Source organism: Tasmannia lanceolata, unplaced genomic scaffold, assembly GCF_043159265.1.
Source record: "Tasmannia lanceolata isolate RefF3 unplaced genomic scaffold, GAP_Taslan_0.1 ptg000005l, whole genome shotgun sequence".
Classification (NCBI taxonomy): domain Eukaryota; kingdom Viridiplantae; phylum Streptophyta; class Magnoliopsida; order Canellales; family Winteraceae; genus Tasmannia; species Tasmannia lanceolata.
In genome coordinates, this window is record NW_027518682.1 from 15,696,546 (window position 1) to 15,840,724 (window position 144,179).

The 144,179-nt window shown below is 39.1% G+C and overlaps 7 protein-coding genes and 1 pseudogene across 13 annotated transcripts; 2 read left to right on the plus strand and 6 right to left on the minus strand.

Moving 5' to 3' along the window:
- Positions 1 to 6,477: 6,477 nt before the first annotated feature.
- Positions 6,478 to 17,316, minus strand: LOC143876701 (ABSCISIC ACID-INSENSITIVE 5-like protein 2). Its single transcript, XM_077378392.1, has 4 exons — positions 17,067 to 17,316; positions 15,409 to 16,440; positions 15,248 to 15,319; positions 6,478 to 6,809 (listed from the first exon to the last, which is right to left on the minus strand). Exons 2-4 carry the CDS (start codon positions 16,264 to 16,266, stop codon positions 6,729 to 6,731), a joined length of 1,011 nt encoding a protein of 336 aa, XP_077234507.1. The 5' UTR covers positions 16,267 to 16,440; positions 17,067 to 17,316; the 3' UTR covers positions 6,478 to 6,728.
- Positions 17,317 to 34,937: 17,621 nt separating this feature from the next.
- Positions 34,938 to 41,202, minus strand: LOC143877680 (UBP1-associated protein 2B pseudogene; annotated as a pseudogene). 4 transcript variants are annotated; one of them, XR_013250721.1, is made up of 2 exons: positions 39,650 to 41,202; positions 34,938 to 35,292 (listed from the first exon to the last, which is right to left on the minus strand). The product of XR_013250721.1 is annotated as a UBP1-associated protein 2B pseudogene, transcript variant X4 (transcript). The 4 variants fall into 4 exon arrangements; XR_013250718.1 differs by having other exon boundaries at positions 39,639 to 41,202; XR_013250720.1 differs by having other exon boundaries at positions 39,630 to 41,202.
- A 9,425-nt stretch (positions 41,203 to 50,627) lies between these two features.
- Positions 50,628 to 54,957, plus strand: LOC143876702 (PI-PLC X domain-containing protein At5g67130-like). Its single transcript, XM_077378393.1, has 9 exons — positions 50,628 to 50,857; positions 50,950 to 51,039; positions 51,122 to 51,244; positions 51,345 to 51,482; positions 52,799 to 52,897; positions 52,972 to 53,275; positions 53,863 to 54,086; positions 54,259 to 54,345; positions 54,646 to 54,957. The coding sequence occupies exons 1-9, from the start codon at positions 50,846 to 50,848 to the stop codon at positions 54,817 to 54,819; spliced, it is 1,251 nt and encodes a 416-aa protein (XP_077234508.1). The 5' UTR covers positions 50,628 to 50,845; the 3' UTR covers positions 54,820 to 54,957.
- A 10,319-nt stretch (positions 54,958 to 65,276) lies between these two features.
- On the minus strand, positions 65,277 to 69,681 carry LOC143877681 (putative serine/threonine-protein kinase At1g01540). The gene is made up of 8 exons (XM_077379872.1): positions 69,047 to 69,681; positions 68,706 to 68,922; positions 68,067 to 68,171; positions 67,495 to 67,617; positions 67,222 to 67,392; positions 66,970 to 67,099; positions 66,652 to 66,861; positions 65,277 to 65,782 (listed from the first exon to the last, which is right to left on the minus strand). The coding sequence occupies exons 1-8, from the start codon at positions 69,453 to 69,455 to the stop codon at positions 65,627 to 65,629; spliced, it is 1,521 nt and encodes a 506-aa protein (XP_077235987.1). The 5' UTR covers positions 69,456 to 69,681; the 3' UTR covers positions 65,277 to 65,626.
- Positions 69,682 to 80,408: 10,727 nt separating this feature from the next.
- LOC143877682 (nicotinate phosphoribosyltransferase 2-like) lies at positions 80,409 to 108,942 on the minus strand. Of its 2 annotated transcripts, XM_077379873.1 has the most exons (15): positions 108,635 to 108,940; positions 106,274 to 106,421; positions 103,109 to 103,228; positions 102,778 to 102,912; positions 102,625 to 102,686; positions 99,171 to 99,246; positions 97,907 to 98,008; positions 95,649 to 95,774; positions 92,939 to 92,997; positions 86,526 to 86,700; positions 84,085 to 84,219; positions 83,898 to 83,996; positions 82,352 to 82,460; positions 80,728 to 80,840; positions 80,409 to 80,628 (listed from the first exon to the last, which is right to left on the minus strand). In XM_077379873.1, the coding sequence occupies exons 1-15, from the start codon at positions 108,796 to 108,798 to the stop codon at positions 80,551 to 80,553; spliced, it is 1,701 nt and encodes a 566-aa protein (XP_077235988.1). In that variant the 5' UTR covers positions 108,799 to 108,940; the 3' UTR covers positions 80,409 to 80,550. The 2 variants fall into 2 exon arrangements, 1 of the variants encoding a protein (XP_077235988.1); XR_013250722.1 differs by lacking the exon at positions 82,352 to 82,460 and having other exon boundaries at positions 108,635 to 108,942.
- Positions 108,943 to 116,679: 7,737 nt separating this feature from the next.
- Positions 116,680 to 118,746, minus strand: LOC143876387 (uncharacterized). The gene is made up of 2 exons (XM_077378093.1): positions 117,619 to 118,746; positions 116,680 to 117,267 (listed from the first exon to the last, which is right to left on the minus strand). The coding sequence occupies exons 1-2, from the start codon at positions 118,744 to 118,746 to the stop codon at positions 116,680 to 116,682; spliced, it is 1,716 nt and encodes a 571-aa protein (XP_077234208.1).
- Positions 118,747 to 133,465: 14,719 nt separating this feature from the next.
- On the plus strand, positions 133,466 to 135,140 carry LOC143877684 (U-box domain-containing protein 26-like). Its single transcript, XM_077379875.1, has one exon. The coding sequence runs from the start codon at positions 133,659 to 133,661 to the stop codon at positions 134,898 to 134,900; it is 1,242 nt and encodes a 413-aa protein (XP_077235990.1). The 5' UTR covers positions 133,466 to 133,658; the 3' UTR covers positions 134,901 to 135,140.
- A 5,327-nt stretch (positions 135,141 to 140,467) lies between these two features.
- LOC143877686 (tRNA-splicing endonuclease subunit Sen2-1-like) lies at positions 140,468 to 143,687 on the minus strand. Of its 2 annotated transcripts, XM_077379877.1 has the most exons (3): positions 143,068 to 143,687; positions 142,824 to 142,958; positions 140,468 to 141,314 (listed from the first exon to the last, which is right to left on the minus strand). In XM_077379877.1, the coding sequence occupies exon 3, from the start codon at positions 141,305 to 141,307 to the stop codon at positions 140,579 to 140,581; it is 729 nt and encodes a 242-aa protein (XP_077235992.1). In that variant the 5' UTR covers positions 141,308 to 141,314; positions 142,824 to 142,958; positions 143,068 to 143,687; the 3' UTR covers positions 140,468 to 140,578. The 2 variants fall into 2 exon arrangements, with proteins under 2 accessions (XP_077235992.1, XP_077235991.1); XM_077379876.1 differs by lacking the exons at positions 142,824 to 142,958; positions 143,068 to 143,687 and adding an exon at positions 142,578 to 142,814.
- Between the last annotated feature and the right edge of the window lie 492 nt (positions 143,688 to 144,179).

The following is a 144,179-nucleotide window of genomic DNA, read 5'->3' on the forward strand; positions in this document are numbered from 1 at the left end:
CGAGTTCAGTCACATGTGTGGGTTCATGAGTTTAGGCACGACACGACCTGTCAGTTCCTACATGCTCAAACCGGGTTTTTGTCACGCCCCAAGCCACTCAATAACATATTAATTTACAATCACAAGGCTTAGGGGTGCGACAACGCCACATACCTGTAAAGTTGCATTCACAAGCATGCAAGGCTAGCAATAAACAGAACCATGCTCAATGAACTAAATCCAAATAATTCTTATTCAATCATAAATAGTTTATTCCATTACAATCTATATCCAATTCCTCCCAACCAGTGCTAAAAGAATAAAGCAAATCCAAGATCAACTAATACTCACTCAAAACTAAATAAAGTAAATGGCTGAATCTTCAATAGCAATCTCCCTTGCTGCTCCAACTTCAAGCTGGAATCACGCCTCGAGATATGAAATTGTTAAATAAGGGTGAGCTAAACGCGCTCATGTGATGTAATAAGAAACTGCACTAACAGATATGGCATCAAAAGTAAAAGCAATCCAAAGACGGTAAGGCATTCAATGATAACAGTGATTGGTAGTTCAATGTGCATCAATTTTAGAAATAAGGTATCATTCAATTTCAATATTCGATATGGGTGTCAAATTCGATAAGTCAGAGTCTCTTGAGACATCGATAGTGCTATGTTTATTGATTCGATATCTGTCTACTATATGACAATAATTACACTTGCCAGTGGTATCTAAGTGCCAAAGGTATTATGCATTCCCCCAGTGGCTAAGGGTCTAGAAATAAACTAGCATCTCAAGAAAAATAATTCGATATTCAGAATGTTAGGTATTCAATAGCATGTGGTTCAAAAAGGTTCATAATGGGTGTGCAGTCTCAATCTATAAGGTATCATGGTTTTCAATATTCAATAGGGTGCAATAATCAATAATCTGAATTGATTTTCAAACAGTAAAGCATGTGAACAAAGAGAATATTGTCAAAAAGGGTTTGGGATAACCCATCAGTATAGTCCCTTATTACTCACCTCGATTGAAGTTCGAAATCCTTTTCAAAATACACCTTGGTCACCTACAATGAATATTATCAATATTTCCCATAAGTTATATTATTAATATCAGTCCTATAAAGCATATATATCCTTCCACTGACACAAGACACCCTTTGGTGCTCGATCGGAAAAGAATCGGTAAACCGTCCTATGGTTCTTTTTAGTATTTTGAAATTATCATTGTTATAAAGTTTTCAAAACTTCTTGAAACTATTTTTAACATAAAGAACACGTTTCCGACATGTCCGTAGAGTACAAGAGCGTAAAAAACAGACGAGAAACAAAAACGTTATGAATTTTCGAAGTTTAAGTTGCCGGGGGAAAAACTGTTGTGCCGGACGTCCGGGAAACTCTCAGTTATCCCAACTAAATTCAGAAGGACATCCGCCATTCTTGTCGGTCATCCCTCCTGCGCGGACCCAGTTTTCCTTGCAACGCGATTTTTACCGTTTTTGACACTAAAACGGGCATAACTCATTCGTTTGACATCAAAATCACGCGTGGTTGGATCCGTTGGACTCGTATCGACGGGAGGAATCCATCTAATCCAATTTCACGCTCGAAAATCCTCAGATCTAATTACCAAAATTAATCAAATCTTTTTAGGGATCGATCTAAACCTCAATTATAGTTCTAAATCAAGTTATCTTAGGGATCCATGAATTCATCCCTTAGATTAATCATACACCAAGTTCTAACTGATTTAATCTTATTCTTTTCTTTAGTTTTCTTAACTACATAAAAAATTAAGACTCAAAGTTCTTACCCGAATTCGCAGACGAAGGCTCTGGGATCGATTCTCCCACACGGTTCTCACAAAATTCTCTCTCTTCGAGGGCCGTAGAAACGATTAGGGTTGAATTATGTTCTCCAGAACCCTAAATGATGTATTTATAGTTTTCTTATTAAGAGTCCTAACCCTAATGGGATTCTAATGACAAAAACGTCCTCCCCTTTCAAGGGTAAACGAAATTTTAAGTAGGGGTATTTTTTGGCATCAAAATTTCAGGTGTTCACAGTTTTTGATGAACAAAACTTGGCTCCAAGAGGAAGTTCCTCCAACCCCTCTAACAGCAGGGGGTGTGAAAATATCAAATTCATGCCTACTTTTTTATAAGTTTTATTGGTTTTTGACAATATAGGTGGCCCTTATGTTGTCACAGAAATAGTGGGTGGCCGATTCTTTGAAAAGCACCCCAAGGTCTTTAGGAAGAGATTGGATCCAACAAAGGTTAAATATTGGCAGTAACAAGAGCTATGAACTCGGCTTTAGTGCTTGAGTAGGAAACCGTGCTTTGTTTATGCGAGCTTCAAGAAATAGGATTGGGGCCAAAGAAGGAACAATCATAAAACTAAATTTACGCCGGTATAGCAAGAATAATTAGTAAAACTATTTGGAACAAGATTACCTTCCCTAGTGGTTGGGCTTGTAGCTCAATGGTTGAGGATTTGTATCCCATCCTTTAGGTCGTAGGTTCATCCCAACTTACTCACCAAAAGTACCGTAGTTTTGTAGGATTCTTTGTTGTTTCACAATTTAGAGGGAAATTATATGGTTATAACTTATTTAGAGGGATATGGTTGTATATTGAAGGTCCATGTAAATAAAACTTTAGCTGGGGTGTTAATCAAACAATAATGGTAAAGCAATAAATTCTAGAAAAAAATTCTTTATAAATGGTTTAGACATTGAAAAGTGGTCTTATCCTATACTTATGCCTGCTTTTATTTTCCCTTAGAAAAAAAAAACTGTCAGACAGCTCATAATTTATAATATATGGTAGTGCCAATATCAGCAGCCTATCTTATATATAAGTAGCTTTTCAAATGGTATAGAATTTCCAATCTTTTGCTGAGGGCTGAGATTAAGTGAGATTAATCTCAGCATTCACAGAAGAATGAAAGGCTCCAAGTATACTTAGTGGGGTCTCTATTAATTAGATTTGTTGTTCAACAAAAATATTATCTAAGTCATTCAAGAGATGACATGTGTACGGCAGTGATCGGTCTTGAACTTATGTGACATCTATCTTTTTACTCTTAGGTGGACCCCAGTTAATGTGGCCAATAATAAAGAGATCGGTTTTGTAGTTGTAACTTGTAAGTTACAGTCAGCTAACTAATGAGCAGATGGAGGAGATGTCATGTTCCCCGCGGTACAGATTGAAGTGGGCAATTAAGAAGAACTGTTAGGATACTAACTAATTAGGGCTGCAACTCGAGCCGGGTTTTACCCGACCCGCATCGACCCGACCCGAAAATAGCCTGGGTTGAGTTCAGGTTTCATGGGTTTCGGGTCGAGCCGGGTTGAGCATTCAAAAGCCCGCATGAATCTCGGGTCGAGCCGGGTTTGAAGGGGCCCGACCCGACCCGACCCGAGTCACATAAGTTATAGTATGTACATTTTTTTCTATTGTTAGTTAAAAGTTAAAAGTGAAAACCCACGCACCCACTGTTATTGTATGTGTTACAACATTGTTTGATTCAAGTGTAATGTGAGTGTAATTACATCATTGTTTGATTCAAGTGTACTGTGAATGTAATTTCTACTTCTATGAGTTGAGTTGCCTTGCCAAACAAGAATTTTCCTTAAAAAATTGCGTCAACGTGAAAAAACCCGACCCGACCCGACCCGACCCGACCCGACCCGAGATTTGTCATGGGTAGGGCCGGGTTTGGGAATCGTGGGTTTTCCGAAAAAAAACCCGACCCGACCCGACCCGAGATATTTCGAGGGTAGGGTTGGGTTCTCCAAAACCCGACCCGCCGGACCCGAGTTGCAGCCCTATAACTAATGATGACGACTGTAGGCAGAGAGTCACTTTCTCGCCAGGAATTTACACTTGGGGGGGGGGGGGGATTATCATTTCTAATATTGGGTGAGGTTTTGTGCATCTATCTCGAATTTAATTCGTTATTATGTGGGGCGCCACTTATTTATGAATTGTTTGTGCACCTGCTTTTGTCTTTGCCAATTTGCATTTAAGGAACAATGACGCCAACATTATGTGCAAATAAAAATAGACCACACCACGTTTAGATTTTACTAGTCTTCGAAACTAGTTTCCGTTACTTAACCAGATAGAATATAAAAGAGAGAGAAATAAAAACAATAATTTTGTTGTAGAATGCTTTTGTAAACACAAAAGAGATACAATCCTACTTTAGTTTTCTACTCTACTGCCATTGATTGGTTTCTAGGAATTTTTTAACCCAGTGCAAGTGCCCCAACAGAGCATCACCGTGCGGCTCTAGCACCCAATTGCCCAATGCCCCTGTACACGGACATGAAGCTAAAAAGACAAGATACATGAGCGCGTGCATCAAAACATAGTTGTGCTTAAATCATTTCCCTTAAACAAATGTCTTGACTAGGGGTGCAAGTTTGGCCCTGTGAGCCCCGACCCGCCTTGAGCCCAAACAGGGTCAAGGTTGAAAAACCTGACCCTGAGGGCGGATTTGGGTACATTTTTTGGCCCTGACTCAGGGTCGGGTCGGGTTCAGGGTTGATACCCCGGGCCGACCCGACCCCTTTACACTTTACCCCGGCCTACCCTGACCGACCCGACCCCCTTTTACACTTTACCCACGGCCCACCCTTGAGCCTTTCTGTTTTTCATTTCTCATCTATTGGGTTTTGGTTATGTATTTATCACCAAAAATCACATATCAATTAGGATAATAGATTGTGTGGAAGTATTTTGATTTTTGACAATAAAACAGACTGAAAACATGTAAAATTGCCCGGCTCGGTCCGACCCAAGGAGGGCCAGCCCTGCCCGGCCCTGCCCAATCAGGGCGGGCAAAGGGTTGGGCTGAACCCTGTAGGGCGGGCATTGGGTTGAGGATTTTCGGCCCTGACTCAGGGTCAGGGCGGGTCAGGGCTAGGATAATGGCAGCTAGGGTTGGGCTAGGGTTTTGCAAAACCCGACCCTGTTGCAGCCCTAGTCTTGACTCTTGAATGGAAAGATGCCTGTAAACCTCTCTCCATTCTACTAACATGTCATGTAAAAGCCTTGTACAACCAACTTTTGAAAACCCGTATTTTAACAGGAAACTCTTTTATTTTTGTAAATTATTTCCTGCTCACATGTCAGACCCTTTGGATTGTTGGAGTTTTGCTCCTTGGCCTAACAAGCAAAAGACCTTATGGAATTTGTCCCTGATGGCTTTCATTTGGGTGTCGTGGAAAGAGAGGAATGCTCGCAAGTTTGATAATGTGGTTAAGAGTGCTTTTGTCTCCTTCTCCAAGATAATTTGTTTAGTCACTTGTTGAGCTAAAGTCCTCCCTGATTTCTCTTTTTGCTCGGCCTCAGATATAAAAAGTCGCTGGAAGGAAGTAGCCCCTAGATGGACCCAACTGACGCCAGTTGGTTGAAGTTAAACTTTGATAGCTCTAGCTTTGGAAACCCGGGGCCCTTGGGTATAGAAGGCATTCTTAGAGACGAGAATAGCTTCTCAAAGTGAGCCTTCTCAGGTTCTATAGGTGTCAAAGACTCAAATGAAGCGGAAGTGACGGCAATCCTCTAGGGAATTAGATTGATGTGAGAGAGAGAGAGAGAGAGAGAGAGAGAGAGAACCTTATAGTGGAAAGGGATTCCCTAAACGTCATGAGATGGTTGGAAATCCTCCCACCCTTAGCAATTTTCAGAGTTCATTGGCGAGATCTTGGTTCGGGTTGAGGGTCATTTGGTCTGATTCCATCACGTTAGGAGGTCCACGAATGGAGAGGCAGATCACCTTGAGCAGGAGTGACTAGAGTGGGTTTAGAGATTTTTTATTCGTTCCCGCTTGAGGACTTTTTTAGCTTTGTTTCTGTGTTCTTTGTTATGTTCTCTTGTTCCCCTGATCGCCTTGGTCAGGGTGCCCCTTTTAATAAAGAACTCACCATTTCAACAAAAAAAAAACTCTCATTTATTTTGAAAATTCCCAACAGTATCAATCAGTCCTTTGGTCTCGAAAAGATTTTTAAAAGACTCTCCGAAAAGATTTTTAAAAGACTCTCCGAGGGCTAAGGAAAACTATTGTAGAATTAAACAAGATCAGTTCTATATGGAGTGGTGAGATTAAACGAAACCCGTGTCGTTAATCACATGGTAATTGCACTGTGATTTGTGAGAATTTCAAAATTTCTCGTAGAACTATGAAAATGCCACCATTGTTTTTCTTAAAGCATAAGAAATGCAACTCTATTTCCACAGTCTTATCACAAAATATGACTGAAACATACGAAAATTCAACTACAGCTCCTATTCATATATTACACGTGCATGAAATAACTATCCTTGTATCAGCCTTAAGCATATATCATCCATGGTTTTACTGAAAATGAAATAGACCCAATAATCAAAGGCTTTTCAAAGAAGACTTCACGGAAAAATCTATTTTTGGAACTGAAAAAAGAATCTGCATAGTGGCAACCCTAGATGCTAAATTCGAGAGTTTATGGTGCTCTGTAAAATTTCAAAATAGCTGAATAATAAATGTACATACAAACAAATCCTTGTAGAAGCCAACATCAACATCAACATCAACATCAACATCAACATCAACATCAACGACAACAAGCTTTCGGTGCCACGGACTTATACATACAGTACAAAAGTAATAGAACTTGAAACCGCAGCTATCCAACATATCTGATAAGGAAATCAAGGAAAATACCCCATGAAAATCTACAAAACTTTCATATAAACACGGTCAGAATGAGGCTGAACTTGTTCTTCGTAGCTGATACTTCGGTTCTGGTGGTGATGCACAATGCAATATCGTTTCCAGTTTCTGCAAAGAAAAAAAAAAAGATTAATCAGGTTTTTCTCATAAGTAGGGGGCTATCTGAAACAATGCAAAAGTCTTCTAGTCACTATTTATTGAGTCAAGCAGTTTTTATTAATAACCAATAGAACAATTAGTAGCAGTTTAATCAACTAGAAAGGTAATAGTTTTCGTTTTCTTTTCTTAATCAAAATTTGAAAAACAAGCAACCCAGATAAAAATATGCTTGAAAATGCAGAACTGCTTATTTTTCTCTTATAACCACAAGAAATTACGGAATCCCCGTGTAGAACAGGGCCAATAGCAACTACTTAATTAGCAACAGATATTTTCAGTATAAAACTAATAAACAATAGGTCACTGGAGAACATGAAAAGATGACAAATGTAGAAAGACATATCATAGCAACAATAATATCTCTTCACATTCTTCGGTGATAACTGTCAAGTTCAATCTCTGAAATTGGTCATTGGTCTTTAATATGATAAAAATGGGTATCCTCTCCTGAAAGTTACTGTTTTCTCCATTCAGAGCAATACCGCCAAGGATGCAAGAGAAGCAACAGACATAACATAAATAAAGCAGCAAAGGGGCCTTAAAGACATAATAGAACATTTAACAAGTGACCATTCAAAAAGATAAATAAATAAATTAATTAATTAACAAGCAATGAGTGAGATAAGAGGGGCTCCAATTGGATGGCCAAAACAGCATCCACCTTCCCGATCAACATCACACAGGGTACGCACAAGGGGGCTTCAAAGGACCACAAACACAGATCAATCAAATTACTTACTAATCACAATTGAGGTTTTCCATAAAGCCTGCCAAGTCATTGACCTGCTTAGCAATGTGCTTGCATCGTACGATGCCACCAACAAGGGGAATTGAAAAACAAAAAAAGATCAATTACATCAGATCCTTTTGAAATATGGGTTTCAAATCTCAACATGGTTAGTCATAATTTTTTTTCTTAAATGGAAATGGAGCCATAAACTTTGAGCTGATAAGCTCCTTAAATGCATTTAGGAAAATATTCCCTTAAGACCTAGGTTGTGCCACAGTGATTACTTAAAAACTAACAAGGTTTTGCAGCAATAAGGTGGGGGACATAGTTATACCAAAGTTGTGAGCCACACAGTGGCAGGCACTCTAAAATGCATTGAGGAAGAGACTCCCTTAGCATCTAGGCTGTTTAATGGTGATACTCGGTACCAAATTAGCAACATTTTACAGTAAATAGGCGTGTACATGATTATATAATTTATATCACCCTCTTTGAACATTCCGATTATGGAGTAAAGATCCCTTTAGTTCCCACTGAGTAGCATAAATTTAGTGAAATGTTGGGGAGCTAAATCCCAGGATAACTAGCAATGACCTCAGCTACTAAACAGGCCAAGGTCTTTCACAGGTCATAATATTAGCAAGATGCCATCGCAAGACGAGTTGCTGATGACTCATTACTCTCCGTCTTTTAAATTGGATGTGGCAAATTACTGCCAAAGCAAATGAAACACGATGACTGAAAGGCCTATATAAGATTCTGGAGAACACTCATTGATCTTGTGAGAACTTTTACAGTTACATGTCTTTTATCAATGAAGAAACTCATTCTTACGAGAACATCTACTGTTACATGTCGTCTTTAATCAATGAAGAACACTCATTTTCATCTAGAAGTCACAAATCAAGTTTACGCAGAATAGTCAGGTAAAATGAAGGGAGTAAGGGACTCTTCAAGGTTCTTATATCTCTCAAACATATGGAAACAGCAAAGATCTCTAATAGGAGTCACTTTCATTGCCTCACTGACATCTCTTACCTTAACCTGATAACTCTTAAGCCAACCCTTTGGCAACAAAAACACACACCATATCTCAAAGTACCACAATCAAATTGAAAATTTTCACTCAGCATGACCATATTTAGTTTGCTACCAAAGAACTCAACAGTTAGTCTACTATACTTTGATTCTACCATTCTAAAAGGAACATCAGCTCTGACAAAACAAGGACTACCAGCAGTCATAGGCAGGAATGCATTGTTAAGGCAAGGACCTCAGGCGAACACAGAAGCTACAAAAAGAATTTTGAACCCTAAACAGTGGGTGCCAACAATAATTCAAAGATACCCCAGTTTTCTAGATATTGGACGGTCTTAATTTCAGAAACACTGCCTGAGGATTTTTAAGAGCATTCAATTGATGTTCAAAACTTAGAAGCACCTGTTATCCTCCACCTACTCTCAGGTTCTCAAAAGCTTTTCCATCTCTATAATATAATTCCCCTCTTCACTCTTCCTCACCAATATTCTTCTTTCCTCTCTCAAGGGTAATATCAACAGTCAAGGCTCCCTTAGATAAAAGGGCACCCACAAATTTTGTCTGTAGATTGATACTGGATACAAGAAATTGAAGTTTTGGACGCAGATCTATTATTTTTAAAAGCTAAAAATTGAAGTTTCCACGGAATGCCACTCTTATGCAATGCTCAACTCATTGTGTTGAGACTTGAGACTAGGGCTTTCCAATTTTTGCTCAGAAAAGGAATGATGACAACTTTAGGATCATAACCAAAACGCATAAATCATGTCTGTTGTGGGTCTCCCTAAGAAATACTGTATTCAAGAAGGCCATTCTCTTCAAAGGCAGCATTTGGTTTAGGCTAGTAGCTTCAGCAGCCCTGTGAGATACCCTACAAGGCCTCTGGCTCTTCCCAACGTTATTTTATGCATCTTCTGGTTCTATCAAACTGTATTATGAGAGTTCCAGCATTGGCAGATCAGCTACCAGCTAGAGTTGGGGGAATCTTTAGGGGCCATGAAGGATCGGTCAAACTTGCCTTTTAGGCCCAATTGGTGATAAAGACTCCAATAAGGTAGAAGTTTTGGCCCTTAAGTTGAGCATCTAGGTGCCATTGACAAATTACCTCCAAATGGATCTTGGATGCGCTTCTAATTGACAATCTAAAGAAACAAGAGTTAAAACCAATGTCAACCACTTTTCAACAAAGGATATAATGCTCAAGTTGGCAGTAAGGGGTGGCATCCGCTTATCCCCTCATTAATAAGTCCATGGGCAATTTTTGCCAAAAGTGTTCACTGAACAACCATAGGTTTGCTAGTAAATATTATATGCGTCCACTACATTACTAGCCTCAAATAGAGCTCATCATATATAGGTGCATATATGCTATAAAACTATGAACATCTTTAGAGAGAGAGAGAGAGAGAGAGAGAGAGAGAGAGAGAGAGAGAGAAGTTGCAATGACAAAACTTCCAATATTCAGTGCAGTAAAAATCTTCCTAGTGCCATCAAAACTACTATCAATCTTATGCAGAAACTGTCACTTGTGTTTTGAAAAGTGATTCATATGGTAATGTGAAGTGCTATCTAAAGCAAACCAATGGGAATGCAAGGCAGCAAACTTGGAGCGTAGAAGCTGGATTCGAAGTGAAGGGTGGAGAACGTGCTCAGAAACCATGAATTCACGAGCCTGGGCTGATTCGTGCAGCAGAGCATAGATGCAATTGGATTACAGGGGAAAATGCTCGGATATAGCACTTATGTTGAAACCAGCTGATCAGTGCACTTTCTGCTCTGGCTCTATGAGTTTCAAGGCAAATAACTATCAAGAACAAACTCAAAAGTCTAAATGGTTTAACCGGGACCCGTGCTAGTTAAGGGTTCTGAGTTATTGGTTCATTAGAGCAATCAATTTGACCAAATGCACCTATCTAAACCTGCTCTCATGTTCTCATTTGTAGCTGAATTCAGTACACTACAAATTTGATCGGAACCAACAATCACAGTGCCTTGTTCGCTTAAGATTATGCCAACCGATTATGACTCCAAACCAATTATTGGACTCAATTTTAAATGTAGATTTGAGTCCAATACATTTAAAATTGAGTGCAATAATTGGTTTTGGACTCACAATCGGCTGGCATAATGTTAAACTAACATGGCTTTAGAATAGAGGCCCTTCAGATCTAAAGTTTGCTGAACCAAGGTTGATTCAAATTGTCCAACAGAAAAGATCTGCTAGTAACCCGAATTCATTCCGGAATTCAATTGTGGCAGCAGTAACAAAGATGTAAAACCGTGAGCTGAAATAGCAGGTTCCTTTATTACAGGGAGTAAAAACCTAAGACAGTGATAGTGCCTGGGCATTCAAGGAAGATCAGAGCCGAATCCATGCTCTTTTTTTTTTAAATTCTGAAAAGGGTTGATGATCAGGGAAAAATTGGCAAAAGGATGCTAGTGGACAGGGAGTAAAAGATCACAAAAGAACTAGACTTAGCAAATTTTATCATCACCAATATAAGAGAAAACCGAGAGATGTGGAAAAAAAACTGGCTCAGGTATAGTAAAGTTAAGCATGAAACACCTGATTCCTATAGGCTCCTGGGCCAGATCCAGTTGATATGGAAATTACAAGCTCAAATGAGTGTGATCTGACTGAACATAAAATAGAATTTCAGCTAAAAAACGTGAGGTAAAGAACTGAGTCGAGTTATTTAAGTGTGTTCCGAGTCCTTCAACAAATCTGCACGACATCTTATCGAATATCAGCCCAAAAATAAATGAAAACATCAATGGATATTCAGGTTTGTTAAATCCTAGCAATATTATACAGGTCTAAGTGTGATTTTGTGCATTTGCATTTTTTGATGTGGGAAATAGGAATGCATATTAAACTTGTCGATTTCTTTTTTGAATGGTACCAGTTTTCATTAAACTGGTAAGGCTGCGTACATCTAGCCTCCCCAGACCCCGCAATGGCGGGAGCCTCGTGCACTGGGCTGCCCAACCAGTTTTCATTAAAGAGAAAGAAGAGACTGAGGAGGTCAATAAAGATATCTAAGGGAAAAAAGAAAGGAAAACAAGATAGAGCAAGCTATAATACAGAGAAGAGGACTCAAAGAAATAAAATCTCAAGGAGGGAGGTAATCAAACAACTCCAAATCCTCCCTTGAGACCACATCCCTAGCTAGCTTGTTGACTACCCCATAAGCGGACCTCCTAACGTGCTGAAAGACAAGAGACGAGTCTCCCACCCAATCTTGTATCTTGTCGAAGAACTAAGCGAATCGCCATGGATAAGTATGGGACCCTCTAAGCCATCAAATCACATTGAGGGAGTCCCCTTCCACCATCACTGTGTCTAAGCTTTCTTTATTTAATAATGTTATTTCCTGATGTACTGCACGCACCTTCGCCTTGTTGGCATCTGCGACCCCTATGGGGCCCAAAAAACCCAGATCACAGCGCCCATCATCGCTTAGTAAACCCCCAATTCCCGCAAGGCCTTGGTTTCCCATGCTAGATCTGTCAAAGTTGAGCCTCACCAAGCTCGGGGCAAGAGGCTTTCATTCCTGCATTATCACGGCTCCCTGCTCAGCGCTGAGGCAAACCTCCTTCAACCCATTCCACTAGTCAAAGGCAGACACAAACCTAAAACATGGTAGAATCTCCACCCAGGAGATCATTAGGGTTGTTACTTTGAAACAAAGGAAAGAAGGGCTCTTAGCATATCCTTTAAAAACTCTAGCATTCCTTTCTTTCCATAGGAATAAAAAAGTTGCTAAAAGAGTTACATTCTAGAGAATCTTTCCTATTTTCTTCCATGGAACCAACGATCGGCCGTCCAATAGATCTGTAAGCATAGCTGGGAATACCTATGAGATGTCAATACCCATGACCATGAGATGCCAAATCTGCTCATTTTTTATATTAAACTTGTTAATCTCTAGTTTTTATTATTTGGTTTGTATTATCAGATAATTTGAAATTATAGTTGGATCATGAGGTTGATATTTTATTTTGTTAGTGTATTGATGGTTAGATGACGATAATTGGTTGGAAATGAAACACATGTTTTTTTCGAGATTTTTTAAAGTATTCTTTCAGTTTTTTAAGTTTTTTTTCTATTTTTACCAGATTTCTTTACTTAAAAATTAAAAAAAATTACCATTCAAAAAAAAAAATCAAAAAAAATTGTGAGGCTTACACGTCGCCTCACAAGATGGTTGAATGACTCATCTCACACCTCCGCCTCTGAAATCCCAGGTGCATGATGCACCTAGGATTATTCATATTGCTCCTTCAATATCTATAGATCTCTTTTTTTAATTCGTATCTATAGATCTCTTTGCCTATACCTTTTTCATCAATTTTGTTCCTATTTTTTATTTTTTTCATTTTTTCAAGTTCTTATTCATTTTGCATCTTGCTTGGTGTGCTTCCTTGAACTAAATCCACATAGATATGAGCTAAATCCACATATCTGTGGATCTATATGTCTATGTTTTCTCTTTCTATTTTGCATTTTAGCCATTTTTCATGTTAATAGGTATTTAAGTACCAAGTAGAAAATAATTATAGTCGATAATTCAATGCTTGATAATAATAGAAAACATTGGAACTACATTGTTTAGGAACTCTTGACGTGATCAAGGAGCCCATGACTACACTTTTATGTTATTATTAAGATTGACATGTTTAAAATTTATTTTATTATTTTTATTGTATTTTGGTTACCCTAGATGTTGAAGATGTCCACATCACTTTATAGCCTACTCATCACTTAACCGTTAAAAATTCTCTTATATCCTATTGGCCAATACCATGACCCATCACTTACTCCCCTTTACCCTCTCTTAAATCCCTTTTTTTTTACCCTATTGGCTAGCCTTTGGGGTCACCACTTAACCTAAAAGAACCCTTCCTTGTAAAACCCTAACCAACCTCACCACAACCCAAGTTTAATGAAATAAAAAAAAAAGGAAAGCCCCATCTTGTGTCATGGTACGCACCCCTCCCCTCTATCTCTCTCTTTCTGCCCTCTCTTCCCTCATCTTCTCCTTCTCTTTTCTTCCTTCACTTTCCTCACGTCTCTCTTTGTCCTTCTCCCTTCCCATTTCCTTTTTACTTCTCCTCCTACTCTTCTCTTACCCCCCACGGTTGGGTTCATAAGCCGCCCCCTTCTACTCCTCTCCTTCACCCCTAACGGTTGGGTTCATAAGCTGCCCATTCTACTCCCAGCTCTTTCCTTTCTTGATCTTGAACTTTTTTCATGATCTTGATTCCTTTCTTGTTGATACTACTTATTGAGGTTCAATGTAACATACAGTATAATACCTATACCTACACTCATATCAAATACTCCATGGATGCCATTCAAAAAAAAAAAAAAAAAAAACTCCATGGATACTTAAGTTGCTAAAAATAATTATCATGTTTCCTTGTCTTTGGCATCTTTGCTTAATATCTCTGTATGGCTTCAGCCTTTTCTATTTTGTTAATATATTAAATTACATGTTTGAAAAGAAATTTGCACGTGTTTGATGTCTTATATCATAATATGGGATAACCGTATCCACATTCGTGTCCTACAAGTTGGAAAATGCCTAGTAGTATCTCCATCCTCGTGTCTGTCTATAATTGTACGGCTGTACCTGCATCTGGGTGTCATAGTTCCCAACCCTAAACCACTAAAAACCAATGGGTCCTCCACTCCACTCCCAGTCCTTCCTGGTTTTGAAGCCAAAAGAGAATAAAGGATACAATGCTATCAGAAGAAATGTTGTCCAGCATAGTTTAGATAATTCATATAATAGATGCAATCATATGAATATTCACTAGTCAAAAACATAGTCACCAAACTGAGAAAAGAATGTAGGAAATGGATGATGAATCGTCTCATTCACAACACTCGTTATAGAAGTTAACCATACGTGTGAAACAGAGTCAGAAATGGAAAGCAAGAAACTTGGGCATTGTGAAGGAAAATAGGTCTCGAGGTAACTATGGTCCAAAGTGCAAACCATGCATAGAAGATAACTCATTGTGATAAGCAGTTCACTGTTTTTCACTTTTAGCTTACTCTAGGCAAAGCAATCATGCCCTCTGATGTTGATTTTGAATACTAGAAACATGTACCTATTTCATCAAAGTAAACTTACTAAAAAGCCTCTGCAATTCATAATGTCACTAAGGTAGAACTAGAGGTAAAAAACTTCCAATATAACCCAGATATTTTGCCCCGATCAAATACCATCAAACTTCCAAAAAAAGGACGTGACCATTAGTCGATCAACTCCACAAAATTGTATTTGTTGAGTAACCAGGAATCATGCAAAATCAGGAGAAAGTGTTGCCTTTCACAACTCTTAAGTCAGTTTCTCTCAAACAATTTATAGATTCTTTCTCCCCCACTTCAAAATTTCCTTTTTATTTCAAACAAATAAGTGGCCTACTTTAAGAAAGAGCCCACCCATAACCTTAAATGAACTTCAAAGGAGAAAAAGTTAAACTTCATTAGAAATCCGTTTCATCTAAAGGCATGCAAGTATGGGAACAAATAAGTTTTACTAAAAAGAAAGTACCATTATGGACATCAGCCAAAAGAAAAAACTTTTCAAGGAAAGACAATCCCTACCTTCTGCTTCTTAAGACTTTCATTCTCTTCTTCCAGACGACTAACCTTGTTCTCCAGCTCATTCGTATAAGCCTGATTGTAACAGAATAAATTCTAAGGTCATAAAGAATTAAAAAACAACAAAATAGGTTTCAAAAAAGTAAAATGACCACACAACCCACCTGCTTTCTGGCTCGTGAACGAGCAGCAGATTCCCTGTTCTTAATCATTCTCTTCTGCCTCCTCTCAACGGTCTTCTCAACCACATCACCTGGAGCCACTCTTTTACGCCCTGGTGTCTGTGTATCTGACAAGGTGCCCATCAATGGTGATGACATGGCCATTTGATTTTCAGGGTATGCCGAATCCAAAAGAGGACTTGGTGTTAGTGAGTGGCCAGACATATAAACATTCATCATATTTTGTTGTTGGTGTTGTGTTTGTTGCTGTTGATGCAAATAAGAAGGCTGATACTGCAACCATTGTGGTTGTTGTGGGAAATTTCGTGATCCCGCCAATGGATCGACACCCACATTGCCGATCCCTTGCGAAATATCTAGATTATCTAAACCCCCCTCTCCCCTATTTTTCTTCTCTGAATCTCCAGAAACAACACCGGCTTTAACCAAGAAATCTTCCAATGTCATTTCTCCCAAAGTAGGCTGCCTATCCTGAGCTTTTCGCTCTTCATTATTCTTATCCTGCCCTTGTTGAATATCTTTCCACACCTCATCAACGGTTTTCTTGCTCAAAGTCCTATTTAATGTGACACTCTCCTGACGCTGCAAACCAGATGCCGAAGCAAATTGATTAACTGGGGCAGCATTTTCAATATCCAGCCCCATTCCCTGGTTTCCCTCTACTGACCAAACATTCCTAAGAAGCTCGTCGAGATTCATACTACTTAATGGTTTCCCTAAATCTCCTAATTGGTTCTGCACTTCATCAAGTGTAAGGTTATACAAAGAGCCCTGCCGAGAGAGCGTCTGAAACTGAGACTGAGGCCTACCACCATGAGACCCCATTGTCTGGATTCCCATTCAACAGTTCTCAACCAAATGATCAAACACCAAAATTTCCCAAACAAAACATCAAACCCAGAACCTTAGAGAACCCCTAGAATGAATTGAGTCGTTACTGATGAATCCACCCCAATACTCCCCAAACTTTCAACCCCAATCCACAGACTCAAATGAAACATGGAACCAAGAAACCTATAAAATAGACCACAAGCAATAATCACTAAAACACATCAAATGTGTGAGGCTTTTTTAACTTTTTACACAAACCCCATATCTCACAATACCCAAAAGTGCTTGAAATGGGCTAAAAGGTTCCATCTTTAATAATAATAATAAAAACACACACGCATTTCAGACCATTAATCATCCCTCTCAACCTCTCAACCTCTATTTAAAAATTTAAAAAAAAAAAAATCAAACCAGAAAAAAGACTACAAAGATCCCACTTCTAGAAGACCTCTTAGGTAGGCAAAGGATCACTTTTGAACACAAAAATAAAGGAAGAAAAAAAAAAAAACAGGTAGGTCACAGTTCTCACTCTAACCAAAACCAAACCCAAACCCAGAACAAAAATAAAAACCCATAAAAATGGTACCTCAGTCACCACAATTCAAATTCACACCAAAGCATGTGACAATTAAACAAAACCCCATAACCCAAATATAATTTTATAGAAAAGAGAAGAAAGAAACAGAACCCAATAACCCAAAGCTGAAAATAATGACTCTCTCTCTCTCTCTCTCTCGGATTATTTTCTCTCACAAAAGGCCACAAAATCTAAGCCTCCGACTGCAAATAAAACGACCCATTGTACTTACATGAGGGTTGATCCGATCTGTATATGAAAGAAACCCTCTTCTTCTTTTTTCTTGTGTTGTGCCAAATATCTTGAATCCACGTATTTGAGGTGGGACAAGTGACATGGAACCCCAAAAAAAATCAGAAACCAAAGTTTCTTGCCTGTATTTATATATGAAGATAAATACCGCTTTCACACGGGCCCCAAGAGTGGACTTTCTTCTTCCCTTGAAAAAAACACATATTTATATCTACAAAAGACTTTCATATAGCAAGGGCAGTGATAAATCGACCCCCCAAAATGATAAATCGACTCCCCTGTGTCTATCTCTCTCCTCTTTCTCTCTCTAACCCAGAGGAGAGAGAAAGACACATGGGGAGTCGATTTATCATATTTGGGAGTCGATTTATCACTCCCCTATAGTAACTCTTATTATGGAGAAAGTAAACTAAGTTCAACACGTGTTAAGATCTAGACCATCCAATTTGTCTAATACAAGGATTTCATATTCTTGATTTTATAAGCTAAAACTTGGATTGTACATTTTCATGATTGTAAAATCTGGGAAACTATATGATAGTACCACCTTTATGTGTTTATATGACCCTTTCAGCATTTGATTTCTCACTAAAATCTAGGATTTTACATTCCTGGGTTATAAAACCCATGTATCCAGATGAATGGTGAAGGTATGAATCAAGGGCCTATGATCATCCTGTCATAGTTTTCCTCTCTGCTGGCCGGGAAATAATCTCTAAAAGTAGTTGTGCCCTAGAGAGTGGGGTCATTTTAGTATTCCTCTATTGTGCCATTTTAGGGTTATGCGCTAAATAGTACTGAGCCGTTGACAATAATGGGTTCTGCCAAAATTCTAGCATGGTCAGTAGTTAGTAGATGTCTGGGGTTTTATAGTTAGGGTTTTACTCGCCCATTGAGTTTGGAGTAGATTACGAAAGTATTGAGGCATAGTTGTTAAACTCTATATGTGGATATTTAAGAAAGGATGCCCGTTCACTTGCACATCCAAAAGCCAAATTACTACAGTTGTTAACTCTGATTGCGCGTTTAACATTGGAATGGGGATAACATTAACCCCATTTTCCGTCTTAAACCCTGAAAAGTTGCACCCATCTCCACTTAATATGTCAAATTAGCCTTAATACCCTTCTGCTTAAGAATTTGCTCAGGTGCCGTTTTGGATTTAGATTGGGAAAGTGAGTCTTATAGTATTTGGTAAGGGTGATGATATTTTCACCCCCCCCCCCCCTTGTAGTACTTGTACACCCCCTTATAACGTGATTTGACATAAAGTTGCCCACTTTTCACATCAAATCAGGTTAAAAGGGGGGTGTGCACGTAATGCGCAGGGGAGGGTGAGAATATCATCTCCCTTTGGTAAAATCATTTTTATGGTTATTTTCCCAAAATTGAAATTTTCATGTTTTTCAAGAAAAGTAGTAGAAAACCTAGTAGAGACGGAAATTTTATTTTACATGGAATGCTTTTCATTGAAAATTTTATTCTTCATAATTTAATTTTCCTTTGATCCAAACCGCCCCTTTGACTTAGAACTATGTGCTCCAAAATTTAGTTTACACTCTTCAAATCACCGCACTGCACGTCTTTTTTTTTATGATATGGGGCATCCCCACCCCATTTAGGGCAGGACTAATCCCTACGGATGCACTCAATCACCCGTGAACCACGTGCATCGGGTAAGCCGGGGGTTCGAACTCGCGTCTATGGGGAGCAAATGCATGAAGCCAACCGACGTGCCAATCCTGTACGGGTTTCACATGTCTTTTAGTGCAATTATTAACTCCTGGTAGTGCCAATATCAGTAGCCTAAACGTATTACATTAAAGAGTTCTTTTAGTGAAATTATTAACACCCGTTAGCCTAAATGTATTACATGAAAGAGTGAGACTCATGGTTCCCCATTTAAACATTCTATAATCTCTACATGTAATCAAATCTTCCTTGCCCAACAAAACAAGCATTCTTTTCCTTCTTCCCATTCTATACATGAATGTTCCTAAAATAGCAATGTAGATGATTAGTGTTTCCTTCTTTCTTCTCTTCAAAGGCATTACACAAAGAAATAAGACTTATTCTAAGCTTTTTAATGACTGTTTATTAGAAGCTTTGCTCCTACACTAAACACAGTGGTTTATTAACTGCACGCGTGATATATGATGACCTAGTACCTTCATTGTGTAGGACCCATTGGATCGCTTAATCGTTGGTTCTTCGCTGTCTCAACAACATTTTAAGTGGGGTGGAAGGAATTTTCCACCAATCCTTAAGATCAATAACCTCATCCGCTAAGATCGAATACTTTTAAGAAACTCAATCTAATCCTATTCTGTTTTGCAATGTTGAGGCCCACACATCAGAAAGAAAAAGAAAAAACTCAAAAGAAGGCAAAGATTACTTAAGGGTGACCCTAAGAAATTTAATTAAAGTAATTTAAACATTTATCCACTTCTAACTCTCACTCATGCATCACATGGGCCCACTAGTATACCTTTTTTCTAAGAAGAAGAAGATTAATAGAAGAAAAGATTACATCAGAGGACAAAGACAGCCCAAAATACAAGGAACCTCTATATGTTCCCAATTTGGTTAGACGATCAACCAAATCGTTAGTATTTCTAGGGATAAGAGGCAGGCAATCCTCACACACTAAGGCCATGTTCATTTTAGATTAAGACGACCGACTGTGAGTCCAAGACCAATTATTGAACTCAATATTACATTTAGGGCACGTTTGGCTACCATGATTTTTTTTTTTTTTTTCATGATAAATGTCTCACCCTCATCTCAATCCTGCCACTCAAATCTCTTTCCTCCAACCTGCTCTACGCCTCTCTCATCACTTGGAGACACTAATTTATCATTAAAAAAATCCAAATCTAATATGGCGTTAATTTTGAGTCCAATAATTGGTTTTGGACTCACAATCGGTTGTCATAACCTTACATGAACAGGCCCTAAGCCAACAAAAGAAAAATTATCCGTCCTCCTTTTCTAATAATGGAACTCCGTGCTCCCTTTTCTCAATAATGGAATTTAATACAGGGCTAACAACAGACCCAATTCGGATCGGATCCATCTAAGTCTATATCACGACTTATATTTGAATCCCAACTCTGTTGGGTCCTACTCAGATCCTACTTTCTGCTTATACGTCATGGTCCCATTAAGAAATAGGACATCCCTTAGAGTGTCCAAGATCATGCTATTTTTTATAGAATTAAAATTTTATACAAAAAGAAATTTTAGTATTTTCCGCGAATAAGACGCACGATTTGGCGAAAACAATCACACGAAGGCAAATGGAGAAAAAGGAGTGTGTCCACCGGTGAATGACAATTAGAAAATATCCATCATGATTATTCAGTATGTGAAAAAAATATGAAGGATATTTTCGCACTAAAGTAAAATTTATTTGAATATGGACATTTCATCTGACCATAATTGTGCCTCAGGACTCCATGAGACACTACTAAGGATTTTGTATCTATTGCCCACACGAGACACTACTACGGACCCACATCATTTGTCTGTGCCCCACCCATTTAGAGTCCGATCCTAAAGTTGATGAACTTTATGTGACTCTTGAGTCCGTTGACAGGCCTAGTTCAATACAATGAAGTGTCATTACCAAAACAATGGATTGCAGTTATCATTTCCCTAAACAAAATGGAATGTGTTTAGGGAAATGAGGCCATTGGGATCGCCGGGGGCAGCGGGGGCGTGCCACATGGCACTTGAGAAACATTTTAAAAAACTAAAATCACCAAATGATGTTAGTTTTGAGGGTAATGGGGTAGATACACTTGGCAATCTCAAACATGTAAGTATTGTTTTTATTATTGTATACCAAAAGCTAGCTCACTACAGGCTTTATAAATGGCACAATGTGAAGTAGTTGTGGTCTTCCATGTGAATCATAGAAGCAATAAACTAAGGCACGCAATGATGGCTATCCCAACTCATTGTCCTCAATGTCTAAGCCTTTGTTATATTCAATGGGAGATGAAAATAAAATATTCCCACTTGACAAAGCACAAGTGAAAGTAGTCATTTTCTACTTTGAAAATTATGAGATTTGAAATAAAAGCCTGAGAAAGAACAAACAGAACTGTGTTCATGTGTGTGGAATACAAAAATACAGCCTTTTCCCACTCTCTATCCTCAGCTTTCCAAGCCCATTTTCTCACGTGTCACATAAATTCATTAGAAATCAAATGAGAAAATAAAGATTGTCAGATGACTGAATAAGTTTCCATATATAAAATATCCAAGTAGTAAAATCTCCTCTTGTCCATACAAGCTCTATCATTGTAATAGCATCGACCATTCTCAACATTACAATGAAGAAAGCGCATGGGTTAAGTATCCATACTATATACATACATGGAAAATGATATTTCCACTCTCTTTTCCAGCATTTCCACCTCAAAGCGTTTGTCTTTTCCTAAAAATGACTGCATTTCTACCGTTTGAGCAGACTTGTATAAATATTAACATGTATTTACAAAAGGTAACTTGTAACTTTTGATATTATAGATTATATACATGTATTAAGATAATAAGTTTGGGAACATTTCCATTTGTTCAGATGTACAGCTTTTACAACTTCAAAGCTCCATGAATGCAAGGGATGTATGTGTTATTTAATTCCTTCCTCTTTCAATGGAGATTGTCTTCACATTTATTGGCAGCTTTGAGGACTACAATGCATATAATATTTAAGAAACCAACATGCACCAAACCCTAGACAACCAAGGTAGATAATATTCACATGACAGAGAGAGAGAGAGAGAGTTGTTAATTAAGCAAAAGAAATAAAGCAGGGGATGGAAGTGTGATTAAAGTAAATTAATAAGCAAAATAGTTGGAGAAGACACGACCAGAGAGAAGGAAGAGAGACTAATGCGTTCATGTGGACACACTAATAAGGTTTCATCAGTGTGGCAGAGAATGAGGTGGTATGAGCCATCAAGCCGTACTTGCACTAACTGGAACACTGAATCCAAGAGAACATGTAAGGTCACGGAGTATACATGCAAAAGTACACAAAGCCATGGGAACTCTGGTGCACTTGGTGGTTCTCAAGGAGTATGTCATAAAAGTATTATGCCATAAAAATAAAGAAGAATCAACAACATATGTAAAGAAATTTACTTTATTAATATTGAGTTGAACATTCATGCATACATGTATCCCTTCCCAACAAAAGTACCCCCTTATAAAGAATGAATTTGTCCGATTCAAATACAAGTTTGAAGCCATCCTTGTTACGAATGCTCCGAGACACCAAATTCTTCCTTACTTTAGGTACATAGTAGACATCAGTTAGAGTGACACATTTGTCGGACCTGAACTCAAGTTTCACCTTTCCTTTTCCTTTGACTTCCGATGTTGATAAATTGCCCATATATAACACACTTCCATCTTCAACTGATTCATAAGTTGAAAACAGGTTCCTGTCTTTGCAGACATGCTTCGCCGCTCTCGAGTCAATCCACCAACTATTGCCATTTTCAAGGACATTTACCTAGGAAATCATGGCTACAAACTTTTCTTTGTCTGTTGGTGCTCATAAGAAGTCGACACTCACTCTTGTAGTGGTTGGTCTGCCACAATTCAAACAAGCACCTTTCCTTTTCTTGTTTTTATTGAACTTCTTTTCGTGATGCTTGTTCATCTTTCAATTATCTTTCTAAAGTTGGTTCGAATTCTTGACATTTTCTACCAAATGGACTTTAGAGGATAGAGTTTCATGCTCTTCTTTGTTATTTCTTATTCTTGACTCTTCCTCACTAGTGAGGCATTGAGCCAATTCTTCAAGAGACATTTCTTCTTTCTTGGGTTTAAGACTTTTTTCTAAAGTCATTCCAAGTTAGTGTAAGTTTGTCAATTGTCGAAGAAACTGCGAAGGAATCGTTAAGTAAAATACCTTGTTAATGAATTTGACTTACTATATGTTGAATTTCATATAATTGATCTATAATTGGCTTATCATCTACCATGTGATAATTCAAGAAATGGATCACAATGAACTTTTTGCTACCGGCATCTTCTGACATGTATTTCACTTCAAGTGCATTCCAAATCTCGCTCGCCAATCCCATGCCTTGATGTATGTCGAATAAAGTATTAGACATAGCGCTTTGAGAATGTGCCCTTTGCAAATGTAGTATTCTTGTCCCCATTTAATCCTTGCATGAGCCTCCACCATAGTTTAATTTTCATTCTCTGCCGGCTTTGGTATTGTGAGAACTCGAACCACTTCTAGCGAAGTAAGAATGAAGTGCATCTTCTTTTGCCACAGTTTGAAATTTCCTTTCTCCAAACATTCAAGTTTGACAAAGTATTGGATCATTTGACGAATTGAATACAATGCCATTGAAGCAACGGAAAATTTTGTCTTAAGATAGAGAAGAAGAAACTATTGGTGATAGGAAATCTGAAATTGGTTTGGTTCAAGGCGTGATAACGCTGTCCTTAAGACAAAATTCGCCCCACCAATATTGTTCAATGGGGATCCACGAACTTGCATCCAAGATACAATGAGGCCTAATTGGAAAATCTTACTAATATTTGATGACGCTATGCACAAGCGGAATCAAATCCAAAATGTCCTTAGAGAAATGCAAGCCTTAGAGAATTGGTCTAATTACTATTTCTACATAATAATAGTAATTAGAGAAGTATAACAATGGAAACATAAGCAAAAAATGAATTTGGGGGACTTTAAAAGGAGTAGAAATGATATGGAAATGATCAAAATAGCACTGTAGGATGGCAAATTCATTTCTGTTTTGAAATGACAGAGTTCTACTCAATTTATAGTCTTTGTTGTCTTTTCAGTGTGAAAAGCACCTTTACAGGGCCTCTTTCCAGACCGGATTTAAATCTGACCATTTAGATCGTTCTCATCCGCGATTCAATAGTCCGGATCAATCCTGCAATGACTGTTGGGTTGTGTAAAACCCATACCATCTCCCTTACCCATTAGATCGCAACCAATCACCATGCCATAGCTCGGATTGCACTCGATAGGCTTCTGATCGTTGGTACGCAACCGATCGCGATATGACGGTCCAGATTGAACCCGATCGAACACTAGCCATTTCCACTATCCAACGCCTCAGATGACAAGAATGAGAAGTGGGTAAGGCTTTGTATACCCCTCTCAAACCTTTATGAACCTCTAATGTGGGATTATTTTTCCCATCACATTTCTACTCTATTTTCTAAAAAGTTACTTTTTCCAAAAGAGAAGTTTTTCTTTTCCAAAACACTTTTGAAAAGCATTTTACAAAAAAACTAGATTTTAACCAAAATTCAAAATTTTGAAAATAAAAATATCTAACAAAAGTTGCAGCCATACAATAGGATTTAAAATTGGAGAGAATTGTAAGATGGGAACAAAGCATATGGAATTTGTGGTGAATGTATAATATACGTTGTTGAATGTAATTAGCAAATTAGTATATATCTAACATCCAAAGCTTTCCCAGATTTAAAGGTGCCCTGCAATCATAGAAAGTACATTCAATCAGATAAATCTTGAACTGTGTATACCATCTACCTGTAACAAAGAATGAAGAGAATGCGTAAGATTTAGGAAAGAAGCATTCCAATTTATTTCTTTAAACATTCCAACGAAATTGCAAGAAACTGAAACAAATAAAAGAGGGAAAAAAAATTGTCGTGGCATAGTGTTTGGTTAAGTGATTGGCACATGAGGCAAATCAGTTAACCAATTAAACCAGGTTGGTTTTGGTATTGAATTTTTGTAATTGGCAACCAATCAATTAACCAAAAAAAGCAGGCTAGTTTCGATATTAAATTTCACAGTTGAAATGGTTGTTTGCAAAAGAGGCAGTAAAATCCTTGTATGATTAGCATATTTATGCACTCTTCTTAGACCACACACCTATAGGCTATTCAAAGGATCACACAGTAACTCAAGGAAACATCAGACTAAGGTGTTTTGTATGCCATGAGGGGTCATTTGACTATAGAGGCGTGTGCTTATGCAGACTGGATAAGCTGATAGGAGATTTACTAGTGGCTATTCTACCTTTGTTGGGGATAATATAGTCATGTGAAAGAGTAAGAACTAATTTTAATAGATAATGAAATTATAACAGCCATTAAAAGAAGTTCAAAATAATGGAAGGTGTGGATTCATAAAGCAAGGGTGTATAAATCAGCCCAAATTGAAACGCTATCTATCATGCTGGTTTTTGGGTGATCTGGCCATGGCTTTGGTCTGCCATTTGCTATCTAAGTTATATTCTCTATTTGATAGAAATCTGCTATCTAATTCCGTTCTGTGGCATAGATAGATATTGTTTTTTGTTCTTACTATGTTATTTGAAATGAATGGATGAATCTAATTGGATCCGAAAAGCTTGCCACGGTAGATTTAAGAGGTTTGCATACGTGTTCTACTTTGGATTCATGAGTTATTCCGTTGCACTAGAATCTGAGGCGTCAGTTGTGTAAATTGTTCAGCGTTTTACCGATCATTCAGTAAGGGATGAGGTATTTAGAGGTGGCAAGATCTTGTGTGGTGCTTTAATTGAAAAACCCCCAAGAGGATTTCTGGACTTGGGTTTGGTTTGGGGAGAATCGTCACTTTTGGACTCGGACTTGGGTTTGGTTTGTGGAGAATCATCACTTTTTGGTGGAATGGGAATCTAAAAGGCAAGATCTATGAATTTGGCCATAGGAGGGGGAAGGATTTTGTGCATATTTATGGCGAGGTTTTCATGCAGGTGCATCTCACCCAAAGTAGTATCAGAAAACAAAACTGAAAACAGAGAATGGTAGGAAAAATATAATGAAATAAGCTCTCTACTTCTAGATGAATAGATATAACATAGATAAATGACTAATCTTGAATAAACAGAACCATCAATCTCTAGAAAACTACCTCAAACTCATCAACATCAAAAAATTTCATTAGAAATTGACTTCTAACTCTGTTGAATCAACATACATGATACATGGATTTCAAAAGGTACATACAGAATACTAATACCATGAAACCTTTACATAAAATCCAATGGCCATTCCTAGGTAACAAGGATAATGGCCATTCTCTTTAATCAAATAGGAATGCATGTCAGTGATTTTCTTCAAATAAAACACGAAGAATCTCAACAGGATAAGACGAAATAAAAGGGCAAAATGAAAATATAGTTGTGGTGGCCAGATAAAATGATGAGATAGAAGGCATTTGTAGCTTCAGATTCTACTCATAGAAATGGAAGTATAATACCATTACAATTTTGTACGTGAAATCATAAGATCAACTTGACATTATTCTCATCAAATCTATTCCTAAAAATCATCTACAAAGTATTCTTGGTAATCTGGGCAGGCTTGGCATTGACAATCCAACATGAGGAGTGTTGAAACTTAAAACATGTATGTTTATTTCTCTTATTTTTCATCTAACTTAAGTGAGGGATATTTTTTCAAACTTACATGAACATAACCCTATTTTACGATGGGAACATAACCTTGTTCCACGATTTCATTCTCTCTCCTCTTAACCTTATATACAATGGAAACATAACCTTGTTCCAAGATTTCTCTTCCTCTTGCTCCTCTTGTTCCTCTTGTTCTTCTATTGCTTGCAACTACATTCGGTATTCGCATTAGTCTTGGAGTCTGGCTTTCATTTTTTATTTTTTTGAATTTTCTACTTTTTCAAGTGGACAGTGATCATGTTTTGCTTTAGCTTCAATATTTCTTAAACCCCTCATTTTGTCTTCCTTTACTGTTAATTTCGTAAAAGTAACTATTTTGGCATTTGAGATTTTATTTTGAACTTATATTAGTTCTTCTTTCTTACTTGATAAGAAATCTCTTATCTGTGAATTTGGCAACCAAGCATTTTTCTTGCTGGTACATGCAAATTCTGATTGAATAAGTTTTAATAATATTTTCCTTTTTAGGAGGTACGGTGTTACCTTATGATCGAAAAAAGTTAAAATATTCCGTAATGATGGCTACAATTGGAAGAAAAACAAATATGGGGGAGTCCACAAATCTCATTTCGATCTAAAGGTGTGCTGTTTTTTTCTATCTTACGTGAACATGGATTTTTTTTCTATGTTTTCATCTAGTTTGTGTTTTCATGTGCGTAGTGCATGTGTTTATAGTGGTGTTTCACCTTTGTTAAATAAACGATCACTTTAATGAAGATAAAAGTAGATTGGTCCTTCGGTAGAAAGTCCCAGGGAGTAGATAGGAAAATATTGGACTGTTCGGAGAGTTGCGAGAAATGTGGCTTAATGAAAAATACTTACAAGGAGAAGTGATCAAGAAAATGAATTCATCTATCCTGCAGAAGCTTTAATCGAGAAGTTACTGCAGGATAAATTCTACATGTAGCTAGATTGCGAAGTCCATGAAGAAGGCGAAGGTTGGGTCAGTACTGCATGATCAATCCTGCGTAATGATGAACTCATGGCAGTCGCTCTTAGATATGAACGAGCAATATATCATCTAATTAGTTCTGGCATCCGTCATAGTTTTTGGGATGCGGTTGGATGGGTCTTCATTGGGCTGCATATTTTGGCAGGTTAGTATGGCATTCCTTTGTTAGCATTTTTTTTGTTCAGAGAGCAAACAGTTGCCGCACTACTTAAGTTAGGTGTAGCTTCAGCTGCAGTAACGGATCCAACTTCATATTTTCCTGAAGGAGAAACAACATCGTCAAGGTAGGGGCACAAAGAGATTGGTGGATTTTTTGATGAAGCATACCTTCGTCATTGCCCCTTCAAAAAAGTTTTATGGACAGTGCTTTTGTAGCTTTTATTGCACAAAAGATTCTTAACACTGCCTAAATGAGATAGAGACAAAGTGCAGCACAGTTCTTTTGTTGCTCTATGGGATTCTGCTCAAGCAGATGCAAGGATTATATGATTTCTCTAGAGACGGTCAACGAAGAGCAATGATGAACTGCATGAAACTTCAAGTGATCAAGTCCTTAAGCTCTACAAGAAGTTCCTTTGGTCTGTTGGTATACTTGAAAAACTATATTACGTTGAAGATGGATAGGAACTACGGCATTCATGTTGATCAATGAAGTGAAAATCTAGGATCAAAGGCTGCTTGCTGTCAGGTTCTTTCATAAAATGTAACGCTAAATGTGACGACAGTAATAAACTTAAATGTAGGTATGAATGTTTTTTCTTTCTCGCTTGTTATTTTGTCTACAGCATGATATTTTTTTTATTCATTGTACTTGCAAGCTGTAAACATTAAACATTAGTTTACATTCTTTCATGACGGGAGCACTTAAAAAACATAGGAGTAACGCACCGTATAAGCAAATAGATAAATAAGGATACAGATAATATTTTCTTTCTTTTGAGTCTTCTGAAAGAAACTCAAAAATACTTCTTTACTTTTTAGATGAAGTCTGCAAAAATGGAAAGAGAACTCTTAGTTCTGGACATACTTATCTTTTCATTTCTTCCTTTGTGTAACATTTCTTCTTCTCTCCTCGATCCAATCCTAAACCTTCGTCTTGGATTGAATGGTAGCGGAAAGCCTTATGTTGGACCCTATGGCACCATAGGTGAAGGCTGCATGATGCTCTTTTAAATTGTGGGAGAGGGGTACATCCATTGTACTTGTATACTTCTGTTCCTCTAACTGTAATTTGTCTTTGGGCTGGTGAAGCATTGCAAGATAGTCTGCTGCCCATTTTGCAGTTGGCTGATACCACCACTGATTTTTGGGTTGCATCTCATCGGCGGACGAAATAGCAAGTGCCACTATTCACCATGTCGTCTTGTTGCGTGTGTTGTAGCTGAAGATATAAACTGCCCTTGATGGTGGTACAGTCATATTTGAGCATCCGCTACCAAGACGGTGTGTCATTTGATGCGGCTGTTATGGCCTTATTTGATGATTTAGTATCAAGGACAAAATTGGTGTTTGCTGATTTAGTATCAAGTACAATTGGTGAGCCGGCTGGATATCCAGCCCTTTTCTGCAGGATCAAAACCCCCCTTCTTCAGCTTGCACTTCCCTCTACTCTTTGCGCACGTCTCTTCCTTCCTCTCTACAAATAAGAGACACGAGAGGAGGTGAAGTAAGACACGTGAGGAGGTGAGTCATGTGGGTGGTAATTGTTTGTCGAGGGAATGATACATGCAAGGGCTCCCTTTAATTAATTTGTTTTAATCGGTGAGCAAGGTAGGCCCCACCATACGATGATCCAAACCATCCATTTGATGGCCCACAATGTAAATGCGTTGCACCCTAAAATATCATTTCCAAAGGATGATCCTAGTCCTCCGATCTAAAGAGAAACTGCAAGTTATAGAAACCTCTGAAGATTGGAGGGTTGCGATCATCCCATAGAAAGAAAACAAATTATAGAAACCTCTATAGATTGGAGGGTTGCGACCATCCCATGGAAATGATTTTAGGGGCATAACCTATTTACATTGTGGCCCATCAAATGGATGGTTTGGATCATCCTATGGTTCATGTTGTACAAAAACATTAAGGCCCAATTGTAGGCCCCACTTATATTTTCAAAATGTAGGATGATCCAAGCCGTCCATTTAATGGGCCGCAACATAAATATGTTGTGCTCCCAAAATCATTTCCACAAGATGAACGCAACCCTCTGATCTATAAGGTTTCCTTAATATTTTGGGGTGCATCTTATTTACGTTGGGGGCATTGAATGGTTGGTTTGGATCATCCTATGGTGAGGCCTACCTTGCTTGATGTAGAGCTGTACGGCTGTAGCTTCGAGGGGGTAGTTTTATCCTAGAAGGGGAGAGAAAAAGGGAGTGAATGCTTTGCCGTTAAAAAGTTGATAGGAAACATGCTTTATAGTTAGCATCAGGAGAAAAATAGCCTCCAAGGGGGGGATATCAGCGTCCAAATTTTATTAACCAAGGCATTTGATTAGTGGCAGTGGTAACACCCACGTCCCTGATTTTTTGACCTTGATAAATAAGGGCAGCCATGTGATTGGCCTACCTGAGGGATTTCATTTTCTGAGTACAAAGATACAATATTTATTTAGGTTTATACTCTGTTCTCAAGGAAATTTCTATTCATGCAAGTCAATATTGATCACTAAAAGGTGGATTTTTGAATTGATTTCAAATCACAGGGTTTACTGTTAATTTCAATCAAACCAGATTATGACCATTAGCTCACTTATAATGGTCACTATGTGGATCCACTACCGCATATAAGATCAAATCCGTTGGCATATATGGGTCCACTTTCCCCATGTATGCAGGATCACATTTATGCATGTATGATCAGATCCGCTGGCCCAAATAGCAACCAAAATGGCAGCCCAAAGAGGAATACAGCGAGCAGTTGATTTTGTGGTTCTTTATATAGAATATTGTGAGCTACCATGATGTTCTACAAGATCAATGGTCCTGGTGGCACTCACATATCCTCATCTGTGTTTTTTTATTGCTGGGCACCGCAGAGAAGTCCTTGAATATAGCCGTGGTGGCTGCATCATGATGCTCCACCAAATCATCGGTCTTGATCACACTTTACATGCATGTTAACATATGCTTACACAGTGCATATGTGATCAGATTTATTGATCCAATTGGGTACCAGAAACAAAACCATAAACTATTTAGATTTCCTTTATCGGATGATCCTGAGCCTTAGCCCCTTTTTTTGAGGTTTGATCACTCTTTACATGCATGTTAATATATACTTACACAGTGTATATGTGATCAGAATTGGGTACCAGAAACAAGACCATAAACTATTCTCCGCAATATCAGTAGTGTTGATGTCCTCATGTTTCAATCACACAACAACTAATGAAATCCATTACGTGACACCCCCACATTAAGCTTCAATGTGATAGGACCCACCAAGCAAACATTTTTTTTTTAATAAAATTTCGTGATCGACAAATGAGAAGGAGAAATTCTCTTACCAGCAACATGAGATCCAAATTCACGCTCCATGCTTCGAGAACAATGTCTTCAAATGCAAGAGAACACTTGAGAATGCACGAGGACAAAGACCAACTTGTTTTCCCAGGTTCCTTCTAATTCTAATTGCAGCCAGAACGTAGAAGGATGACATGAAATTATCTAAACCCAAAATTGATAACTTATGGAGCTCTACACAAAAGTAATGGAATAAAAAAGTAGGTTTTCCAATGAAACTAACCTTTCCAAAGATTCAGTTCAAGGGGAAAAAAGGTAAAAAATTTGTTGAGTAAAGCCTACTTATCTACATTATTTAAGTACCACAGACCATGTATGGGATGAAAGACCAGAACTAGAACATAGTATAAGGTATCACCCGGGCGGGAAGCAAAGATAAATTAAGGACTACATAGAAAACTAGCGGATATTATTTAAGTGCTACAGACAATATCAGGAATGGAGGACCAGAACAGGATCATTTTTTTGAATGGTTACCAGAACAAGATATTAGAACAGGAGATCACTCGGACGGGAAAGAAAAATATGATATTCTAGGTAGCATAAAATGAGGAAAACACCCATACCCAAGACTCAGACTCCTAACTGGAAGGTAAAGATTGACAAGAGCAAAGAGTTTTTTTCGTGGTCTAGAGCTTTTTAAGATTATCTAGAACCAGATGTTGAAAATAAAAACCAAATAAACATTGGGAAATCACGGTTAGATGCACCCAAGATGGTTGCCTCTAAAAAGAATGTGAAACATTATAATCTTCAATTACCAATAAAGTTCCAAAAAATTATAGAAATAAATCACACTTTTTGAAAGATGATATCATTAAAACAGAAAGACAGGTCCAAAGCGATGAAGCGAAGAAACAAAGAAAAAAAAAACAGAGAAAACAGAATACCAAAAAAGGGCAAAAATGATCACAGCTTCTCCGGGAAGGAGATGATCAAAAGTCCAAAGGACATATCTATACACCAGTTTGTGCCAGCCGATCTGCATCACAACTAGGGTCAGACATGACAGATCACATCAGGACGGCCATTGAGGAAGTCACAAACCTGTAAGGCATTGAACAAGATTTTTCCAAAAACAAATACCTAAGCTCAGCCATCTTTCCAAAAAAAAAAACAGAAAAAAAAAAGAGCCTAAGCTCAGCCAAACTAGCTAAAACTCTCCCTAAGCAAGACAACCATTCCATGTAACTGGGAGAACAATGCAGAGAAATCATGAAGAACGTACATGCTGCAGTTTCTTAAGTTTCTGAAAAAGTTAAACCAACTTACCAAAAGTTGGTTTCAAAACAGGAAACCTTTGAAAGGTCAAAATCAACTGCACATCACCGTAAAACATCTTTCACCTAAACTCAGGGTTTGAAAATAAAAGAAGGAAATACAATTTTTGATAAACATTTAAAAAAGGATTCAGAGAATTCATAGCAAATGTCAATAACTTCATGGGCTGAAGAGGATCCCCTTGCCTTTTTTTTAAGTCTATAGTTGAATAAACATAACCATGATAACAAGTCTTCCAGATGATTCGCAACCCAAAAAAAAATTTTGAGAAAAGAAGTGCCAAATCATAATCACGATCGAAAGAGCACGTTACTATTTTGACTAAATATGGTGCCTACTAAGCATGGTTTCAAGTCTATTAGTCCCAAGTGACAGTCAAAAATTTTCTGAATCATTTCCTCCGAAGTATCAGACCTCTTCTCAAATTAAAATGCAATTTTCCATCCCCACTATGGCCAAAGGCAACATCTTCTCATCTGAATCCCCCAAAGTAAAAGCAAATTCCTGAATCCTCCAAAAATCCATTTATTTCAAAAAAAGCTTTCAATATTATTTCATCCTCTCTACCCTTCAGTAGATTTAACTAAAGAGTTATAAAAATGATTTCTGTGACAAGACTTGTCCATGGACACTGCCAACAGATCCCACGAATGAGGAAAACGACTGTTTTCCCCATAATCAGACTAAAATTCTGACACCGCCAACCGATCCCACCTATGAGTAAAATGACCCTTTTAGTCCATAATCAGACTTAAATGCTTCTTCTGTAAGGGTTCTTGCACCCAAATCAAAATCCAAGCATCAATTAAAAAGATATCATTGCCATATTGATGCAGGCCAGGGAATAGAATTAGAAGAATAAGATAACAAAGTGACTAGGAAAAGAAGATAAGAAAGAGGGGAAGGAAGGAAAAGAAATCTGAGGGAGAAATTCTCAATCAATCTTGTTTAAATAAAAAAGTATCATATTCATCACATATATTTGTCAAATCTTTTGAAAGAATTTTCAAGGTATCAGGAAGTCGATTTCAATCAGAATAACTGGCAGGCAGAAGGAAACCAGTGCCAGAGTTTATTGACAAACTCATTAGAGGATCCAAATCCTGTGAATATCACAAGGTCGATAAAGAATGTCAGTGTCAACAGATCTCACCAATGAAGAAGATGGCCTATTAGGTTCATAATTAAAGATGAATGGTTCCTCAACTAGAGTTTGTAATACAAAATCAAAATCGCGGCATCATTCAAAAGGATATTGCACCCACAAATTTTAAATAAGTTTGATAAGTTATTTGAAATTACTTAAATAAACAATGCTTAATTCAGACCAAAAGACGGGATGGTAGAACTTAACCAAACACTCCAAGAATACTATATCCCCCCAACTTCCAATGAATTTAACAAATAATTATTCAGTCATATAAAAAATTTCATGAAGAAAATCAGATATCACATCTGTGTTTTTTTCTTAAATTCCATCTTGAAAATTATTAAACTCCTACGATCCATTGAAGAATTTCAATTCAAGATGTGTATCACAGAAGAACCTTCAAATCAATTAGGGCGGTCAACCAAAAGGTAAGTCCAGCTACATACCTTTTTAGTAATCAGGAGAAGTTGTCTAGTCATGGGATGAAAATCATGGAACCACAAGCATGTATAAGTTTAGACATCAAAGAAAACTTGAAACCAAGATGCTGGTTAACTCGAAGTTTTCTCAAGAAAATAATGATTCACATCCGGCAAAAGTAAAAATCTGAAGATATTGAATATAACTTCCAAAGAATGTAAAGAAAGTATTATGGAACAAGATCTGAGATTGGAGAAGTAACGTCAAAAAAATCGTGAATCATACTCAATCTACCGACTTAAACATGAGACCAACAAGGGAATATTTCAATAAAGATCCATTTTGGGCTTTGAAATATGACCTTTCCTCCTATTCCGGCCAACCACATAGAAAAGCACTTTAAAAAAATCATCATTTTCTTGGAAACAACATCAATTCATTTTCTAGGAATTTAAACTACCAAACTTAACCCTACAAAATCCTGCTCATCATGCACATCTTAAATGACAACAAAAACAATTTTTTTGAAGTCAATTTCATGGTTGAAATCCAACGAGTAGCTTGGGCGTGTTTGAGAGTTTGGAAATCATGTACTACTGAAAAATTAAAGAGAATCAAACAATAATCCACGGCAAATATTTAAAGCAGTTGAGAAAAGATCCTTTTCTTAAAATATTTAGCTTAATGGCACGAGCTTAAATGTCACTATTGTAGTAAAAGGGGCTCCTGTATTGCTTCTTAAATCTCCCTGCAATAACAAATGTGAGAAGCAATCTAACAACATGAAAGTTTAACAATAAACTTACAAAAATGTATGGTAAATAGAAATGTCAAAATGTAAACTTACTAGATGAGTATGTCACCAACTAAGTTAAGCACGAACTAACAGAGGCAAGGTTTAATGCTAAGGACAACTAATCAGCATATAACCAATAAAAAAATAATAAGCTAGTTTATTTGGCAAAAATATTTAGCTGGATGTGAGAACATTGAAAAAAGATGAGAAATGTCAAAAACCATTTCTACAACAGAAAACCCAATAATCTAATAATGAATCCGATTATTCAACAGATAAGCATGCTAATAACTAAAGACACAATTCAAAGTGCATAACACAGTTTTTAACCGGGGTACACAAACTGATTTTAAATCCAGACTCAAAATCCATAATTGGACCTTTTACAAAACCAAGTACGGGTGACAAATACAATATAGTTTTGAAGGATAAAAAGAAAACCCTAAACTCTGTTTGACAAAGCCCAAAGGTGAAGTTTTACTGCAACCAAATGATAAGATTTGAACACATAAAGACGGCTTTTGCATGAGCGCAGGAGCAGGAACTTCAGAAGAATCATCTGCCCATAACTAAATTGTTTGATGCACCTATGAAAGATCTGCACAATAAATAAGCAAAACATAAAAAACCAATTTCAAAAACAAAATATTTCCAAAAATGGAACCTTGCAAGTTAGCAAAAAAACATTACATGCAAATGAAAAAAATGATTTAGTAAGTGGGTAGTTTATAGCCATGGCTTTGGAAGTACAAGATTCCCCATTTTAAATAACTACAAATAAAAGCCAAAAGTTCAATAAGCAAAGTAATCGAAGAACAGATTTTAAGGTTGTGCTACAGAGGTTCAATAATTCTTTATGTGAAAAGACAAATGCACACGCTGAGACAAAAACTAAATGTAACATTTCCTGTATGAATGAAACATTTTGAAAAGAATTACAAATTAACAACTATCAACAAAATAAAAAATCAATCATAAAAAACAGTTGCCGCTTTTATGATAATAACATAAACCAGATTCATGAAAATAGCAATTCCAAAGTGAAATGGGGTGGAGGTGTATAATAATAGGGCTATGATAAATTCGCACCCCCTGTAGGATAATTCGCACCCTTTTAATGTAAATTGAAGTTAAAAGCGTTAAAGTCTGCCACATACCCTCCTTTAAAGGGGTGCAGATTATCCTACATGGGGTGCGAATTTATCATAGCCCTAATAATATTTTCTTGATAGATAAATGGATGCGTGGAATTTAGCTCATAACCAGTCACACTTATTGCCGATTATTACCAGCTATGTGATGCAAAAAGGGAACGAAAAGACCACCATACATGCAGCTCTGATACCAAACTGATCAATGTCATGAAGGGAAGACTCTCAAGTAGGTAGCTCAAATACCAAAGTGATGCAAGACTACCAACAGTATAAGACTAACTCCAATAATTAATAACAATCCAAAAGGAGTATGTAAACAAATTGAAGTCTGGTAGGGTAAAACTGTTAAGGTAAAGGGTATGAACCTATGATTTGTGGACACGGACACGAGTGTAGCATGTCAACACCGACAAGTTGTGTAGGACACGGCAAACTCCAAAAAGTTAGAAACGAGGGCACGGCTAAAATGAGAAAGTACATATAATCATGATTTGTGGACACAGATTTGTGTGCTGAGTTTCAACATGGATACGAGGTATCTGACATGGCAACCCCTAAAAATTTAGAAATAGTGTCACACTCATACACATACATATAAACTTGGTGAATAGTGACACTTCTAGCAGTACACTTAAAAGTGTCTAAAGGAGTGTCGACACATGTGGACACGGGTGTCCTGTTGGACACGACACGTGTGTCGGCAATAAATTCAAAGTGTCAGCCAAATCATAGGTATGAACAGCTTTTTTATATAGTTTAAAGGGTTAGAAAGAGACTTGGATTCAAATCTGAATGGATAAGGGTGTAATCGGATAATAAAATATGACTGTTAGGTGTAGAAAATTAACTGTTACAGACAACTATAGTTGTAAATAATGGGTATGTGATCGGTATGAAACCAAGGAAATAAATTTCTAGGTAAAGGTAAAAGGCTATCAAATACATACAAGGGGGTATGGGATGAACAGTTGAAAAATTGGACTCTTATCGCAAAGAAATTTTCATGGATACGTTTCAGACTAAAAGAAATTCAATTACAAATCTTGAATCTAAAAGATTCTAGAAAGGTATAAGGGATTGTTCTGGGTCTGGGACACAGGCAAGCGAGGCTAAAGATCAAGGACTGTTGCAAGTAAATGGATGTGGGTGTGGATACGGGCGTGCGCCCATACCAACCTGGTAGGGGTACTGGCTATATAATCGGAGGCTCTCGCTCCCTTGAGCCCGGGGGGGACCCACCCCGATTGCCAGACTGTTCCCCACGAAGAGGAGGCCAACTTCGAGAGGTCCAAAACCTCGTGGATCACATCTGGGGAAGACCTTGCGGCTGCTATAGCAACGGCCGAGCACATAGCTGATTTCGCGTCACTTGACCCGAAGACGCCTTCGAACAATTCCAAAGCCCCTGCTATCGAATGACAGAGAGACGCACTTTTATTTCAAGAAAATGGTCTTAGTTAAAAGAGAAGAACTGGTCATTAAAAACCCCTAGGCGAGTCTCCATTCCCTCTTTGCTTTTGTGGTCCAATTTCATTCATTTTCTGATTTTTCGTCGTTTTTTCGCGAAGGCCATGGTCAAAAGAGGCATTTAGCTGCTTTCTTTTTGTTCCATGGGAAGGGGAGAGGTGGATTGACTGGATTCTACTAAAGAGATTTCATACAGAATTCTGGGCAGTAAGTGCCACCTCAGTAGAAGAGACCAACATTTATTCAAGTGAATTTAGCGACAAAACAATCCTGATAAGCAGTTAATTATCTAAATTTGGAAGAGACAATGACTGACTGGGTCACAGGCTTGTAATGGTTTTCTGCAGAATACGATTCTAATAACTAAAAATCAGATTATGCAAGTCAAGAAATTATGCTCATCATTGCTTGATTCTTTTTTGGGATTGCATTTTGAGGTATTACGATCCAGAGTAATCATTACGTTGAGCACCTTTTGTAGGGCCAAGCAAGTTGACATGTCAAATTTTGTCCTAGAATGTCAAAGGCAAGGTTGCCAGAGCGGGAATCAAAACGGGAATCGAAGGCTCCCAGGGAAGAATCCTGCTTCCTTGGTCAAAGGTTAAAAATGAAGAACCATGAAACGGAATGATGAGAATGGATACAAAAGCATCTTCTAGTTATTACAACTTCTTGGGTTTCTAAGACTAATAATTCTAATGATTATGCTTCTCCGTCACTAAAATAGAAACACTCAGTTTTGTTTTTTTTTTAAATGGCGGAAATACACATTTCTAAGCAATCAGTTTTACAAGACTATTCAACTAATACTTTTAATGATTTTGCTTCTCGGTGACTAAAATAGAAGCACTAAAACCCACCGAGGCGTTGGCTCTTCGGCATGAAGTCATGGGTTTGCTCCCTATTGACGAGTTTTCGAATCCCGCCCCCGACTTACCAGATACCTGTGGTGAGTGGGTCGTTGCGTGTATCCGTAGGGACTAGTCCAACTCCCGAAGGGGGTGGGGATATCCTACATCATCAAAAAAAATAAAAAAATAGAAGCACTAAAGTACAAACAACTAATTTTAGACAACATTTTAGGAATGCCTTTTACTGCCAACAGCCACGAATGATTTGGATTACCTAACAAAAATTACAGCATGTACCTACCAAGAACTCACCTTATCATCTAAAAGGTCATGCCTGCACGTCAAAAATACCAAGTAGCCAATAATAAACAGGCAATTGATCAAGTTCCTAAAAAAAGAAATGTCACCAAAACAAAAATGGCTAGGCAATTGATCAAGCTTCTAGATGAAGAAATGTAAGACCAAAAAAAAATTGACAAACTAATTGTCAAACAAAGAACAAACAGATTTATTCACAATAGAAATGGATATAATTTAAAACCCAATACTCATGAAGAAGAGCAGAGGGCAGGGTAACACTGTAATTCCATTAACAAATACTAAAATGATAAAAAATTCAATGAAATGTCCAAAATATTATCTATTGTGTTACACGGGACTCAACATAAATAACTAAAATATGTGCAAACTGAAAATTTAGGTTGAAGTGGACATACTTGAGCCCTGGCATGTACATAATTTTTTCCTACATTATATTTACATGGATAATAAGCTATTAATCACTATAGAGTTCCCTTGGAAAAGCAGTGTGTATGCAATCAAATCCACCAATTCCACCAGTTATGTCATTCAATCCTTTTAACATAACAAACCAATGTGGTTGGATATTTTTTGTGCTTGGGACTTCTAAGAAGGCACTAACCCCAACATTACTATTCTCGACTTTGCAAGGGCTAAATTTATATTATGTATCGCTCTTGGTTTATACATATATTTGTTCATTTATAAACTGACAAAATTTAACAGGTGAAGAAATGGCATTTTCCCTCATAAATTAATGCTCCTTCCACATACAGGCTTGCAGGGGTAACAATATGTTCTTAAAATATTTAACAATTTTTTTATATCCTTTGCAGCACCCTAAATCTAAACAGGTCCATAAAATCCCTATTACTCTGATATTTTTTATATCCTTTGTAGCACCCTAAATCTAAACAGGTCCATAAAATCCCTATTACTCTTAAGTGTTAGTATCTTATTATAGAGGGAAAGAAACTGCACATCTCAATAACGCTGACCAAAAAAAAGGCAGTCAACGAGCATCACAGAAAGCTAAATTATCAGAAATGAAATCGAAGGTAGTGATTTGGCAATAGAAGAAGGAAAGAAAATAAACAAGCAATCCATCCAAAATTGTTTTAAAAAAGAGAGTAAGACTACCAAATAAAAAGGAGATAGCATACTCAATGCACCTGCAACCTACTTAATGACCCATGTATGGACCAACACCGCCCATATGCCCGCCTGGCTGTGACCTACCAGCACTTCCCTGCCCCATCTGTGGATTTGGGTACCCGCCCTGCATTGCAGTCTGATTCCCATACCCACCCATCACATTCGGACCCATATTACTCCCCACTGGTTGATTCCCATACCCACCACCCTGCATCCCATGACCCGCATTATTAACAATCGGCGCAGGCACATTCTGATTAACCGGAGCATTCAATCCAGTCGACCCAAGCGATCCCAACAAATTAGTCAATCCCAACCCCGCCCCCTGAGTTGCAAGCAATGCAGTCAGTGCCTGACCCAGAGCAGGATTTATCGCCGCTGGCGGGACCGCCTGGTTATACGACATCCCAGCCGGCGGTGAGGGTGCCATCAGATGCCCAGGCCCTGCGGCCCCACCAGAATGATTCCCCATAAAATTAGGGTTTTCGTTCCTCGCAAATTTCGGCCCATGCCCACCACCAGGCGGGTGGTGGTGCTGGTGATGGCCACTGAAGTGTGGCTTGTTCGGCTTCGGCCCATCAATCGCCTTCTGGCAATGCAAAATATGCCCCTCAAAGTTCTTATGTGGGTCCTCCAACGCCTTCCTCGCACTCTCCACAGACCTATAAACAAAAAGCGTGAAACCCTTTGGTTTCCCAGTCTGCTTATCAAGCCCTAATGGCCCTTCTTCAATCTCTCCATACTTAGCAAAAAACTGTAGCAACCTCTGTGGATCAATATCCGCAGAGACATTACTAACATAGATCTTCCTCATCGTGTATTCCGAAACCGGTGGGGCCGGGGGCGGGACGGGCCCAGCGGATGCCAGCTGGCACGCCGTCATCCTGTTCCCGATCTTTTTCTGTGGCTCCTTCAGCGCCTTACGAGCCCCAGTCCGGTGCTTGAAGAGGATGAAACCATAACCCTTAGATTTACCAGAGATCTTGTCAGTTACTGCATTACAATCCTCGATCTCTCCGTATTTCTTGAAGGCGTTGGTTAGGGTTTCGGCGTTGGTGTCCCAGCCGAGGCCGTGGACGAAGACCTTGCGGTGGGCGGGGTCCACATCAGCGATCTTGTTGATGCTTTCGAGTACGTCGGGGTGTTTGACGGCCGCGTCTCGGAGGAGATCTATGAGCTGGTCTTTTGGGAAGGGCTCGAGGAGTTTCAGGACGGATTCAGAGTCGTCTTCGTCGTCATCTTCATCTTCGTCGGCGTCTCCGTCGGTGGTGGCTCCGGCCGGAGCTCCGGTCGGAGGATCGCCGGAAGCGGGGGTTTGATCTTCTTCTTCCTCGTCTTCGTCTTCATATTCGACTGGTTCTTCTTTGATGGGGTCTTCTTCTTCTTCTTCTTCTTCTTCTTCTTGAACGTTGTTGACGGGTTCTGGTTCGGGTTCAGGTTCGGGTTCGGATTTGGGAACGAGCTTTCGTTTCTTTGCCATGGCGGTAAAAGCTAGGGTTAGGGTTTGGGTTCGGGTTAGGAAAGGGGGCAATTGCAGAGGGTTGTGGGTTAGGGTTTCGGATTTGGAAGCTAGGGTTAGCGTGAAACGCGTCTTATATAATTTTGTCCATTTGATGTGAGACGAAAGCACCCATGGGTATGCTGGAATTTACGTGATACGGAACTGTGCTTCGCAAAGTCGCGGACTCTTACAAAAAGAAAGTACAATGGGCTCACCTGCTTGTTGGTAATGCTATGTTTGGTTGCTTATAGATGGTTGAGAGAATAGGATAAAAATAAGTAAAGATAATTAGACAAGAATGGAAGATTGGGAGAATATTAGGAGGGAGATTTGCTAGTAGTGTTTGGTTGCGCGAGGAAATAAAGATGTAGGGTGTCATTATCAAAATATAGGTGGAAGAGAGAGAAAATGAATAAGATAAGAATTTCTCCTAATTCCCCTAACAAATTTCTCCATTTTGGTGAAAAATGGGAGAAGATCATGGGGGGAACATCTCCCTCACGTAGGTGCCACCTAGGATAAAAATCAATAATGATGTCTAAAAGTTGTCTAGTGGTCAAAGGTGTAAATGACAACCAAACATGCTTTGGGGAGATCTCTAGGAGATCTCATGCATTTGAAACTCCTACAATCCCCCAAAACAAGCAACCAAACAAAGCACGGCGTAAAGTAGGGGTGGACATATGGTTCGGTTCCGGTTTGGAAAATTTGGAACCGGTGGATATTCGGTTTGGTTCTGGGTTTGGGATCTCGGAACCGAGAACCGACCTACTTACTTGAGGAATTGGTTTAATTTGATTTTTGCATTGGATAATTGATATTAGAGCATGTTTGTAGTCCATATATAAATGTTATCCCAAATTTGATAATGGATATTAGGAATTGCCCAAATTTGTAGTTCTTAACTTCATATATAATTTGATAAGGCCTGTTTGTAGTCCATATATAAATGTTATCCCAACTTTGATATGCATTGGATAATGTATATTAGGAATTGCCCAAAACTTTGATATGTAGGTATATATACCTGTTTGTAGTCCATATATTCATGTTCACATATAATTTGATAGGGCCTGTTTGTGGTCCGTATATACCTGTTTGGCTGTTTGTAGTTCGGTTGGGTAAACCCAGAACCAAACCGAACCGAACCGAGTATATATGGTTCTGGTTCTGTTCGGTTCCATACTTATATGGTTTGGTTCTGGTTCCAATTTTAGGGAACCGATTATATATGATTCAGTTTGGGTATGCCCTAAAACCGAACCGAACTGAACCATGTCCACCCCTAGCGTAAAGCATTCATTTGGTGCCCCCGTTGTAATTAAGTAAAAGTAAAACACTTCCAAGACGGGATTTCGTTTGGAAAACAAAGACGGTTGTGAAAACAACCAACCAACGATTAGGTCATTTCCCGGGTTCTTTGCATTTCGTCGTCTTTTGTCTTCTTGCGCATGTGTCAAGCTGTACGGTTTCATCCTTTTTTTACAAAACGAAAGATCACACTCCCTCACAATTGCTGTTTTCCGCTGAAGAAAAAGCCCCAACGATCGGAAAAGAAGAAAATTAAAATTAAATTAAACCCTAGATGTAAAGAATTCATTCGACTAGGTCGTTGATACATGTCTAGATGGATCCCATTAGAATGGAATAAATTACTTTGTTATTTTTTAGAATAAGCTGATATATTTAGTAGTGGATAGAATAGAATATTAATTTAGATTAGGATTCTATTCTTATAATAAGATCTTTCTATGTTTATCATTAAGTGCTTTATATAAGCATATGTTACTGTTAATGGAAATCAAGGAAGAATCTATTTTAGAAATTGTGTTTTCTTGCACAAAGGAGGATTGATCCTTCCCTCGAAGTGGATCAAGAAGTTCTCTAAAAAGATCGAATCACATTACAAACCGATTCGGGTTTGTAACAGTCGTTTTCACGCTGAATTCTGCCTCCAGAGATAGAGTGGAGTCCCCCTCAATAGGTTTACATTTTAGCTAATGTCAGATAATCATGTGTAGGATGCTTGTTTTGGTTGTGACTTGAAGTATTGGAAACTTCTAAAACCCTAATTTCTCATATTGTATTGCATACTTCAGGTTAATAAAATGACAACACATATGGCATTTATCATGGAATCAATGCAGAGCTCAAGTTCTGTGGAGGTGCAGGTTAGATATCATTCTACTTTTCACCAGGGCTTGTGTGTTTCTAAGATTCCATGTTGATCAGTTGATATTGATGCCATCAATTGCAGATTATTTTTCGAATGATGTGTGCTTTTCTATTGGTTATCATGTCTTTTTTCAGAGTCTCCAATTAGCCAAGTTGATGACACAAAGCTATGGTGGACATGAAGAATATTGAGTTCATAGGAAGTAATTAAGTGGATAGAAGTCTCTGTTAGCTCTGGATGTTCGAAGGGGACTGCCAATCCTTCATGTAGTGCTGATCCTGAATTTGAAAACATAGGGATTCCAATGCGAAATATTGGTGGCTTATCAAATTCTTTCTGAAATGAGTCTTCTAGATTTGCGGGCCGACATAGTACCTTCCAGCTTGATGAGGAGCTGTAGACAACAGTCAGAAAATATTGCCTTTCATCCACCCAAAGGTAAATTTGTGCTTCTTGCTACTGGTTTTATATTTGACATGCTATCTGATTTTTGTGCTTAAGGCCATGGTGATATTGTCATAATTATTTTGTTTTGATGTGTACTGTTTCTTGTTTTGCATTTTTTGAGAAGCATGTGATTTGCATTACAAAAAAGTAGTAAATGCAAACTTTAGATCTACAGGCATATTAAGCAGTGACACATGTCATACTTTTGGTTAACTGGAATGGTTAAAATAACATCAGAGTTCTGTGTGATTGGATGTGGTACAGTTTCACATATTTTGAATCAGAGCTTTGTCCCATGGAACCAATATTGGTCTCATACATCGTTCCTATATTGACTAGCTTGTGTTTATCATTTGATGTATGCTTTACCTTCTTCCCATTTTCTTTTAACTGTGTTGCTTGGAATTATCACAATGTGCCATCTGTCTACCAAACAATTTTTTGTTTTAAATTAGAGTTTAAAGGAATCAGGTGAAGCAAATTTGCCTCATGCTCAAGGCAGTTGAGACCTTTATTTTCTCTTTTGGCAGACAACTTTGATTTATTTATGATCAACCATTTCTTTGCTTTTCTATATGATCCATTCTATGATTCTATCGATTAAGACAAATGGGAAAGAGGGATTAGTAGAGAAAGAGGGTTTGGTGGGTGGTCACATGAGAAGAGAACCACTTCATCAGTCTCAATGCAGCCTATACAAACAATGCAGCCTATACCTCATCTTGTCCTCACTTTTGCTATATTCTCATTGCCTTTGATTTGAATATTTGCTTCTCCCAGAAAACCTCGACATATTCTTCAGTAATATTTGGTTTTTGTGCCATTCTTGGTGGATTTACAAACCATCAGGATGCTTACCAGTGATTATATTCAGGTTATTGATGAAGATCTGGTTGGCATTGAGCGCTTCCTCTATCATTTAGTTGTTTACTTGGGAAAATTGTAGTTCTTTTGACTGCAATGGTTGTTTCTTTTTTATGCTATCTGGTCATTTATATACATTTGATTGATTTTTATACAAAAGGTCATGTGGCATAAGGGAGGACAAGATGAGGTAGAGGAACCAAAGTACACACATCATTTAGTTGAACTTCGATGTTAGTGTTAAAGCTGCATTCCTGTATCCACATGAAAAAAAGAAAAGAAAAAAGAATGAAAATAAGCAGAAAATCATATGTCTCATGCTCATAGTGCCTTTAAGCCAAAACATTCAACATGTTAAGAGGATTGGGAGTATCAAACAATCATGGCATCCTTTTGATCATAGAATTTTACTCCAAAATGGTATGGTACTGGATTCCATCAAAATAAGCTTCAAGCCACTATCATTCGAAGAAAAAAAAAGCTTCAAGCCACTGATCCAGGAAGGCTCCCAAAAACAAGGGCTCTGCGAAGGTAGGTGGAAACCATCGCATATTTTGTACCACTAGAGGACATAACTACGTAAAGAGAGGCTTGTCACATACGGAACAGAAGCAAATGTATGGACAAATGACCCTCAACTGTGGCAATTATCTGTTAGTGGCAGTCATATATTCTCATGGTTATATGCATCTTCTAAAAAATAATATTTTATCTTAGTTTTAATTTTTAAATGCCTCTTATTATTTGAGCTTTGTCAAATCCAATTTTGCATTGTCTTAGAATAACCAAATCCTCGAGGATACTCTCTTTGTATTTTCTTTTGCTTGGCTTTTTCTGGTTGATGTTTTCTTTTGTGCAGAAACCCCCTTCATTTCTTTGTTCATTTCTTTGATTTAATGCATTTAAAAAAAAAGAAAAACCAAGGACAGAGATGATTCTGCTATGATCATCAGTGGCTTGATTATGTTCTATTCAAGTTTATTTTTACTCTTAAGGATACCAAGTCAGCTTGTTTGATTGATTAGTTACAAGCGTTGTCCAACTGACAGGAAGAAATTGGGAATTGGTTGCAGCGGTAGTGTTTCTAAGCATTGTTCTTGAACATCAGTTTTGTTGACACACTTCTGTATAGTTTTCTTTGGAACATCGTGGGTTTCATGATTGTTGATGGCCGTTTATCGAGCTAGCAGAACTATCTGCGGATGTAATCTCATGCCTACTACCACTACTTATGTCTGCACAACTCTGCGTGATCACTGCTTTGTTGGATGAGAATTTCTACAGAATAGGAATTTTATATTGAGAATCATCTTGCCGGCTTCCTTTTCTTGGTTTGATTTAGCTGTTTCTTCTAGCCTCGTCTTATTTAGCCTAGTCTTATTTTTGTTGCTAGCAAAAAAATAAGTTCGCTTTGGATGGTTTTCTTCTTTTTGTTTTGTTCTTGGTTATGTTTTAGCCATGGTGTTCTCCTAGTTTTCCAACTCAAGTTTATCCTTGGTGTTCATTTCACTACTCATATTGAAATTACATTACCATGTCTTGGTTTATAGGTGTACTTTTCTTGGCTTATATTAATTGAAATATGTGCTTGGTATTGTATATGCAGGAAATGAATACACGCTGTATCGCTTTTGGTCATTTTTTTCTCGTAAAGATGGTTTCCCCTAATGTGTATAATGAGGTCTGGAAGCTAGCATTGGAAGATGCTGCTGCTAAGCATTTTAGATGGACTTGTTGCTTCTTGCAATGATACACTTGGATGTTTAACTATTAAGCATTTGCATGACTATTTTTTGAAGCTTGGCCTGGGTTGAGATTGGAGCCTCTCTGATTGGATTACACCATGGCTCCTTTTTCGTGTTCTTATGCTCTGCCAGAAACCGAGTAACAATTCTATATGATTATAATATTTTCTTCTTTGACGGGTCTTATAGATGAAATGGGCTTCAGATAGATACAAATATCCAAGAAGATGGTAACAAATATGGCAATTTTCCGAAGCAGATGCAAAGCAGAAATGGGAGAATTGTTGGAGATGACAGGTATCTGCCCAAATATTTGGCAGAGCAAAGAGGATTATCCTCAAACAATTGCAGTGGGTGAGCTATGTACTGCAAATACAACAAGAAATAAAGATAAAAAAATAAAAAAAAAACTTACAGAAACAGCAAAATTCAGAATGTACAGTTCATACACAATGAAAGAACCTAAACTCCTCTCCACTGTCCACATTTTATTAGCTCCTGACAAAGATTGTACATATTATAATGAGCCGAAAATTTTACAGCCACCCAGTTTCCTATTTTTCAGGATCAACCGTAAGAGTTTAATACATCAATGTAGAACATATAACTTTTTTTGTTGAAATTCCAGTGCCTATTTTGGGAGAAATATTTTCACCATTACCCATTTTCAAATATGGTCAGATAAAGATCAAATAATGAACACACATAGAATAGGCACACATAGCAGAAATGATCTGGTGCTTGACTTGCAGACCAAATGATGGGTGACGAGTCAACCCTCAATCCACTCTATGGCTTTCTCTGATCTTTTAGTATGTGATGTATTGTACTCCCTCATCTCTCCTTGGGGAATCTTAACCTTTGCAGCTCCTCTTATATCCAACCCTCCCAAAGAGTGGACGAGCTCCAAGGAGGGATGAAAGAGGGAGATTTGTTAAAGTATAAAAGATTAATAACGCCTTTCTCCAACAGCTTAAGCTTTTGGAATAACGGTAGTTTCACATGGTATCAGAGCAAATGCCTGGGTTCAAACCTCCTATCGCAAAAATCCACATGCAATGGTCAAACCCAAAAGAAGGGCCACATGTGCCACGTGTAGGCCAACCCAAAGAAAGGGGGCCACACGTGAGGGGGAGTGTTTAGGTATAAAAGATTAATAACGCCTTTCTCCAAAAGCTTAAGCTTCTGGAGTAATGGTAGTTTCACAAGATGAACCATGATTTCAGCTAAATGGAGCTGCAAGGAAAGCTATATTTCTTCTATAGTAATTTAAATTTTTTATTAGGCTAATATTTTTTGTTCTGATTTTTTTATATTTATTTTTTTTTCTTTGATTTTTTAAATGGAATGAATATATTTTTTCTCATCAGTCATCAACTCATCACTATACTTGTGGCCTTACTATCTATTGTTGTTAGGCCTTCTCTGTAGGCCCCACTGGTATATATGGGTCCCATTTGGTTTTTTCCCGCTTGGTAGCCCCACTAACAGATCAGTAACTGGCATGCCTTATATCCATTATTTTTGGATGTTGAGCCCTTTATGTAAACCTATTAGTGCACAATTCATTAATATACACACAGGCCCAAGCCGTCTATGTAAACCTACTAGGGGTTCATAGTTTTGTTTAAGGAAATGATATATTCACCCACGCCCTCCTGTTTTTTTCTTCCGACAGCCCCCTCTAGTGTATTTATGACCATTGTTTTAAATTTCGGCCGAAATATTTCGGTTGAAACCGAAACTGAAATTTCACAAAACCCTAAATTTGGGTTTATCAAATTTCGACCGAAATTTCGGGTATAATAAGATATTACTTTGTTTTTTCTATAACCAGATTTTCGGCCCAAATTTTGGTTTCGGCCGAAGGCCAAAATTGGGACCGAAACCAAAATTTAAAGCCGTGTTTATGACTACTCTTTTAAACTAGGTGGGACTGTCACAAGTAATAAAAAAAAAAAAAAAAAAAATGGGCGATTATATCGCTGCCTTTTTAGCATTAAAACCTCATGTAGCCGCCACTAGTATATGACTAATCGGTATTTTATTGATTAGAATACTTGACGTGTTCAATTTCATTTTTTATACAACAAACATCCAAACAAAAGAATCATCTTAGCAGGAAAAGAAAGAAATTTTCTTTTCGTGTTTGTTGAACCAAACAACTGAAAGGGTCCATTCAGTTGCCACCAAAATCGTGTTTTCCTAGGAGACAGGTGAAAGTGACCTCATTTTTTTTATTTTTTTGGTATGTTTGGTTTCCATACACAGTTATAGGCAAGGAACTTTCAAAGGAGAAGTAAATTTCTTTTTTCGTTTTATTTTATTTTCACTTAGAAAATGGCATCATCTTACTTTTCTTTAAGTGCATCCAAACAGTCCTAAAGATCCAGTTCAGTTGATCCATTTGCTGAAAAATAGAGACAGAAAGTTAATAAACTAGTGGATATCTCTGAAATTAAATACAATAGGAAATTCTATCTTAAAGACAGAGATTGTGCCTTGTTCCTTCACATGTACGTCTTTATTTCCAACCCGAAAAGTTAATAAAAGGAAGCGTGGAATCATTGTAGTCAGGGATTTTTTTATGGTGCGAGGGAATGAAGTCAACTATTTTTTCAAAAAGTACAGTGGGCCCACTTCATAGGATGATCCACACCGTTCATTTGTTGGGCCACAACATAAATAGAATACCTACCCCAAAAATTATTTCCATAATACATTCCGAACCCTTAGATAAAGGGACTTCACACTATGTAAAACTCCGTATCTGGAAGGGTAGTGACATATTAGCCTCCTTTTCTTCTCGTGGTCGCCCCTTAATTTGTAGTGTAGAAAGAGCAATCATAACTCATAAATACACTAAGAATTTATACGGTGAGTAGCTGTATAGTCCAGTAATTTTGTAAAAGTACTGTCTGGCACACTTCATAGTTCATAGGATGGTTCAAACAGTTCATTTGTTGTGCCACAACTCTAAATAGGTTGTGCCCCAAAAAATCAGTCCCATAGGATGATCCTAACCTCTGATCTCCAAAGGACTTGCCCATTATGGAAACCTATATAGATCCGACAGTTAGGATCATCCCATGGGAATGATTTTAGGGGCACATCCTATTCACGTCGATTGAATTCAACGGTTTGGATCATCCTAATGAAGTCAGCCGTACATTACTTTTTTGAAAAATACTAGGCTACACGTCCATACACCACATAAAATCTGAGGCTTCCGACTCAGATATTTAGCACAGGTCACTCGGGTGTGAAACTGAAACCCAATGAGTATTATGAGTGCAAATTTTGCGTAAAGGGAAATGATATTTCCACCTCCTTTCGCCTTTTCCTCAAAATAAAGTTATTTTTAAGAAAAGGCAAATGAAAGTCTGCAAATATTATCATTTTTAGGAAAAGAAATACAAAAGTGATGGAAAAGATGCGTTGGTCTTTAGCAATAAAGTAGTGGTTGAGAGTTGAGAATCTCAATTTCCTACCAACAAAAGAGACAAATGCCGACCCAGTAAAAACTTGGAATATGTTTTGTAGCAAATTACAAGTTTCATCCCTCCTTCACACAACGCGTAAGACATTTCAACCACTGAAAAAGAAGAGGAAAATTGGTATTGCTAACCCTGCCAATTTAAGCAACGGATTTGGAAATAGTAAAAGTAAAAGTAAGGGGAAGTGATTGATATATTAAATTATTAATCTTCTTTTATACCCCGGGTCACCTCACTACAAGGGGGTGTTCCGGGGAAGAAAAGGAGCTGAATATATTATTTCCCCAAATAAAATAACGCAACTGACTTGGTCGGCAAGTTTAATAGTGGAACTACGCATTTCCCTAGCTCTCTGGGTCACAATGGAAGACATGTTGATGATGGCCCACTAGAGATCAACATTTAAAATCACTATGCCCGTATGGGACGGACGTGTTCAAATAGTGATTCGAAAAAAGCTAAAAAAGAACCACTCGGGGTCTTTTGCGTTAGAGGCTTTTTGGGCCCCAAGTGCAACAAGTAGATGTCATTAGATCCGCTGATCTGACCTTCACCCCACCGCAAATCGCAATGGAACGATACTACTAGCCCGTGGTTCTAACAAAGTCTCGTGCCATCGAAATATCAGCGGTCTCGTGGATGTCCAAATGTGGGACCCAAAAATTGATGGTTAAGATTAACCAACATGTGGGGAGTCATGATGAAGATCATCATTTATTATTTGTATTGTAGTTACATGACTGCATGAGAAATTAATAACGTAGTTTTCAAATAATAAAGTTGAGAGCGAGGCCGAGAAAAAATCCATTCTCCTGTCTCGCTCGTGCTGAGACGGAGTCGCAGAAGACAGAAGCTTGTTTCATTCCCTCTCCTCCTCCTAAATCTCATATAAATTTAATCAAACACTCCTTCAAAAATCCCTACAGGTAAAAGCAAAAACCCTAGAGAGAGAAAGAGAAAGATAAATCGAGACAAGCCACGAAGATCGACCAAGATGAAGAAGCAGGCATTAATCATCTCTCTCTCTCTCTCTCTCATCGCATTTCTCTGTTTTTCCTTTCTCTGCAACATAAAAACCCTAACTCAACCATTTTGCAGAGACTCGACTTTCTTCGAAATGGCTCCTTCGCAGTTACATTTGCTCTCTTATTCTCAGCTCATTTCTTCACCTCTGCCTCTGCAAACAAGGTTCTCTCTCTTTATCTCTCAAAACTCAAAAGAAAGAAATTTGATTTTTTTCTTCTCATTCTCACTATTCTGTTTTTCTCAGATAGGACAGATCTGTGCTGTGGATGGAAACTGTGACCAAGGGTTACACTGTGAGACATGTGTGGCCAACGGGGGGCTTCAACCGAGATGCACTCGGATCCAACCGTTGGATCCCAAATCAAAGGTAGCTAAAAAGAATAGCTGCAACATTTAGGCATTTTCATTATCTCTTCTCAAATATCTCCTTTTTTCTTCTTCTCTTTTTTTTTTTTTCGTTTTTGAAGGTGATGGGGCTACCTTTCAATCGATATTCGTGGCTAACTACTCATAACGCTTATGCTATTTTGGGAGAAAGATCACCTTTGGGAATCATTCCGATTTCTCCTACAAACCAGCAAGATTCAATAACCAGTCAGCTCAATGTAAGGTTTTGAGCTATCTTTCATTTTTCTTTTTTTTGGGTCTTTTTCTTCTTTTAATTTTCTCTACGCCTTGTTTGGAACTTTGGATTGTAGGAATGTTCTGGAAAAGTTTGGAAAGGAAAAATATTTCTAAAATTTCCACTCTTTTAGACGAAAAAAATAACTTAATTTATGATGTCATCGCTCTAGATTAACCATAATTATTTCATTTCCCTCTAATTCATGGAAATAAAAAGAATAACTTTTCCATTAGAAATGTTTTTCTTTCAATCCAAACAGGGCCTTAGAAAATAATCAAACTATTGGCTGTGGATCCCTGCCGTTAAATGGTTGTTTCTCTTTTTGAGAATTAATACCTGTTAAGGCCTTCTACCGTCTTATCTTGAGGAGTGTTTCCTACTTATCTTGACAGAATGATGTTTACATGATGGGTCGGTGAAAGGTAGGTAAAGTGTTACTTCTAAAGTTTTGAGTTAGTTGTGATGTGTTTAGTGTCTAAACTAAGCATACATAGAAGACATTGAATAAGGGATTTGATGAAATGGCCATCGATGTGAAAAACTAAGCATACATAGATGACATTGAATAAGGGATTTGATGAAATGGCCATCGATGTGAAGATTGATGGTAAACTGGGCCCACTTTTCGTTATTATTGTCCAATCTTAAACGGATGGGTACGAATCGAACCGTTCGTCCTGTGGGCGCCCACAAATTGCAGTGATTGTACAATCTTAACATTCTGATCGATGGACTTTTGCCTGTAGAATGTGAACAATGGTTATTTCTGGCTTTTGCATCCATTTGTAGGTGACGGTTGTTATTGTCCCATCAAAAGAATTTTGGGTGAGTCAAATGGCTAGCTGGTTTAAGGCCTATTTGATATTTGCATATAATCTTATATGCAAGCAATTTTGAAGTTAGATATGATTATTTGTAAATAATGATTATATCGCTTTTAAAAATGATATAGTAAACAACTCCCAAAGAGGCCTTAATGTCCCATTTGCAAATAAGCTTGACTTCAAATGATCTTATTTCCAAGTAAGGATCAGTTTTGGTGGCATCCAAAGAGGCCCTTAGCCCTTTTTAAGTGACCTGCACTTGGCTCTGTTTAAGATATTTTTCTTATTCTCTCTACAACGCCTTTGATCTCTCGGTTTCTAGCAAGTAAGGATCAGTTTTAGAAGAAAGATTCTTCTCCTTTTTTATAGATAAATACGACTTTAATGTTGCGGAAATCTGGTTTGCTTTTTAACTACTTTGTTACTTGAAAGCTTTTTGAATTTTCTTTCATGAGGGCTACTTTGTTTGCAGAATGGTGTTAGAGGATTGATGCTTGATATGTATGACTTCCTCGGCGACATTTGGTTGTGCCACTCCTTTGGTGGCGTATGCTACAATGCCACGGCATTCGTAAGTATATCTCTGATTCCACTTGATCCAATTAATGGACTGAAGTCTGATTAACTTATTTGATTAATAATCAGCAACCTGCTATTAATACGCTGAAAGAGATTCAAGTGTTTCTTGATGCAAACCCTTCGGAGATCATTACCATCATCATCGAAGACTATGTCACATCCCCTCAAGGCCTAACCAAGCTCTTCAATGCCGCTGGCCTAAGAAAATTTTGGTTTCCAGTGTCTAGTATGCCAAAAAATGGTGAGGATTGGCCTGTGATAGATGATATGATTAGTAAGAATCAGCGTCTCTTGGTCTTCACCTCAAAATCAGCCAAGGAGGCTTCTGAGGGTATTGCCTATCAATGGAGATACATGGTAGAAAACCAATGTAAGCCCGATTTCCTTTTGTAAATGTACATACAATTAGAGCCTCTTTTGATGCTTACAAATTTAGCTCTTATCAAATGAGATTATTTTAGTTTAATTTGCAAATGCGACATTAAGGCCTCTTTGGAAGTTGTTTACTCTACCATCTCTAAGACTATATTATAAGCATTATTTGAAAATAATTATATTTAACTTTAAAATCATTTATATATAATTATATGCAAATAATTTTTAGAGGTATCCAAACTCCAAAGAGTTCCTTAAACTTTGTAGCCAAACTAACAAAAGTTACATTAACTGAGAGCAGAAATAATATTCACAAACAAGTTATTTTTCATTGGAGATATCACTGAAAGATGGGGATTGGAATATACAAAGTCTTATTATTGTTCTCTGAGCCAATTTGCATTTGGAATACATAACATGAATATTCACAAAAACAAGGATTAAAATGACATAGGAACGATGACTTTAGCATTACTCATCCCTGTAATGCATGTAAATCTGTTTAGCCTTTTCTTTTTAGTCCTTGACTAAGTTTATGGTTCGTGCTATTTCATTGGTTTTGATGGCGTGACTGAAATGCAGATGGAGATGGTGGGATGAAAGTAGGTTCCTGTCCGAATCGTGCAGAATCACCTCCCATGAACACAGCAACAAGATCACTTGTTTTAGTGAACTATTTTCCTGATACCCCAGCTTTAGCAAGGGCTTGCAAGGATAATTCGGCTCCACTGCTTTCCATGATGAACACTTGTTATGACTCGGCAGGCAAACGATGGCCCAACTTCATAGCTGTGGATTACTACAAGGTAATATTTGATTGGCCTCTTTGTTAAAATTCATGAAGTCTAGAAAAAAAAATAGAAGAAAAATAAAATAAAATAAAAGAATGATTAAGAATTCTATTACATTTTTGACTTCCTAATCATGGGATGTTCTGTCTTATATATTTGGTCTCTATATGTTTGCTTTCGATTGCAGAGAAGTGATGGAGGCGGGGCCCCAGAAGCTACAGATGTGGCAAATGGTCATCTAGCCTGCGGGTGTAGCAATATTGCCTATTGCAAGGTAATTAATTATACTCTGCAACTTACAATTTCTTTTGGGAAGCTAAATGATGGGTTTTTTCAAGTCTTTTGGGAAATTAACAACTTATTGAGTAGCTAAATATAGGTTTTTTTTAAATGTCTTTTGGGAAATTAACACCTTATTGAGTATCTAAATAATGGGCTGTTGTAAGTCTTTGGGGAAATTAACAACTTATTGAGTAGCGAAATGATGGGTATTTTTTAAGTCTTTGGGGAGATTAATAAGGAACATAGTCATATTCTAACCCTTATTTGACTTATGTTTTGAGTCTTTTGGCAGGCAAATTCCAGCTTTGGTGTATGCGACCTTCCTGAGGCGAGTCCTGCACCTCAACCATCTAATCAACTACCACAAAAGTCAGGTGCTGTCTTGGGTAGGAATACTTTCACATGGAGGTGGTTGTTTAGGTGGTTGTTTAAGACAGGGTCCGTGGCCATGTTGCTCTTGTTATGATTTTTTTAATTGTTTTATAATCTTGCCTTATCTTTAATAGCAAAAGAATCTCAATTGATGAAGGTGGTTGCTAGCTAACCCATTTGTTTGTCGAAGTTGTTGGTGGAAATGCAATAAACAAATCCTGGGTTTTGTTTATCCTTTATCCTAGAAATTTACTTGTATAAAATATTTAAATCAGCTTAGCTTTTGTTTTTGTTGTTGTTTTCTTAGTCTTACGCATGGGATGTTCGATCATGGAACCAAGACCATGTCGGTCTTCATCTCATGATGTTGTACAAGTTCAACGGTTTTGAATGTACAAACGTGTCCCCACATGGGACCCCTCAAATCTTTCTGTCACCATTGATCACGACCTAGCCCTTTCTAAAGAAATTAAAATTTGTTAATTATAAGGTTTTAAATAACAAATGTTTAAATTTATAAGGTTTTAAATAACATACAGTGCTAACCAAGTTTTCATTTAATATAGAATAGATGATCAATAGATTCCCTTACGGCCCGTTTGGATGCTGAGAAGATTTTGATTTGGATTTCTCACATTTGCAGCCCTTTTTGTGTTGTGATTTGGATCTGGATCAAATCATTTGATTTCCAAATCAGCGATTGACAGTGAAAAAAAATCAGATTTCCAAATATGCTGTGGAAATAAGTAATTGGAAATCCACAGATATGGTAGTTTCCTTCACCCTCTTTGCTCCTCAACATCTCCCCTCAGTAGGAAGTACCCCCTTCCCTTTCCTGTCTCCCTCAACATGAACTGGAGGATCTATTCAATTTGTATTCAAAACTCAATTGCAAATCCAAATACAAAATATGAGGTATCCAAATGGGCTCTTAATTTGTTTATTTTGAACGGTAGATTCCCTTATTCATGACGCAGGGCGCGGATAGTGGATAGCGGAAGCGAAATTACGGATACCTAATTATGTAGGGCAAGAGTAGGGATACCTAATTATGTAGGGCAAGAGTAGGGATGTGGACTAGTTAATAAGTAACAGGTTCTTGAATTATTTCAAAAACTTTTAAAGCAAGTATGGGCCGGTTAACAAGATGGATGTTAGGTAAGGGAATCAAGAATCAATATTGGAAAGATGAGGCTGTGATGTTTTCACTTGTAGGATCGGTTAGGTGAATAGTTGTTGGGGGTAAATAAGAAGCAATGTTTGTTGGGTTAAGGTTAATGGGTTATTAAAAGGGTTAGTGTATTTAGGTAACTAAATTAAAGGTCTATTGGGTTGGTCAAGGGATGAAAGGAGGAGGTTTGGGCACAGGTTTCTACTGGCTGCTACAAAAGGTTAGTGGTAGAGGCTTGGAAAGTGGGCTTTACAAGGGGTCTCGGTCAAAGAAAATAAAGGCTGAAGGAGGTCTCAGTTGGTATTACTACAGGGTGGAATGAAGGGCTTGTAGATTAGGGCCTAAAACTAGGGACGAAGATGGCTTTCTGGCGGGACTCGGGGCAACAACGTCAAGTAGCAGTTGACTTGCAACAATCGGCAACTCAATTTTTATTATTCAGAAGCTAATCAAACCGTATACAAAGGGATATTTATAGATTTTGCTTTGGATCTCCTAAACCTACTAAAACAAGATAATAAAAGACTAAACTAATCCCTATTCTATTGCACGTGTAACACTTTCCAAAACAAGTTTCTAAAACAAGGAAAGCTCAAAAGAACTTCTAAAACGCTAAAACTCCTAATTATAATTTTCTTTGGACGTCCCAACTACAGAAAATTACTAAAGACTATTGCTAAAAATAATTAATGCAAATCCTAATTAAAAGCAAAGTAAAATAGGACTCTTTTGAAGAGTAGTAATCAACGTGGACCGTTGATTTGAGCGCCGTATAATATCTTCTAATCTGAGGGATTCTGACGGTCCGATCAAGTTTCTGACGATCTTGAGCGTGGATCTCTTGATGCTGCTAGATGCACCTGCATCACTTCACCTGAGTATGGATCTTGCTCTAGGGATCACGTATGTCCCACCTCACCAATTGCACAAATCCAGCTCTTGTGGTTCTTTTCTCTTGCCTGTTTTGATTTTGTCTTCAAGGGTATCGTGACCCTAGTTGTTCTACCCTTTTCCTTAGACAATGTTCTCAGGATTGGGCAATGGGCTTGCTTCTGCTATTGTATCATCTTTCTTTGTTTAATATATTGGTAGGGGTATGCCTAACCCCAGCTTACCCATCAAAAAAATGATTCCTTTATAGGGGCCATTTGGATACGCAGATTTTAGAATCCAAGTTTTAGTTTGAAAACAATGTAAAAGAGGGTTCATGATCAAGCTGTTGTATGCTGTCCTGACAGCGGTTCTTGGATTTCAAGTAAGAAATCCAGGTTTTAGAAATCTCTCCTGCATCTTGAGATTTCTAGAACCTGGAAAGATGGGACGATCGCCTGGTCTTTTGCTGTCGGAAAGAAGGGTGAGAAATCAAGAAACAACGGCTGGTCTCCTTTTTCTCGTCTCCCATTCATGATTTTGATGAAATCCAGGATTCTAAAATCCGCGTATCCAAACGGCCCCTTAATTTGTTACATAAGGTATTTGACATCTATTGAGATATTTGAATTTTTAAAGCGTTTTAGCAAACCCCAGTTATTTAGTGTAGGTTAAACCAAATCAAATGGCAGAGTAGCTCAACAACCCTTTTTTTCTAGTTATATATATAGCCATAGATTAATCCGAGTCAAATGGCAGAGTAGCTTCGGCAGCTCCTTAATCTCCCTTATCTTAATTAGATTATATGAGATTTTGTATGATGTCCAGGCGTACTTTGCATATTTTTAAGAATTACAGCAGGCCTACCTTATTTGAAGATTCAAACCTTTCATTTGGATCACCCCAATGTAAATAGATTAGGCCCTAAAGATCATTACCGACGGATAATCCTAACCTGCCTAGCCGTAGAATTTCTATAATGTGCCATCCTTCTACCTATTGGAGGGTTAAGATAATCTTTTGGAGATGATTTGGACCAACTATACCTTTTGAAATATACTCACAAATACGTGCAGGCATCCAATAAACTCTCATTTTTAAGATAAAGATCATACTGGAGAGATTTTATATGCTGTGTTTGCATGAAGTGCATAATCAGAGGATGATCCAAATCGTTCATTTTTCGGACCACAAAGTAAAGAGGCTGTACCTCGTAAATCATCTCCTTGGGATGCTATGTAAACTCATTCTTTCGCTTCTGGCGGTTGTAGACAAACTACAACTACACCAGAGTGGAAGGGAGCTTGCAGTCACAGCCCTTCCATTTCGTCCCCAATCTCTAAATCCTTAAACGATGAATTCGCCCTATTACGTAAGCCTCCCCACTCCTATTACTTAATGGCTCTTGCTCCGGGAGGACCGGGACTGCCTATTCAGCCTATTAAGATAAAAAAAAAAGAGCCTTGCTTGCCCCATATTAATAGGGCAATGAGAAACTCACCACTTCCGGAACTAGAACTGGACTAATGGAACTCTTTTCCTTGCCTTAAACTGACTCATAGGGGCATTAATAGGGCGTGATAAGGGGACCCCCCAGCCTCGGACGTGATCCTACGCCTTTAATCTATAGAGGTTTCTATAATGTGCGATCTCGAAGGGTTAGGCTCATCCTATGGAGACAATTTACGTGCAAAACTTATTTACGTTGTGGCCAAATAAATGAACGGTTGAGATCATCCTTTGAAGTTTCGCCCCCTGTGCTTTTTGAAAAAAATACTAGACTTCACGCCCAAACACTATATAATGTCTCCCCACGGTAATAGGAAAATGGAGAAATTTAATTATATGGTGCAAGCGTGGTACTTCCACCGTATAGTTGTTACTTATATAAGGCCTTACACCATATAAAAGCTCAGGAAAATGATATCAAGATGCGCCCAAACAAGATATAATCTCTCAAGAAGCGCTATTTTATTAGGTGCAAATAGTGTTAGATGAAGAATGTTTGTCAGTCTACCCAAAAAAAAAGCAATGGGTCGTATTGTGATTAATAAAAAAGATCATTTTTTATGTTTCTTTGTACAGCTGCTAGAGACCCCCCCCCCCCCCCCGAAATCATGGTTTTAAAAATTTCAGATTTCGGTGGAGACCGACACCGAAATGACCCAAAACCGAAACAGTCATTTATTTCGGCCGAAATTTCGGTTTTTCCGAAATTTGACCCAAAAAATCTATTTTTTAAATATTAATTTAATATTTCACCGAAATTTAATATTGAATAAAATATTGAATTTGGGTTTTGTACCAGGACCAATTTCAGGGTCCAAAACCAACCGAAATTTTAAACCTTGCCTGAAATAGGCCCATCTTCCTAGGCACCTCAAAGTCATTATTCAGAAGTATCGTTTTAGACTATGGCAATTGCATCCATGAATATTATTGGCATTACAAGTCCTACTTATTACACTTAATCCCACCCTCATCACAAGATTTTACGCTTCTGATCAAGCCAGATGAAAAATAATTTTCTAGGAGTTTTTTTAATGATAAAATTTTTTCTAGATGAATCCATTGATTTTAGCACCCTTCAATCATCTGAATGAGATCTCAGACCTGGACCCACGAGGTAGCCCTCTAAATTCTCATCATATCAACGGTTCTGATAATAAAAAAAACACACATACGATCATCTATGTATATTAGATCACTGTCATTGACAAGATCGTAAGATTAGCATGCAATAGGGCTAATTAAGGCTGCAACATGGAACATTTGACTACATTATGATGGGTCCATGAGTGATTAATTTTACATATGTATAATTTATTTGAAGCGATAGATTCGCCTCCTTTTCTTCCCCGGCCAACACCTTGTAGCATAAAAAGAGGAGTTATAAATAAGCTAGACGGCTAGCCTAGGGAAGAAAAGGGGTCGAATGTATCATTTAACATAATGTATCTCTAGTTTGTAATAGGGCCCATGCAAGATGCATAGTAACTATCGCTCCTAGAAGAGTCTGATGGGATTGGATTTTGGTCCAGGATGAACAACTAGCCCCAATTTTCGGCTCATATTGGAGTTTTTTTTAATGGAATTAGTTTATTCCATGTGATCTTAGTTGAATAGATTGATTGGGTTTATTAATTCGGCCCTGGTATTTGAGATTTGTTTTGGTCAATGATTACCAAATTAGATTTTAAGTACAAATATTCAAGGGCAGGGATAAATTGGATTTTAAATCTTTGAGCAAGATCGGCCCCACACATGTTTTTTAAAATGAACTATACAGCCCACACCATAGGATGATCCAAACTGTCCATTTGATGGGCCACAACGTAAATAGGTTCTGCCCCAAAATATCATTTCCATAGGATGGTCCTAGCCCTCCGATCTAAAGAGAAACTGTATATTATGGAAACCTCTATGCATTGGAGGGTCGTGATCATCTTATGAAAATAATTTTTGGGGCACAACCTATTTACATTGTGGCCCATCAAATGGACGATTTGGATCATTCTATGGTGTGGGACGTATAATATATTTTGAAAAATATGGGTGGAGCCTATAATTGGGTCTTATTTGTTGGTTTAGTGATATAAAATCACTTGGAATAACCTTTTTAAGAAGTGGCATTCTTGGAATGTGTTAAAAAATCTACTAAAGAGGATTTTATCTTTAGTTGGGTTATTATTCTAAAGAAGGGGATTTGGGACTTTTCTCTACAAGAATAGGGTTTTCTCTCTCCAGGGTTTCTTCTTCTTCTACTCTTGCAAGAATTTGATCAAGGTTGTTGGGTTCCTTTTATGGTGTTTTTGGGTTGTGAAAATATTGTAAAGAGGGAGTTGGGTTTTTGCTTGGGTTTCAAGAAGAGGGTATTGGTTGGGCTTTTTACAATTGTTAGACAGGTAAGGGTTTTAACCTTTGTTTGTATTTTCCATCATTGATAGTGAATCTTTACTTGCCGGATTGCCCGTGGAGTAGGCCAAGTGTCAAACCACGTGAATATTTTGTGTCTCTTGTTTCCTTTCTTTATTTCACTAAACACTTGATTTGTGCACACACTCGTTTGGACTAATTCCAAGGATTGCCGGAGGCTATTTGTTGTTGTTTGCATGGAGTAGTTTCCAGTACCGGATTTCTAGTGGCGGGTACTTGCTGCAACATTATTGTTATTAGACTCTACCCAAAAATCAGCTCCATCGGATGATCCTAACCCAATGCAGATTTTACGAAAATTTTCCATATAAAAATTGGCATAAAATTTGTTTTACGACAATTTTACCTCAAAGAAACATAGCCCAAGTAAAAATCCACCCAATTATATGGGAATCCTGTGACCAATGCAGATTACAATTCCCACAAAAGACACTGGTGGCGAATCTCTGACTAACTTTACAGTTCACTACCAGAAGGCATATGATATTTTCAGGAAACCAACAAAGCTGGTTGTTAAACATTCTATCATCTTGAAATTTATCCAATTCGAAGTATCCACATGAAAAAACATATGATGAGGATGTATTAGAATTCCTAAGGTCCCTACTCTCTATTATTTTGATGTTTGATTGTAGAACGAAAAAAAAACAAACAGTTGGTTTGAAGAAGACCCAACAATTCTTACAAATGAAAACTTGTCTGAACTCAGGAACCAGCCTAACACAAGGGTCACCCTTGAAATGCTTCCAAAACAAACTGTTACATCATTGGGACCATTACAATTTTCATCTTCTTCCTTTCTTGGTGTCGTTGAGCTGATCCAGCAATGTGGCATTTTCCCACACAAGTTAGTGATTCGAAGACTCCCGTCCCTTCGCGTCACCGTGGTCCACCAGTTTGCCTCACACATGTTAGTCTCACATGATCGTTGTCGCCTACGAGTTTTTTTGTTATCGACACCCCTCATGGTTACAAACCCATCTTTGAGTGATGAACTAGTTTCTATCACAGACTGTTCAAGGGACATGAATTTGGAAATGTTCCTGAAGCATTTTCCAGCCAGACGACAAGTTGTAGGCTTCCACTTGAGAACAGTAAAACCTTAGGGAAAAAAAGAATCTCCTAATCCAAATGTTACGAATGACTAAACTATCACATCTCACCGCTCCCCTAGCCACTCTAGGGTTCCACTACCAAAACATTTTGTTTGTTTTCTTGTCGCAAGATAGATTAACCTTACTGCCTCTTTGGATGCCAAAATTGGTCCTTATTTACAATAAGAATGCTTTGAGTAAACCTTTTCTTGCAAATGGAACATGAAGCTCTCTTTGGAACCCAAAACTGGTTCTTATTTACAATAAGAATGCTTTGAGTAAATCTTCTTTGCAAATGGAACATGAAGTTCTCTTTGGAAGTCATCAACTATATAATTGGGAATTGGATACTTGACTATTATAGCTATTATCCTGTATAGAAACTGATGGATTGACTCAAATTTAAGGATATGTTGAAACATGAAGCTCTTTCTTAATTCCATTAGTTGCCCCATATTAATAAAAATTAATAAATGGTTATTGTGTTCCTAGCCACAAAAGTTTTTTTTTTTTGAAAAGGTAACAGAATTTTATTTCATAATCCATAATTACAGCAGGGACAAGATGTCCCCAATCCGGTCAAGGACCAAAACCAATAGAAGATACAGAAGAATCGAAAAGACACTACCGAGGAGATAAAAATTCCTCACAAAATATGTAATCCCGACTCACATCCTCGTTTGCAAGTGCATCCCCCACCGTATTCGCCGATCTTCGCCTATGCACAAGCATAGGTCTTAGGGTTATCACCAAATCCCTAATCTCATCAATCTTGTGTGCTAATCGCCAAGGGCCGCCAATACGGTGCTAATCACCAAATCCCTATGCACAATCATAGGTCTTAGGGTTATCACCAAATCCCTAATTCCTAGCCAAAAAAGTTGAGGTCGAGCCAGGGTTGTCAATAGGCCAAACTGCTTTATGGGCCTAGAGCATTTCGGCTAATTCAGGCCAGTTTTGTGCTCGGTTTCTGGAACTGTTTATCTTGTCATCAGGTCAGGTTTGGCCCAAATCCAATAGGATAGTCAGGCTGGGTCGGGTCTAGTATTAGACCCATTTGGGCCATGTTTGTTTTGGATTTTGAGAAATGATGTTAGTCCAACAATATCTATGGACCAGATTGCAGTACACATGGCAGTGTGTCCAAAAACAATGATTGTCACAAAAGAGTATTCCTATTATCTCCACCTATATCCACAGCAAAATGCAAGAAATGCTAAAATCATTCGCCTACATGCATTTGGCCGGGAAAATGCTCAATTTCAGAGAAATATGGGCTTCACAATACACAATTACGTTGGTCAAGAACATTGATCTGGTGTGCCTCTGCCACATTGTATTGGACTTGCGAATCTGGGGTGATCAACTGATCCTAAACCGTCGATATAAAAGAGGTTCTTTGGGTGTTTTTCCGTTGATTGACATAGATCATGGGCCCATGAGTCCCATATCAACTAGTAGTGGCCCACTGGTGCTCTTTCCTAGTAGCCACTTTTTGGACCTCATGTGTATTATGTGGATGTGATCGGGTCCATAGGTCCAACCGTCCAACGGGTGACCACAGTCCGACCACTGCGGTTGGACATGCTAGAAAGGAAAGGGTGGAAATATCAGTTCTCCAACTATGAACATAATGTATACATTTCAAGAGCTCTCCAGCACGAGTCAAATGAAATAAACACAAACGCCAAACAACCAAAAGAGGGTGTTTGAGGTGGGCCTCTTCCATCACCACCCATTCTCCTATAGAGCAAAGGTTAGAACCCAAATGACAAAAAGCTACCTAAAGACTTTCTACAAAGAAAGCACACCTGCAAATTCATTGATGAGGGTCCAAAGCTTCCCAACCCCCACACTATTCCAGCTGGCATGGTTTCTCAACTCACAAACAAGCCTTCCTCAACCCCATGGAGAATGCCCCTCTGCTGTCAGAAGGCACCCATGTGAACTGGGTCTCTATCAATAAATCCAACCCCACCATGTATAAGACAAATACTCTAACTACATCTTTAAATCGGAAAAAAGTCCTGTTACATTTAATCCTCACCCTAGTTGCTTTCCATAGACTGTGATGGCATTAGAGTTCAATTTATTGTCTTCTTTCTCATTTGACAAGAGAAGCTTTGAACTATTTCTCAGCTTGTGGGTGTCACTACTGTGTAGGTGACATCCTAATCTTCACTTTTATCATTTATGTTTTAATTGGTGGTCCAGGTTAAGATCCTATGAGCTGCAGGAGATCAATTCTGTTCAGCAATGTGGGGTTTTTTTCCATCTTTCAATGAGATAGCAAGCCTAAAAGTTGGTGGTCCTGAACTTGTTTCTATAATTGGACAAGAGAAGCTTAACAAGAAATAGGAATGGTAGATTTGCCGTTCAGAAAAAAGAGAGAAAGAAATGGGAACGATAGATTTACCATAACCATAACCAGAATCTTAATTTACATTCTAACTCCACCAATTTTGGTGCGATAAAAGAGATCATGATGTTTACCAGTGATGTTAGATACTGTGATTATGAAATTTGACTAGTTCTAACACGAAATAAACTATGTAACATTATACTTCTCCTAGAAATGTTTTCTGCCATGTCTCTCATGTGAGCGCTTATTCCAATTATCACTGGTGATATCTGCATAGTTTGGTTGATTGTGACTCAAGTGTTAGCAATACATTAGTCTTCATCTTTCTATTCTAGACATCAGCTGAGAGATATCGTCGGTCTTCAAGCCACTGTTTCAAAACTTAGGCTCGTACAAGAACTCAGCCAACGTAAAACGGAGTCAACTCGGGCGAGTCAATGCTTAATTAGGTCAATTTTTCATTAAATCGGAAAAGTCAATGGAGTTTTGATTGATTGGGTAGGGCAAAGTTGGACTTGGATGAGAGCTCAGCCACAGCAAAATGGAGTCGACTCAGGTGAGTGGACAATTCACTCTGAAGTTTTTAAACAGTGCTTCAAAAATTTCCAAGGTTTCCCAGATGAGAAGGCAGACGAATAACCTGTAGATGGCTTGGATAGTTCTATCAGATAGGACTGGCCTCCTCACTGAGAGTGTGATCCTATTGTTTTGAGAGTTAGTTAAACACGTCGTATTTTTTGCTTTGTTCTTTTAGGACACGTCGTTCTTTTTTTCTTTTTGCCTTTGTTTTTTGCTACTGTTTTTGGCCAATAAAGTATTTCCATTATCACTCAACAAGAAAACATATCCAAGATAAGTTAAGAACGATAACGTGGCCATTGTTTCTGGGTGTTCATCCATACCTGTCAAAATATCAAATTTTTACCTAAAAGAAAATAGTTATATTGCAGAGTCAAAGGCATCTACTGTCCCAGTTGTTATAATAGGTGGTCCTATATACTACTGAAGATGATAGAATATCTTTTACTTTGTGCATCGTTTTCAATGCATTTGTAAAGCAGACAAAGAACTGAAAGTATCTAGAAAGCAAAAACACATACGAAAAAACCCCAAGAAGCTGAAAAAATGGAAGCATAGGATAGAGCTTGTTCTTCCCAATGGAAACTTAAAGAACAATAATGAACTCCAAGATACAAAGTAAACCTTGTGATACAAAACCTCTCTTAGGAAATAGACTCTAATCAGGACATCTGAATTGAATCATTGACAGTAAATGGAGCAGAGCTCAAAAGTGATATAAAGCTAGAAATAGCATAAACAACCACATATACAGATACGGTATTTGCTTTAGGCCAGCTCTGAACGGAGACAAACATGCAAAGGATGGCAAATCACCATTTACTTGAGCTTGGAAGTGGAGGAAGATCAGACCTTCCAAATCATGCAAGCCGAAATCTTGATAATTAAGCTATCCTTCTTGTTTTCTCCACCTTGCCCTGTTGCCATGGGTCCCGCTTTCATATCCACTACTATCGCCTGACTCTGTCGCCCGCTTCTCTGTTGATTTCGCATTCTCTAGTGGACTGTCATGATGTGTGCGTCCCGGTTCTCGGCCTCGACGCTCCTGAAAGTGCCATGCAGATCTCACATGAGGGTCACACTAGCTAGTTCCCGTTTAACATGAACTTCTACTTAAACAACAAACCCATGAATGTAAACATCATACATGCACACATATATGTCTGCCACAAAGCACATGAATAGAAGAAAAAACTGAGGAAAAGGGCAAATGATCTGGATTCTGGGTAATAGAAGGTATTACTTGAGTAACACTAATAAAATACAGCTTTATATAAGTTATTACATGAATGAAAAAAGAAATGGAAGCCCCAAAAGCACAGCTTGATGCCAAAATTAGTGACACGCTAGAATAACATTTGTTAGTCCAAGATGGAACTAAGGCTCTATAGTCTAGGAGGAAAGATAGCAAACTGAATGCCAAACTCTTCGCAGGTATAGAGGATGTACTGTCGCATTAATGTTTCATGAACTAGGTCGTACTGAGTTTTGTTAGTTTCTTCAACATTATATTCCCATTGCAGGTATAAATAAAAGATATGTGAGAAATAACATAGTGAATCTTTCTGCTTTAAGTTCATATATCACAACGGAGCATCATATCAAATCTAGACTATCTGGTTATAGCTTTGTTGCTTTTCTTCAAGTTCTGAGAAAAAGACAGATGCAGATTAATAGAGAAACAAAAACAACAGAAGGAAGCAAACTAGTATACTAGTACTACACACCGAAATGGAAATGCATAACAAAGTGGAAACAATATAATATCAGAAAATATCAAATGATATACGAAGAGGGGGCAGAATGGACAACAGATGGCACAACCCAAACTGGAATTTATCAAAGAAATTGGAAAGATGCTCTTCATGCCATTAAATTGGAGGTTTTTCACTAGTTCTTAAATCGAGCACATACATCTCGGAAAGGAAAATCATCGACTTCAAGCATGTGTATCACATGCCCCATCTTCAGCCTCTTCTGCGCATCTGGGTCTACGCATCGGAGCGCTACTAAAAGAGCCCTCTTCAATGCTCTCGAAGAAGGTTTCTCAGGCATCTTAGGATCCAACACTCCCTCTGAATTCCGGTTCCCAACCATAGTTTTAAGCCACTCAACCAAATTGGCCTGGAAAACACTATGACCACATTAAAGAAAAATGCACAACCTTGAAAAGCATTTGCAGTAGTCTCACAATATCAACAAGTATTCTTTACTATTAATAATTATACTAACCTCACCCGGAGGTCTGCTGTAATCAACTGGGTTTCTCCCAGAAATGATCTCCATAATAAGAATCCCGAAACTATATACGTCACTCCTTTCATTCAACATACCAGTGCTAGCATATTCAGGAGCTACATAGCTATAAAAAGAGAAACAGGAAATTATCATCCCCTCGACAGTCCTCAGCCACGGATGTCGGGCAAATTTAATCATAAAAAATAAATACAGTTTAGCAGTTAAAAGGAGTAAATCTCAACCGACCCAAATGTTCCCATTACACGAGTGGTGACATAGCTCCTCTCCGAGCCCAATAGCTTGGCAAGCCCAAAGTCAGAGACCTTTGGGTTCCATTGCTTATCAAGTAATATGTTGCTCGATTTAACATCACGGTGAACAACCTTTGGTTCAAGTCCCTCGTGCAGGTATGTCAAACTGCACATCATTAAGTTTCTAATGTAACAAACAGCTGAACAAATCTGAATAAACGAGTGCTGAGATGAGTTTATATTGATTAATAAAAGAAAGACAACACACCCTTTTGCTGTTCCAAGAATAATGTTCATTCGGATCTCCCATGTTAGAGGGCTGTAAGGCCCTACATCCCCATGTATCCATTGTTCTAAGTTTCCATTGTCTACGTACTCATAAACAAGCATCCTAGCATAGGCAAAGAAGTTGATCAATATATCTGTCTTCCAATGCCAGAAACCAATGTAGAAAAGGTAATGACCACAACTACTAGATATCATTGTAGAACTTTTTTAGCTTGCAATACTACAAACATAGTTTTAAATTTATGCCGAAACAAAATTCACCAAAAATTGGATTGTTACAGTATTTCACAGAAATTCCGAAATTTCAACCGAAATTTTGTTTTTCACCCTTATTTACAAAATTTCCACCGAAATTTTAGACATTCCCATGGAAATTTTAAAAATACCGAAAAATTTAACCTAATTTTACATGATTTCGGCCGAAATATCCACCGAAACAGAAATATTTTGATTTCAATGGTGGCTGAAACCGACACTGAAACCGAAATTTAAAACCTTGACTACAAGTACAAACTGCAAGGTAGAAGAAAAAGAGGACAGTGGAATCAGTACCTATAAGCTCCTTCAGCACAGTAACCGAGCAATCTCACTAGATTTTTATGTCGAACACGCCCAATTGCTTCTACTTCGACCTTAAACTCCTTCTCAGCTTGACCTCTGTGGAAATAACTTCATTAAATGTCAAATATCCACTTCAAATTCATAACCCATCGAACAAGAATAAACTGCTCAGCAACTTCTCATACTGGTTCTAAACTGCATTCAAAGCCAATGAGGGACTAATACAACAACAGTATTGCAATTCTAGTCTGAGTTGTCATTGAAATCGAAATGATTTAGTTGAAGACATTGTCAAGGATCACATTGACTTTGCCGAACCACTCAATTATTCCATGATTTCAATGTGCCTTCATCAAAAACAGTATTTCCTTCCAACTTTGATAGCAATGGATTTTGAAAGCATGGTTACAAAGATCACGATCGTTGTTTTGGAATAAAATGGGGGTCTAAAGTTAATTGTTTTGCTTCTTCAAAAAAAAAAAGTTAATTGTTTTGCACAACAAAATTGTGATCAAATCAACACGCATAACCCTAAAAACTAACTCAATTCAAAAGAAAATAAACAAAAAAGTGTTAGTGTGTTACTAACACATGAAACCAAAAAAAAACAGAGATTATCAATGTGGGTACCTGTTATTGAGCAAGTTCTTGACAGCAACCTGTGTATTATCTTCGAAGAGACCATGGTAGACTATCCCATACCCACCTTCCCCAATCACATTCTCATCAGCAAACCCATTAGTGGCAGCCTCAAGCTCTCTAAGAGTATACCAATGGCCCCAACCCAAGTGCGAGACCTCAGGGACCACAATTGGAACCTGTTCAGCAGAACGGCTCTCGCCGCTACCTAACAAAGTTTAAAAAAATTCACAAATCTTAGATGAATTACAAAGAGCCTAATTCATCTTTACATAAAACACTAAAAAGACAAACATAATAAGGAAAAAATAATTAACACATTCTAACACTACCATGTGAAGACCCAGCGCGTTCTGGGTATGAAATCCTATGATCCTTCCCAATCTCTATATGAATTCTATGATGCCCAATTGGGCTCTCCTCTTCATGGGGTAGAAGAAGAGCTTGGCGCTCAATTGGGGCAATGGGTTCGGATTCGGGCAATGGGTTGGAAAGAATTTGGTGGGTCCGAGAACGGTCAATTCGGACTTCTTGGATTTCTTTGGAAATGTTTGGGATTGTGTTGGAAATTTTGGGTTTGGTGTTGTTTCGTTTGGAGGTGAACCAAAGCGAGATTAGGAAAAGGAGAAGAACAAAGGCTGCACCTACACAGATTCCAACTACAACCCATAAATGGAGACCAAAAATGGAGGTTTTCTTTGAGAGCTGATCGTTTAGGAATGCTGTTTTGTAGTCTGACATTTTGTTAGTCTTCTAGTTTAGTTGATGGGTTTTGGAGAAATTTAAAGAGTATTGAGAAATGGGGGAGTGAATTTTGGGGAAGGGGAAAAAATGGCATGGAAATAAGAAGGTGGTTTTTTTTTTGTTGCAGAGAAACCATGGGAATGGGTAGTGAGAGAAGTCGGGGTTTGAGAGAGTAAAAGGGTAAGAGAGGAGAGTGAGGAAGAAAGGTTGAGCAGCTGTCATGATGGGACTTTTGGAATGGCAAGATCCCCCACTCGTAAGTTTTTTAATTTATTAAAGTGATCGGTTGGATTCGGAGTGCGAGAGCTTTTCTCTTTTGTTTTTGTATCGAAAAAATTATTAAAAAAAATGCAAAATTTGGTCTAAATTGTGAATAAAGGGTAGTGATTTGAAATTTATAAAAAATGTGTTATCGGGTGAGATAATAAGATGGCTTTTAGGACAAATATACCCTCGTACCTTTTTTTCCCTCTACTTTTTTGCACATATCCCTATCCACTTATTAACTTCTCACCTACCAACTTCTTCTTCCTCAAGGTTTTTTTAAAGTAGAAAACTCCATTGAAAAGTTTTGAAGGTTGTCATTTACAACAGGGTTGCGTATTCACGAGAGTTTATTCTTGATAAACTTATCGAAACAGTGTTACAAGATACAAAGAAAATAGATTTTGAGCTTAAAACTGAATTTTGTTGTTTTTTCCATTTTCAAGATAAATCCATTTTATACATCGGAACCACTAGGGAGCCACATTTTATACCTCGGAACCACTAGGAAACCACATCTTATACCCCGGAACCACTAAGGAACCACATTTTCTACTCCGGAACCATTAGGGAACCACATTTTCTACCCTGGAACCGCATTTTCTACCTCGGCACCACTATGGAACCACATTTTATAGTCTGGAACCACTAGGGAACCACATTTTATACCCCGGAACCACTAGGGAACTACATCTTATACCCGGGAACCACATCTTATACCCCGGAACCACTAGGGAACCGCATCTTATACCCCGGAACCACTAGTGAACCACATCTTATACCCCGGAACCACTACGGAACCACATTTTATACCTCGGAACCACTAAGGAACCACATATTATACCCCGGAACCAGTAGGGAACCACATCTTATACCCCGAAACCAATAGAGAACCAAATCTACTGCCTTCCGTCGGAAGTCCGAACAAACCTTCAGACTTCCGAATGGAACCAGTAATTTGGTTACGTATACTGGCTTCCATTCGGAAGTTCGAAGTTTTGTTCGGACTTCCGACGGAAGCCAGTAGAATAGGAATAATTCCAAGGATTTTTATCTTCAAATTGAGTAATAATTCCAAGGATAATAGGGATATACGTTGTGATCTTAGTGTCATGCAGACAATCATAAATTGAAGCTTGGTTTTGATATTTTAGAATCCAAAAATGCAAAGAAAATGGATTTATCTTGAAAATGGAGAAAAGAACAAAATTCAATTTTAAGCTCAAAATCCATTTTCTTTGCATTTTGTAGCACTGCTTCGATAAGTTTATCATGAATAAACCCTCGTGAATACGAAACCCTGTTATAAATGACAACCTTCAAAACCCTTACATGGAGTTTTCCACGTTAGAAAAGCCTTGAGGAAGAAGAAGGTGGTAGGTGAGAAGGTAATAAGCGCATAGGGATAGGTGCAAAAAGGTGGAGGGAAAAAAAAGGTAGGAGGGGTATATTTGTCCTAAAAGTCATCTTCTCATTTTTTATAAATTTCAAATCACTACCCTTTATTCACAATTTAGACAAAACTTTGTATTTTTTTTAATAATTTTCCCTTTTGTATTTGTATTTGATCCTCATAAAAATCTATTTTCATTTCCGGGTTTTCTAGCATTTCATTTGTGGGTTCCATCTTGGATTAGTCAGATTATATTGATCGGACGGTTAGGATCTTATGCACATTAAGAAGTTGAGAATGACTAGGCAGAAAGTCACTTTTACAGTTAACAGTAGGAAGCAATTTTTTCTTTCATCTTACAAGGGGCTTGTATGTGAAATCGAGACTGTTGATCTTGTAGAATATAATGACCCAACCCAGGTGGTATTGGTCCCATCCCAAACTTACACCCAATGAGGAAAGATAACTGGCTACAAAATTCAACTATTTTGCTTTTTCTCGACAGAACTTACAGAAATCTATGGATCAAGGACGCAGGATCATCGGATCAACAACAATAAGGGCATATTTGGAAACTTATGCGAAATTATTCCATGGAATATTAGTGGGGCCAGTTGTGAGTGACGGGCAGAGAAGAAGTGACTTGTTAGGGTGGGAGTGAGCTTAGCATGAAAAACCTCAGAAAACTTTTTTTCCCACTGTTTTTATGCTCTGTATGGTTGCCGGGTTTTTTTTTGTTCCTGGGAGTTATGTGGGAGAAAAAAATACCCTGGGAGATAGGTGGGAAAAAAAAGTCCTAGAAGTATCCTGGTAAAATAAAAATCCCATGTTTGATTATGTGGGAGAAAAAAAATACCCCGGGAGATATGGTGGGAAAAAAAAAAACCTTTGTTTGGTTGCTTGAACTGTTGGGTAGAAAAAAATTCTTCTCAAGCTTATTTTTGGTTCGTGAGTTTATTTTTGTTCCTGGGGTTATCTTGGGATGGGATGAAAAGGCAATCATTACAAAAGTGGGATTAAAAAATTCACCCCACAAGTAATCATTACAAGAGTGGGATTAAAATAAACCTAGTGCTAAAAGGCAACCAAACATGGGATGGGACCAAAATTTAACTTACTCTCCCACAAAACTCCCAGGAACAAAAAAAACCCGGCAACCAAACAGAGGGCTCACAAACAGAGGGCCCACTCTCTCTATGCTGTCTTAAGTCTCTCCCCTTCCTCCTTCTCAGCTCCTCTTTCACAATTGGGCCCACAAACTTTCCATGGAATATTTTTTTGTGGTTGCCAAACATGTCCTATGATTCACTCACATCACATGATTTGAATGGTAAGTGTCTAAAACCTGTCTTGATTAACAAATATAATCGTGATCATTGTACATGGGCCCATGTGTTTGAAGATTAATTGTGACCATTGATCCCAATGTTGAATTGTTAAAAGACAATGGTCTAAAATCATTCAATGAGGGTGGGAGCAGGGGGGCTATATATAGGCCGTTCCGTGGCCAATATAATGATTGTTTTATCGTGATGAAAATGATATTTTAGTTGTTAATGTAATTTAGGAGAAATGTTGCAGAATTTGTGAGGAGGATTTCCTTTCGACAGCTGCTTTTCTTGAGGCATTGTAAGATTCTCTCCCTTGATTAGGGTATTATACCAAGACAGGTTTTGTTAGTGTATTATATGGATGCCTACCTATTATTTTTAGTGTATTATATTCACCACCATCCATTCAATCATACACTTATCCATCAATTAGGATTGTCTAATCACAACCACTGAATTTTCCTAATCATTTTATCCGGGCTTGTTTGATTAGTAGGAAGGGCCTTTCTACATGGAAAGTATTTTCCCACAAGCCTTTTTTTTTCCCCATTATTTTCTATGACAAGCTTAAAAAATTCTTGGAAAAGTTTTTCTCTTATTGGAATAATTCTTACTTTGGAATAGGGAAATGAGCAGTTTAGTTATATTCTCCTTACGTAGAATTCCTTCCGCCCCCCCAACACACACACACACACGAAAGGATCACATATGTATACTAATCAATAATCTACTAATGAGATCAAAGGCATAGAGTCAAAGCCCAAAATTTATTATGGCTGATATAAAATCATGAGTTGTATGCTAATGGGTTCTGTCTCGAGAGCATAATGACAAAAAAAAAAAAAAAAAAGAAGAAGAAGATAGTGGACCCCACATGTATGCTAGTTAATGATCTCGGAGCATGACTAAGATGAGACCTGGAAGAGTAGAAAAATGAATGAGCTCACATGTATCTACTACTATATAGCTAGAGAAAAAAGGAATTTTTTTTCTTTTTCTGTGAGATTTACACATCAGCATTACTCTTTTACCATTATCTCCTTTGCTGATATCTAACATGAAAAAAAGGAATTTCTTTTCTTTTTCTGTTAGATTTATACATCAGCATTACTCTTTTACCATTAACCCCTTTGCTGATATCTAACATCTATCTCTATGAGAAATTATTTGAGGATAAAATCGTAATCTACATACAAAGTACCGAACCAGGGTAACTGTCTATGACAATTACGAAAAAAAAACTACCAAGAAGAGGTAAAGACATATGACAATGACGAAAGAACTATTTTATATTACTCATGCAAGACACTTTCAAAATATTGACGGATTCCGGGCACCTGAAGATAAACAACAATTATGGAAAACTCTATCGATTGGAGGGCTAGGATCAACCTATAGAAATGATTTTACGGGCACAACCGATTGATGTTTTGTTCCATTACATGGACGGTTTCGATCAACCTATAACCCGCTATAGATCGGAGGGTTCGGATCAACCTATGAAAATTATTTTTGGGACACAACCTATGTAGGCAGTGGCCCATCTAAAGGACGGTTTGGATCATCCTATGGTACGGGCCATACCGTACATTTTAATAAAGTGAGGAGTGCGATCATCAAAATACGGTGAGTAGTGCCATTATAAAATATGGTAGTGGGGACATTAGCACTATATATAATATGAAACTATCGTTGTTACTTGGATGTTCCCACGCGGGTCGGGTTCAACCCGAATTTGGGTTGTGTCGGGTTAAGCTTTTTCGCAAATCGGGTTGGGTTGGGTTGGAAAAAATAAACCCGAATTGGAAATCGAGTCAGGTCAGGTTGGCCTGTCGGGCAACCCGACCCGACCCGAAACCTGAATTTGGGTTCCATCTCAAGAAGTTCTGTATATGTGTTTTTCTTTTCCAACATTGAAATAGTCTCCACAGTCCACAATGGACGGTTCGGATAATCCTACGGTGCATGCCATAGCGTACTTTAATAAAGTGACGAGTGTGATCATCAAAATATAGTAGTGCGGATAACATTTCCCTTTGTTAATTGTTAGTCCATGTTTGGTTTGGATTTTGAGAACCGATTGTGAGTTAAAAACTGATTATTGGTGACTCACTATTGGTTCTCAAAATCCAAAACAACCAGGCTTTAGTTGAGGTTGTCAACAATTGGTACTATATCTAGGGGTGAGCATTATTCGGTTAAAACCGAATAACCGAACCGAACCGAATCCAATTGGTCGGTTCGGTTCGGTTTTTTTCTTTTCGGTTCGGTTTTAGTTTTTTTTTTTTTGGAAATTTGGTTATTCGGCTATTCGGTTTCGGTTTTCTAAAAATAAAAATCGGTTAACTGAATAACCGAAATTATGGATGAAAACCATTTTTTCCCCAAAAAAGTGCTATATGTGCACTCCGTAGGATGATCAAAACCGTCCACTTGATTGATCACAACTTAATTAGGTTGTGCTCAAAAACTCATTTCAATCGGATGATCCTAGTCCTCCGATCCAAACCGAGATTTTGATTTTTTCCCTCTCTTTCTCCCACAATTCAGTTCGGTTTTGGTTACCGAAATTTGGTAACCGAAATAATTTCGGTTACCAAATTTCGGTCTATTCGGTTCGGTTTAAACCGAATAACCACCCCTAACTATATCAAATCGGGTTAACCCGACCCGACCCGACCCAACCCAACCCGAATTGGAAACCAGGTTGGGTCGGGATGAGGAAATTGCAAATCGAGTTGGGTCGGGTTGGAAATCGGGAACTACTTTTCCTTATTCACTATGTCCGGGTCAAATTACGGAAAGTTTGATATTACAAATCAGGACACCTGTAAAAATATTGACGAATTCTTGGCACCTTAAGAGGAACAACAATTATCGAAACCTCTATAGATTGGAGGGCTAGGATTAGCCTATGGAAATTATTTTACTGGCACAACCTATTTATGTTGTGTTCCATCACATGGACGGTTTAGATCAACCTATGATGTGGTCCGTACAATTCTTTCTCGGCCCGTGCATCGCATAGGGTTTTTTGCTAGTATTAATTAAGAGTACAACCAGGGTGGGGTCAAGTTGAGCCTTTGCTAAAAATTGAATTGGAATCAACCTAAACCCCGCAATTTTATGGTAACGGAATTCCCCAAAATTGACCAAGGTGCACTCCTAATATTAATGAGCTATAAACTAGCGGGCCATGCATATAACCAAATGGTAAGAAAAAGTGAAAGACCCACATCTATACTAATCACTCATTTACTAGTAGAGCTAAGATGGAGGGCCTAATGGCTAAAAATCAATATGGTTCATTTATATTATAGAGCTATTTACTAGTGGGGCCTATATAGAGGGTCTAATGGCCAGAAAAATTATAGACCCCACATGTATAGCAATCGATGATATACTAATGAGGTGCTAGTGGGGCCCTGTTCAGGATCCACTTACGAGCTTACCAACATTATTGATGAAGATGGAAAAGGAACTCAGTACCTTCGTCTGTAACTTTCCTCTCAGGCTAGCTCTTTGTTTTCCTCTGATGTTACTTCTTATGTGTTTGTGCTGACCTTGCCCCCCTTTCCTAACTCTTTTCTCCATTTTTAAAATATCTGGTGAGGGTCATGCCTAACCTCAGCTTGCCAATCAAAAAAAAAAAAAATGAGGTATAGAAGACAAACACCCAAATACCAATGAGCCTGTATATAGTAATGACGTACACTTGTGGGGCCTACATAGAGAGTTTAATGGCCAAAAAAATAATCAACCTCACCTATATACGTAATCAGTGATCTAGAAATGGGGCGATGGCCAAAGATAAAATAAAAGCAATGGGCACATGTGTATCAATACCCTAAGGCTCTGTTCACTTGTTTTCCCGGGAAAGGAAAAGAAAAGGTTTTCCGGGATTCTGACGTGGCATTAGGAAAAGAAATCCAGGAAAACTGTGTAGGAAAAGGTTTCCCGCGCCTGTTCACGTGCGCAGGATCTATGCAGGAAAATGTTTCCCGAGAAACTGCTTGCCCACCTTTTATCACTAGTTTTCTCGGGAAAGCAAATCCGACCAAAATAATGGGATTTGGTTTCCCACACTAGTGAGAAAAGAGACGTCATTTTTGGCAATTCCATGTCATTATTTGACATATTCCACCCATGCTTGTTATTTTCTCAGGAAAGCAAGTGAACACCAGAATTATGTCTTTCAAGGTCTTGTCAAGAAAAGGAGTGTTTCCAGGGATTTGCTTTCCCGGGAACGCAAGTGAACAGAGCGTAAGTGCTTAGATGTTAGAAAACTTTACGATGAAAAATTGGTGATTTCTTTTCAGATGGAAAGCTCTTTCTACTCTCGAAAGCCTTTTTGTGGGCACCCAACAAAGCAAAGTCGGGGGTTTTCCTTCCCATCACTTTCCACCACTTTATAGCCAGTCAAACACACCCTAAATTCCATTGGACAACCATAATAATTGCATTAAAGACTAATTTGGGTTTGCAACAGTGGGATACTTGTGTCTACGGATTGGATCTCAAATAGTCTAAAAATCAGGCTAATTAGACAATCCAATATGTATTGGGTGATATTTTTTCACCCCCGCTGTAGGACGGATGCGCCCCTCTGTTAACATGATTTAACGTCAAGAAGCATTAAAGCTGTCCACATTTCACATTTGAGGGGGGGATTGAAAAAATCATCTCCATATGTATTTTAGCGCCTTAAATGGGGAAATAATATATTGGCCCCTTCTTCTCACTTGGGCAACCCAATTGTGAGTGTAAGGGGCTGGCCCAGGGAAAAAATGGCCGAATATATCACTTTCCCTTAAATGTTGATGATCAATGACCAAAAGCACATACTATTGAATATTGGGACTGTCTAAAAAGCCTAATTTTTAGACTAATATAGGTCCAACGTAAGGCAAATCAAATGGACGGTTTGGATCAATCAAAGGGATAATGAGGTCATAAAGTAGAGAGAGGATAGTAATAGAATGATAGAAATGTATTGTATTGATAATTTAGGAGATTCTCATGAAGATAGGAGGTGTACATATACTTCTATATACTCTATTTAATAGGAAAACTTGGGTGGTCCTACAGGTTCTTTAAAACATTATTAAATGTAAAGTTTTATTCAATTATTAAAGGGCAATGATTTATTGGGATTTGAGATTATTTAAAGGGCAATGATTTATTCACTAGGATAATTCACACCCACACTCCAACGTTTTAATAAGATGCGCGAAAGCATCTTTTAGTACTTAAAGGCTGAGGTATATTACAGTTCTCAAAAAGCTCTTTCAATCTTTTTAAATACTAAACGACAACATACTTCTCGCATGTTATTATAACATTGGAGTGCTGATATCATTTCCCTAAATTTAAAGTTTCATTTAACTATTGATTATCTTATATATCTAAATTTCTCTATAGCTATTAAATTCTTTATGGCTATTAAATAGCTAAAATTTTAAGCTGTCCCTACCATTTCATCACCAAAGTTTAGTCATAAAAGCACATATTTTCTTACTCGAATAATGTTTGTGTGTCTAGTTGATATCTTGATTAGATAAAAACACTAGCTATTATTAGGGATTTGCTAGGCAATTTCGCGGAAAGCCATTTTGCGGCAGGTGACGACAACCACTCCCACTCCAGACAAATTAAATGAAGACAGAATCTGCTCAAAAGTGAGCCTATGTGGCTGTCATCTCTTGCAAAAGTGAGCCAAATCCATTTTGCAGCTCACTTTTGCAGGTGACAACAGTCACTTGTCACCTCGGTCGAATTAAATGAATAAGACAAAATCTTCTAAAACGAGAGCCTATATGGCTTCAAAAGTGAGCCGCGAAATGGCTTTCTGCAAAATTGCCAAGCAAATCCCTCATCGGAACTCAACTTGATTCATTTTTTGTACACATATGAGACTATATAGACAAATATGAAATAGGAGTTTTTTTTTGGATCTAATGGCCGGCCACGAATTGTCTATTGATAATTGTAATTTCTTGGTAATAGCCTCCAAACACAAAATACAACATTCTCGGGGAGAAATCATAAAAAAGGAAAAAAAAAAAACTAATTTCCAGTCAGGATGTTCGAATCACTATCTGCATTGGGACCCACATATGGTCTAGTGGTGGCCCATCTAATCTCGCCCCCACATGACATACAGCAAGATCTGAACGACCCATTTAAGTGGACCCAGAGAAGATGCAAAAAGCCATTGCATTGATTAGATCTTTTTATTTGTAAGTTTCAACAGGTGGTAGGTGTTGCTGCATGGATGGAATCAAGATTTGTACGAGTATTCTGTATAGAGATTGAAGATTAGGAAAAGATATGAACAAAGTGTGCCATTATCAATCTATCAAAATAAAGGAGTGCAGATTTCTTTCCCACTCAATAGTTTGTATTTGTTTCTATGTTCGGAATTTTATTTTTCTAAGCTAAAGTCGCATCACTCTCTCATGGCGCTTTGGGGGGACTATCTATAGTTTGTAGTGGGAAAACTTGGGTGTCCATGATAACCCCCCACGTTATTCAAAGCATTGTAACTTATAGCTATAAAATATCTTCTAAATGTAAATTTATTTAGCAAAAACGGTTCCTACACATGTGTCTTCTCTACACACTAGCTTAAAATACAGTGGGGGGCCATATTGTTTGGGTGATCCAAGCCATCCATTTTAAAGGCCATCACATAGATAGGGTGTCTACAAAAAATCAGATTCATAGGATCATCTCAACCCTACGATTTGTGGAGGTAAAATGGATGTCTTTAAACCTTCACAAATTAGTCCATTTTTTGCCTCCATAGTTCGAATGGTTAGGATGATCCTATGGATCTGATTTTTTATGGACACCCTACCCTATCTATGTGAGGACCTTAAAAATGAATGGTTTGGATCACCCAAATAATGTGGCCCCCACTGTATTTTAAGCTAGTGTGTAGATAACTTATCTACACATATGTGTAGGAACCGTTTTCTCATTTATTTATAGCTATTAAATATAAATAGGCTACTGATATCCTCAGTTCCTCACCACCATCTTTCGATGATGGGACGAACTCACCTTGTTAGGACGAACTCACCTTGTTTTACATTCTTTAACCAGCCGTCAAAGGCTATTACACTTCACAAAAAGCTCTCAGATACCTTCTAAATGTAAATTTATTTTTAACTATTCTACAGGCTACTGATATCCTCACCACCATCTTTTGATGATGGAGCGAACTCACCTTATTTTACATTCTTTAACCGGTCCTCAAAGGCTATTACAATTCCCAAAAAGCCCTCAGATACCTTCTAAATGTAGGGTTTTGTCAACGAGTGCCCTAAAGTGCATTGGGAAAGGAATTTTACACATGTTTGGATAAAAATGAGCCTATGTGGCTGCACTCTCATGCCACAACCGTCCCCTAAAATGCCTTCTGTGATGGTCCCTAGCAAATTTAATTATAACTATTAAATAGGCTACTGATATCCTTACGACTATCTTTTGAGGATGGGATGAACTCACCTTGTTTTACATTCTTTAACCAGCTGCCAAAGGCTATTACAATTCCCACAGAGCCCTCAGCAGCCAATTAAAAAGTGTAAAACAAGGTGAGTTTGCCCCATCATCAAAACATTGTCGTGCAAAAATCAGTGGCACTTATATATCTTATAAATGTAAGTTTCTCAATAGCTATTAAATATACCTTATAAATGTAAATTTCCCTATGACCATTAAATCCTTTGCAATAACAAAAGATTAAATTGGGCAAATCTATATATCATCATATATGTTATGGGGATTTACTAGGCAGTTTCGCAGGACACATTTTGCGGCTCACTTTTGCAGGAGAGAACAGCCACACAGGCTCACTTTTTAGCAGATTTTGTCTTATTCATTTAATGCATTTTAGTGGCTGTTGTAAGCTGACTCATGAGCATCTCCCAAATTACATGCAACCTCAAATAAAAAGTATGCATCGGAAAGGAAAAATAAGTTATTAAGTACAGATTCGAATACATTTTCCATCCAAGATATAAATTCAGATCCCAACCTTCTCCAAATGCTCTCTCATTTAACTGAGATCATTGCTCTCCTTGCATTACTCTTTATACTGTTACTGCAACTCTCCAACAGGCGCTTCATTCAGCCATAAGAAGTGTATGAAGTCATACAGCTTAGCGCTTACACTCACCTGCTCAGGAATGGAATACATTTTTTGAGTGTAGGAAGTTGAGAGAGATTTTTCTAAGCAAAAAAGAAAGAAAGATAAAGGTAAAGAAGATAGATCTACCTTGTAAGGTGTTGGATTTAACCTCCTCATGTGATCAGGCCGCATTTGATCAATCTGTTGAATGCAACGATCTCTGATCTTCTTCAATGGTGGTAGTGCTTCTTTTGCTTTATCTTCAAGCAGTAAAAGATAAGTTAAGAAATTCAAAGATAAATGTTTTCTAAACTGCAAATTTGTATCTGCCCAACATTTTTTACATACATAAATCTGGGAACCATCCGTAGGGATTGGTCCTGCCCTAAAATGGGGTAGGGGATACCCTATGCCAAAAAAAAAAAAAAAAAAAGAAGTCTGATAACTATTTAGCTCGACAGCATGCTCTAGCAAAGGCCAAAGCTTCTTGACATCAGTATTTTGGCAAACTGAAAAAACAGATTTACACTGTTCGAGATAGCATCTATGACCTGACTTGGCAAACTCCAAACTCAGAATATCTTGAATGAACTACAGGAATTAAAAGAAATAAAGTTACAAAGCTCTCCTACTGTCACAAGTGTGGACATCAGAGGGAAATATAATGGGATTTTATTGTGTTTGCTTTGGGAGGTTCTTTAGTTTTTCATGTAGGTTCAGTGACAGTAGAAATCACATAAGAAGCTCCACTGGGTAGATAGAAACATAAAACATGTATACAGCAGATGTAGACTACATGCCGATATTTCCATGGAATTCACTTTACTTTTCGGAGAATATAGGTGAAGGAACATGAAAGCTAATGATTGTTTCTTCTGGAATTTAAAGGGTTTAGAACATCAAGAAGCAATGTCGTTGATTTAACATCAAACAAAATATGATGTATATGCCAATCCAGGCTGTCAGTTTGTTCACACACACACACACACACACACACACGCATATGTATGTATGTATTTATTGTTTTTATAAGGTTTCAGCACGTATATGCACGCACTATTAAAAAATTACAGCTGGGTTCATTCCATCGAATGATCCAAACCATTCATTTGTTTGGCCCCAATGTAAATAGGCCGTCCCCGCAAATCACCACCATAGGATGATCCTAACTCTCCAATCTGTAGAGTGACGGCACATCGGAGGTTTAGGATCATCCTATGGAGGTGATTTTCGGGGCGTGGTCTATTTACGTGGGGCCCCAACAAATGAATGGCTTGGATCATATATAGTGGACACCACTGTCTTTTCAAAAATATGCGTGCATATAGATACCACATAAAAACTCTCATATATGTATAAAACTTCCAAAAATGAAGTCAAGAAAGAAGATGGATACTTTTCCCAATTGATACTTGGTGTTCATGTCTTTTTTTCTTCCATCCTATTTCAGTTTAGGACTCCCTAAAACTATGTTAATTGGATTTCAAAAATTAGGCAGCACAAGAAAAAAAATTATCTTAATTAGAACTCCCTAAAACTCATTGAGAGATTGGATTTCAAACCAAATATTTGGACCCATTAGAGTGGCCTTTCTTCTTTACTTAAAAAGAGATAAAAAAGACAAATGGAAATAATGCAAATTTAACATTTTATTATGAGAAATTTACATTTTCCCCCCCACTGTGCTCCCACTTTTGCATTTTCTGCAGAAAATAAGTGCCAGGTCTAAAAAAAAGCCACTCAAGAATGAACTCTAGAAAAAGGTCTAAACCTGAATTTCCATGCCAGTAGCAATTCAGAAGCTCCTCAACGCGCTGTGGCACAACATAAGCTCTCTTGGATTCATTGAAAGGGTGACGGCATAGAATGCGTTCTGCTACCTATATATTTGAAAAAAGAACAAAAATCTATGTGAAAAATAATGCAGGTACTATTTCTGCACACATTGCATGATGCCTTTTATTGTTTATATAACCCACTAGTAGACCTGAATAGAGAAGAACCACTCATTAAATGTTTATACAAGAGAGAAAAATAGTTAATAGACGAACAATGCCAATCTCTACCCAACTCATTTCCTTTGCTGTCATGGTTTCATTAAGCAGACTCTTAGAAGCAGGAATCTTCCCTCGAGGCGCCGCTCCTGACTCGGAACTTCGATTCGGCACTCCTTAGGAAGGAGCTTCCAGGGAGCGCGATCCCGAAGAAATGGAAACAACTCCAATGGCGCTCCCAACCTGCTCCTATTACTCCATTAGTAATCCCCTCACCAACTTACTTGCATCACACTCCTCCAATTGTTCAAAGTACTTCATTGGAGCAAGCACGTATGCAAATCTTTAGAAGGCATGAGGAAAGAAGGCATGAAAATGAAGACGGTTAGAAATTACTACTTTTGATGTACTTAAATTTTGAAAGATTTATATGAAGATAGTTTAAAATTATTATTTTTATGTACTTGAATTTTGAAAGACATGTGATGAAAATATTACATTAACGCTCCCACGGTGCGCTCCCAACCTTAAACTCTGCTAGACCCCCATGCTTCCCTGCTGCCGCACCCACTTCGTGCTTCTATGAGCATACGATGTCAAAATGAAGAACAAGTGTACAAAACCACTTTTGATACTAAAATGTCCTTAATCAGATTTGAATACACTCAATCTTATAATGTTAGCAAATAAGAAAGTGCTTATACAAATAATAGTGGAGAAAAGAATAAATGTGGGATCTTTTAAGATCAATATGATAAAAGAAAATTTTTGGGTCCTACAAGGGGGAATATGAGTGTGTATGTGAGATCAAGACTGTTATCTTATAGAGAGCATCACAAAGCAACTCATATGGTCTTGGTCCCATCCTAAATGGACATACCAAGTGTAAGACAAAGGACTGCAAAAATCAACAGTTTATCTGTTCTTGGCGGAACCCTAAATGAGGCTTGATCGATGCTTATTGGATCAAGGCGTAGGAACATCCGATTAGGGTGATCTCAATGCCATTTGGCTGGCCCTATGATTGTCATCCCGGTCAATGGATCCGAACATTAAACAAGGCAGAAGTGGGGTCCAATAAGTTTCTTTTAAGAAGCATAAAAGTGACTTTCTTTTTAGCATTTTCCTTTGTTTTTAATACTTTGATTAATGATGATTTGGCGTGCTAGGCTCCATAAATTATCCAATTGATCATCTTCTAATTAAGACCAATATTGCTTCAAAGCAAGATAATAGATGGAATAAATGTCTATTAGAAGTTTCTTTTAACTTAAAAACCTACAGACAAAGCTTAGTGAAAACATGCAAGTTTGATGGAAATACCTTCGGAGGTGGTTCATTTTCTCCAGTCATTATGTCAACCAAAGGGTAGCCTTCTCTCCCATATAGTCTGTAACACCGTTTTTTACATGGTATCGAGACCTAGAACAAGAAAACAATGAACCTCTAGAAAATAAAAAAGAAGAAAGGAAAAGAATGTTAATAAGATTGCTTGTCAGCATGATCTAACCTTGGAAACATCTTCAGAGAGCTTGATGCGAGGCTGATTATTTATCTCGACTAGTTTGAAGACACAACCAAGAGCTGCTTGAGAATAGCATGTAACGAGATAGGTGCCAATACCAAATGCATCTACCTCATGTCCCTGCATAGAAAATAAAGCCATCCAATATAATTGAGTCAAGAAAAGCTGAAATATGAGCTTTTAGCATTTGAGTATCAGATATTGAAACAGTGAGAACCTAAGTAGCCAAGTATAGAGAAAGGAAATCATGTTTGCTTTTAAAATACCATTAAAAAAATGTCTGCTTTTAAAATATTTTAAACGAGAACATTCAATCATGCATGCTTTTAAAATATTTCAAGTGAGAACATTCTTTACAAGAACTGTTGTTCACAGGTTGAGCTGCTCTGTTCAGCCAAAAAGATAAATTGCAACTTTATCTTAATTTTATAAGGAATTTTCTGAGAAGAAAGAAATTTTCTGAGCAAGGAATTTTCTGAAATAGAGTCATGAAATTGTTTCAGAAATTATGAAATGATTTTGTAGGAGGCACATAAGAAGCACAAAGACATGGTGGTTACTCCATGTTTCATCTCCTTCAGTGATTGGATGGTATTAGTATGACTGTGTAGATATCACTAGTGTGAAAAAAGCTTTAGATGGAAATAGTTTTCTACGTGGCCTATGACAATATATGTCAGAACTAACAGTACCCATCTACTATCACTATACCTGGTCCCAAGCCATTTTAATCTCATCTATTGCTTTTTAGGACTGGGAGATCGCTGCAAATATTATCAAATATTTATTAGCACATAAAGGGCCATAGGCCTATGACACTAGGTATTGTAGCTCTTATACGAAATTGATGCAGGAAGGAAAGAGAAGATGCTAGGTACTGTAACTCAGATACCAAATTGATGCAGGATGGAAAGTCCAATTTTCATTCATTCAATCGAATCATCACATAAAGTGCCATAGGCCTTTTTTTTTTTTTTTTTTTTAAAGATAAAAAAAGGGCTTATAGGCCTTATAATTTATAGACAAAAGCAATCCCACGAAATTGTGGATGGGAGCCCATAGAAGTCTACTTCTACTCCAACTTTAAAGCATAAAACCTTCTCATAGGTTGCCAATTGGACTAGGCTAATCTTGGACTGACTTATGGACTCTTACTAGACTAAAATATGGAATATTATTAGATTAAACCTGGACTCTTATCAGACTAAAACATGGACTCTTATTCATCTTTTTGCAAGTGCAAAGTGGGCCACCTTTGGTCCGTTAAGTGACATCTTGTCACTTGAATACTTGATGCCATGTGGGCATCTTTCACTTCATAAAAAAATGCCATGTGGGTCCTTCTGGTCACTTAATAACTAACGTGAAATAACAATACAACGGCTGAATTACCCTTACAACTTAAATTTTTGTAATAAATGTGGGGCCTATTTAAAACACTACTAACTTAAGGAACATAAGTGATTTAGGTGGGAAAAGACTCTACTACCGCCATATAACTTAAAAGACTTAATTGACACTCTTAAAAAAGAAAGACCTCTTTTACACTAGAGATGGTTCCCATCAATGCCATTAAAACTTTATTTATTTCTCGATGTTCATGTGTTTTTTGACTTAATTGCTTGTTTCTAAGATTGGTTAGAATACACTCAATTTCACTTGTTTGTGCAATTCTTGCATGGATTGGCTCAAATCAGCTCCATATTTACCCCCATTAGGAACAATGACGAAAAGGGAGAAGGTCAAAAAGGAGAAAAAAGTGGGTCCTAAAAAGCTTTGATTCTCCATCTGGTTGTACACAGGAGGATCTAATATTTTGGTATTTTAAACTGAAAGCTTCTACATAAGTAATTAATCAGGCAGACAAAAGAGAGAAGGTAAAAAAGGAGACAAAAGTGGGTCCTAAAAATCTTTAATTATCACACATGAGGACCAAATATTTTGCGATTTTAAACTGAAACCTTCTATAAAAGTTTTTTTTTGAATGGCTTTTACATAAGTAATTAATCAGGCAGACAATCTAAAATTTATTTTGGAAAGATACTATACTAAAATGTTAAACAACATTTAACATTTTTAACTAATTTAAATTAATAATATTGAACTTTCATTCCCTTATTCAACTATTTCATTATATAATTAATAAAATATTAGATAAAAGTCATGGATATACATGGTGGTAAATCAAGTCAGAGATGACGTAAGAAACCACGCGTCATGAAGTAATTGGACTATAGATGGGATTGCCAAGTGATATTAGGATTCCTAATGCCTCTAGTTTTTGGGTTTTGATAGCCTCAATTCTTCAGTTTGGAGTTCTCAAAACATTTTTCAGCTATCATGTCAAACAAAGAAAGATTTCAATATATACTTTGGTTCAAAACTTGAAGTATCTTCCACAACATCTTTTCTTTTTAAATGGCTACCTGTTTGTTCAAAGCATCCAAAGTTTCCTCATTGAGATCATTACTAGCAGTAATGGCCATTTGGCCAAAGCTTGTCACTCCAAATTCCTTTTCAATTGCACAAAAGAACTTTCGAGCCTCAATAGATAAGTATGCCAGGTCACCGGAGTCCAACCTAATGCCAACTGCTTTATACCTGCGCATTAAGTTATTTAAACTCACCAATGCAAAGAAATTTATTGCAATCATATGAATACTAAAGTAGAAATTCCCTCAGCTACCAATTCAGATACATGATATAAAATGTTACTGAGACAATATATTAGCATGATGTGATAATGACCCCAACGAATTATCTAACTCCCTCCATCCCCGGAAAAGAAAACAAGAAAAACAAATTCTACTCACTTTTCACCATTCTAAGTTGAAATTTTAAAAATTCTAGAATGTTAACAACGCTAAATTTTGATATTTCATGAACACTTAATATATTATTTCACTCACTTGTCTGAAAGGGTTTCTCAAAGAAATAACCTCCAAAAGCAAATTTTCTTATTCCAAGAGAAGTAAAAAAAGCTTTCACATTTTCTTAAATTCCAATATATTAAAAAAATAGAAACTTCATCTAATATCGCTTATGAATAGTTCCCAAAACTCATCTTTAACTTCTTAAGCAATTAAAAGACAGACTATCTAAATACAAAAACAAGCAAACTTATAATAATATCAATATTGATGGGTCTAAAGAAGGGGATTTGAAAACAAGAATACGGACTGATTTGTTTAACTAGATGGGATCCAAGGGAAATCGTAGAGAAAGTTGATAACAGCACTGATTAGTACTGTGTTTTTTTTGTGGGCGTGTGTGTGCGTGCGTGCGTGGGTTGGGGGGGGGGGGGGGGGGGGGGTTGTTGATATCATTTTTATGACAGTTTAAACTACCCAGGAATTTTGAATTAGATACAGTGGGCAGATCTGTTTGTATTTTTTGAAAAAATAAATCCAATGCACTAAATGGAGAGTTTATTCAAAGAGAACAGACACTAAAAGAAACATTTAAACAGTCCCATATCGCAAGAACAAAAAAATCTCAAATTTTATAGAGATCCATAGAGATTTGTGTATAAACTAGTGGTGGAAGGGATTCTCTCAATGTAGACATGGATAGACTTGTGCTGGAAGGGGATTCTCTCAACGTGATACAATGGCTACGAGGTTCCCATCCTTACCCGTGGAGATTTGCTACTGTTTTCGATGAGATCCAAGATAGGGTGGGTGAATCAAATATTTCCTTCCAGCATGTAAGGAGGTCGGCTCTTATTTCCATAGAATAAGAGCAGGTTGGTTGAAGTGGAAGTTTGCCTCGAGAGTTCTGTGCGACTATAAAATCCATACCAAGTTGAAGAGAAAGTTTTATAAGAGAGCTGTGAGGCCAACCATGTTGTACGGCTCAGAATGTTAGGCCACCAAGAAGCAGCATGTGCATAAGATGAGTGTAGCGGAGATGCGAATGCTTAGATGGATGTGCGGTCACACAAGGTTAGAGAGAATTAAAAATGAAGACATTCGTAAAAAGGTGGGGGTGGCACCAATTGAGGAGAAGATGAGAGAGCACCGCTTAAGATGGTTTGGACATATCCAACGTAGGCCTTTGGATGCTCCGGTGAGAAGAGACGACTTGTGCCAAATTGATAGAGTAAAAAGAGGTAGGGGCAGACCGAAAACAACTTGGGTAGAAATAGTGAGGAAAGACTTGATAGCTAGGAACATAACAGAGAACATGACCTTGGATAGGATAGAATGGAAGAAAATGATCCACATAGAAGAACCCAACTAGAGCCGGGTAGATTCCTTTCACCTTCTTCATGAAATTTTTCTAAAGATTCATTTTAGCCAACCCCAACTAGTTTGGGACAAAGGCTTTGTTGAGTTGAGTTGAGATGTAAGGAGGTCGGCTAATAGAGACGCCGATAGGTGAATCAAAGATTTGCTACGTTTACATTGAATGTTATCTTTTTCTGTTGCTTGTATCGACCATCTTGGTCTTTGATTTCTTCTAATGAAATCTTCTGCTAATCAAAAAGAAAAAAAATATACAGATTCATAGAGGAAACAAGAAGATTGAAGTTCAACAATGTGCTCTAATTACGATGGAGGACAAACTCCCTCAAATTGAATCAATTTAGGAGTTCAAAGATGTATTCCTAATCTTTAGTATGATCGAAATTAAAATCAACCTACAAGACCTTTAGAATCATAAAAACGGAATAGTGCAGATGAGAATGAGATAAATATGCTGTTAAAAAAAATGAGAATGAGAGAAATAGTTGCTAGGTAACCTAGGTTATCACACCACTATGTTTGATCTAGGAGTCACACCGTGATTGAAGAGGATTCAAAATCCATAGTTGCACAAGGCAAAAGGGGTTTCCTTTCATTCATCATATCATCATCGTAAAAATGATGCACCTAAGGCATTTTACTATACATAGACCTATGCTTGTGATTTATGAGACTTTCCTACCACTCAAACTTAAGACATGCAGGCCACCTTTAACATAAAACCCTTACTCTCGAAATTCCACCACAAAAACCTACAGAAATAAAACACTAAAACATCCAGGTGAATAGTGTCACATGAATAGTAAACCATGACTAAAAGAGTCTAAAATAAACCACGAAAATGAAAGAAAACTAAAACATATTGGTGAACAATGTCATATGAATAGTAAACTGATGGGGACATCAACAATGGGCATGGATTCAAGGTTTACAAGTGTAGACGTGGACGGGACGGATGACGGGGACTCTAGCATGGGTCACAGACTTATCCGTTTGGCATGTTTTTAGTATTATTAGAAAGGTTTTTCAATTACCTATCTAATGGACCCAAGATCACATGATTTGGATGTGATTTGAGCAAGTTATGAGTGTTTTTAGGAAGTGGTAAAGGTCTATTACGGGATTACTATTTTAGGTAAGTTTTTATCTTTACTTAGTTTACTTTAGATTAGATGAATGGTTGAGATTAGTTTTTAACTTTAAGTTATCTTCTAGGGTTACTTTTCTTATAAATACATCTTATGAAAGCAATGTAAAAAGACTTCTGAATATTGAACAGGATTGAGAATTTTTTGTGAGAGCTATTGTGGCTTGGACTCTTCTCTTCTCCTCTTGGTGGTTTGGAGCCCTTCTTCTCTCATCTTCTCTCTTCTATTATCTTCTGTTTCTTCAATCAAATCAACACAAAAAGGTTAGTAAATCAGATTTTCTATTTTCTCCAAGATCTTGTATGAGATTTTGAGGGATTGTTTTTATGATTAAACCTCAGCCTAAACACCCAAGAACCCTAACTTCAAACCCCTTTTGAGCCTTATTGTGATTTTCACCATTTTCAAGCCCTAAAACCCTGAAACTAGTTTTAGTGAACTCTAGACTAAACCTACCATCAAATCAGAGCCTAAACCCTAGATTTAACCTAAGATTTGAACAGCAGTATTAAACCAAAATCCCAAATCTGCCAAATTACCAAAATACCCTTACAGCCCAAAACTGGAATATTTTGAGCCTTTTACTGCTGCTGGACATTTTTTCTTGTTTTCTTCATTGGGTATTATTATTTTCATGCTTGTATTACATCTATTTCATTGGTACTTACATTAGCTTTTAGTTATTTTAATTGGTTGCATGTGTAAAACACAGTTTAGGCCTAATTTTGCCATTAACAATTCACCTGAAAGAGCTTTACCTACTGGTTGATTTGTATAAGGTTTATTTCATGCTAATTATGTTCGTTTTAATTATTGAATGCATTCTAAGCCTCGATATTGCTGCTGCCCATTAATTAAACCTTCATTAAATCAGCCCTAGGTTAGTCCCTTTAGAAGGTTTGAGTCTTCCGAGTTAACCCTAAGCCTTTCCTAAAACCATTATCCCATTAGGAGTGTCGGATTTTCTCTAGATTAGGTATTGTCCTGCATCAACTTGGTATTCGAGCACAGAGTATTTTTAGGAAACCTTTAGGGTGTCAAGAGTAAGAAAAAAAAGGAGTCCAAATTTGTGTTTAGGCCCTTTGCATGCCCACAAGGAGTGGTAAGGGTTACCACACGATGACAGCCAGCAATCAGGTGTCTAATGATGAGTTGTCCCAACTTATTAGAGATACTAGGACAGATTTGAATCTTATCCGCGAAGAGATACAGCATAGCAGACTTGACCGTGAGGCTCACAGTCGAGAGCTACAAGCCGTAAGTAATGAGTTACAAGCCAATGAGGCCGAGAATGATGAGCAAAATTATGTGGCCGATGGCTATATTATTGAGGAAGAAGAATTAGAAGCAAAAAAAAATTTGAACAAGGTTGGCTTGATGAGATGTATGATCACACAACCAAAAGCGGATGAGGACCGGAGAAGAAGCATAATCTTTTACACTTTCACTAAACACCAAGGCAAGAACTGTAGAGTTATCATTGATAGTGGAGCTGTATGGATGTAGTTTCTCCCAATGGAGTTAGCCGAATGGGACTTAAACCCGAGCCACACCCAAATCCATACAAGGCTGTTTGGGTTGATCAGTCAACCATTCCGGTTACCTAGAGATATCGTGTGCCTCTTCAATTCTTATCATACACCGACACAATCTGGTGTGATGTAGTTGAGATGAATGTTGCTCACATTTTACTAGGATGACCGTGGTTGTATGACAGAGATGCTGTACATTACGGGAAATCCAACACATATTCATTCGAGCACAAAGGCAAGAAAATTACTTTGCAGTCATGCCCACCGCAACCATTCAAAGTGGCTGAAAAGGACGTTGCTTCCACTAGCAAGTCCAAGAAACCCTTAGGTATTCTTAATCAAAAGGGTTTTGAAAAGGAGAGTAAAGAGTATGCAAAGATTTACGCTCTAGTGGCAAAAGAGGATTATGTCCTCCAGAATGAGGCCGTTATTGAAATTCCTCCTAAGGTGAAACCGTTAATGAAAGAATATGAGGAATTATTTTTTGAAGAACTACCATGAACTACCCCTATGCGAGACATTCAGCATGCCGTTGATCTAGTTCTTGGATCCTCTTTGCCGAACTTGCCCCACTATCGCATGAACCCCAAAGAACATGCTGAGTTAAAGAGGCAAGTAGATGAACTTTTGGGCAAAGGCTTGATTCGAGAAAGCCTGAGTCCATGTTACCCTCATTGCTTACGCTAAAAAAGGATGGAAGTTGGCACCTGTGCGTCAATAGTCAAGCGAAAAACAAGATCACTGTCAAGTATTGATTACCAATTCCCAGGCTTGATGATATGCTTGACATGATGGCAGGCTCTGCCATATTTTCAAAGATAGATCTAAAAAGTGGGTATCACCAAATTAGAGTTTGAGTTGGTGATGAGTGGAAGACCGCTTTTAAGACAAAGGATGGTTTATACGAATGATTAGTTATGCCTTTTGGCTTAACAAATAAGCCAAGCACATTCATGAGAGTAATGACACAAGTGCTTAGACCATTCATTGGCAAGTTTTTGGTTGTTTACTTTGATGATATTTTAATTTATAGTAAAACCAAAATTGCCCACTTGTCACATCTTCGACAAGTATTTGAAACACTCAACAGAGAGAAACTGTACGCAAACCTAAAGAAATGCACGTTCTTCAACAATCAAGTTATATTTCTTGGGTTGTTGTCTCAATTGAGGGTGCGGAAGTTGATCCTGAGAATGTTCGTGCTATTGTTGAGTGGCCAGAACCCACTAATATCCATGAAGTTGGAAGCTTTCATGGATTGGCGATTTATTCGAGATTTATTAAAGGGTTAAGTTCCATTATGGCTCCCGTGACGGATTGCAAAAAAAAGGGGAGTTCAAGTGGACCAAGAGTGCCACGAAAGCATTTCAAGAAGTTAAGAAGCTCATGACTGAGGCCCAGTATTGCGTCGACCAGACTTTTCTAAGGTATTTGAGGTTGCATGTGATGCATCTGGTGTGGATGAACAACTTTGAATATTGGTTCTCATTATCCATCCACTAAAATGATCAATGAATTTATGGAAATATTATCGCAAAAATACCTGAATAAACCAAAATTAACTAAACACAAATGTACAGAAGTACAAGTTATCCATCAGAATAATGTGCCCAACTCAAAATTGGAAAGCATCTCACACAAGGTTAATAGACGGACTTTAAACATAAGCTCTTCCCATCTATCTACTAAAAAGATCCTAGAGACTTCCATTTAAAAAGAAAAAGAGAGAGACTTAATACAAAAGAACCTGGCGAAAGCTCTGACAAAGAGTTACAAGCATGACAAATACGTAGGTCTAATAGAAATCAAGGAACAATGCAACAATATGAAAATGTAAACTATTTTCTCCCATGTCAACAAAAGAATTTATTAAGAAAAGATTGCTAGACAAGTCAGAACATTCCTGACATACCCCAAATCACTAAGTGCTAATGCAACTGCGCAGAAATTAGGAACTCCACTTCTCACAACCTGCTAATTCTAACAAAAATTGTCAATGCTAAGTTGATAATAAGCCATTATCGGCATAGAAAAAATAAAAGCATCTAAATCAAATGGAAGAGTATTGCTCATATAACATACTGAAGGAAGTGATCAATCCTAGAGATATGACATGCAAATATAATGATTGATGGTAAAGCACATTACTTTTAACAAAAAATGACCAGTTTCTAAGATAGAGGCAGATATGTAGGGTATGGGTTACGAAGAAAACTGCCAAAAGGGAAGTGCTGTTCTAAAAAACAAATCCAACGTTGATACATGTCCCACCATTTAAAAAACGTTGATATGCATCCCAAAAACACATGGAAATGACCCCTGCCCCCATCCCCCCCCGCCCGCCGGTGTCTGTCTCTTCAATCTCTATAATTATCATTTTTTTTTCTTTCCTGTTTTGACAATTCCCACTAACATTATCGGTTATTAGTTGTTAGGAAACATGATTGATATCAAATCCAACTAGAATGATTGCTATAGTTGATGTACATCAATTTATATAAGGAAATCAATTATTATTTTCATTTAACAATTATAAAATCAAAAACAAGAAAGTAAGACCACTTACAACATAGATGATCCAAAGACCTAGAATGAGGGTTACTCAAGCACGCACTATGAAAGTGGATGACATAGAATGAGGGTTACTCAAGCACGCACTATGAAAGTGGATACATGCAAGTGCTATTTCCTCTAATACGTGATATGATGGCTTAGGCTTTCCCGCTTTAGTATATAGGACACAACGGTCTCTGGGAAGGAGTAAATTAAAGGTAGAATAGTCTAGGTTGCTTCAGCACATTCTACTAGGCATACATTACACAGTAATATGGACAAGCTTATGTTGTAATTTATGCATGAAATTATGACAACTGCTATTATAAATAATGCATGCACACATGCACATTAATATTTTACAACTGAGAGGGATTCTCAGGTAAGAAGAGGGAAGGGGCTTTGGGACTTTCATATTATGGTTTGATGAGAGAGGGCTGTGATCTTGCTTAAGTTGGGTCCGTCACTACACTGTACAGTGGGTCCTGATCTCCCTTCTGGGAGGACATTAAAAATGATTACTTTTATTATCAATAATGCATGCATTGCATTTTATAACTCAAAGAGAGGGATTCTTGAGCAAGCAGAGGAGGGGCTTTGGGCCTTTTGAATTAGGCTTGATAAGAGAGGGGGTTACCACCATGGTTAAGTTGGGTTTATGACTGCTGTTTACTGGGTGATGATCCTCTTTCCAGTGGGATGCTAAATATAGAGATCTGGGTCACAAAGGACCAATGAAGTGTGTTTACACCCCAGATAAAAAAATGCAGGAGAAGCAAACATTTTTGGCAATCCAGAGCCAAACTATAACTTTGCATGTGCAAACAAAGTATTGCTCATAATTTGTAAACAAATGTTTTGGCTTTGCGTTGATCTAATTTGAATGTAAGCTTGCATTTTGCTGCTGGAATTTTAGGACAATGACATATAGAATTAGGATTGGTTTCAACATATTAAATTGCCTAAGCTTATACCCAATACCACGTACTTAGATCCTGTGATACTGGCACACACACTGCCAGGGAACAAAATATGGCACAGTGCTTCGGAACAAAAGATTAGAAGTTCTTTGTTTATTTTCCATGCTTATTTTCTCTCTTTTATTATAGTAATTACATGTATACTTAATATTACAAAATGAATATATAGATAAATATTTACACTACAACATACTCTCTTTTTTCCACCATATTTGGGGGACGAATGTCGATATGTGCATTCATCCAAGCACAATGCATGTGCTTGAGAGCATTGCTGACATCGAGGAGGGAGACAACGATGAGGACAACGGCAACAACTTATCAATTTCTTTGAGAATTGATATGAACTCGTGTCTTATTATTTTTAAGATTATTATCCAATATTCATGACTTTGGATAGAAAAAGTCAAAAAGGATGATTAGTATATGACGAGTTTGTTAGCAAACGATTTGCACTACGATATTGAATAACAAATCATGGTAGTTTTTATTTAAATTAATGGATTTGGATAAAAATAAATAATTAGTTGGATAAAAATAGATAATCAGTCATTTTATTATTGTCTCTGATTTGTTTGTAATTTTTTAATGTGGAAATGCAAATATGAATGAATTTTACGATTTACCATCCGATATGTCGATATGATTCAACCCCTATTACGATTTATGCTTCAATTTCGATTTTCAAAACATTGCCCACAAAGACTATTCATGACCATGGATTTAAATTTCATTTTCGGTTTCAATTTCTCCCTTGGCCGAAACCAAAATTTCGATCAAATCCAGTAATAAAAAAAGTATTATTTTATTAATTCCCAAATTTTGGCCGAAACTACCGAAATTTCGGAATAATAATATGAAATTTCCGAAATTGATTTTGGACGAAATTTAAAACCATACTCATGACACAAGTAGTTCAGCTTGACTTGAAACCATTCAAATCTAAGTTAGCTCACGAGTTATTTAATCTTAATGTTTGGCAACAAGGTCTTTCTAATATAATAACTAATCAATTCATGGCAGTGTTAAATAGAGGTATTTAAATGAAAAGAAAACTAAGGAAATTGCTCAAATGATAAATACACTTACATCGTATGTGTCTACAAGCGCTAGAAAGTTATTTGGGAACGCCAATGCATATGAGGTGAAAGCTGCCAGCTCACTCTGGTTTGTCTCACCAAAAATACCACGTAATGAATTTGACCACTGAAAAGCCTGAACAGATATATTTGAATTAAAAAGAATTCAAAAGTAGGGCCCACAAACATACAAGTTGATTCAAATAAACAATATCCCGTGGTCATATATTCTAGGTGAAATGGCAAAGTACTTGCATGTGGCAGCCATATCCAGAAAAGATAAAAAGCGGAACTATATTTAAAAAAATAAGCCAGTTTTCCGTTTGATGGCACCAAGAAATTATGTTTAAAAAGGGATGTGAATGCGCATGAAAACATTAAAAAAACTTCCAAATTCACAACGAGAACAATAAACAGGGAATGCAGAGAATGTTAACCAGTGTGGACAACTAAAGAATTAAAAGGCACATCCCACATTCAGAGGGAAAGTCTCCAAAAGCCAGAGGGTTAGGATCATCTGTATGAATAAAGTTCTCAGCATGGCCCATACACAGTAGGCCCTGAATGCAAGGTTTGGAGCATCTAACGGTGGCCTGCACCTATATTTTATACTGTTTTCAAGGATAACTACATGCATGCATCATATAACAGCTCCTACACACAAGCAAGTGAAGGGTTACATAGAGAATTGATTGTGAATATATACATGTATGATAGAAGATATTAGGCATGGATCATATGTGCAATTAAGTACGTGCATGCAAGCGTTATGTTACTGGGAAAGATGATGGTGTTAGGAAACACATTTTTCCATACTCTAATAATTGTTTTACATGTGCAATTAAGTGCGTGCATGCATGTGTTATGTTACTGGGAAAGATGATGGTGTTAGGAAACACATTTTTCCCATATTCTAAAAATTGCATTTACAAATGATTTATGACCTTAATTCTGGATTATTTACGCCAAGTACTGAAGTAACACAGTTATAAATAAAGTAGACCCTCTGATATGTCATATTCTTGGGATTGGAGAGGCTCATTATGTTGTGCAACATTGAGCAGGAACCTTGCATTCTACATTTTGTACTAGAGAGGGTAGGGACTAGGGAGTAAGTTGTTAAGAGTGAATTCTTTCTGTAATATTGTGTCATGTTGTGTAACATTGAAGTAGTCAGGCTACTAATATGGACACATTGGGGTGGGGGCGAATTGAAACTAAGACAAACCCTAGAATGCTATGTACGTGGCCATGGAAGAGTTTAAGGATGCACGCTTGGCCAAATTAGCAATTAGGAGGCCCAGGCAACTGGGCATGCAATTGCCTCACATTGAAACTTGACAGTTGCAAAGAAGAAAAATATTTGCGAAAAGCATCTGTATGCTTCAATAATCATTCAAAAAACAAATGCATGCTTCAATAAAAGCATGCTCAACTACGGTTTTCCACAGCTGGAAATCGTAATGCCGAACTTGGTAGCAAAATAGGAAGCAAAGGGCTGACAAGTCCTATTTTTTTCACAAATGGGCACTTTGGTTAAGTTGTCTTACAATGCCAGTCAAAGCTCATTGCCCTCTGTGGGTTGATAACACAAAAGGGAACACAGTTTTCTGTTCAACACTTCAACTCAACACTCCTGGATAAAGGCAGCCACCCTTCTTTAATGGCCGATATCTGCAGAACTGTCTTCGGAATGAAACAAATCTATAGCATGTGTGAAGAAGTAAACTAGATGCTAAACATGAGTATTATCCTATGTCACAAATATCTTTGATATTTTCAAAATATGGCGATTTTATCACAACATCTTGATAAAAGAAAAAATTCCGGAATAATCCCGAGATTTTAAAAAATATAGTGATATTTTCATTCTATCATTTATCGTGATAATATTACAATAATATCATGATATTTTTATTTTTTGTTAAATTATATATTTTTAAATAATTTTATTTTTATCATTTCTCACAATATAAACCCAAAAAAATTAATATATCTCGATATTTTCCCTTGCTGAGAAATTCCCGAGAACAATATTTTTGACTTAAGCAATCAAAAACAACTCTAAAAGGTCCTTTTTTGATATTTTACCATACTAGGATGTAGTAGCTCAGCAACTAGTGGGTTAGCTTACCCACTAAATATACTGGATAAAATCCTTAAGAATTCCACACAGAATTTGAGTAGTGTATGTAAGATGCAATAAGTAGTGCTTATAGTTAAACCAAAAAAATAAGATCAGATAAGGAAAAGGGGGCTGCCAATCACCTGAAGTTTGCTTAGCCAGGTCTGCACCAAACTAAGAAAATCCTCACAAGTAACTGAACCATCACAACTACGAAGTGCTTTGTCCACGATCTCATCAGGGCCCTAAAACACTTGATAATTAGACAATAGATAGACAGGACTTCATATACTAATAAATTGTAAATAGACTTGTGCAGTTCCATGGCAATTGAAGAGCCAATACCATATGCGACTAGGAAAAAAAGCATTAATTTTTGGCAAATGATGTGTAGCCAAAAGCACAGTTTAGAGAAAAATACTTTTGCCGTTTAAGATTTGTTCCAATAGGTGATGTAATTTCATTTAGAGGCAGGAAAGCGAGACAAATGCTTGACAAATGAACCAGAGGCCTTGATCTGAAACGAATGAAATGTTTACTACAAAATTGTCTCTCAGAACATAACCTTAAAACCATGGTTTTAAATTTCTACCAAAACTGACATGAAATGAACGAAATGTTTTTTTTTTTTTTAAATGATGAAGGATTTTATTAATAAAGAGGGAAACCCCAAGGATAGTCAATACAAGAGAAAGCCAAGATCAAGAACCTCCAAAAACAAAGCTAGATCAAAACAATAAACACATCAAGGAGAGGGAAATCAAACAGCTCCAAGTGAGTTGTCTCAGCCCCAGACTGAGCCAGCCGATCCACTGTCGCAATGAGCCGACCTCCTAACATGCTGAAAAGATGTGTCGTGTGTCATGACCCTCCATACGATCCTATATTTATTCGATGCCATTTGTGAACCTCCGAGGGTGAGGATTCCTATGATACATCCACCGAATCACGTTCAAGGAGTCTCCTTCCACAATCAAACGATCCATGTCGCCGTTATCTATGAGTTAAATGCCCATTAAAATAGCCATCACCTTCGCCTCATTGGAACCTTTGATACCAATTGGGCCCGAGAAAGCCCACTTGGTATGGCCTAGCCCATCTCTTAGGATCCCTCACACAGTAGTCGAACCCAGATTCACTAAACTCGATCCGTTAAAATATAGCTCCCTTCCCCCCCTACTGGATCATTTTCAAAACAATTGCCATTTTTTTTAGCACGGCACAAATCCATGACCATAGAGAAACTTCAATCTGAAAGCAAGTAAAAAGACATTGACAATGTTGATGAAAGCAATATAACTATGTCAGCACTCTAAACATCTGCCTAGAAAATACGGTTAGACTTGGATAGGCTTTCATATGACATTTATCAGTGCTAATTACCAACCAGAGTTAAAAATTACCAACCATAAATGAGCTAACAAAGGCATGAGAATGTGTTCCACGAAGAGGTATGCCAAATAACTTTCCAGCTGCAACGTTGCTGTCAATTTAGGACACAGAAGAGACATGAGACAGTACTCAAAGTTTAATCAGCAGATCAATGAAACATCATATGATCCTTCCAATTGAGCGCATTTTTCAAAAACCAGTGCATAAACATTATAAGATCGGACCGTTTCATACCATACGTATACTGGGAAACAAGGAGTTACATGAAAAAATCCAAATTAGTTAAGATAATTAAATGTTAAACCACGAAGTGTGGAGTTTTGATAAGTACAACACTAGAACCTCAAATATTTTGGAAACGATCGGCTTTATTTTGGAACAAACAAGAAATCTACCAAAAATTTACAATGAACTAAATGAATGGTCATAAAATTTACCATGACCGTTTCATATGAAAGATATACCGGAAAACCAGGAGTCACATGAAAAAAGCCAAATTAGTAAAGATAGAGTACAACACTAGAACCTCACACATTTTGGAAAAGATCGGCTTTATTATGGAGCAAACAAGAAATCTACAAAAAATTTAAGTGAATGATCATAAAATTTACAATGAACTAAATGAATGATCATAAAATTATTCTTGGTCCATGACTAGCACCCAGTATATCTGTATATGAAAAACTACTAGTGAAAATATTTTCTCTCTCTATCTATCCGTAAAAAGGTGGGGGTGGCACCAATTGAGGAGAAGATGAGAAAGCACCGTTTAAGATGGTTTGGGCATATCCAACGTAGGCCTTTGGATGCTCCAGTGAGAAGAAATGACATGTACCAAGTTGATGGAGTAAAAAGACGTAGGGGCAGACCGAAAACAACTTGGGTAGAAACAGTGAGGAAAGACTTGAGAGCTAGGAACATAACAGAGAACATGACCTTGGATAGGAGAGAATGGAAGAAAATGATCCAAGTAGACGAACCCAACTAGTGTCAGGATTAGACTTAGTCAATTTGAGCCGGGTAGATCCTTTCGCCCTCTTCATGAAAATTTTCTAAAGGATTCATTAGCCGACCCCAACTAGTTTGGGACAAAGGCTTAGTTGAGTTGAGTTGAGTATCTATCCGCACGCACGCACGCACTTAGTTCAGTTGCTCTGAAAAACTTGCATTATTTTCTATGCATGTGCATAGAAGCTCGTTAACCCATATGTGTACACTTTGAGGTTTCTCCTTATGATACTGTTAAGAGTTAGTTTATATTTGAGTTATATTGAAGTTCGGTATATTTCTTTCATGTTTAAATCGGCTTATTTCATATTATTATGACGAGGCCAATTTAACATGGCCCTAATGGCATTAGCTGTAAATAATTACAATAGATTGTTTATAAAGAGGCTGTTTCATGAATGGTTGAGATTAAAAAAAAAAAGTTTTTCAGTTAGACTAATCTCACCGTGAATGGGCTGATTTCGAGCGCGCACCTAGTGACGACATATGTGAAATCCACTCGTTTGTAAAAACGTCAAAATGTGGGGTTGGGTTCTCGGCTTTAATTTGGAACAAACAAGAAATCTACCAAAAATTTAGAAGGAACTAAATGAATGATCATAAAATTATTCTAGGTCCATGACCAGTACCCACTATAAGAAAAACTACTAGTCAAAATATGTTGCGAAAAATCAACTAAGAAAGCATCTCTCTATATATAAACACATAGTTACCAAGTTGGGAAACGAATTCAAGAAGTGAAACGTGAAATGAAAGCAGGAAACAGGGTGGAAATAGAGGGAAAACAAGAGCGGTGAAGCAATAGAAAATCATTTGAGAAACACACTAAGAAACGTCTAAGAAATGCATTAGAAACATTTCAGAAATGATAGAAATATGTCAAGGGAAACACATGAAATACAAGGGAAACACGAGAGAAATATGTGAGAGGAATAGACCTAACTTTTTCGTGATTTTTAAAAAAAAATAGAGGCATGCATAGATGATTTATGTATGTTCCTTACATATTTTATATTTTAACTGATTTTTTATTTATTTCTATTTTTATTACGATATATACTACTAATTTTCTTTTTAATATGTAACATTTCCCGTATGTTTCACAAGTTTTCCACATATTTACATACATTTTTTGTGTTTCATGTACGTGTCCCATGCACTTTCCCATACATTTTTCATGCGTTTACATACATTTCCCATACTAATTTTTTTTTTATTACTATATATACTAGTAATTTTCTTTTTAATATGTAATGTTTTCCGTATGTTTCACACATTTTCCACACGTTTGCATACATTTTCTGTGTTTCACGTACGTTTCCACGCATTTCCTATACTTCTTTCATGCGTTTCGCACATGTTTCCCGCATGTTTCCCACGTGTTTCCCGGGCATTTCAGAAACGTTTCCCCAATTTTTTCATGTTTCAGAAACATTTCCGGGGAAATGTGTTTCCCACCTCCCCAAGGAGTTTCTGGCAACTATGTACACACACACATATACTTCTATGCATTTTTTGTAGCCACGTGAAATTTCAAATACTTCATGTCATTAATGTAGACAGCTTGGATATCTCATGTCAGATCATGAGAAGAATATGGGAAATACCAACAAAAACCAATTACCGTTTCCTTCAAACCAAACCTGCTCTTCTGCAGTCCAGATGTGTCCTACCTTATTTTCCTATATTGCTAACCTTCAATCCAAGCTTGCTTCTAAGGAGGTAATTTAGAAGATTATTCAATGCCGCCCTTGACCTCACTGATTTGCTGATTTGTACCACTTCTTATATTATGGATGGTACTCTGTCTTGCTTCCTTAGATACTTTTTAGATGAGGGTTTGGTTAAACCTTGCTGATGGCTACCTAGGGGTATGTTGTTCACCTTCCTCGGAATTAGTTTTATAACATATTGGATATATTTTTACTGTTCAATCACTTGTTGAAATTAATTTCTATAGTTCGTTTGCTCTGAATATACAGATTTTTGGCCCATTGATGAAGCTAATTGTTCAGTGATTCATGTTGCTGTTCAGAATTATTATATTTGATCACTGCATTGCTTTTACTCAATTTTCATTAAGGCTCGATCATCTAGTTTAGTCAACCACATGATAGATTTTAACAAGGATTCTTGAAATTATAATACAATTATCACCATATATAGCCTGAGAGCATAGATGTCCAAGATGAAATACTAAATATCATTTTGTGAGAGGATGTACACCACAATATGCGAGGCATGTAACTCAATAGTTTCCACTATACTGCAGATAAACCATTTACATGGTAACATGGCAAATAAATGTGAGAAGAAAATTCTTCATCCTATTAAATTATTCCTAGACTCATAACAGGAATTACTGTGTCATAAATTTATTTAAGAAATTTCAATCCATCGATCAAAATCCCTAATATATGCTCCAAAAACAATATTCAATGTTACAGAAATAAGAAATAACCTTGTTGCATCGAATCCACCCATATAGCAGTATTTTGATGCGCTTATTCCACCATCAGGCCCCTATATCTCAAATAAATATAACATACTTCTGATAAAGTAAAAACTCATAATCCATAAGCATTTCACACGAGAGAAGATAAAGATTCAAAACCTGTGCCCGTCGAAGACCAAACTCGAGCAGAAGTTTGGACTTCCCTGCAACAAATCTGTGTCTTGCAGCATTCGTAGCAACTAAGGAAGCATAATTGATAAGATTCACAAATGGAGTTTCAAGCAGTTGAACCGCCTGAAATGCAATACAGAAAAACCTGTGTTTTGGTGATGAAAAATATCAAAATAACATTCAAGAATACAATTGCAAGTTTGATTAAGCACAATTAAAATTTCACATAAACTGAAAACGGAAAGATGGTCTAGATTTATCAATAAAAATCTTCAAGATAACTATGTTTAACAAAGAAACTTTATTTGATGGTACTCACAGCAACAGGTCCTTCAACCCTCAACAAGGGTATCTTAGGAAAAACAACTGATCCCTCAGAAATAGAGTACACTTCAACATCAGAGCAGTCAATTCCCCTTAGATAATCGAAAAATCCATCCTATAGAAAACATAGATAGTCAACAAAATGTTTTTTTTAATGGTCAACAAAATGTTATGCCGGCAGTAACTACATAAGGCATATAAAGAAGCAGAACAACTAGCTATCCATGTGAAACTAATCAGATCATACCATTAGATGAGGCATGAAATCATAAAGCTTGTCTCGTATATGACAAAACAAAGACAATGGGACATGCTCCTCAGTTCAATTTAGTAGTAAATACAACGTGGCCCCCAGTTTATTATGCCTATTTATTGTTTAGTCCCAAACTGTATGTTTATTTATCAGTTTAGTAGTATCATCATTTTAGGCTCATTTGTACATACTCTTGTCCATTTATTGGAGATCTCCCTCTTCGCAATACATCCTATAAAGGCATTATCTCATAGCAGCTATTTTTGCTACACCATAGAATGTCCTAGCCTAGAGGTTTTGTAAATGGTATGGGCTGGGATTGAAGCTTAGAAAAGAAACTTAGGTTCTTTACCACTTTGATTAGTGTAGGCATGCAGCCACATCATATTTCGGCATTTCCGGTAATGGAAGTATCTTGGAAACCTCAAAATCTGAGATTTACTGCCATTATGTAATGTCTCACTACTACATCCATAAGAAAATAACACCCCGCCCTCTCTCTCTCTCTCTCTCTCTCTCTCAACAACATTCAAAAAAAAAAAAAACTCTCACAAAAGCCCCACCCAAGTTGTATAACATATACTCAATAGTCTTGACAACTTGGTCTACTTGTCAAGGACATCTAGGGATGTGTGGTCTTGTTTTCCCTTGACATTCCATTTTTCGATGGCAGGTACAGCTATTTCAAGATTGCAAATGATCCATTGAGTCAGATCTTCATTAGACGGCTCATCAAAGATATGTTTCAAAGGCAAAGATTTAGGGAGAGAATACGGAATAGCCTCTGAAGAGGAAGCTGACAAGTACTTTCGAGAATAAGGGTTAATTAGGCATATTTTAGTAGAAGGGGCAAGAAAGCATTGATCGTTGTGCAGTCCAGTGCACCTCGAGGTGTAATCGAGGAACCGGGGGACCTTGAACACAAGATAGGCAATTGAGGATAGATCCATGGGGCCTGTTTGGGGAAAGTAAATTAGGAACAAGGGATGGAAAGTCTTGTTGGCTAGTCTGTGCTCTTTGGACTTTTCAAACTTAGCGAACTGAAACATTGAAATTCTTATTCATTAATTTAGTTAGTTATGTGAGGTTTTGCGGTGGAGCGAACTCACCGGCTTTTAGAATCCTGGAAAATATCAAATGTGTACATAAGAGGGATTTTGATGTGTTTTAACCAAGGTTGCCAGAGCGGGAATCAAAACGGGAATCAAAGGCTCCCAAGATGGTCGGAAGCAGGAATCGTGAAGTCGCCGGAGAGTCGCCAGGGAGTTGTCGGGGAGTCGCCGGGGAATTGTTGGGGAATCGCTAGGGAATTGGGCATCGCAAGGGAATCTCCGGAGAACTGCTGGGAAATCGCGTTTCACATAACATTAAACCACGGTTCCCAAAAGTAGGAATCGAGTTTCCGGGGAATCATAAACCGCGATTCCCAAGAGTGGGAATCGAGTTTCCGGTGAATCCGAACCGGGATTCCTAGTTTTTTGGGATTCGAGAAGATTCCCGTTTTGGATTCGAGAACCCGGGAATTGAGCTTCCCCACTACTAGGTAAGAATCCTGCTTCCTTGGTTTTAACCCTCCACAATTTGGCTGGATAGGGTAAATGAACATCAAAAACCCGTAACGGAATTAAATCAATTATATTTTACGTGTAAATGGGAAAAACTAAAAAAACGTTATAGCTGATTTTTTTTCCATTACGTTTTGCTCAATTTTATCCATAAAAGAGTGTTCATTCATAGTTGTGTTCCATAAACCATTCCTAAATGGAATGCTTAGGAAGGTCTGTTTAGAACGGAACAGAATTGACAACTAAGTTTTCCTCTAAAAATCCAAGAAAGAAAAAGAAAAAGAAAAAGAAAAATTAATATAACTGGATCCACCATTTTCATCTTGAGATATATAGTTATCAACATTTAAATTTCAAAAAATCTAGACAATTTGTACTTTAATTTAAAAAGGAATATGTAAGTCGTTTTTTCCTTTAAAAAAAAGGAATATTTAAGTTAAATTGTTTCTTCTTTTTGTATTTTTATTTATTTATTGAATTTACTATATTTTTACATAGTTTTATATATTTTTAAACTTGTGTGTGTGTGTGTGTTTCCTAAAACATGAAGCCCAAGATTGTTCGGCTAACAAGTTGGCGGATAGCCTTGCCAGAGATGGTGTCTCCAAGGATTCTTTAGTCCTCTTTGATGTGCTTCCGCCTTGAGTTTTAGCTTTCTTTAGTAATTTTTTTTGTATAGCTCTTTCCTCTCTGTATTTTGACCATATTGGTCGTCTTTGCTTTTTAATAAATTTGCTATCATTTTCAAAAAAAAAAATGAAGCCAAAGAAAACCAAAACTATAAAAATTTCTGAAATACTCTTGTTGAGAAATTCTAGTAAAAAATCTTCATTTTGTAATATTTGACAATAATCAGTTTTAACAACATTTTTTTTTCCTTTTTTTATAAGTGAAAAAAATCTTTATAGGAGAAGAAAAAGAGATAGATAAGAAAGTCATAAAAGGGACAACGCCATCTTTATAGTTGTAAAACCACTGCTAGATGATTATATAATATATATCCATCAACTTATACATAAGATACAATTGTAAAGAAATGAAATGGTATAGCTAGGGAACTTAAATATCTTTTAGAAGGTGCATAAAAATGATTAGTTGTTTAAAATGAAAGGCTAATGCAATAGTTTGATTATTCCAACCAAAATGGAAACTGCCGCCTGTTACTCAAGTAAAAAATCCTGGGTTTCTGAAATTTTCCCAAACATTTGAAAGTTTTATCATCAGTGACTATTTTCTGGCCATTTTTCTATTATATATTCTGTTTCCTCTTTCATCAATATCTGTTTAAAATTTAAAATATAACCAGAGTAAAAAATAGCATTGATAAATAAATTTAATATACCTCACATGTAGGAGGCAAAGTAGAGCGCAGGAAGGAGATCTCCTCCTCCTTAAATTTGAAATTAGCAATAAAACGAATACATTCTTCTAGGCCCGCAAAGATAGTGTATTCACCTCCAAAAGGATTCTTCCGGAAATATAAATCAAACCTGAAACATATCCAAGTTTAGGAACAAAAAGAGTCACCGATTTGTTTCATAATTCAGAAACAACTCGTATAACAGTTTGGCAACTAACAAAAGTAAAGCCCAGTAGTAAATACATACTAGTGGCAACTACATGAGTAACCAATGCAAGGAAAATAATGTGCTACAATCACATGGATGGAAGAAATTTCAAAGTCTAGTGCAAAGAGAAAAAGACACTTAAAAATAAATTGCAACCCGCGTCTCATCTTATGTACTGTTTGCCACTCAACACCTAATCAGAACTAAGTTTGCTGCAGGCTAGCGCCCTAAATATCCAAAAATCCACTCCAAATGCACTAAATAATACTGATATAGGGAAAAATCCCTAAATTGAGCTAATTTGGCAGGAAACAAGTCTTATGGTATGGCACCAATTCAATGCTGATGGTCAACATCGTTACACCTAGTTAAGAGTTCACTGAAGTGAAGTGATTCTAGTCTAAATGGTTAATAATCTCCAAATATTTCCATTCAAAAAAAGAAAATTCCATTGGAAGTGTTGTATATTTCTGGAAAATCTGTTCGACACAACTTTACTAGAAAAAGTCAAGGATAGCATGGCTCATTAAGGGTAGTAAAAACACTTCCTACTTCCACCAAAACACACTACATTTTGTGAGAGAGGATATAGTGACAGAAGTCCAGGAATTTAATCATAGTGGGGATATAACTGGGTTTTTTGAACCAGACTACTCCTCTGCCTAGGATGATGGGCAGATACAATATAATGGATTTTGCGTGCCTCAATGAGGAATGATGTTATTTTAGGAGGTGATGCAAGAGTAACCTCCTATAAATCAAAGAAATCATGAAAGAAGAATAAATATCAAGGCAAGAGGAAACAAGATGCTGGTTTGTGTGCACAATCCTAATATCTGGCCTAACTCCATATCAGTGTTTAAAAACGCGGATGCGGCATGGAACGTGGCCAAGAAAAATCCTTGTCGAACTCGGGGTGGACGCGGTTGATACGGCTGAGTACTCGGTTGATGCGGTCATAACTCGGGAGAGACAAAGGAGTTTTTATTGACTCTATAGGACACAACGCGGAACACGGCCATGGTAAAAGGGAGTCGAATAGGGGGAGTCAACGCGGATATAGGGGAGTTTTAAAACTATGCTCCATATTACTATCATGGGCCAACCATTGGAGCCTATGAGTAGAAGCTTAACATCAAGTCAAATACTTATGGTTCTGTTTGGTGAAAAACCGATCACGATTGCTATGGAACAAATATGGAACACTAGAGAAAATGCAACAGAAGAACCCTCTGAAGTTCATCCTTTCCAGTAACGAAACTAAATAATTGATTAAAGGAATCACGTCGGAGGTAGTCGGACGTGGTTACTATCATCCGTAATTGTATATGTATCATGTATGTATACTTGCTATTTTTAATGGCTATGTATGCATGTAAGGTATTGTCCGTAATTGCATAGTTTGCACGAGTCCAACCATACCCGGATTGTACACACTAGTATTTAAAGTTGCAAACTTAAGTCTACCAACTAGTCAAAATGCGTGAAGAATCATTTGCATATTTTGATATCCAGACAGAATATCCTATCAAAATCCCTTCCCTCCTACAATTGGCTACAACTACCAAGACTCCATCAAGCCAGTCATTTTAACTTACCATTTTCAATGTGTTATTAGAAATAGTAAAATACATAAGATAGTTTCCTATAGCTTAATAACATGAAGGTAATTTTTTCAGACAGTGTATCTTCAAGGTGAACCTCACACCTCATCCGTTAGCTCCTTGACTCAATCTAGATATATAAATCATGTTTAGCTAAACAAATTCCCAAAATTAAAAGATATTAAATAAATTCTGCGAACATCTGTTTCCCACAGAGACATAATTCTTAAAAAATAGCAAATCACCCAACACAAATTCAGCGCTAAATACCTATCTACTCCATTCCACCTAGCCCTAATCGATCATTTTCATTATTCTAATAGTAATCTGTAACGAATTCAATCAAAGCTACACAGAAAATCGAAACTAGCAGAAAACCTAACAGATAGACAAAAAAAAAACAAATTAATAAGAGAGAGAGAGAGAGAGAGAGAGAGAGAGAGAGAGAGCGAGAGAGAGAGAGAGAGAGAGAGAGAGAGAGAGAGAGAGAGAGAGCTGAGAAACTGAAATTCAGAGGAATTCAAAACGTACACGGCTCGATCGAGATGCTTGCCGGCTTTCCAATAAGCGTAGGCCATAGTGAACTGATATAGATCTGTGAGGAGCGGAGAAACCATAGGATTCGTTGGGCCACGGAGCGGAGAGAGCGAGCTCTGCTCTTCCATCGATCCATTCGCGTTCGAGTTCGCCTCCATTCTTTTTCGCCACAGCAAAAGCACCAGTTTTCCTTTTTCTAGGGTTTCGTTCTTGAGCTTCTTGTTCTGGTTATATTAAGGGAGAAGAGGACAAAGAGAGGGGTCCATCATCTATGTGGTGTTTTCAGTCAGGACGGGAAGAAAAAAACAGATCGTCAAGTCGTTAGCAAACGAGGCGGTACTGTTAATTCACATATATTCTATTGGATTTGCTAGGGACCATCGCACAAGGCATTTTTTAGGATGGTCTGATGCATTGGAGAGCAGCCACATAGGCTCACTTTTCAACAGATTTTGTTTTTATTCATGAGGTGGCTTCACTCTCATGCTCTTTATAATAATCTGGAGCGGAACTCACGGGGAAGACCAACGGTCCGAACAGAAGATAAGAGGGTCCTTGCTTTACTTTACTCTTAGCCTCTTGCTCCCGTGTTTTTAACGGCCGGATGAAAACTCGGACACAGGTCAACTTTTCATATTTATTCGCATAGTTTCCTAGATTTTGTTTCTTGATTTTTAGCTACCCCACCCTCATCTTTACTTGGAGACACTAATTTATTATGAAAATAATTCACGGTAGCCGAATATGCCCTATGAGAGTTATTACCGTCTTCATTTCTCATGCAAGGGTATTTTGGTCATTTGCATAGTAGCTAAAATTAGGCCCAGACGCTATCCCCCCCCCCCCCCCCCCCCCCCCCCCATAAAAACTTATCTACACAAGTCATCCAAAATTTTCTTAATTACCAATAGGGCCCTAAATATATATTAATTTTGCCTTTTACCCATTTTACAGTTATATCACCCTTACAAATCCCTAAAATCTCTCTCTCTCTCTAAAACCTCTCCATCCATCCCTCTCTTTAAGTCATTAGTCCATCTCACACTCCCACCATACGGACCCATAGAGATGTCCTTTTTTTTGGTAATTCTCTCTCTCTGGGACGGGCAGGCATGCACGTGCAGACCACAAATACGATGGGCCCACATTATTTTGGTGATCCAAGGCATTCATTTGTTGGTTCCTGACGTGGATAGGATGTGCCCAGAAAATAACCACCATAGGATGATTCTAACCCTCCGATCCCCATTTTAAACATAAACAAATCGGAGGGTTAGGATCATCTTACAGAGGAGATATTCTGCGCACTTACTATCCACGTCACGGAACAACAAATGAATAGCTTAGATCACTAAAATAAAGTGGGCCCACTGTATTTACAACAAATGAATGGCTTGGATCACCAAAAGAATGTGGGCCATTGTACTTTTTTGGGCTGCACGTTCATGTATGGCTAAAATTCCCCGAGAGAGAGAGAGAGAGAGAGAGAGAGAGAGATTATTGGATGGAGAGATTTTAGGGATTTGGAAGGTGACATAAGAAAGGGTAAAATGGGTAATAGATAAAATTAAAAGCTATTTATGGGGTGACTGGTAATTACGAAATTTTTTTGGGGGATTTGTGTAGATATTCCCCTTTTTTTTATTACACGTTTTCCAATCAGCCATCAGCCATCAGCCATCAGCCATCAGCCATCAGCCATCAGCTTTTTTAAACGAAACGGGTTCCGACTTCCTGGCTTTTTTTATTGACTTTGTAGCCCCAAAAGTTGGGCAAGAAGAGAGTTGACTCAGGGCAGAGTTATCAAAGGACACTGCTTTGAAGCGAAGTACTATTTTTACTTTTCATCTCAGCTCCTTTAGGATGAAAATGAATTGTCCAAACAAGCATGCATTAACAAATGAAATAGATGATGTATATTAAGGGCATCTTGCATGCCACTAAAATTTGTCCTTCTTTGTGTCTATATTTATCCTAATTTAATCCCAATTCCAAATTAGACACTAATCCACTTTGGCAGCCACAAAACATATCATTTATAAAATTACTATAACCATTATTTGCAACTAAATATATTTAGGGGAGTGATAGATCGACTCCCATATATCTTAAATCGACTCCCCATGTGTCTTTCTCTCTCCTCTCTCTCTCTCCTCTAGGTTAGAGAGAGAGAGAGAGGAGAGGGATAGACACATGGGGAATCGATTTAAGATATTTGGTAGTCGATTTATAATGGTAGGAAGATAGAGTTGTCCAAAGAGACCCAAGTTTCTATATATTCACCTTCTATCTTCCTACCATTTCACCATGGGTGTTTGTGAAATATTACATTGGCTTTTTAATAATCGAGAATGTCTTTGCTGGCCCAATTTATTCAAATTAATTGCACAAATAGAGGCGGAATTGACCGAGAAAATGCTTAACAAATCAGTCTCGGATAATGTTTAACCAACAAAATATTAGGAAATTGTTATCGCACTCTTTGTGTTTTATAACGACTCACCTGCATTATTACTCTCTTCTTGTTGGATTGGTTGTTGATAGATTCTTGGGAATTGTGAGAAGTTTAAGTAATGTTAGGCCCAAAATCGGTTAACAGATATGGCAGTGACGTAAGAGCCGAGCTGGAGGGAAGTAGAGTCCGGATGAGCTGTGTTCTGCACAGGAGCAAACGAGGTCAGAATGACCGACCCGGAGTGTACTCCGGACAGGCCCTTCGACACCCAAGTCAGTATGAGCCGGAGTGAAGAGGGTGTTTTAAGAGTGGTGGGTGAGAATTCCATACCCTGATTTATGAGCTTTGAAGGCCCTTTTATAGGGAGAAATTGGGGTAGTTGGGGAGTTAATGCTCCCAGACAGGTGTCGACCAGCTATAGGCTCAAGCTCGCCTACTCTGTGTAATTACCAAACTACCCCCGCTGGTGAGGGTCCTGCTGTGGGCCCTCCTCTAGCCACGTGTTGGAAGCTAACAGGCTACTGCGCTGTCGCACCCCATCAGTTGCCCCCCAGTTCCCCAAGTTATTATGGTGACTTGGGGAAATATGGTGGGGTACGCGTCCGATCGAGAGTGGTCGAGGCTTGTCCTGAATCTGGAGGCAGTCCGGAAATTGGGGCAGTCCGGAAATCGGAGGCAGTCCGGAATCTGGAGGCAGTCCGGAAAATGGGGCTCGCCTACTCTGTGTAATTACCAAACTACCCCCGCTGGTGAGGGTCCTGCGGTGGGCCCTCCTCTAGCCACGTGTTGGAAGCTAACAGGCTGCTGCGCTGTCGCACCCCATCAGTTGCCCCCCAGTTCTCCAAGTTATTATGGTGACTTGGGGAAATATGGTGGGGTACGCGTCCGATCGAGAGTGGTCGAGGCTTGTCCTGAATCTGGAGGCAGTCCGGAAATTGGGGCAGTCCGGAAATCGGAGGCAGTCCGAAATCTGGAGGCAGTCCGGAAAATGGAGCAGTCCGGAAATCGGAGGCAGTCCGGATTTTAGAGGCAGTCCGGAATTTGGAGGCAGTCCGGAATCTGAAGCAGTCCGGAAAATGGGGCAGTCCGGAAATCGGAGGCAGTCCGGAATCTGGAGGCCGTCCGAAATTTGGAGGCAGTCCGGAATCTGAAGCAGTCCGGAAAATGGGGCAGTCCGGAATCTGGAGGCAGTCCGGAAAATGGAGCAGTCCGGAAATCGGAGGCAGTCCGGATTTTAGAGGCAGTCCGGAATTTGGAGGCAGTCCGGAATCTGAAGCAGTCCGGAAAATGGGGCAGTCCGGAAATCGGAGGCGGTCCGGAATCTGGAGGCAGTCCGGAAAATGGAGCAGTCCGGAAATCGGAGGCAGTCCGGATTTTAGAGGCAGTCCGGAATTTGGAGGGAGTCCGGAATCTGAAGCAGTCCGGAAAATGGAGCAGTCCGGATTTTGGGGCAGTCCGGAAATCGAAGGCAATCCGGAATCTGGAGGCAGTCCGGAATCTGAGGCAGTCCGGGCTAATCTTTGTCGTTTAGCGACCCAGTCCGGCTTAGGCCGGACTGATTTTTGTCGTTTTGTGAAACGCGTCATATCCAGTCCGGCTTGGGCCGGACTGCCTTTTGTCGTTTAGCGACCCAGTCCGGCTTGGGCCGGACTGATTTTTGTCGTTTTGTGAAACGCGTCATATCCAGTCCGGCTTGGGCCGGGCTGCCTTTTGTCGTTTAGCGACCCAGTCCGGCTTGGGCCGGACTGATTTTTGTCGTTTAGCGAAACGCGTCATATCCAGTCCGGCTTGGGCCGGACTGATTTTTGTCGTTTAGCGAAACGCGTCATATTCAGTCCGGCTTGGGCCGGGCTGCTTTTTGTCGTTTAGCGAAACGCGTCATATCCAGTCCGGCTTGGGCCGGACTGCCTTTTGTCGTTTAGCGACCCAGTCCGGCTTGGGCCGGACTGATTTTCGTCGTTTTGTGAAACGCGTCATATCCAGTCCGGCTTGGGCCGGACTGCCTTTGTCGTTTTGCGAAACGCGTCATATCCAGTCCGGCTTGGGCCGGGCTGCTTGGAACTTATCTCGAAAGTTGTGCCCGCCGTTAATACGAGACACGTGGCACCCCTCGGGCGTCCTCGAGACGTGCGCCCTTCATTTAATGCACACCGCCTCAGAGAAATCTATATAAGAGTGGGTTTTGCCTTCTCACTTTCACTTTTTACTTTTCCTCCTTCTCCCTTCTTTTTCCTCTGTCGGTTCGGCGAAGTCCAGTTCGGCGAAGGTCAGTTCGGGCCGTGTAGTTTTTGTGAACGGCGGTGGATTCGGGAGCATTCAGTGTGATCCGGTAATTTTTCTTGAGCGCGTCTCATTCATTTCTTTTCCTGCTTTCATGTCTAGTAGCTCTAGTTCTGAGTCCGGTTCGGGGGAATCGTCTTCTAGTAGTTCAGGGTCTAGATCGTTGATTAGGATCGAGGATAGGCCTACTTGGTCACCGGCCCCGAAAATGGCGAGTGTGACTGTTATAGGTAGTGATGAGGAGGGGGAGGACGAGGCGATATTAGATCTGAACACCGCTCCGCTTCTAACGGATAGTTACGTTCCACAAGGGGGGAGTGTTGGTAGTGACGCCGGCGAGGCGTCCACAACGTTTCAACCAGGCCGGGCCGTTGAGGTCGTAGCACGGGCCCGTATGGATGCCAACCCTACCTACAACATACAGGCTCTCAATGAGGAGAACTACCTGGATGAGTCCGCCATGGCAGTGATTAGGGATAAGTACTGCATCCCATCCAGGTTTGGACTGAGGGAGGCGATGGAGGGAGATAGAGCCTGTAACGAGAGCTCCGACATTTGCATATATGACGAGTCACTGAGGGCCGGACTCCGATTTCCTCTACACCCCTTCTTCGCTTCGGTGCTTCAGCATTACGGGCTAGCTCCGGCCCAAGTGGCGCCGAACTCGTGGAGGCTGCTTACGGGGTTTGTATACCTCATTCGGGGCCGGCTTCGGAGGGACTTGTCAGTACCGTTGTTCCGCGCGTGTGCGCAATTGAAGAAGCACAAGGGTGGGGGTTGGATTTACATTAGCCAGCGTCCGGAGATAAAAATGATCACTGGCATTCCCACCTCCATACACCTGTGGAGGAACAGGTTCTTTTATGTCGAGGACACGGAGTCCAGCGAGCCTTGGCCGGTCCCTTTGAAATGGGGAACCCCGGATACAGTCGCGATGAGTCGCAAACCGTTTCTCGAGGGTGAAGATGCGAGAACCCTCGCTCTACTTCGGGATGTGCTGGACCATGAGGGGCCTGTTGATTGTTCAGACTTCCAAGGGGAAGAGGTTTTGGTTGGGTTGGGCCTTAGTACTGCGACCCGGGCACGTACGTAGATAGCCTCCTTTAAAATTCGTCTCTCCACCCCTTTGTTTTTTTTTTTTGTTTTTTTTTTTTTTTTTTTTTTGTGTTTGTCCCTGACTGGTTTCGTTTTCGCCTATCTTTCAGAGATGCAGCAGCAGTCGCTAGTGGATAAGATGAGGAAGGGGGCCTTCGGGACGGTCCGTCAGGGCCAGAAAAGGAAGGCTCCAGAGACGGCGAGTCCGGCTCCGACCCAGGACGCACCGCCCCAGCCCAAGCCCAAGAGTTCGGTGAAACTGGTGAGTTCATCCGGCCGGGGCGCAGGATCCTCGAAGACCGCGGCGACGTCTGCTGGCACCCTCCCGCCCCCGTCGAGGCACGGTGATAACGTTTTTCGGCCGAACTGGGCCGTCCAAAAGACTGATTCCGGCCTTGGAGAGAGCCGGGTGGCTGTAGAGATTCAGACTAAATGTATTCTTGACAAAGACAAGCAGCAGGTTCTCCACGAGCCGCCGGCTACGGCCGAAGAGGCCGTATTCTCTTCTCTTTATCAGGTAAGATGGCTGACGAGTACGCTTACTCTTTGCTTCCCTTCTGCTTTGTTTGCTTGTGTTAACACTTGCTCCTCTGCATTTTTACAGATTAGAGTGTACTTCAATGATCTGCGGGGGAAGAGTAAGAAATTCTCCGATGCTATAACTAAGTCTGAGGAGGAGAATGGGAAGTTGAAGAAGGAGGCGAAGGAGCTGAAGAGGTCCATGGAAAAATCTGCCGAAGAGATCAAGCGGCTGGGAGAAGAATTTGCCGCTCAGCTGGCCGCGCAGAAGGAGGAGGCGACGGAAGCCCTCAACGATCAGAGGGAGAGAGCCCTGTCGAGGCAGGCGACTGCCGTTCAGGAGAAGGAGGACGAACTCCTTCTTCTATCCAGTGAGGCCTACAAGATAGGGTTCTTTGACTGCCTTGGGCAGGTCAAGGATTCCAATCCGGGCGTTGACCTGTCGAGGATGGTTATACCTGATCCACCGACACTCACTGGCGAGGAGCCGGCCGCAGCTGACGCACTCTTGCCCCCGGGGGCAGATCCAGCGCGGGATGGGGGCGATGAGGCGCCCTGAGTTCTTCTCCTCCCCTTTTTTTTTTTGGCGATTGCGTGATTCCTTTTTGTAATGGCCCCTTGGAGGCCCAACTCCCTTTTGTAATGGTCCTCTGAGGCCCCAACATATGAATGGAAAGAGCTTTTGTTTGTTTAACTCTTCAATGCTTGTCCGTCTCTAGTTTATACTGTTTTCTTTTTGTATGATGCGTAACTATCGCTCCAGGTAGGAGTCATGGACTTAGGAGTGGACTCCTAATTCTTTGCTGAGACGAACCATGGCGAAACCAACGTCGAGTACTCTAGTTTCAGTGAACTGGGTTTCGAAGGAGCTTTGGTTTTTGCATCCGGGCTGGTTCCGGACCAGGAGTGGGCTCCCGGTCTTTGCGGAGACGAGCCGTGGCGAACCAAACGTTGAGTACCCTAGTTTTAGTGAACTGGGTTTCGAAGGAGCTTTGGTTTTTGCATCCGGGCTGGTTCCGGACCAGGAGTGGGCTCCCGGTCTTTGCGGAGACGAGCCGCGGCGAACCAAACGCTGAGTACCCTAGTTTTAGTGAACTGGGTTTCGAAGGAGCTTTGGTTTTTGCATCCGGACTGGTTCCGGACCAGGAGTGGGCTCCCGGTCTTTGCGGAGACGAGCCGTGGCGAACCAAACGTTGAGTACCCTAGTTTTAGTGAACTGGGTTTCGAAGGAGCTTTGGTTTTTGCATCCGGGCTGGTTCCGGACCAGGAGTGGGCTCCCGATCTTTGCGGAGACGAGCCGCGGCGAACCAAACGCTGAGTACCCTAGTTTTAGTGAACTGGGTTTCGAAGGAGCTTTGGTTTTTGCATTCGGGCTGGTTCCGGACCAGGAGTGGGCTCCCGGTCTTTGCGGAGACGAGCCGTGGCGAACCAAACGTTGAGTACCCTAGTTTTACTGAACTGGGTTTCGAAGGAGCTTTGGTTTTTGCATCCGGGCTGGTTCCGGACCAGGAGTGGGCTCCCGGTCTTTGCGGAGACGAGCCGTGGCGAACCAAACGTTGAGTACCCTAGTTTTAGTGAACTGGGTTTAGAAATCTGACAGGCACGAAGGCATTTGCAAAAAGAGAAGGTTCTTTCATTCACATTCAGGAGATATTTACAAAGTTTTTTTTTTTGTGTGTCGGCTACTTTGCTACTGATGATATTTGCGAAGGTTCTTCGAGTTCCAGGCATGTGGTAACAGTTGTTCCTCGAGTGTTTCCAGTCTATAACTTCCCGGGCGAATCACCTCTTTTACTCGGTAAGGCCCTTCCCAGGTTGGGGAAAGCTTTCCAGCCTTCTTGGGTTGGGAGATAGCAGCTTTCCTTAAGACAAGATCTCTAACTCGAAACTCTCTAGGGCGTATCTTCGAGTCATGGTAGCGAGATACTTTCTGCTTGTAGGCGGCGACTCTTATTCGGGATTCTTCTCTGGCCTCCTCTAATAAGTCAAGATTCGCGCGGAGCCCGTCACCGTTGAGCTGTTCGTTGAAGTTGGAAATTCTAGCGGACGGGGTGCCTACATCGACAGGTATTACCGCCTCTGTTCCGAAGGACAGGTTGAATGGGGACTCGCCCGTTGGTGTGCGCGGGGTGGTGCGATAGGCCCATAGGACGTGATACAGCTCATCTGCCCATCGACCAACTTTCTCGTCTAGTCTTTTCTTGATCCCTTGTAGCAGGATTCGGTTTGTGACTTCTGTCTGCCCGTTGGTCTGTGGGTGTGCTACAGAGGTGAACCGCTGCTCAATTTTCAGGTCGGAGCAAAACTTCCGAAAGTTTCGGCAGTCGAACTGTTTGCCGTTGTCTGTTATCAGGACGCGAGGAATCCCGAATCTACAGACTACTGATTTCCAGAAGAAGTTCTGCACATTCTGTTCGGTGATCTGGGCTAGAGGTTCAGCCTCCACCCATTTGGTAAAGTAATCAATAGCCACCACTACGAAGGTGCGCCTTCCGGAGGCCGGTGGGAAGGGGCCCAAGATATCCATTCCCCAAATAGCGAAGGGTAGCGGGCTGACAATTGGGGCCATAGACACGGCGGGCTGATGAATGGTGGGGGAGAACTTTTGGCATTTCTCGCATCTCTTTACCAGGGTCAGCGCGTCTTGTCTCAACGTTGGCCAGTACAGACCTCTAAGGAGGACTTTGATTGCCAGGGCTTTGCCCCCCAAGTGCTCCCCGCAAATACCTTCGTGTGTCTCCTGCAGGGCATAGGTGGCGTCGCTGGGCCGGAGACACTTTAAGTATGGGAGAGTATAGGATCTTTTGAACAAGTTCTCGCCATCAAGTGAAAAACGGGCTGCTCTTTGGATCACCTTGCGCGCTTCTCTTTTGGCCTCAGGCAGTTTCCCACTACGCAGGTAGTCGACGATCTCATCCATCCAGCAGGGCTCGTGTTCCACCTGCATTATCTCAGCAGCCTTTCTTTCGATACTGGAGGCCTGTAGGAACTCCATGCATATATTCCCGAGGGTCGTGTATCCGGATGCGGCCAGCTTGGACAGTACATCTGCCTTTGTGTTGTCCGTTCTGGGGATTCTGACAACCTCGAAACTTCTGAACTTGGAGGATAGTTGCCGGACCTGGGAGAGGTATTTAATCATTCGCTCATCGCGGGCTTCGTATATACCTTGGATTTGGTTGGCGACCAACTGGGAGTCACAATAAGCTTTCAATCTCTGGGCTCCGGTCTGGACTGCAAGATTCATTCCAGCGAGGAGTGCTTCATACTCAGCCTCATTGTTGGAAGCGCGAAAGCCGAACCTCAAGGCGTAGTCTAGTGTGAAACCGTCGGGCCCGGTTAAAACCAGACCGGCTCCGCAACCAGCCTTGTTTGAGGATCCGTCCACGTGCACTTCCCACAGTGCTTCGGCGATTGAAAGATCATGCTCAACTGGCGGCATGGGGATGGTTCCTGCTCTGGCTTCATCTTCTGCCGGTTCTCCGGCTGTGGTAGTACCTTTCGCTGCTGGGGCCTGGGCGATTTCAGGTTCGGCGATCTGCTGGGGGATGAAGCACTCAGCTACGAAATCTGCCAATACTTGAGCCTTGATCGCGGGCCTGGGCATGTACCGGATGTCAAATTCACTCAATTCCACGGCCCATTTAACCAATCGTCCCGAAGTATCTGGCTTGTGGAGGACTTGTCTAAGCGGCTGGTCAGTTAGGACCTTTATCGTGTGAGCTTGGAAATACGGTCTCAACTTCCTGGCTGCCATTACCAGCGCGTAAGCCAATTTCTCGACCCGCTGGTACCTTATTTCGGCGTCGTGCAAGGCTTTGCTAACGTAGTAGACCGGTTTCTGTTGGCTGCGCTCTTCACGAACTAGGACCGCAGCCAGAGCCAGGGTACTTATAGATAGATACAAGATTAGCTCCTCACCGGGCTCCGGTTTTGTCAACAGCGGTGGAGAGGACAAATACTGCTTCAGCTCCTCGAAGGAGGTTTGGCATTCCTCTGTCCAGGGCGAGGTTTTAAGGCCTTTGACTGCGTTGAAAAAAGGGAGACACCTCTCTGCAGATTTTGAGACGAAGCGCCCCAGCGCGGCTATCATCCCTGTCAGTCGCTGCACTTCTCGGATGGTTTTCGGGGGAGCGAGCTCCACCACGGCCTTGATTTTTTCCGGATTGGCCTCTATCCCTCTCTGGCTGACCATAAACCCCAGAAACTTCCCCGAGCTGACCCCAAAAGTGCACTTGGTGGGATTGAGTTTCATCTTATTGTCTCTCAGGACTTGAAACGTTTCTTCTAGATCGGCGACATGGTCTTGCGAGCTTAGGCTCTTCACCAGCATGTCGTCGACGTATACTTTCATGTTGCGGCCAATCTGATTCCGGAAGAGTTTGTTTACAAGCCTCTGATACGTGGCCCCAGCATTCTTCAGGCCAAAGGGCATGACACGGTAGCAGTAAGTCCCCTGATCCGTTACGAAGGAGGTCTTCGGGATATCTGACTCATACATTCTGATCTGGTTATATCCGGAGAAGGCGTCCATGAAACTGAGCACTTCGTGACCCGCTGTGGCATCGATGAGCTGATCGATTTTTGGGAGCGGGTAGCTGTCCTTTGGACAGGCTTTATTCAAATCCGTGAAGTCGACGCAAGTCCTCCATTTCCCATTGGCCTTTTTCACCAGGACTACGTTTGCCAGCCAGTCCGGGTACTGGATTTCTCGGATGAAGTCAGCTCTTAGGAGTCTCTCCACCTCTTCTCTGATCGCCATCTGCCTTTCGAGAGCGAAGTGTCTCTTCTTCTGCTTCACCGGCCTGCAGGTCGGGTCGACACCTAGTCTGTGCGAACTGACCTCCGGGTTGATGCCGGGCATGTCCGTGGGGGCCCATGCGAAGACATCCGCATTGTCCTGGAGGAACTGGGTGAGGTTGTGCCGGACGTCGTCGTCAAGAGAGGAGCCGATCTGGACTACCTTTTCGTCATCTTTCTCGCACAGGGGAACGGGGACAAGGTCTTCGGCGGGCTGAGTTCCCTGAGCTTCGTCCCTCAAGTCCAGTAGTTCGATTAGCAACGACTCCGTCGCATTTCTGCCTTTAAGCGCCATTGCATAACATTCCCGAGATTGCGGCTGGTCTCCTCGAACTTCTCCCACGCCACTGGGCGTTATGAACTTCATCTTCTGGTGATAGGCGGACGCGACGGCGCGGATCAGGTTCTGGCCAGGCCGTCCTAAAATAGCGTTATAGACCGAGGTGGCCCTCACTACTAGGAAGTTGACCATGGCGAAGGCCTGGCAGGGCGGTTCTCCGACGAGGACAGGGAGCTCGATTTGTCCCTCAACCTTGACCACTTCTCCTGAAAAGCCGAAAAGATCTGAGTTTGCAGGCTTTAAGCGGTCGTCACCTATCATCATTCTTTCGAAGGCGTGATAGTACAGAATGTCGGCTGAGCTCCCGTTGTCTACCAGGATTTTCCTCAGCTCCCAGTTCGCGACGAGCATAGTCAGGACTAGGGTGTCGTCATGTGGTAATATCAGGCCGTCCAGGTCCGCGTCCGAGAAGGAGATCTCATTCTCCGTCTTCGCTTTCTTGCTGCATGTATGCACGGCGTTGACCCGGCGCGCATATGCTTTCCGAGCAGCAGAGGAGGTGCCTCCAGCCGCCGGGCCTCCCATGATTGTGCCAATGACTCCTCTTGGTTGGGAGCCGTGTGCTTCTGGTGGTGGACTGGGCGGCGATGGAGACTGTCTTCGGACTGGGGGCGGTTGAGACCGCCGAGGGCTTCGGCCCTGGGGACCCTTCTCCTTGGGGTCACTCCCGCGGGTGTCACTCCGGACATATTTTTTCAAGTAGCCTCTGCTGATTAGCTGCTCGATCTCCTCCTTCAGCTGTCGGCAATCGTCTGTATCGTGTCCGTGGTCCCTGTGGAACCGGCAGTACTTCGATTTGTCTCTCCTGTTTCCCTTGGAGATCATTGGAGTTGGCCATTTTATGAACTCTTCTCCGCTGATGGCCGCCAGTATATGCCTCCGGGAGGTGTTGAGAGGGGTGAAGTTTTCTTCCCTCCTGTGAGGGGATTTGTCCCTTCTGACGACCTTGTCGTCCCTGCGCTGCTTAGCATGGGGCTTGTCTTGGTTCCTGTCGTCAGAGGTTCTCCTCCGACTCGAGTCCAGAGCTGCCAGTGTCTCTTCTACTGATATGTACTCCTCTGCCCCGGACATTAGGTCTGCCAGGGAGTGAGGGTTCCGGCGGGCCACTGCTCGGCAGAAATCATTCGATTTAGCGCCCGTGAGAAGCGCGTTCGTAGCGGCCGAGGGGTCCAAATCTGGCACTTGGAGCGCCTCCCTGTTGAAGCGGCTGACGAAGGCTTTGAGAGGTTCATTATCCTCCTGCCGCAAGGTCATCAGGGATGCTGCTGTTTTCCTTGGCCTGCGGCTGCTCATGAAGTGACGAACTAGGTCTTCTCCGAAGTCCTCAAAGTTATTGATAGAGTTCGGTCGGATCCTTGAGTACCAATCCCTAGCTGCACCTGTGAGGGTTGTCGGGAATGCTCTACAGAGGAAACCGTCTGACGCACCGTGGAGGAGCATCAATGTCCGGAATGTCTCCAAATGGTCGACGGGGTCAGTGGTCCCATCATACTGCGGGATAGCTGGCATTTTAAACCCCATTGGTGCTGGGGCACTCATCACATCGTCGGTGAACGACGTTCTGCTCGAGAACGCCCTGGACACAGGCCGGCCTTGATCCTTAGCCAGCTCTTCGATTCTGTGACCCATCACTTCTATCCTTCGCATCACCGGGTCGTCTTTATGTTCTGGCGACCTATTTCTCCCCACGGATTGGCCTGCGGCAGAGCCGGAGTGACTCTCCGGGCTCCGACGACGGGACCCTGATTTCGCCCGTGGCGCGCGCTCCTCATGAGCTCGGCGCCTTTGCGCAGAGCGAGACCTAGACCTCCTACGGCGGTGCGGCTCTGTCTGAGCATGCCTGGCTATGGGGTGACGGACTTGTCCGGGGGAATGGCGAGTCCGGTCTTCACTACGACGCGACGACCCTCCCCTGTGAATTTCTGACCTTTCGAGGACAGGTTGTGGAGCTTCCGGAGGAGGTTGGGGAGGCGCCTGGAGCAGCTGCTGATACTGGCCAACGAGAGCGGTCATCTGGTGGAAGAGAGCTTGGACTTGCTCTGGAGTCGGCATGGAGTTAAGATTTACGGAGCGAGGCTGGTTTTGTTCAGCCGTGGCGGAGGCTGCCACTACCAGCGAGGCGAGTCGCTCACTCCGAGTCCTGCCGGGTAGCACGGCTCGGGTGGTACGTGCGGTTGGCACCCGCGCACTCTTGCGTCTTGCCATTTTTGTGAAGTGGTTGGAACAGCCTTTAGTTCTGGAGTCCCACGGATGGCGCCAATCTGTTAGGCCCAAAATCGGTTAACAGATATGGCAGTGACGTAAGAGCCGAGCTGGAGGGAAGTAGAGTCCGGATGAGCTGTGTTCTGCACAGGAGCAAACGAGGTCAGAATGACCGACCCGGAGTGTACTCCGGACAGGCCCTTCGACACCCAAGTCAGTATGAGCCGGAGTGAAGAGGGTGTTTTAAGAGTGGTGGGTGAGAATTCCATACCCTGATTTATGAGCTTTGAAGGCCCTTTTATAGGGAGAAATTGGGGTAGTTGGGGAGTTAATGCTCCCAGACAGGTGTCGACCAGCTATAGGCTCAAGCTCGCCTACTCTGTGTAATTACCAAACTACCCCCGCTGGTGAGGGTCCTGCGGTAGGCCCTCCTCTAGCCACGTGTTGGAAGCTAACAGGCTGCTGCGCTGTCGCACCCCATCAAGTAATGAGGAAGAAAGTGTGCAATAAGAAAAGGAGTTTCATTATTAAATAAGAAAGTGACGATATCATCTCCCTATGTTTAAAGGAGAAAAGGTTTGTTTTCAATTGATTGTGGTCTTCTGCATCTTTTTAGATGGAAAATATTTTTATTGCTTCCTCAAATTTTTCGCCATGAATCGTGATGGGTTTTTAACTTTCTTTTAAATTAAAAACGTCATTTGCCATCTAAAATCTAGGGTTCTACATATAAATTATGATGTGTATCTGGCCCCATCTTTTTGTATCTTCCACCATCTTATTTATTTTGAAATATATGCTTCTCAATCTTTTGGGTCTCTTTGGATAGCTCTAAGCATCATTTGCATATAATCTTCTATATGGGATTTGCTTGGGACTATTGCAGGAGGCATTTCGCGGACCGGTTGTTGCATGAAAGAGAAGCCACCTCCGATGAATTGAATGAATAAGAGAAAATCTGTTGAAAAGTCAGCCTATGTGGCTGCTCTCTCATGCAACAGCTGGCCTGCAAAATGCATTCTGCGATGGTCCCTACCAAATCTCCTCATATATAATTGGTTTTTGAAGTAAGAAACTGTTATTTGCAAATCATAGTTAATGACTTCTAAAGAGGACTCAAGTGTCATGTTTGCTAACTAATAAGATAAAACTTCTAAAACAATCATATTTACAATTAAGGAACAGTTTTGATGGCTTCTTTTGATAATGCTATGAAACTAAAATAATCATATTTACAAATAGGGGTAACTGAAGGACGCACTTGCCAAAAAACAACTACAAAGGCGCATCTATTGGACACTCACCAAAGTGCATTTATTATTCCTTTCGGGGAGCTTGGCTACCTTGATTTTTTTCCAGGAATATTAGCTTATCCAATGGTGAGGGACAGTGGAGAGGATAGATACAAGAGGGACCAAGTGAGGAGAGGGCAAGAAAACCCTCAAAAATCTGGAAACAAAACACTCCACTCAAAATCTGATCGACTTTTTTTCTGATTTTTAGCCATATCTCACCCTCAACTCAATGGTACCCTCTCAAATCGCTCATTCTCCCGCCCGCCCGCCCTACGCTTCTCTTACCACTTGGAGACACTAATTTATCATGAAAAAAATTCCTGGCAGCCATGGCCTTCATTTCATGTTTCCCTGTGTCATTATAAATGCACTTTAGTGAGATGGTCCAATGGGGGGTATTCTTGTAGCTGGTTTTTGCAACGCCGTTAAGTTTAGCATTCCTCTTACAAATAAGGACCAATTTTGGTGGCTTTCAAAGAGGCCCATAAATTGCACGACCCTGCTTTAATGATCAAAGCCATGACAAGACCCTTTAAAAATTAGATGGTACTCTTCAAATTCATCCATTTTGGACAAGAAGAAACCATCTTCAAAGGAACCTTGGTCATTCCAATTACTGTCTAGTATCATCATTAAAACGAAAGAGGAACTCTCTCATAAGACGCAACCTCATTATACTAAAAGGTAATGCTCAGGTCACTCATGCAATCTTCACATCCAATAATTTGTATTTTTTGTCATTGAATTGATTGTGAATCATCATCTATCTCAAAAGATCTGCCATATTCTATCAGTCATTTCAGAATTCCTCCATGTCCAGAGTTCAGCAATGCATTGAGTTGCCAATTGGCATCTGTGTTACCTAATTAACTCTAAACCATAGTTTTAAAATGCACCCACGTCATCGTGGACTCCCCCGAGTCGACTCCCTTCTTCCTTGGCTACGTTCTTCATTTTACTGCCGTGTTTCTTGTTTTGCTAATATAAGTTTTTTAACTCTCCTGAGTAATGATTGCGTCAACCAAGTACTCAACTGCGTAGTGCTGAGTCAACAAGAATTTTCTTCGACCATGTTTTGACCCGCATCTGCGTTTTGAAACATTGCTTTAAACTATGTTGTAACCAGCATGATATGGCAATTCTTCGTAATACAGATTGAGAAAAACTAGCCAAAACAAGTGAATTAAGAAAGACGAGTAATCCGATGCGAATTTTGCCTTCCTATTCCACCTTTCATTTGTTTTATCCATTTTTAATTTTGGACTCTTGATTTTCCTCCTCTAATATGAGGGTTAATTGAGTTTTCTCCCTTAAAGCTGCAAATGAAGCAAATAAGTAGAATGACTGAAGGATAAATTACTCCTTGGTTGCAGGGTCCAATAATTAAATGACGTGGAATGACTGAAGGATTGTGGTTTCAAAGTGGATTATTAATCGATGAGAATTTGAATGGTTAACCAAAGAAACCGCCAGAGGAAAACAAGGGAGCTGATCCCAAAAGAACCAAATTCATATGATATGATTGTGGTGACTTGACCCATAAATCTGAATTTAGGCCCTGTTCTTTTTGGATTTTTGAGAATTGATTTCAAGTCCAAAAATTGTGTTTAATTTTGACTCCAATAATCATTTTTGACTCAAAATCAATTATCAAAATCCAAAAACTAATTGGGCCTAAAACTCGAACCGGAACCAAGTGGACAAATGACGCAGGCAACATAGATGCCAAATAGTTTTAGCCACTGGGGATAGTTGTAGTTGATAAGTCAGTGGTTTGTCATGGGTATTTCAAAAGTGTATCAAGAAAGTATTAATACACTGGAGTGCTCATTTTGGCAGCATGGGGCAATTGATGTGGAAGCTTATTCCTTATGCTTTAATTTGGAACATTTGGAATGAGAAAAACAGCATGAGGATTTTTGAAGAAAAGGAGAAGGGATGGTATCAAATATCTTTGGATATCAAGCTTGCTCTAATAGCTTGGACAAGAGAGAAGTTTGACATCTTTTACAGTGTAGGGGGAATTCTTAGAAATTGACACTCGGTTATTTTGGAAATAAAAAAAAAGAGAAAATCATGCCTAAGTGGAAGGCCCCTCCAGTTGGTTGGTTGGTTCAAGCTAAATTTTGACGGAAGCTCTATCGGCAATCCAGGTCGGGCCAATATTGGAGTTTTGATTCGAGATGCTAACGGTATTGTACTGATGTCCATCTCGAGTCTAGTGTGCTTTTGTGATGCTAATGAAGTCGAAGTGAAGGCCCCTTTGTTCGCACTTAGATGGTAGGCGAAACACAACTTGGGCCCTCTCAACATTGAAGGTGACTCGTTGAACGTGTTAGCTTTGGCTTCCAACTAGGGCACTGTGGAAACTTGAAAATATCACTGCTGAGATCTGGGATTTGGTTCGTGTCATTTGTCCTAAAATCTAACAAATGGGAAGATCCGCCAATGAGAAGGCTGATCGCCTAGCTAAGGATAGGGTGAACCTACATTCGGTTGCTGTGTTTCAAAATATCCCTCTCGAAGGTGTTGGACAGTCTGGTGGCAGCGTCTTAGATACCCTTCTTTTGGTCCTTCTATTTTACTGCATTCTAGGATCTATATTTATTCTTAATTAATGTATCTTTGCCGCAGGCTATTGCATGACCTGCATTTCTACGTGGAGACAGCTTGTCCCCGTCGGATTGTAATCTGATCGTTTGTTAATGGGAATGAGAACTGTTAAATAAAAAAAGTATGATGTTTTATTTTGGCAGAGTCTATTTCATTGGTAGTGGTAGAGAGTTAGTACGTGGGTTAATGGCTTTGGTTGTTTCTGAGATCCTAACCTCATGCTTCCCTTTTGATGGACTTGTATTCAAAGCAGATCAGTGATCAAATAAAATATCTTTGGCTAAAATCAGCACTTGTGTGTCATCCGGGGGAATTGGGATCCCTCGAAGTTACCCAAATTTATCTTCGTTCTCTCTTGCTATTCTCTTTTGCTGTTGTAAATTTTCTTCAGCTTTTTCTATCTTTTGACAGCCTTCTTCTTGTGGCGACAAAATGGGCAAGAACACAACGACCATACCGCATGGGTTGTGAGTAGTGTTCTAATTGCCTTGAATTAGGTAAGCTATTTGCTTTTTTGAATTAGGTAAGCTAAAGTAGCCTACCTAAGGTGCTTTACTCAAAGCTTTTTTGAATCTTGTATTTAGATTCAACGTTTAATTTAATAGGTTTTGTAGATGCATAGGAGCATCCTATTTTATAGGCAATCGTGTTGGTTTCCTTAGAGGAATTATCTTTTAATGAAAAGGCAAGTAGTGAGCACGTCTTGCAAAAACATGGAAAAAGTGTGAAACCACTTCCATGAAAATGGTCAGCTAGGAATAGCATCAACACTCATCGAGCATATCCGGTTTGTGATTCACGTGCGGCTAGCGCTTTGTGCTTATGTAGTTTGATGAGAGCTTCTTTTAATTCCTTTTATTTTTGGACATAGTGAAATCTTTTGAAGTTTTCTCCCGTGCATGTAGCCGCACAGTATAGTGAACCACATATATCCCGTGTGCATTATTTGTGATTGTCTCGCACTTCATGTCATTTTTGTTCTTGGAAATCTAGTTCGACAAACATTACAAATTGTTGGCACAGCCAAAAATTATTAATGGATCACTGGTTTGGACAATTTAGCGGCCTAAATCCACAACAACTAACTAAGACCTCTAATGGGCAAGGATATGATGCTCCGAATATCTATGGCCTGGCTTGACTTGGAGCAAGTTTGAGACTTAGATTTTGGGTCCCGCTAATCAACAGGGATGGACAGAGGCGGGCCTTATATTGACGTACTAAGTACAAAGCCATCTTCAGTCTGTCTTGGCCCATTTCAGATCAGGCTTGCTTACTCCTGATTTAGGCCTAATAGGTTGCTAATTGCTCCCAAATTAGCTGATTATGTTACTCACAAGTGTTGAGCATTTAGATCTCTTAGGCTTTATATGCTAAGCCTTGGTTCTCCCTTTCTTGCATGTTCCGAGTTAGGTATGGTTTTGTGCCCATTATTGTATCATCTCTCTCTTTATCAAATAAATCAATAGGGGTCCTCACCAAACCCCAGCTTACCCATTAAAAAAAGGTTGCTAGCTGCTGCTTTAGGCCTAATTACAGATTACTCCAGTTTCGGGCAGACTTTTCACCTATGTTTGGACACAATAAAAAATATATTCCATGGAATATCTGTGGGGCCAGCTGTGAGAGATGGGCGGGAGATGGAGAGCCTTGAGAGGGTGAAGTGAGGGGAGAATTAAAAGCTCATAAAAATCATGAAAAAAATTTATTTTCTTTTACGTAGTTCTTAGGGATTATTGATGCCCCCCTTCTCATGCGGTTGGGCCCACGAATATTCAATGGAATAATTTTTCATGGTTGCCAAACATGGCCTTCGCCTGACTTGGACTTGGCTAGTCTCCTCAGGCACTTGGGGGCATTAATATTCAATGGAATTAATTTTTCATGGCTTCAAACATGGCCTCCGCCTGACTTGGACTTGGCCGGTCTTCTAGACGCACGGAAAAAAGGAAGACTAAAAAATTACTTAAGAGCTTTTGAGAACGTAGAAAACTTATTGGGAGGATCAATTCTAACTTTCAACTAATATGTATGCAAAATCTAGACTGTTGATCTTGCGGAACATCACATCGTGCCCCACGTGACCTTCCTCCCTTCTTTAAAAATTGGGCCTCACTTCTGCCATGTTGAAGTGATCAGATCCATTGATCTGAACGGCAACAATAAGTCCCAAAAGCCATTGAGAAAACCTCAGAAAATCTTAGTCCCTTGATCCATCAAGTCTCGAATGTTTAATATTCCACCAAGTAAAGCTAAACCGCTGATTTTTGTAGCCATTTATCTTAGGTACGGGATGTCCCTTTGGCATGGAAGCAGGGCCATGTGGGTCGCCTCAAGATGTTCTACAAGATCATCTGTCCTGTTTTCACAGTCTGCCCCACATAAGCCCCCCACGGCCCCACTTATAGGACCCAAAACTTGTCCATTAAAAATACTTTTTCTGTTAGAAATGGGATACTATAATCAGTCTAAAAAAGTGTAATTGTGTAAATCAAGTGGATAATCTAAGAAACAAACAGTGTAAATCAAGTGGATAATCTAAAAAGCTCGATACAAACCACAGTAGTAGTTTATGTGATAAGCAAAAGACGAACAAAAATTAAAACACAAAAAGCTGGTTATTTGGAATGGAAAGAAACTTGGCTCTCAGCCCCGCTATAATAGTCTAATAGCAAAGGGTGTGTAAATATCAAATACTTCTGAAAATAAAAAGTAAGCATCGAATTGATATTTCCACACCCCCGCACTCTTTGCTTTTATAGGGGGTATGAGGAAAGTTACTCACACCCCGACCTGAACCAAGTTTTGTTCCTAAAAATTGGCTATTTGCATGAATACTTTAAGACATTAACATTAATGTAAAAGGTTAAAATGAAAAGTCAAAAGTGCAATGGTTGAAAAGTAGAAGAGAGAAAGAGAGCATGAAAATGACTTAAAGTTTGAATTTGATTAAATAAAACAAACATTAAAGACAAATAGCTTAAACTTCAAAACTTTAAAATCTAGCACTTAATTACTGCCTGGTCATTCATATTGTTGAAATTCAACAACATCGATGGAAATCATAGTATCATTTGATGCTTATCTAGATGGGTCAAATAGACGACTGCTTTCTATGATTATTCAAATGGCATGTGTATGTTAGAGATAGGCTGGATTACAATCCTTTTCTCCTTACAATAATGGTAGTAAAAAGGAAGGTTAAAGAAGCCATCTTTTAACCTTAGAGAGCATCTAAGTAAACCCTAGCCTGATATATACAAATTTAATTGTGGTTAAATTATCTAGTGGCAAAAACCCTAAGGGCCCGTTTGGATACCCCTTGGATTTGGATTTGGAGGTGAATTTGGATTTTTAAATCCGAATTCGGCATTTGGCAAGCCTTTATGACATCTGGATTTGGATTTCAATGAAATCCACAAGATTTACAAATTTCCCATGTTAGTGTAATTTTTTGGATTTATAAATCCTTTCTGCGAGAGGTTATTTATAAATCTAAATATGACCCGTAAGGGGTCAAAATGACCAAAATATACCAAAGAAGTGTTAAATGACTAAAGTACCCACATGACGTTTAAAAATGATTAAAATACGTCGTAATAGGTAAAATGACTAGAAAACCCCTGGGTTAGGCAAAATGACTGAAATACCCCTATACCAAGCAAAAATGAAAAAACACCCCTGAGTCGTGCAAAATGACTAAAATACCCTTATGACATAAAAATGATCACAATAACCTCATATAGGGTAAAATAAGTAGAATACCCCAAGATTATGGAAAATTACTGAAATAACTCTATATCAAGTAAAAATGACCCATGGATCATAAAAAATGACTAAAATAACTAAAAAATACCCTCATGAGATAAAAATGATAAAAATATGCATATTAGGTAAAATGACTAGAATACCCTCGGGTGAGGCAAAATGACTGAAATACCCCATACCAGGTAAAAATGAAAAAATACCCCCGAGTCGTGCAAAATGACTAAAATACCCTTATGACATAAAAATGATCAAAATAACCTCATATAAGGTAAAATGACTACAATACCCCAAGATCATGAAAAATTACTGAAATACCCGTATATCAAGTAAAAGTGACCTATGACTCATGAAAAATGACAAATGACTAAAAATACCCTCATGAGATAAAAAAGATAAAAATACGCCACATTAGGTAAAATGACTAGGATACCCCCGGATCATGCAAAATGACCGGAATACACCTTTACCGGGTGAAAATGACCAAGTACCCTGAGTCATGAAAAATGACTAAAACACCCTTATGATATAAAAAAATGATCAAAACAGCCCCATATAGGGTAAAATGACTAGAATACACCTGGATCATGGAAAATGGCTGAAATGCCGCTATATCAAATATTTTAGGGCTTTTTGGTTTTGTTAGATTTCAAATTCAAATCCAAAGAGCATCCAAACAAAAAATTAATTAATTTAGATTTGAAATCCAAATCTATATGTGGTCATCAAAACGGCATTATTTATAAATTTGTGAATTTTAAAATTCTGGATTTTGAATCCATGGATTTGAAAATCCAAATTCACTTCCAAATCCAAATCTAAGGGGTATCCAAACGGGCCCTAAGGGCCTGTTTGATTGCAAGAGAGATAAAACTTAACCTTATCCTGAAATGCCTGTTGTCATGGATAGCTTGTTCCAGATTAGTTTTACCTTTGTTTGTAGACATTATTTTTAATCCTAAACAATCTTAATCAGGGCAAGAGAAATCCCCCCTCTTCTAGAATTTCAGTTGTCCTGTCAGGTCAATCGTTCAACAAACGCTGAATAAATACTAATTCTTGAATAATTCCTGCCCCAAAAAATTATCCTACAATTAAATAGGCAGTGAAACTCTCCAACGAACCCTAGAGAGCTACGTGGAAAGTCAAGCTAAGTAGCCTGAAAATGACCTTGTAGAAATGAACCACAGATCCTCAAATGGTATAGATAGAATCAATAATGCCAACTAGGTTGGCCCCTTTACACACAATCCACTCCCTTGGGAAACAAAACAAAAGTTAAAAAAATAACCAAATGGGTTGTCGCTTTTCCTCTAGTAAAAGAACATTTTGGGGATTAAGTAAACGTAGTCCTAACGCTGCCATTATTCTGGGGCTTTCAAAGCAAAGTGCATAGCTGTAGATAGGATTATGGAACGTTTTTATATAGCTGAATTAAGATAATATAGAGGACTTGTAGAGAAATATGCAACTGCTCAGAGCATGTCCCTCTAGAATACATACAATTTGGTTTCTTGGGTGTTACTTTTGAGGAATTTCTCAATGGATTAGAGCAGTGGAACTTGATTAAGTTAATGCTAACCCATTTATAAAATGAGATTAGACGTTGCATGTGGTGAAGGGCTTCTCTTGCTAAACAATTTTCTATTTTAGTTTAGCTGTGGGTTTTCGTCTCGAGGCTCTGTACACATGTTTGCCATCAGCCATACATGTGGAGAGAGAGAGAGAGAGAGAGAGAGAGAGAGAGAGAGAGAGAGAGTAGTGCAATGATCTTGACCATTAATATAATGTGTCCCACTATGGGTGGGCCATGGTTCAAAACAGTATAATTCCCATTAGTTTTTTAACGCTATTTGATAAGATTTTAACTTCAAAATCGTTAGATGAGTGTGTATGGGGCTCTCTCTATAAACAAATTGAGATAATCTACACATATGCCACGTGTAAAGCATTGATTGGTAATGTGGAGTATATACAGACTAACAATTCGTGTGAAGAAGAGTCGGTCCGAACCCGAAACACAAGAGACGGTCAAAGGCAACAACAGGCAGTCAAAGAATGAGCTGGGGACACGTGCGAGGGAGTCCCTGCACGTGCATCGAGTGGGTTTGCCCCCGGCAAGGATGCCTGGTTGACTAGAGACAGGCGGGACGGAGGCACGTGGGGGGTGGGGGCGCACTGTCCCCCTCTCCTCGCACGCGTGTGCGCCTGCTAAACGACACCGCCCCACAACTGTGACTGTCCATGGTCCATGTGGGCCCATAGGAGAAGGAGTTCGAGTCAAGCCGTCCACAGGAGCGCTTCTGTCCAGTCGAATATTTGGAGAAAATCTCGCCCGAATAAAGAGGTTGTCTATACTCCGGGCCCACAATTATTCTAATAATCTAACCCTTTGGTAAAAGCTGTTAATAACATGGGCCCCTCGCCCTCTAGTGGGTGCCTGATCGACACTGTTCATATCGTGGGCCACCACAAGATGTCGACTCCCATATCAAACATAGATCTTGACCGTCAAAACTATATGGTTAAATTGAAGGGTTGAGATCGTCTCTTTAGTGCACAATCAGACGAATGTGTTGAATCAGCAAAGATCTAATTCAAAAAAATTAATAAATAAACTAGAAATTGCGATAAATTGAAAATAGTCAAAATAGCGCCGACAGGGGAGATATCTAAAACCAAACCACACAACCTGACCTCACGCAAACCCAACACCATTCGAGGCTGCAAAATAAATCCTACGGATATAATAAAATGAAAATCTTATACTTATTCAAAGAAAGCCCAAAACCAAAGGGGGGCATCTGACTCTGCATATCTACTAATTCCAGCATCTATGCTCTTTATTAATGTCCTTTCCCCTACTAATTTCCCCCTTTTTCTTTTTAACTTTTCAGCATCTATGCTCTAATAGACACTTCCTGAGCCCACTATCTCCAAGTTAAGTGATCTCAACCATTGATCTAATTGGCCCCCACCTGTCAGACCAAATGTATCTTAGAACACCATGATCTGATAAGTCTAGGTTGTTGATCCATCAAAAAGTATTTTGGGTTCCATAATGAAAAGCTAAACCGTTGATCTTGTAATTCTTATCGGACGTCTCTGCGGGCATGGGATCGCAACTACGTGAATTGCCTCATAATGTTCGACAAGATCAACGGTTAAGATTCGACATACATTCCATGATATATGATCCAAAAATCAATCTTAGCCATTGATCTAGACGATGACAATCTGCCTAGCTGTTCTCTTTTATATAATCTCCAACTTTCCCATAGCTGATGTAAACGGGAGTAGGCTTTAAGTTAAAGTGGGCCCAAGAAAAAGCTCATTTTTTATTTAATCTTTTATAACACAAACCATGCATGTGACCATGGCACAAAAATGAATAAATGAAAATACATGTAACCAGAGGTTAAACAAGAGTTAAAGTCAGGTTAGAGAGCTGCACGTTGGAGAGTCAGATAAGAACAGTCCTGCAGCTGCTGTTGGTATGTTTTGGATTTGCGAGAGAAACACAGAGAGAAAGAAAAAAGAGTGTCTTGACAACACCACAGAGGGAATTTCCATACCCTCTCTCTCTCTCCTTCTGAAGTGACAAAACAACAGGAATAGAAGAAAAGAAGAGAGAAGAGAGAAGAGAGAAGAAAAATGCCTGGAAGTGTGGCTCCTTTAGATATAGGGGTCCAAATCCCATACCACTTCAGGTGCCCTATATCATTAGAACTGATGAGAGATCCAGTCACCGTGAGCACCGGTCAGACGTACGACAGAGGCAGCATCGAGTCCTGGGTTGCAACCGGAAACACCACGTGCCCGGTCACCCGTGCCCTCCTCTCAGACTTTACTCTCATCCCAAACCACACCTTGAGAAGACTCATCCAAGAATGGTGTGTAGCCAATCGCTCTTTCGGAGTCGAGCGGATCCCGACTCCGAAACAACCCGCCCATCCGGACCTAGTCCGGACCCTCTTCTCACAAGCCTCCTCTCACTCCGCCTCATCGGACTCCCGCCTTGCTGCAGTCCGAAGACTTAGAGCACTAGCTAAAGACTCTGACAAAAACCGTTCCCTGATTTCGGATCACGAAGCCCGAGGCGTACTTCTCTCTATCATCTTCTCTGACAGTGTCATAACAGAATTGGGCTTGGAATCACTCTCCCTACTCGTAATGTTCCCTCTAACAGAATCCGAATGCAAGTTCATCGCGGCCCGGCCCGACCGCCTATCATTCCTCACCTCCCTCCTCTCTCACTCCTCCATTGAAGTCCGCCTCAACGCCGCAACACTCATCGAGAGCATCGTGGCAGGGAATCGCCCACCGGAGTTAAAAATTCTCGTCGGGAATTCCGACGGAATATTCTCGGCCTTAGTAAACATCTTAAACCTCCCACTAGCCTATCCAAAATCCCTCAAAGTGGGCATCAAGGCATTATTTTCATTATGCTTGGTTAAGCAAAACCGGCCAAAGGCGGTGGCGGCCGGTGCGGCGGAGGCGCTGATAAATCGGTTAGCGGATTTCGAAAAGTGCGATGTGGAGCGGGCCCTCGCCACCGTTGAATTGCTCTGCCGGATTCCAGCCGGTTGCGCGGCTTTCGCCGGGCACGCCCTAACGGTCCCACTACTAGTGAAGATTATATTAAAGGTGTCGGACCGGGCGACGGAATATGCCGCGGGTGCACTTTTATCCCTCTGCTCGGGGTCGGAGGAGCTACAGAGAGATGCGGTTTCAGCCGGAGTTGTGACGCAGCTGTTGCTACTTGTACAAAGTGATTGCACCGATAGAGCAAAGAGGAAGGCACAATTACTTCTTAAGTTGCTTCGTAATGCGTGGCCGGACGATTCTATTTCGAATTCTGATGATTTTGTTGGCAGTGATGTCGCACCATTTTGATTTTTGTTTATTTGATTCTACTTATTTTCTAAAGCAATTCTCTTGTTTTGTCACATGAAATATAAAAAAAAAAATCTGTATCAATGCATGTATGTATTATTGTATGTAAGTAGGCATTTTGTTTAAAAGCAAAGGAGAAGATAAAGAGTTTCATGTTTGTAATCCTCTAATCAGCATGATGATGGTGATTAATGTTAAATTTTTTGTGATTTAAATTATAGAAATATTTTAGTTTTTTTTTATTATTTTCCTAATTTTTAGGAAAGTTAAGAGAAATTATTGTTCCCTAAGGCTGAGGAGTTGAAAAGACATGAAGTGACAAATACTAATTATGTGCACTTTAAACTTTAAACTTTTAGTTATTATAATTAAATTTGTGGTAGAATATTGACAGAAAATTCTTATTAGATTTTTGAAATAATCTCCAACGATTAATTGGGTAATAAGATTATATTCTGTCTTCCACTTTTGCTAAGCACGATTTAATTTTTCACTACTCTCTAAAGCAGATCAAAAGCTGTTCTACTTTTGCAGAACTGGGTAAAGTTTGTTTTTTCTTCCTTTTTAGTAAGAGAGAAATGAGAGAAAAAAAAGATGTGTTTTTGAATTGGGGTGTTTGAATGGATTAGTTCTGTAGTGGTGGGGTGGCCTGCGAAAAGGATTGGTGTTGGGAATCATGTGAGTGGATGGTTAGACTTTGTCTCCAATGAGAAAAGTATAGGGCGTGCCTCTCAGTCTACGTAGAAATAATGGCATTTTATTTGAAAAAAAGAGCCCAAAAGGGAGGAAGGGAAGGGAAGGGAAGGAGAAAAAAGATAAATGAAAGGTTGGTTTTGAGGTGGTCACATGGCAATAGAGTGAGACCATGAAATCACATGGCTTGGTCTCTTTTTGAGTTGGACTTAATTGATTGTCACATGACACTCCCCTTTGTCTTTTTTGTTTTCTTGTTCTCTCTTTTTTCTGTAGATCAAGCGTCATGCCAATACGACCAGTATATAGTACATGAATTGTGTCATTTTCTCATTACCCATGAAAAGATTTACATTGAAGTTTTTGTTACTCATTGAACAACACGTCCTTAATGGCCAAAATCATTGTCTTCTTTACCTGAATTTCTAAGAGGAGATTTTGGATCACTTTATTAGTGAGGTTTGGATCGATGCATCGTGTTGATCATTGATATAATCCATGCCCTTCGGTGACATGAGATGGGGTGATGACGATGAACAAAAATGTGAGGTGGCTCTTCAAATGCTTCATCTTTGTCCACATGAAGAGGTGCACCACATAAATGGTGACTTTTGTAACATTGTCATCCACAAAATGGCTCACCATGTGGATATAGTGAGTCCTCCTTTTGCATTTTCAAGCCAAGCTGCTTGAATTTACAATCTCGTGGTTGCAACACACCACAAGAAAAGCCCCTCATAGTGCAAAAAAATTAATCATCCCTATAAACACTTTAATTATGGGATAGATTTTATTTCTGTCATCATTTGTATCACATTGACGATGGTTACAAAACCTTTCATGCATATGTTGGGCTATAGTCCAAAAATCTTTTCCGTCAAAGGATCCTAACACTCCAATTATTTTAACCGGGATTTTTCTAGGAACCCGAACGCAAATGAAATTTTATTAATGAATAACATAAATACAAGAGGGGGACATACCACCTTACCTCAAAACCAAAATAAGATGACCTGAAATTTTATTGATGAATAACAGAAGTACAGGAGGGCCGGGGACATACCACCTTACCTCAAAACAAAAAGAAAATGAAAATTACTTCAAACCATAGTGTACTAGGTTAGAAAGGATTGATTAATAATAGGTAATGATTATAAGAACGAAAAAAGACTTAGCAACTATTAGAATTACAAGTTTTATAAATTTACAGTTTCACATATTTTATTCATTTGTATTTAATTTAAGTTTTTGGAAATTGATTCACATAATTTTCATTCGAAACTTAAGATGAGTTTTCAAGTTTTAAATGCACTCTTTCTTAAATTCGCTCTTTATCAAAATAATCACGTAAATAGGAAGCAGAGCCCTCGTAATTAAGAAGAAATACATAGGATGCCTCTGGGAAGCACGCTTCCCCTAACTTTGAGAAGCGATAAGAATCGATCCAACTTGAAAGTTTACGGTAACTACACTTCCAAACGGATACTAGGGATGTCCAAAGAGTCACATATTAAGGTGCCCCTATCCCTTCTAGGAAGGTCCTTCCACTGCCGGTATGTATGATTCTCTTTTCTTTAATCAAAATCAGCCAAGTAGTTTGGTTAGCTTATCTAAATTGATGCGGTACTTTCTGCCTCAACTCTAAAAACAAAGATTGAAGCTCCTGCGAATAATATTTAATCGACCATGGGGGATCTTTTTTGTCAATGACCACATTGATCAAAATTTTACTATATGCTTTAAGCCGAATATTACATAGACCAAATACTTTACATTACCTCAGCCCATTTAATATACTTCTAATCTCTGCCTGCAAGCTAATGCCATTGTCATAAAAATGAAAAAATGCAAATAAAATCTCCATCACCATATATGATTTCTTATGATTCCTCCTCCACATGGTATGTTAGGGTTGCCTTTGGAGGCACCATCCGTATTCAATTTGAACTCATTCTTCCCGGGCTTTCCTGCAGAATGTAGAGATTCTAGTGTCTAATGTAGACTTCTAAACTTTGAACTTCTTGTTACATGCCCCAAATAAAAGGCTATCCAATGGTTTTGAGGCACATCCCATCTATGGCAGGGCCCACCAAATGTATGCTAGAGCATCAAATAGGAATTCTCCCTCTTGTGATTTTGCCAACCACTTGTTTTGGTAATTCTCCACTCATATCTTTATTTAAAATTCTTTTTTGGGAAATAGCATTTCCACTCTACTTTTTAGAATTTTCAACCCCTTTTGTTTGTCTTTGTTATCATCATTTCCACCTCCTTTTGATTGTCATTTTCTTGGAAATAAAGTCATACCCACTAAAAGATAAACAAAAGGGGGCGGAATTATCACCCCCTCTCCCTTTTTTATTGGCTCATACAACTCACTCGCATCAGAGTAGCAATAGTAAATGAGGTCGGTTGATAGAAACTATTCTATTCTCTATCCAGCGTACCACATACTAGAATAGTGCACCCGATGGGCCATGCGCTAAAAATCATATGGATAGATTTTGCAACACCAGTAAGTGGGATTTTCTTCAACGAAGTGCGAGAAAGCAACTTCGGAATATCACACACATCTCGGCAAAGTTCTACACTCTCTTCCTAAAATAAACACAGAGAGTCAAAGTTAGGGGTGTCAATGGATCCACTTCATATAGGATCCACTGATGTCTTGGTCACGATCCATTCAAATACCGTATCTGTCGGCTCCTTTTCCGAATGCTTTTTGGATCTCACATTTTCTAAGTTTGGCTCATGGTCCAATTTGGATCTGACCGTCCATGGCAGTGCCCTAGGTCCTACTTACGTTGTTGGGCTTTGAGATTGGGAGCATGGTTTTAAATTTAGATCAAAATCAGAAATTTTGGGTTTCGGTCGAGACTGACACCGAAATCACAAATACCCGAAATAGGATTTATTTTGACCGAAATTTCTTTTTTCCAAAAATGTAGGAAATTCGAACAAAAATCTCGATTATTTATTTATTTTTATTAATTTCCTAAAATTTCAACCAAAATTTTGTAAAAAGTAAAATATTATTTAATTTTTTTTGATCGGTAAGCTGGGGTATTTTAAAATCTCAACGGATTTCTGCACAAATTTCAGTATCGGTGCGGTCCGAAACTGGTACCGAAATTGAAATTTAAAACCATGCTTTGGAAAGCATCCAGACAAAAGGCGACAAAATGGGATGTTTGAAGTTTTGAGTGAGGCTTTAAATATTTCAAAAATACCCCTCATGAATAAAGATCAATGAACTAAAATGTAAAGGCTGTTTTCAAAAAGGGATTTGGTAGCGTCCATCGAAGGAGGCTTTTTGCGGATGGTCTGTTGCATCTGACAGCAGCCATAAAAAAGGCTCACTTTTCAGCAGATATTGTCTTCATTTGCGAGGTCGCGAAATGCCTTCTGCGATGGACGCTAGCAAATCCCTTTCAAAAATTGGCACCGTTCATTTAGATCTTGGATGCATCATTGGATTTCATGGTTATGACGGGAACACGATCCAAAACAAAAAACGGATCTTTGGATATAGATTCAATGGACATAGTTGCGCCCAAATCCTGTTCATTAACATTCGGATCCTTTCGATCCATCGGACAATCTGGGTCCATTGATGCCCCTAGTCAAAGTTGGTCTCCATGAAAGACACCACATGCACCCACCACGCTCAAATGGATTGATAGGAAATGCTGAATTGACAGTATTTAGTGGTTAGAAAGTTAATTGATCAAATGGAGAAGATGGGTAGATCGTTGTGATTTGATGTGGACACATGGCAGGACAAAAGTATTCCTTAGTTACTCAATTTCTCTTACAAATTGCTTCTTGAGCAATGATAGATGCAAGGGAGCCCTTGCATAAAGAGCCGTAAAAGTACCCGTGATTGGTTCCATGTGATTGAGTGTAACCGCTTAAAATATATAGGGCATTAGGGCCCATGTAAAATACGCTTTTTGGTGTTGCTAAAACGACTCACGGGTGTAGCTCTTTGGCTTAAAGTCACGGGTATGCTCTCCATTGATGCGAGTTCAAACCCCTGGTTTAGCCCTGATGCGCTTGGTTTATGGGTGATTGCGTGCAGGGAATAGTCCCGCCCTAAAAATTAGGGTGGGGATACCCTGTGTCATAAAAAAATGACCTACAGTGCACTTCCCATGAAACCAAGTAAATTAAAAGAAAAGTAACCACAATCCTGTTCTGAGACCATCTAATCTCCTGGGTGACAGAATTTTGAATCAAACTTGTTGAATTGAGTAGGCCATCAATCCGTGCATCGATTTGGGATTAAAACAACAATTACCAGGTCGTTTTCTTAGTCATCCAGTTACCACATCACCCAAAAACCGAAAATAAATAAAAGAAAGAGCCTTTTTTTCAACTTTCTCCATTAGTCATTGAGTTGCTCCATAAACCAAAAACCAAAAACCAAAACGAAAAAAAGAAAAGGAATGAGCTTCTCTCTCGTTTTTCTTCCCCTTCCTAATAAACTTCTATCATAACATATCAAAGTAAAATCTCATTTTCCTTTTGTGCTCTCTCCCTCGGACCATATCTACCTTGTGTGCAGAAGATCTATGGCTTAAATGGTGATGATATTTGTTTGAAAATTTAACCTAATATGAAAGGGACATTTGTCATATTTCACTTCCATCTGTTTAGATGCCATTTGGATACACAGGATTTTATAATCCAGGATTGTAAAATCCTGGATTTTATAAGATAAGCCCTGGATTTACAATCCTGAAAATGTACAATCCAGGTTTTAGCTTTTAAAATCCTCAGATTTGTCTTGTCAACTACAGGATTTTACAATCCTAGATTATAAAATCCTCGTATCCAAATGTACTGTGACACAACATTGTGGCAACATAACATAGAAAATGGGCCATTAAGTAGGCAATATGAAGCAATTGAAAAGGCACTAATCTAGTTAATAATGACATTGTTAAGAAAACCATGCCGGGATTCCTTGTAGAGCTCCACTGTTACATATTTGTACAATCCTCGCGACACTGCTCCGGCACCCACCTTGTGATTGTCCGTTCATCAATGCTGTGGACTTCCAAGCATGAAGGAAATGTGGCCTCTTTCCCATTCTTGTTGATGTTAAGAACTAACAATGTTTTGGCAACACTTCCACATAGTCTAAGCGTGCATTGCAAATCAGACCACACCCTCAACCGATCGTTCAGATCGCCATCTCCTTCTGAAAGGACGATTACTGCATACTCCGAATGCACCAGAGCCGGATGGTGACGATATATTACAAAGTCAACACCATACTGTGGAGTACCCGGGCGTACCACCCAATTCTTCGACCGGAGGTGCAAATAAGCCCTGTATAGATCAGGAAATGTCTTCCTTTTAGATTTCATGGATTCCCATATCTCTTCCTCGTTCATTGATCGATCGTTCTCCCCTACAACTGTGAGACATTTCAGAGCATGATGCATGTAGAAAGCTTCCTCCAAACCCAATTGAAACCATTGCTTATCTTTCTCTGTCGTGGCAATTGGTCGGCCAAAGCATGCATGGTTTAGTAGATCTGTTTGTTCTGAGGAGGCTTCAAGAAGAACATCGCAACCAGATAGAAATGAGTGTGTTTTCGATTGTAGTAGAGAAGATTGCAACTCTTTGACTATTTTCGACATGGGATCGGCCAGAGCTTTTAGTGCAGAATCTTTTCGCTTCCATCTTGGTCCTGTCAACTCCATCAGGGTTCTATATGGTGAAAGGAAAAGGAAAAATTGATCAGTTCACACTACTTCATGGGAAAATAACACCTGAAAGCCAGCTTTTTGTGTGTGTGTGTGCTTGTGTGATAGGGAAGCTGGGATCGAACCCGACCTCAAGGTTGAAATACAAAGCCTCAACCATTGAACTACATGCACAACCCCATAAATCCACAAGGAAGAAGAAATAGAGAAAACTTAAATCTGAAATTGTATTCTATGAATAATGAATGCCATACACATGCACAAGTCTACTTATTTATAGATTTTCAAATCTCCTCCATTGAATTCCTATCCTACTAAAACTTTTTTGCTCATCCTACTAAAACTAGGAGACTTCTACTACTTAAACTAAAAGACTAAACTACTACCAACTAGTCTTAATTCAACTAGAATTCTAAATACCTAACTTAAGTAAATTAGGATATCCAAAGAATAAGTAAATCTCAAAAGAAACATGAAACCGTCCTACATCAAAAAGCCTTGACAGTGGCCATCTTAATTATCCGAATGGTGTCGCTGGACAATGTTCTTTCTAAATTGTACCCATTTGCAGGCCACTAACAGGGAGGTAAGGATAGTCCATCTCACTACGGAATTGTATTGAGCAAGTAATAGACATTGTAAACAGAGCCTAACATAAAGGTGAGTTTTATGAGAGAGAGAGAGAGAGAGAGAGAGAGAGAGAGAGAGAGAGAGAGAGAGAGAGGTTCCTAAATCATCAAATAATAGGTTGAAAGTGGTTCGTAGCAGCCCCTCAGCTATGGCTTCCTTTAGAAACACCACCAAATAGGAAGAGGAAGGAATGCAGCAATTAGTGCCTACAAATAGTGTAGATGAAAGATGAAACTTAAGTTAAATATACATGATTCCATTCATGCAACTAAGTTCTATAATGCCAATAGATAGGGAAGCCGTGAAAAGAAAATTTAAGTTTATTGATAAGGGCACCTTAATCCTTATAAAGGAATTGGTTTGGATCAAGGAGAAAAAATTCAATGAAAAAGGAACTCCATGAAAAAAAGAAAGATTTCAGGGTGTAGTAGGCTTGCAATTCTTTTACTGCAATTTCTATTACAAATGCAGTAAATAGCCGTTTCTCCATACCTTCATCTCTATATTTCAAATGTAATATCTTTCAAAAAAAAAAATTCAAATGTAATAGAAATTACTGACTTTAAAACCATTAATATCCCCAAAATTAACATAGTCAAAATGGGTATAAGCTTAATAGGACATCGATGAAGGTCACCTCATCTGGTTTTATCCCAACCATGACATCTCAGAGAAAGGACCCAAAGCCCTCTCCCTGGTTCATGAATAGCAAACCCAACTATCATAGCAGTATATGAGTAGACATCTCTGCAAGCCATATTGCTGAACACTCCTAATGCTTGATATATGCTCTCAAACTTTACATGCATGTCTACTAATGCATTTCCCATAAACCCATCTGCCTTAATGCCATTCATGTCCATGTACACATGAACCCACTTACCTAATTCAAGTGCCCCTAGATAGCGCATGAATTGAGGACACCCACTAAAGTAACATCATCTGGCTCAACTCCTTTCCCCTAAATCCCTCGAAATACCGACAATGCCTCCCTGAACTCCTCCATGTTGAGCCAGCCCTGAAATCATAGAATTCCAAGTTACCACATTTCTGTCAGGCATTTCCTCAAACATCCTATAAGCAAGATTAATATCACCATAAGTACATACAAAGACATCCAAATTCACCTTATTTTCGTAGCTCCCATCTCTGAGGACACGCTAATTGTCCCCTTGAAAAACCCATCTTATCATACCTCTTTATAAATGTAGTCCAGGAAACTAGGTCCCATTCGGGAATTTTATCGAACAATTTCTGTTCAATGTCAATTTCCTCACAAAAAGGAGAGTAAAGGTATGGCCTTTTATTTTTTTAATACTTTTGCCTTGGTAAGAGAAATCTATTGTAAAGAAAAAGAACCCAAGATACAACAATTCTATAGTGCGAGAGAGGAACGAGAGTTTCGTTCTTTCGACTTCTTATAACACGCTTCGACTTCTTATAACACGCAGGAAGGTGGAATAATAAACTTAGTTTAGGGTTTCGTCGGGCTGCAGAACTCTCTTCTTTTAAGCTGTCCTTTGACTTCGAGGTCGAAGGTTCAATCCCAGCTTAGCTAAAAAAAAAGGTTTAGTCGAGTTTGTTATCTCGAATGAGGAAAAAGGTTGTGAAAGGGTTGGGTGCCGGTAAAATTTGCAGTGTGAAAGGGTGGGGGTTTTATAAGGTGTAAGCCCATATAGTCCCGGCTCTAGTTGGGTGGATCATTTTCTTCCATTCCACCCTATCCAAGGTTATGTTCTCTATTATGTGCCTAAAAAATCATTTCCATAGGATGATCCCAACCCTCCGAGGAACTGCAAATTATGGAAACCTATATAGATCGATCATCCTATGGAAATGATTTTTGGAGCACAACCTATTTACGTTGAAAAATACTGGACTATAAGGGCTTACACCGTAGAAAATCTCTGTTAATAGATAGATACATATTGTAACGAGGATTGAATTTATGCAAATATCGTTCGACAACACAAACTATTCAACAACGGATCTTTTGGTGACACAGAACAAAAAATGAAACAAAGAAAAGCTGCTCTAAGCCCATGTTTGGCTCATTTCTTTTATTTCCCACTCTTGAGCGGAAAGCCCCCGACCCAAATTGCACCCCTAATCAGAATACCAATCCAAAGTAAAGAGGTGCATTATGCAATATTTTCTTTTACTTCCCCTCTCAAAAGAAAAAACCATCACTACATTCCATTTGAGCATCTCCAAAATTCAAGCACATCAAGTTGAAGAC

What these genes read in the sequence shown, in the direction of transcription:
- LOC143876701 (XM_077378392.1), bottom strand. Translation starts at nt 16,266, where the DNA reads ATGGGAATCCAGACAATGGGGTCTCATGGTGGTAGGCCTCAGTCTCAG. An exon ending in GTTCACGAGCCAGAAAGCAG is followed by an intron (nt 15,320 to 15,408) that starts GTGGGTTGTGTG and finishes TGTTACAATCAG; the next exon opens with GCTTATACGAATGAGCTGGA. An exon ending in AAAGTCTTAAGAAGCAGAAG is followed by an intron (nt 6,810 to 15,247) that starts GTAGGGATTGTC and finishes TTTTCTTTGCAG; the next exon opens with AAACTGGAAACGATATTGCA.
- LOC143877684 (XM_077379875.1), top strand. Translation starts at nt 133,659, where the DNA reads ATGCCTGGAAGTGTGGCTCCTTTAGATATAGGGGTCCAAATCCCATAC.
- LOC143876387 (XM_077378093.1), bottom strand. Translation starts at nt 118,746, where the DNA reads ATGGCAGCCAGGAAGTTGAGACCGTATTTCCAAGCTCACACGATAAAG. An exon ending in GACAAGACGCGCTGACCCTG is followed by an intron (nt 117,268 to 117,618) that starts GTAAAGAGATGC and finishes AAAATTGAGCAG; the next exon opens with CGGTTCACCTCTGTAGCACA.
- LOC143877681 (XM_077379872.1), bottom strand. Translation starts at nt 69,455, where the DNA reads ATGTCAGACTACAAAACAGCATTCCTAAACGATCAGCTCTCAAAGAAA. An exon ending in ATTCTTGGAACAGCAAAAGG is followed by an intron (nt 67,393 to 67,494) that starts GTGTGTTGTCTT and finishes AATGATGTGCAG; the next exon opens with TTTGACATACCTGCACGAGG. An exon ending in CGTGTAATGGGAACATTTGG is followed by an intron (nt 67,100 to 67,221) that starts GTCGGTTGAGAT and finishes CTCTTTTTATAG; the next exon opens with CTATGTAGCTCCTGAATATG.
- LOC143876702 (XM_077378393.1), top strand. An exon ending in CCTCTGCCTCTGCAAACAAG is followed by an intron (nt 51,040 to 51,121) that starts GTTCTCTCTCTT and finishes TGTTTTTCTCAG; the next exon opens with ATAGGACAGATCTGTGCTGT. An exon ending in ATACATGGTAGAAAACCAAT is followed by an intron (nt 53,276 to 53,862) that starts GTAAGCCCGATT and finishes ACTGAAATGCAG; the next exon opens with ATGGAGATGGTGGGATGAAA.
- LOC143877682 (XM_077379873.1), bottom strand. Translation starts at nt 108,798, where the DNA reads ATGGAGGCGAACTCGAACGCGAATGGATCGATGGAAGAGCAGAGCTCG. An exon ending in AAGCATCTCGATCGAGCCGT is followed by an intron (nt 106,422 to 108,634) that starts GTACGTTTTGAA and finishes GATATGTTTCAG; the next exon opens with GTTTGATTTATATTTCCGGA. An exon ending in AAAATGAACCACCTCCGAAG is followed by an intron (nt 82,461 to 83,897) that starts GTATTTCCATCA and finishes TCAAATATATAG; the next exon opens with GTAGCAGAACGCATTCTATG.